This window comes from Nannobrachium achirus (assembly GCF_963921795.1).
Source record: "Nannobrachium achirus genome assembly, chromosome: 22".
Classification (NCBI taxonomy): domain Eukaryota; kingdom Metazoa; phylum Chordata; class Actinopteri; order Myctophiformes; family Myctophidae; genus Nannobrachium; species Nannobrachium achirus.
In genome coordinates, this window is record NC_137829.1 from 8,296,479 (window position 1) to 8,440,657 (window position 144,179).

At 42.6% G+C, this 144,179-nt stretch overlaps 4 protein-coding genes across 13 annotated transcripts; 2 read left to right on the forward strand and 2 right to left on the reverse strand.

Moving 5' to 3' along the window:
* Positions 1–793: 793 nt before the first annotated feature.
* tbc1d4 (TBC1 domain family, member 4) lies at positions 794–44,962 on the reverse strand. 2 transcript variants are annotated; one of them, XM_080753392.1, is made up of 23 exons: positions 43,927–44,962; positions 31,505–31,633; positions 30,858–31,095; positions 30,090–30,334; positions 27,902–27,991; positions 27,399–27,503; positions 27,000–27,132; positions 26,381–26,472; positions 25,977–26,087; positions 21,764–21,886; positions 19,605–19,664; positions 17,602–17,816; positions 17,092–17,244; positions 13,680–13,840; positions 12,290–12,502; positions 10,646–10,807; positions 9,885–10,043; positions 8,781–8,881; positions 6,529–6,672; positions 5,316–5,475; positions 5,013–5,182; positions 4,187–4,363; positions 794–1,844 (listed from the first exon to the last, which is right to left on the reverse strand). In XM_080753392.1, exons 1-23 carry the CDS (start codon positions 44,305–44,307, stop codon positions 1,614–1,616), a joined length of 3,753 nt encoding a protein of 1,250 aa, XP_080609518.1. In that variant the 5' UTR covers positions 44,308–44,962; the 3' UTR covers positions 794–1,613. The 2 variants fall into 2 exon arrangements, with proteins under 2 accessions (XP_080609518.1, XP_080609519.1); XM_080753393.1 differs by lacking the exon at positions 17,092–17,244.
* A 1,297-nt stretch (positions 44,963–46,259) lies between these two features.
* commd6 (COMM domain containing 6) lies at positions 46,260–49,467 on the reverse strand. Its single transcript, XM_080753407.1, has 7 exons — positions 49,388–49,467; positions 48,970–49,028; positions 48,317–48,382; positions 48,152–48,228; positions 47,681–47,849; positions 47,426–47,578; positions 46,260–47,254 (listed from the first exon to the last, which is right to left on the reverse strand). Exons 1-7 carry the CDS (start codon positions 49,410–49,412, stop codon positions 47,204–47,206), a joined length of 600 nt encoding a protein of 199 aa, XP_080609533.1. The 5' UTR covers positions 49,413–49,467; the 3' UTR covers positions 46,260–47,203.
* A 1,010-nt stretch (positions 49,468–50,477) lies between these two features.
* On the forward strand, positions 50,478–54,945 carry uchl3 (ubiquitin carboxyl-terminal esterase L3 (ubiquitin thiolesterase)). 2 transcript variants are annotated; one of them, XM_080753409.1, is made up of 9 exons: positions 50,478–50,581; positions 50,817–50,828; positions 51,100–51,228; positions 51,347–51,503; positions 51,768–51,853; positions 52,464–52,511; positions 53,366–53,441; positions 53,979–54,037; positions 54,156–54,945. In XM_080753409.1, the coding sequence occupies exons 1-9, from the start codon at positions 50,540–50,542 to the stop codon at positions 54,237–54,239; spliced, it is 693 nt and encodes a 230-aa protein (XP_080609535.1). In that variant the 5' UTR covers positions 50,478–50,539; the 3' UTR covers positions 54,240–54,945. The 2 variants fall into 2 exon arrangements, with proteins under 2 accessions (XP_080609535.1, XP_080609534.1); XM_080753408.1 differs by lacking the exons at positions 50,478–50,581; positions 50,817–50,828 and adding an exon at positions 50,848–50,859.
* A 531-nt stretch (positions 54,946–55,476) lies between these two features.
* On the forward strand, positions 55,477–121,232 carry lmo7a (LIM domain 7a). 8 transcript variants are annotated; one of them, XM_080753385.1, is made up of 31 exons: positions 55,477–55,589; positions 55,861–55,946; positions 64,725–64,795; positions 67,298–67,367; positions 75,179–75,285; positions 85,732–85,762; positions 86,591–86,704; positions 87,985–88,219; positions 89,938–90,187; positions 97,411–97,440; positions 98,647–98,761; positions 99,977–100,113; positions 100,687–101,377; positions 102,062–102,322; positions 103,344–103,458; positions 104,512–104,673; positions 106,127–106,311; positions 106,491–106,554; positions 106,853–106,909; positions 109,516–109,541; positions 110,693–110,800; positions 111,604–111,678; positions 112,332–112,762; positions 113,622–113,678; positions 114,052–114,107; positions 114,434–114,592; positions 116,035–116,230; positions 117,151–117,492; positions 118,647–118,755; positions 119,724–119,826; positions 120,477–121,232. In XM_080753385.1, the coding sequence occupies exons 2-31, from the start codon at positions 55,878–55,880 to the stop codon at positions 120,497–120,499; spliced, it is 4,449 nt and encodes a 1,482-aa protein (XP_080609511.1). In that variant the 5' UTR covers positions 55,477–55,589; positions 55,861–55,877; the 3' UTR covers positions 120,500–121,232. The 8 variants fall into 8 exon arrangements, with proteins under 8 accessions (XP_080609511.1, XP_080609510.1, XP_080609515.1 ...); XM_080753384.1 differs by lacking the exon at positions 55,477–55,589 and having other exon boundaries at positions 55,846–55,946; XM_080753389.1 differs by lacking the exon at positions 55,477–55,589 and having other exon boundaries at positions 55,846–55,946; positions 106,211–106,311.
* The last annotated feature ends 22,947 nt before the right edge of the window (positions 121,233–144,179 follow it).

Sequence of the window (144,179 nt, forward strand, 5' to 3'; positions counted from 1 at the left end):
ATATCAAGTAGACCTATAGTGTCAGACGCATCCGAGTGTCTCTCTCATGAGAGACAGTGAGAGGAACAACTTTGTGTTCTTCACATTTCCTGTTTGGCTTTTCTCTCACTCTCTCTGTCTCAATCACTGTGTGCACTGACACACATGCACGCACACGCACACACACACACGCGCACACACGCACACACACACACACACACACACACACGCGCAAGCCCATGTGACCAACTGCAACATAACCACAGGCACTGGTTGCCTGCTAGACTTGAGCAAGACAACATCATCATTTAACCTCACAGAGAAAGGCTGTCTGCTGATAGGCCCCCCGCACAGGAAGGATAGGAGTAAAGGATGATGAGAATGATCAAATCTAGATCTATCTCGGTCTAAAATAATATATTAGAAAACTGCCTTACATAGTGAAGGCTATCAGGTTAGCGAACGTTTGAGGCATAGCGTTTCTATTCAAGATCCTTTCTTATTCTGTTCTTTTAGCGCTTTCGCAGAGCTTGATGACATCTGAGCAAGAGGCTGCCACTAAGCGTCTGATTGTAGCCAAGACGACGAGGCGACACCTCGGTCAGTCACACAGGAAACTGAGAAGGCAGACAACCTCACATCCTGCCTGGGCTTTGGGGCGAAGCACTTCCTCCTGAGAAGCAGCCGAAAGGAGTACTAAGTATTTGGTTCCCTCACACGTAAGCGTGCAGCTAGAAGAAGTCCCTTTGTAGTGTGATACTGAGAGGTATCCCCCCCAACCCCCCCCCCCCCCCCCCACACACACACACACACACACGAACACATCCCGAAGAGTCCATAGCAGACGTGTGCCCAAGATGTTGCCATCCCAAGCAACATGAGACGGTTGCAAAACTCTTTGGAGGGATCTTACATTCACATCATTTTCAAGTGTAAAAAACATGGTGATTAGAAAGCAGGGTGTTCAACCTGTTGCATTGTCAATCGCATACACAGTCATAGGGAGTTCACAGACATTGGGGTTATCTCCCAATATTATAGGCCTAACAGTTACCTTTGAGCCAGAAGGATTGTTGGCCAACAGGCCACTTCTGTAGTGCTACAGAAAAGGGGAAAAGTGATTGTGAAAAAGTAAAGGCAGTGCATATGAAAGACTGGAGGAGGAGACGCATTTCTCACTTTCAGCAGAACCAGCAAACAGCCCAGTGATTACTCACAAAGATGAATAGCAACGTTGGGCATCTCAGTCTTTACCTTGTAACTGGCAGTGAAACGGATGAGACTGAGAGAACGGGGAGGGAGGGGCTTTGGTTCACTAACAGCACCGTCTAGGGCTCATATAATTGAAGCAGTACTCCCACCACAGTCAGAGTATTGTCTGCTGACTAATAGCATACAGATATTTGCTGTACACTTTGCCTGTCTAAAGGCACCAGACATCACACATTAATGAGAACCTTCCTGTCCTTTTTGTGCAGCAAACAACAATGAAATAGACGTCGGGGCCTCACTGGCCTGCTTCAGAATCAGAATTTCTCAGTTATTCAACCAATATTGGTTTGTTCGGTAGTGTTACAGTCACTGTCTGCATGTCCATCTGCCTGTCTGTCTGTTACCCCAGCAGCAGGCAGCCATCAGGGCTTCTTGGTGGCAGGTTTGGCTTTTCCGTTGGGCCCCGTTTTAATCTGGGTCATCTCCACATCTGCCAGGGCATCAGGAGGAAGGCAAGAGCGCATACGCTCAATGGTCTTCTGGTGATTTGCCCTCTCCTGCTCCAGAGAGCGGATCATGTGCTTCATTTTGCTCTCCCGAGACAGGAAGCCCTCCACGTTTGTCTCCAACGTCTGGATCTTCTGCCGTGCCGCCTGGAGGACAAGGACACTTTAGCTCATTAAATGTAGGGGGAGGTGCTGGTACACAGCCAGCCTAGTGCAGGGGTGTGACAGGAAGCGAGGGAGCTATAAGGTATGTGGACACAGGGGCGTCACACCAAATCCTGGGCCCTGGGTACAAGGATTCACTGCGGGCCCCCCATGAATGTTCTTCATAGGGGAGGGGGTTTAATCCATTTAGACTGGGAGCGCATCATTACGCATTATTTTGTGCTTTAATTATTGAAATATAGCAGCTATACAAACTCACAGCGCGGCACTCAGTGCCGCGCTGCGAGCTTGTAGATCTGCTATTTTGAAAATTCTTTGTCTTTGAATATTTGTTTCCCATCTCAAAATATTTAGCTTCAGGGACGCCCGAGGAAGCAAAATTAAAACAAATAAAAAATGCAATAAAAAAAAAATACATATATTCAAAGATCTGCACATATTTCACAACTTTTCAAAAATAGCAGATCTACAAGCTCGCAGTGCGGCACTCGGTGCCGCGCTGTGAGCTTGTATATCCGCTATTTTTCAATAGCTTAAGTATAAAATAACTAACGCCCCTCCACCTTGGGCCCTAGTAACTCAGTCCCACTTCCCCCCCCTTGTGACGCCCCCTGGTGTGGACGTATACTTATCAAGCACTCCACCAGCAAGTGTCTTGGAAATCAAAGCAATCAGGTGTACTTTAGCTGCAATTGACTTTGTGGTGAACCACTTTTTACATACAGTAGTCGCTGAAACGTTCCATATCCATATTTCACATTTGTATTTTTTTCTTTTTTTATAAATGAATCAACTCTCTATAGTATATTTTGTGGTACGACAATATCCCTAAAAAATGTTGTAAATAGACGATCTACAAGTTCACAACTTGGCATGATATGTGACATGTTTTTTTTTAAATTTATATTTGAATATCTTTGCCTACAATGACATGCCCAAAACAGGGACACCACCAGGTTGAAAGTTTGTCTGCGGTTCTATAAATATTTTAAAAAGTAGTAGTAGTAAGCCCCTGTTGTCCCAGGTTCGATTCCAGGCCAGGGTAGCAATGTCGATGTGTGTCCCTGAGCAAGACTCTCAAGCCCTAATTGCTCACGCGCTCCTTGTGGGCAGCGAATCAGCTGGGTTGGGCTGAATATACTGAATTTCCCCCTCGGGAGGAAGTAGGTAACTATTATTATTATTATTATTATTATATGTCAGTATTAACAAAGAGCTTGTGACCAAATAACTACATTGAATCCATTGGAACACAGCTTCCCCATGTCCTAAAAAGTAACAATTTTGGATATACAAGGTTTCCGCCCAACAGTGACGATATGTTGTACCAATAGCAACTAACACCACAGGATCAGTCCGAGTCCTTAGCAAGGTTTGGCTTTGTGAGTTAACGGAGGCAGAGCAGGATTGTCTGTTCTCCCCTGTTATCATTAGGCACTTCGCTGCATTATCTGATCTGGATCAATGATTAGGCCCTCAGCTGTGGCTGTCACTGTCCCACTGTATAGATTCATCCATTATCACTGAGCCAAATGGAAGAAACATTTACAAGGAAAGAAAAACATTTCATTCCTTTGTTTTTCTCACACGTTAAATAATTGTACTTTAGTGCCATCTATGGGTGGTCTGAGATAGTATTGGAGGAAGTCTTGAGACTGTTGGAGAAAAGTTTGGCAGGGGTCTTCAATATGTCCGTACATGGACAAATGTGTCCGTGGCAAAGACATGGCCTTGTCTGTGGCAAAAATTAGATTTTCTGTTTTACACACCATTATAATTTTCTTATTTTTATCATAATACCCAATTACTGAATGTCAAGTCTCTAGGTTTTCTTCAGAATATGTACGACACTGATTTACTACAACACATTATTATGAGTCCACTAAAACCTATTGGCAAGGACCCCCATAACTCTGAGCGTGTACAAATGGAACCAAATGGACCTGTAGGGTCCATTAGGTTACAGTGTCCTTTCATGGTCATTCAGGGCTATCTCTTTGTGTTTCTGGTAATATTATTTTTATGTCCGTGGCAAAATTGGAATCTTTGCCAAAATGTCCACCACAAGCCAACATGGCGATGACCCCTGCACACAGTATGACAGACCCTTCTATCCAAACAACAGAGGGACAATTGTCAGACATTTCTAAACAGACTGACAACTCACTCAGTAATATCTTTTACGCGTCAATCAATGATATGCTGAGTATTTTCTGCCATCTTCCTAGTTCACTGAAACGTGACACGGACAGTAGCCAAAAGAGCAAAAGGGAAGCTGGTTCTTTAGTGAGGGCCATGGAAAATGTGGTCCAGCTCTTTCTCACCTGCAGTTTCTCCAGCAATTCCATGTTCTGTTTCTTTAGCTGGACATTGGTCTTCTCTATCTTGTCCAGCCTCTCGGCATCATCAGACGGAGGGCCGGCATCCACCATCTCATCCTGCAAGACGTGGTACTCCACCTCGTACGCGTGCAGCTGCTTGGAAATGTCCATCTCCAGTACCTGGCAACGCACAGGTCCCCACAGTGAGACTTTATACGCCATCAATACTCAAGTGGTTAAGGAAGAGTTGCAACAGCTTTCTTCTGTGTGCTCCACCCAAAGGCATCTATATGCTCATTTGCTGAATGGTGTAATTATCCACTCATTTCAATTTGGAGGAATTACACAACGAAAATAACTGTTGCATATTTATGACACAGCAACACTGTGGGGGGGTACATAAAAACGCATCACAATCATGTGACATCCTGACATTGCCCCCAGCCATGATGCGTCATGTGCTTTTTCTTTTCTTTTTTTGAAAAATGGATTATTATCGCCATAAAACAGAATGGCTCCCTATGGAACTCTTGTTTTTACAGGCAGAGCTGAATACACTGTGCAATACTACTGTTACCCAGAGGCACTGCACTGCAATAAAGGACACTCTTGTGCTTGGCCTTTATGGCAAAAGAACAAACACGGCTCAGAGGATGTGTCAAACCTGGGTTATTTATGTTTTTTATGATTTTATTTCTTTTCAGACAGGCAGCCATCAGACACTCCTGATTTTCAGGTCACCATCAGAGCAATGTTAGTGTTAGGTGATGAAGCAAAGTTTTGCTTCATCACCACAGACTCAGTTCCCCACAGCTCCTTCTCACAGTACCTTGGTGATGGTCTGCTCCATTTGAGGCTGAGTGAGTGAAGGGATGGTAGTTTTTAGGTAATCCACGATGGCCTCGAAACCGTCACACTCCACTATGTGCCGTTCGTGGCTGCTCAGGAGACACAGGGCCACCTTGAAGATCACCTCTGTCCCCTGGACAAACAGTATATCTAAAGGAAAAGGAAAAGGACAGCAGTGAAACACAGTACAAACACAACCAATGCAGTGACATTTTAAACAGTAAAATACAAGCAACACAGTGAAATTTTAAAGACCAGGCCTGGCCTGCCTCCTATGGCATACCAAAGATACGGGAGACAAAGCTGAGGGGGAACTGGGAGGAGAAGAGTGTGAGGAACCAGGGGGCGGCGTAGAGGCTGGGGCAGATCTCGTGCTCCTCCAGGTGTCTGTACAACTCCCGATGGTAGTCGTGCAACAGGCGAGAGAGCTGGTACATCTGAATCTGCAAATGGCACGTGCACAAACACGGAAACAATATGTAGACAGACGGCGGCACAGGTCAGCACAAGCAGTCAATGCAACTGAGAAACTGGTACATCTGGATCGGCAGGGCAAACGATATCAGAGAAGGAAAAAAAATCGAAGTACTCATTTAGCCTTTACATGGCCAGGAGACGAATTTAGCGGTAACATAGTTTTGTCAGAGACTTGCTCAGACAGGCGCAGAGACAAAGCATTTCACAGCTATTGTGCAAACGATTCAAGGCTTTAACAACATGTTAAGACTGTTTACAATGAAAAGGGAAGCAGAAGTTAGATCAACTTTGAAACACACCCTTTTGTCAACACAACTACTGTCAGTTAAGAGTAATAATACACTTTACCGTAACACGCTCGCACTGAATAATCACGAAGAGACAATGGAGAAACTTCCTATCTCTATGAATATGAACATACTGTTGGTCTTTAAATACCGCAATGGTAGCACATTGCAAGAACTAGGCGGGCACTGGTTAGCTGAATGTCTACCTGATGAAGATTAAACATTACCATGCCTGCTGACGCTTCTAACCCTGTGAGGTCAGCTACTACATAGCTGAAACTAACAGAGCAAGCCGTTCTCTGTGGTTTGTACAAGGGGTGGGGACACCCGTACACTACTAGGGCAGGCTACTATTTGTTGTTGATAGCTTACTGAATTCCTAATCCTTCACTCTTTGAAAAGAAATGTGAGCGTGATAATCAGATTATACTTTTATCTTTCCAGTGGCACACCTCCTTTAACTTCATAATCAATGCGTTTGGTTTAAAGTGCAAAACTCGCCTGAATTGGCTTCAGTTTGACTCCCTGAAAGTGAGGAAATGTAGGCATGTTTTGTAACTACGATTCTGAATAGCTTGAAATTTAACCCATTTAGGCCTGACCTAAGTCTTCTGAAAAACAATATTATTCAAAAATTAGCCTACAAAAACAAATATGTTGCTACATACTGTACATGTACTGTAATACACCTGTACATGTACTGAATTACAGTGCAATCATTCATACATGTACCTGTAGAGAGACCATGTCTGGTCTGTACTGGCGTCTGAATCCCAGGTCATACATCAGGAACTTGAGCATGTCAAAGGCATGCTCCTCATTCATGTGGAGCAGCAGCACACCAGCCACAAAGCTGATTCCTTGGCAGTAGCCCACCTGTGCAATACAAAACAATGATTAATCTATGAGTCAGTAATGTGGCTGGACCACATCCTAGAGTCAAGGTCTATAATGGCCGATGGCCTAGTGCAGTGGTTTTCAACCTTTTTCCTAACAAGGTCCATTATTTATACGGCATTTGAGCCACGGACCACCACTTGTTGAGATTTAGCCTCTCAGACCCAAAACTTATATCTTGTTAGCGTTGGATACGATTTTGAATTCCCTGCTGTAATGATGTGGTACCATAGGAGAGATGAGAAAGGCCTTCCTCAGCGTTGATGCAACGCTGAGGAAGGCCTAAGGGCTGAAACGCGTCCGTACACTGTCCATTGAGGTAAATAAAATCATGTAAAAAGGATATTCCTTGAGTGCTGGCGACTACTTCTTTCTCATTATGCTTTATTGAGCCGTGCACCTAAAAGCCTTCATCTAACTTGGAGTGTTGCGGGCTGTCTGCTTTATTGCAGATATCTTTCTCTACCATAGGAGAGATAACAGGCAAACTTGATCAAAATAGCAATTCTTCTACATTCTCTAATTGTGTAGAGTTCTTGTAAATAATGCAAATGTTTAACAATATTTTTACTCTTGAGAGCATAAAATTAAACCAAATGGACCCGTAACGGTTCAATTTACACTCTCAAGAGTTAAAGATCTATATCTCCATCATTTAGCTGGGGACCACTTGGAGTCCCTTCAAGGACCACTGGTGGTCCCCGGATCACTGGTTGAGAACCACTGGACTAGTGGTTAAGGCGCATACAGACTCTAAAGCAGCCTGACAGCGAGTCACAAGTTCGATTCCCGAGCCCAACAAGCTTTGCTGCGTGTCACTCCCTGTCTCTCTCTCTCCATGCTTACGTCTATCTCAACTGTACAAACAAAATGAAGGCAGAAAGCCACACAAAAAAGGAGAGAGAAAAAAAAATCTAAAACAAATGTTTATCAAGTGGAATGTCGATTTATCCTTGTTATTGTCAGCTTTTCCTCAAATTCCCTAACCCACCAGGATCCCCAAGCAGAATGTATAATCTGCAATAAAATGTAGATTACATTAACTAAAGTTACTGATAGTCCATGATTTTCCAGCCTTGTGGTACGCAATAAACTTTGCCCATTGACTCTCATAAGTTGTACATAATGCGATGAACTCCTCTTCAAAAGAGATAGGCGCTTGGCGCAGGCATTGACACTAAGGCTTGCCCACCTTCCCCCCGGCAGGTAAATAAAACGTCAGGGCAGGTGAAGTTGGCTTTCAGGTTGCCCGACAGGGCAAGTGCAATTTGAGAGGGGACACAAATGTCTATAAACACAACACGAGATATCTGTCTAAAGACCTGAACGTGGCCACTGCGCTGTCTTCTGGTCTGTGGAATGTAAAATAAGAACACTATTTACCTATAATGTGCTGTTTTTTTGTATTACTGTTGCTACGTTTAAAAATAACAAGTGTGAAACCATAGACATATTCAATCATAGCTAAAGTATGTAGGAATTAGGTATTTGGATTTGGAGGTATTGAAGTCTGACATTTTTTCTCGCACAGCCCCAGAAAGTAAAGAAATAAGTGTTAAATTGAGCGGTAATTAAAATTGTACCTATCATTTTATAATGGACAATTAATTTTCGGGCAAGTGGGCATGACCTTCGGGCAAGTAGAACATGACCTGTACTTGCCCGATGGGCAAGTGCCTCTGAGACCTTAGTGTCAACCCCTGCGGGTGCAATGGTGCATGGCAACCTGCACCCCAACAGCTCTGAATGCTGCTCACTTGCACACTAACCACCACTGGGTGGCAGCAGAGAGGTCTTCAGACATCCCACCTCAACTCATGGATAGCTTTGAATGATCAAAACATTTCCCAGAAATCCCACAATTCTCTGGCACACAACTTCCTCCAACAGCTGCTTGACATGTCCAAATTATGTAACGACATGGGTTTGAACCTGCATCTACTGTACCTCATGGGAAACTAAATATCTTTCGTTCATGCAAAGGAAACTCCCCCATGGCCAAGAGAGATATGTGAGGCTCTTGAGCTACAGACAGGGCTACTCGACTACACATAGGCCTACATGACTGCTCTCTGGTGAGTGACTACCTCTGTGTCCAGCAGAGAGTAGGCTTTCAGCAGGTTGTAGAGGGACAGCTGCCCTGCTCCCAGCTGAGCTGAGAAATACTTGTGAGTGGGGAAGGTCCTTCCTGGGGGAGAAGAGAGGTCACAGTTTCACTGTTCATTGTTCATGACCCTGTGAGGTACTGTAGGGTGATGTAATTTTCCATCAGTTGTTGCAAGCATAAAAATAAACGACTGTTTCATATATATGTTTTGAAGTGTACAGTATATGTTTATATGGTTGTATGCATGATTCCTACTTTGTACATCATATTTTTGAAGAATTAACTGATTAGAGTGGCCAGCAGAATGTGCAAGTACTGCGTTTGGTGTTTCTGTATGTGGTGATGTCTGTCTGCGTTTACGTCATCCAATGGGAAAACCCTTGAAAAAACAGGGTGACGTCACCAACTTGGTGACGTCAACATCAACAAGTGGTATCGGATATAGTTTAAAAAGGCGCAAGTTGGCATCTCAGCAGAGTGCCAACTAACCCACATACATACAGACAGCACTGAACAGCACTGATAGCAATTAGCCCTATTCACGGCCCGCCCACCTACTTCCGTTTCTCAGTATCCCCCGGGTGCTGACTTCAATTTAGAAGGGGAAACATAACAGAAATAGCTGGACTTAAAGCCAACAAATCGTTATTTCTAACAGTAAAGTAAATTATAATGCTTTGTGCCGTTTACTATCTTGTGTTCTTGATCATGCTAGCCGTATTTTATACTTTGCTATTCGGAAATTGCATTAAATTTGCGATGTCTGTGCTATAGTAGGCTTATAGGAGGATTTTCCCCTTCAAAACGGGACTTCAGCACCCGGGGGATGCTGAGTGGGCGGGTCGTGAATAGGGCTAATACATGCATACTCTGCTGGCACACAAGTAGGCCATATATGGCCACGAGAGCACAAGGTGCAAGTTGGCACCTCGACAGATTTCAGTCTAATTGGATGGTTATTCCTATCAAAAATAACTGCAATGACAGAGTAAGTAAGGCAGGGTGTTATGGAAAAAAAACAAAAAAAAAAAAAAACTTTTATCAGGTTTGCATGAAACCTGTGTGTGCTGTGTGCTGTGCACACCTAGGTCAACCAGAATGGAGTGTTGCTGCGCACACAGCTGCTTCAGCAAGTCCTGGTAGGGGGTGTCCGGGGCTTGCTGGCGCAGGGGCAGACGGTGGCGCAGCCGGTGCTGGTGGGAGAGCAGCAGCCACACCTCCCCACGCCTGCTCTTAGGAACACCTGGAGACACAGACAGGGAACAGGTGTGATCCTGGAATGCACTTACCACGTGTATGACCCCTGTGCAAAGAAACATGCACACACATGTACAAACACATGTGTGTTCACTATCTGGCACGAGTGCATCTCTCCACTCCGACATGTCTCCATTCCGACACTAACCCTATCTCTAACCCTAACCCTAAACCGAACCCCCATGGGAGTGTCGCCACTCCGACAATAAGAAGTCAATTTCGGAGTGGCGACATGTCGGAATGGAGAGAGCCTCCCATCTGGCACAGGGGTCTTCAACAGGGAGTCCGGGACCCGCAGGGGGTCCTCAGAGTTACTACAGGGGGTCCTCTAAATCTTTGTGTGATAGAAAAAAATAAAAAATAAAAATCTCCTTTTTAGCCAGATTCTTTAGCCAAAAATAGCAGAACTACAAGCTCACAACGCCTCGTGCTTGTGCGCTTGTAGATCGGCTATTTTCGGCAAAGAGGTTTGGAGTAGAGGGGAGAAGTATCTCTCTCGACAAAGGGATCCTTGGCCAAAAAAACGTTGAAGACCCCTGCTCTAGCCCCCTCACATGCACGCGCACACACACAAAACAGCTCTCTCACCCTGGCAGATTGCATTGTACATCTCCTCCTTGTCCTGTGGGACTGTGGTTCGGCCAGGCGCAGTCAGTTTCCGTTCCCATAATGCCTGGACCTCATTGGAGCACTGGCCTACTTCTTCATAGTCCAGCTTCATCTTACGGATGTGCAGTTCGTCTCGGCTCGCTAGCGCACGGTCAGCAAATGGAGGAAGGGCAGACAAAATACATTTTAAATTCTACATGGTTTTCTGTGCGGTGGAACCTCAGTAACTAAGCACTTGTAAATATAATGTGGTGATATGTCTTATGCGTCCAGTCATTAGTCTGAAGAACAGTTTATTTTTGGCTACGGTCAGCCGACCAGTTCATAGAGGTTCAATGAGGAGGCAGGCCAGCAAATCAACGCAGGCGGGTAACGGTAGATAAAACGGTACAAAGACACAGAATGCACTCTTAGTGGTGTGTTTGTGAAATGGAAGGTGACTGATTAAAAGCGAGGTCAGACAGCAGAGCAAGGAAGTCACCGTGGAGACATTTCTTCTCACCCTGCAATAACCAGTTCCCATGGTAACCCCTATGGACACAAGCTACAAAGCCACATTCATCTCACACCCTTTCAAAGTTTGCACGTGGGAGGCTGGTTGTCAAAATCAAGATAGAGGAGAGAGCTTCACAGAATGAGAGACACACCGAAAATAGATTGACCCTGAACATGCAGACACAAAGGGTTGATATGAATATGAGAAACCCTACATAATTTCACCAGCACCAATAAATAAATACATGCAAAACATCACCCTTGACCCAAGGGAGTTTCTTTCATATTACTTACCTTCTGTTCAAAAGGGTTATTCAGTTAGGTCCTCAGACCAGCATTGGTATCATAGCAAGCAAACAAAGGGAGAGTTGTGTTGGTGCTAAGTGGAAAACAAAACTGCATAACAGTTGTTTACTGTGTGATGTTGGCCAACAGAGGGAGATATTTTCCAAAGCTCTGTCTCGTGCCTTTGTACATTGAACATACAGTAGCTGCAGAGAACAATGCAATCTCTTTACCTTTTAAATGAAACAGAATCAGTTCTGTACACATTTAAAACCAACTGAGCATGTTTATGTCAGTATGTACCTACTCGCGTGTGCATGAGCACGTGTCTGTCTGATCCAAACATTCCTCTCTAAATATAGCCCCACTCCAGAATCCCAACGGGAGAAGGCAACGTTTGACTCATCCCAAAATAAACAGTGGGCTCAAATGACACTTTAACGGGTAGCTAGAACTGGGCTTTCTATTGATATCTATCTCCTCAGAAAGCAGGCTGCAATAAGAATAAAAAAGACTTCTAATGTTACAGCATGTGTATGGTGAAGAGTGATGGAAGGCGATGTGAATGCTTAGATTATCATTTCATTTACAACAACTATGCTAAATGAAGGCCAGTGTGTGCATGTTTTTCGTTTAAAAGTGCCCCCTGTGACAAAAATTATAAATACCTCCAACAGTATATACATACATTTGACAGATATTTACAGTTAACAGGAAAGGCCACTGAATGGTCTAAAGCAATAAGGAACATAGCATTCTTTATATGCGGGATTCATGTGACCGGAAAACTACTAAATTCAAGGACTACCCTCAATAAGTCATGTGACCTGTGCTGTAACTCACCCTCCAGCCTCTGGTTCTCTTTCTCCATGCGAAGCAGCAGGATCTGCTGGTGAATGGCAGTCTTCCATAGGGCCCGGTAGTCAGGCCCGCTCCGCTTGGGCTTCTCCCCAGTCATGTGGACCCCTGGGGGCTGGAGGAGGCTGCCGAGGGAGTCCTGGCTCTGGTGCAAGGCACGAGGAGAGAGTGGCAACAGCTCTCTGCCATCACAGTGCTCTACAACAATATCAATATCATTATGTCAGTAGACAGTACCGCAGGGGTCTTCAACAGGGGGTCCTCAGAGTTACTACAGGGGGGCCGCCAAATCCTTGTGTGATAGGATAATTCTTTTAAATTAACAACTTGAACCCTTGCATCTCAATTCCAAGAAGAACTTTAGCCAAAAATAGCAGATCTATAGTTGATCTACAACTCTCTCTCAACGTGTGTGTGTGTGTGTGTGTGTGTGTGTGTGTGTGTGTGTGTGGGCTCTCGAGCTTGTAGATCAACTATAGGCAAATAGGTTTGGTGCAGAGGAAAAAAGAGCAGACCAAGACAAGTACAGAGTGAAAGGTCAAGTTTACTAAGTATTGACGATTTAAGTGGTTAAATGTCCAAAATCCAACATAGACAGATGACAGCGCTGTCAAACAAGTATATGAATCTATCTATATGAAATCGATGAAAATCTGCATCACACATTTATACAATATAGAAGGGGTCTCTCAGCTTGGCCTTGGCCTGAAAAGGTTGTAGATCCCTGCGGTACAGTACCCGATAGTTAGAATATAAAAAGATAAAAAGTGCAAAAATGTACATTTGGATTTGGTATGTCAAGATCTGTGGTTGTATTGGCGTGGGAATTGGCAGGGACATCAAATTTACATTTGCCATGATAACTACATTATTACGGTATTTACACACCTGCGAAAGTCACTAATTCACTGCCAACTATGGTACTGTACTACACAAAATCCTTTTGTGACAATTAATTGTACTGAATCTTTGTAAAATAAACATACATTGGTAAAACTTTCTCAATGGGCTTTGCTGATATCTGACACTAATCTCCCAGCTGGTATTCTTCTGCAGTAAAGTTTAAAGAGGTCATAGTATCCTAAGAAATACTGTGCTTTAGGCGAAAACAAGCAGGCATTTATTATCAGCTAAAACTAGATACATGTACAAATGCTAAACGGATTAAGCTGATATCAGGAGATATGGCTGAGATTTTCGCAAGAAGTCATTTTTCCGACAGCCCCTTGCGCTTTGTACTACTTCCTTCCTACAGTATATGCTTGTGGATTATTTAGTACCTGTTCTTTGTGTATCATGTTGTACCTTGGGTGAATGTCAGTAGTGATTGTGTTACAGCAGGCCCTATGTGTGTCTGTCTAGACGGGAGTCACACCTGGGTGCTGCATGGAGGCAGCGGGCTTGTTCATGGGCGAGGCGACCCTCAAGAAGATCTTCTGTCTCCAGGAGACCCTGCGTGGAGTCTGTGGAGGAAGCCCTCCACTCAAAGAGTCGTTGCTGCAGAACGATGATGTCCTCTTTCTGCCTTCCCCATTACTGAGAGACAAGAGAGCCCAGTTAATGACCACCAACACCCAATAAAAGTGTCACCTTACACTACTTTAGCACCCTTTCAGAAGGCATACATTCAGGTACGCACACTCACTCACACTCACACACACACACACACACACACACACACACACACACACACACACACACACACACACACACACACACACACACACACACACACACACACCTGTGACAGCACAGGGGAAACCTTATACTGGTTTACCATCCACAACCTGAGTGACTGAGAAACAGTGAAGAATTTTAACACCAATGCTGACAACATGCAAAACGGCCCACACATCAAGTGACAGCAATACTCGTATTAATAAAGCAGAGGCTGGTCTTGCAGCACACTTTAGCATTGCAGGACAACTTTGAGCATGAGCGTCTGTTCATTTCCTGGAAAGAGGTGGGTTTTGTGGGGAGAGTGGAAGAGAAGAGAGCTTTGACAAAGAGCAGCTGTATCTGGTCATAAAGTCACTTGAACTTCCAATTTAACACGTCAACTCATATACTGGTGCTTCCACAGCACAAGATGCAGGAGCTGTTGAGTGTCAACACTGACGTTTCAAAGACACAAAAAGAGACTGCTGTGCTGTACAATGATTTGTTAGATCCTTTCACTTAAAATGTACTTTAAATTAAAGGATTCTGCATGTGAACTTTGAAAAGGACTGAAAAGAGACATTTGAAATGAATACTGTGAACCCTGTACTTGGATGCATGTGTGAAAATTGCAAATAAGAAGTAAAAAAAAAAAAAAAGGATTCTGCATGTCTCTGCACGTCATCCACTTTTCAACACTGACGAGATGAAATGTAAGTCTTTAATCCCAAGATCATCATGACAGGCTATGCTGATCGTACAGCACTGTTATGATCTAAGCATGGATGGTGAATAACAGGAAGTGATGTCAAAAAGAAGCCTGGGACATTGGTGTGATGGCAGTCCTGTAGAATTGACACCATTCCATCTTTGGCTTCTCTCCCAGGAATGATCTGAATTCTTCACAGTTATTTGATACCAATCGAGGTAAAGAAACAGTTGTAAGGAAGTCACTTCAATAGCACCACTGTGTGGGATAAGGCTGTGTTCAGAAAAAGAGGAAGTTTAAGCTTTTCAGGTGGTAACCCAACCTTGCCTTTTAGACTTAACCAGGCTGAAGTGTCCTGAAATCTCTCCTCACCTCTTGTTGGTGACATTAACAATGCAAAAGCTTTTGGGATTGGACTGCCGTGAGAGAGGGAAAGCATCCCCAGGAATTGACATCCTACACTAGTCTGTAGAATTGAACGTCATTCATAATAGAAATGTTAACCTTTACTTTCCAACTACAACACAAACTGTCATTTCTTCACAATGCTAGACTGTCAATGTACAAACACAGCCAGGAAGATGTTATAACAAATTCAACAACCAATCCTTTTCCTGGTTCCTAAAATGTTCATTGGATAATTACCACAGTTCAATACCTAAGGGCACGGTCACACATTCGCATCATAAGTGTCAGTGTCTCGTTCAATTCCATTCTGTGGAAGTAAAGGGCTGGAGCTGCCCATTACAGTGTGTTTAAGCTAAGGCATTGACCCGTGTGTCACATTCAGTGTGTCTCAAGCTTGGAATTTCACATTGGTGAACTTTGACAGGGCATCAAGCAATAGCAAAGAAGCTTGTGGTTGACATGGTTATGGCAAAACAAAAACTAAAATTCAACGAGGCATACATAACTCCAATACAGCATACGGCACTGTTCTCTGGCTGGGGTATGGGAGTTCCTGTGTGTCTAAATGCTTTGGATAATTCCAGGGTGAATGCACCATAACAAGGGGAAAGTCAACTACCAACTACTATATTTCAGTAAATATTTTACCTGAAATATCAATACTGATAAAGTCAAACCTGTCTTTAAAGCAGGGGTGGGGCAATCACCAGTTTTTGATCTACCAGGTGATCAGATTGATCTGTTTTGAGGTGATCAACGAGTTGATCAAAAACAACCATTATTGTTTGTTGTTCAATACTTTTCTCCTCAGAGAGTCAGAATTTATTTTACCTATTCAAATTAATTCAATTCAAGCCTTTGTTAGGATTTATAACAAAAAATATTGATATAATGAATTAGTGTCTGGTTAGCTCAGTCGGTGGAGCTCTCGCCTTTGGACCACAAGGTCATGGGTTCAATTCCGGGCACCGCCAACTCAGCGTATGAGTAGCACGGCTTAGGTGCGGCAAGTACTGGGAGCTGATGGTAGGTGTGGCGCTCCACCTCAGCAATCCATCTCCCAGGGGTCTAGCGCATTGTAGCGGGTCAGACAATAAGCCACTCCTGACCTACTTGTAGACATGATGCTTGTTATTATTCTATTTGCAACCTATAATAAGCAAAATCAATGGTGGTTTTCACTGCCTGTCACTGGGTGATGATCACACCAGCCTTGGAGAACAGCTGGACCTAACACATCAAACCAACGTTAGCGTTGGAAAGTGTGTGTGGTTGGAAATCTGTTGCTGAATAGGCGGTGTGTAGTACACTCGGTCATTAGTTGTAGTGAGGCGTCGCTCGCAGGTTCAAAGCACCTACTAGCAGACTGTTTGTGCGGTATGGAGAGGTGCATTCAGCAACCGTTTCACACCTTTCAACCGACAGAACTCTCGACTTCAGTCGACTTACAGTCTGTAGTAGTCTGGACAACGTTTAGTTTGTAGCCCTGCATAAGTGATCTCGATCACGTGCCCGAAAAGGTTGCCCACCCCTGCTTTAAAGGATTAGGAACTGCTTTAGTTAAGGGATGTCAGATAACAGTGGCAGAAAGTGTTAATGATAGGTTGATAGTGATATTTTGCCGTGCCTGCAGAGAAACACATTCACATGCAGCATATTAAACACGAGCACTAGCGTTGCAATGCAGCATCTCCTCCTGCTTCAGGGGAAAATAGGGAGCGGAAGTGTCCTGTTGACTGCAGAGAAAACAGCTGGAAACTCTTTTCTGTTCAGAAAAAGAGGCCGCAGATAGATAAGAATAGGTTCAAAGACGCAGGGACGAGAAGCTAGATGTTAAAGGTTTGACCAGACAAAACAAATATTGGCTGCCACCATATATGGCTTTCATAGCCACGGCCGCGATCACATAAACCCGCCCCTCACACCCCAAACCCTTGGTCAATTCCCCAGGCCTTTCCTTTCGGCTCTCAGCGGGGGGTGGGGTGGTGACCTCCGTGCACCTCCCTCTCACCTCTTGAGACTCCCACTGTCAGTCAGGGAGCTAAGGGAGCCCAGGGAGCCCTGGTAAAAGCTTTTCAGGAAAGTGGGAGCGGAGAAGGAGGAGGGGAGGCTGAAGGTGGAGTCGCTCTCGGAGACGCTGCGCGTTCTCGAGATGGCCACAGGGCTGGGAGAGCCAAACACATGAAACGGCCACAAGTCAAAAGACAAACACGTTACACAAAGAAAAGCTTCAGACTCCTACAGTATGTAGCATCAAAGAGTGTGAGGAAACCTGCGTTGCTATTGTTCAAAAGGACTGTGGGGCTGACGATGGGGGGATTTTTCTCAGAATAGATGCATTATATTAGGGGTTAAGTGTCTTCAAAACCAAACTCTAACAAAGATATTTCATTATGCATTTTAAATATAAGATTCTAAGCCCCATGCAGCAGAGATAAGAGTTGATCTGCTTCCTAAAGGTTCACACTAGGACAAGGAAGTGACTTTGGGATAGGATGCAGGGATGCTGTTGCTATTATACCTCTGTAGTAGTTCGGCGTTAACAGACTGCTGCCTGCGGAGTGGGGGTTGCTTGGCCTGGGTGGCTGGCTGGCCTTCGAAGGAGATGCGTTTCTTCACAGGGGGGTGGCTGAAGGTGTGGGCCCGCCGACGGAACTGAGGGGCGTCCGGATCATCATCGTCAGGGAAACCAGAGGGAGACCCCGGAGGGGAGTGACTTGGGGATTCTTCGTCCTGCTGAGGGTGAGAGTGATGTGGCTGATGTTAGCAACTTAGCAGTGGTTCATATTTGTAATGCTCACTTAAAAGTCACACCCAGGCACAGAGTTTCCTTAGTTTCCTTTTATTCATCTACTTGCTTGGGCATTGTTACATTGACAGTAGTTTTTAGTTGAACAAAATGTATAATAATGAATTGTATAACATTTTAAATAATATGTGATTAAGAGCAAAGCTTCTAAGAAGTGCAACATTTGTATTAAGGTGTAGAATAGCCTCTTCAACACCCTAGCCTCGCGAGCCAGTCTCTGGTTCAACCTGACATACAGTATACATTCAATTATGGTGCTAGTTTCAATCCAAATCCTGCATATTAAATAGTCCTACACTCAGATGTCATGCAAATTCATACAGGCACATTAAAGTACGCTAGGTCTGCACTCACCCACTGTAGCCCAGTGCCTTCTACAACTAGACCCAGTCCAGGTTCAACACAACACTTGTGGCCTTACTATCACAACCTCATGCCTGCTCTCACAGCCCCCACATCTATTGTATTCTAATCGCTGAGGTCCTGTGACTCATGGCGGTACACACTATTGGCGGGGAGGCCCTTGATGGCTCAATTCCAAACCAAAACCATCCAATCTCCTCTCTTCACACTCTGGGAGACCGCCCTCCTAGAGATGTGACATGGCAGCAGTGGGCGCAATAATATTTACAACATTTCCTATATTGTGCAAGAAGCAGCCGTGCCAAAATTGAATTGGAATTTGTAAAACACCACTATCTTAGAACATGAGCACTAGCCCAGAATGCCTTATCACAAACACCGTGTTGACTTGTACCTGGCACAGCTCATCAGAGAAGACATTCCATCAGTGATTGATTGTCTGGTTCCACTTACTCTATGGTGCGCTAGATAAGATCATCAAGTTCCGTTATACTGTATTTGTATTCTGCATTGTATGAAATATGGGATAAGATAAAGAGTTGTGTTAACTTGTGTCAGGTCCTGTTTACAGGCTTCCACAAAGGAAGCATGCATAGCCATGGCTCAGCAGACACACACAACTGGACATCCTGTTCCATGTTTCCTGCCTGCCTGCCTGCATGGAGATCTGCATCCTGAAACGAACCTCGGACTATTACATACTCGGCTCCACCACTGTGCAAAACAAATTTCTGCGGATTCACCCGGCGGTCACAGGGATTAGACAACGGAGGTGGAGTTGAATCAAATAATAACATTTAAAAGACTAAGAATCATGTCTTAACATTAACACAAACCAGAAAGTAAATATTCCCTCTGCATAGTGGGGTCTGTTTTATGTCTGTGAGTTCAGTATAATTCACAGAGCACTCCCTGTATCCTATCTGTAATAACCAACGGGGCCCTGGGGGAGACGCCATCACACACCCGCCTCACATTCTGCATGGCTGTGACATAACAGAGACCACTGCCATCTAGCAAAGCCCCAAATGGCTAACTTGACAGCTCCACAAACACACACCCTAATGCACTGTTTGTCTTTAGGGATGTATATGTTTATACATATAAACTGTGGAAATATCTGGGGACTGACCCAACTGAAAAATATTCAACTTTGTGAGAGGATCACTGCTGGTAGCCACAAGCGTCCTTTTTAAGTCTGTACCTCACAGCAGTTGCTGGCTTACCGACATGCCATTTGCAGAGGACAAGTGGGATGAAATCATTTCAATAGACCATGGTCTGAAGTGAGAATTCCCAGAGGTCCTGAGGAAGGTTTTGGAAGTCTCTCAATCCCAGTCAAGGACACTTACTTTGTCAAAGCTGCCCATGCTTCCCATGCTTCCCAAGCGGCCTCGCATTCGACTGGCACCCTGGTGAAACATATTACATAACAGACAGTAAGCAAAAGTCAAAGAAAAATACACATAGTAGAAAATGTCTGTGTTAGGTCATTTCCGAGAAGAACATAATAATTTTTGTCATAACGCAATATTGAGTGCCCTTGAGGACAGGGTGCTGGCAGAAGAAGAACAAAAATTATAATAATTTGGGGAAAGCAACAAGTATTTCAAGAAATGTAATGTACAATTTTTATTTGTGTTAAGAAATGTTCCTTCATAGATTTTTTAGATGCATAAACAACAATGTACACTATCAGAGTCCATAAGGAAAAATAATGGTAAAAGAGGAATAACACGGGATGCTGATGCTCAGCTAACATCAGCGCTAATAGGATGGTCACTAATCAACAGTGTGGCATTATTAGGGTTAGGGTTCCAAGCAAAGGGGCAGCCATACTTCCTCCATAAAGAATGCAACTGCGAAACAAAACAATGGAGCCGAACTCACTGCACGGAGAATAGAATACCAGAAGATCTTGTATGGAGTAAATATGCTCTTCCAGAGCCCACCACGACACCAATGCCTGAGGCTGAAGCTAGGTCAATAAGGGTATAAGCTTACAAGCCCAATAATAGTGTTAACATTTTGAAAGAGAAAAACACCAGCCTGTTTCTCCTGATGCATTGCAGAGAGCTTGATGTGTGGTTGCTTACCTCACCATATATATTTTGTTACAGCAAATTTTACTCCAGTACTGGTTTGATGACAACAGTACCATCTCTAGATTTGATGCTAAAAATATCAGAGAAATGTCTGTTAGCCTGGAGACTGTAAGTAATAAGTCTGCCTGGTTCTCTGCTTGAGAAATGATTCTCAACTGTGCTTGTGAAGAGAGTTAACATCCTTTTAGGATAGAAACTGAATTGCTATAGCTGCGTCTTCCAGCAAATCTCTTCACTTACTACCGCAAAACTGTCGGTGTCAGGTCAGAAACCGAACACTTATGTACTCCATAACTTTGCTGAAATTGATCTCAAAATGAGTGTTTCATCGCAAAGCAGCGAGTGATTAAAAACACCATTAACGTGTTTACAGACTAATGTTGTTTACACAGTCAAGACTCAGACACAAATAACAGATGGTGGCAGAGCTATTAGATTGTCTGGATCTTTAAACTAAGATATTATTCTGCTGCCTCACTGGCAGCAGATATGGGTCAATCCAAATCCCATTGATGACAGTGACACAGAAACAGACAAATGGAGACAGAGGGCACAGACACAAACACATGGGAGGACAGCAATGTCGATATAGGGCCAGGAGGGTTAAGGCTACATTTAGCTTATAGCGTATTAACCCATTTAGGCCTGAACACATTATGACGCAATATTTTATGCTTTAACTATTGAAAAATAGCAGATATACAAGCTCACAGCGCGGCACCGAGTGCCGCGCTGCGAGCTTGTAGATCTGCTATTTTTGAAAAATCGTGAAAATTCGATTTTTGACCCGATTACATAAGTGTCTTTTGAATCCTTCTAAGATTTTTTGAAAAAACGATGTTTGTATGTCAACAATCTGGCCAGCCATTGTCAAAGAAAAGGTCCTTTTCATTTAACTGGAGCTCAGTTAGTCTGTTCTTGAGAGACTACTATGTCAGTGGTTCTCAAACCTTTTCATGTGAAATAAAATGATATTTATTTGGCCACGGACCCCCATCTCAAAATATTTAGTTCCAGGGACCACCCAGAAGCAAAATTTGAGTTTCAAACGTTCGCTTTGAAAATACATATATTCAAAGATTTGCACACATTTTCACGACTTTTTCAAAAATAGCAGATCTACAAGCTCGCAGCGCGGCACCGTGCCGCGCTGCGAGCTTGTATATCTGCTATTTATTACTGGTTAAAGCGTTCAATAATTTTAGGCCTAAATGGGTTAAAATATGTTGTTTTGTGCAGTATACAGAAAATGTGCCTTATGAGACAGAGAGATGGGTGGACAGAGGGGAAAACATATATAAATAAAAAATACCGCAGGCAAAATATGACAATATGCACCATATTGTTGTGAATGGTGCACCAAACATTTTGTTTTTAGGAACATGTCAAGTAGCTGTTAACATTACCCGTGAGAAGATGTTCTCCAGAGAGCTAGTGAGGGAGGAACGAGCTTTGTTTTTCAGGACATCTAGCTTGAAGCGTCCTCCAGTAGTTGTACCATCTCCTCCCGTTGTGCTGTTTTGAGCATTCTGTCACAGAACAAGAATGGACAGAAACACGCTGTCAGAGGAAATGTGCATTGTGAAAAAGTCTTTTGTGCAACAAAAACCTCACTAGTATGTGCTGCTTCTTGTAGATTTTCTTATTTTTTTATGCCAGACCAGCTCTAGAGTGAAGTAAAAAATGTATTGAGTCATAACAAATGCGTGGTTATCATAGTACACAAGTGCTGGCCATATTAATATTGTATCACTAGAGGGTGATGGAACAGAGGATATGCCAGGGTGCCACTGAGAGTCACAATGTCAGACAGAGAGAAGAGGCCAAGGCACAGAGAGAGAAACTGGTTTATTGCTGCTGTCGGGAAAACCTTGTATCTCCATATTTATTTCTTGTACTGTAGATGGGACTATTTTACCTACTTTTTATTTTCCTTTTTAAGTGAAAGTGGTTAAGTCTGTCTGTAGGGTTTATAAAAAAGCATTAACAAGAGCGTGTGACCAAATAATAACATTTATTATGAGTTTATCTATTTTAGTTTTTATTCCATCAGAAGCAGTTTGGGGTTCAGTCAGTGTCTACTGTAGCTCAATGACACTTTGAAACTATAAAAAAGGTAGGGCAAGTGATATTTTTTTCAAAAGCTAGTCTTATGGACATCCATATCGTTTTTGTCGAGCAGAAACCTCCTATCTCCATATTCAAACTTTTTTTGTTTCGTTTTTTGTGATTTTCTTTTGTTTGTTTTTCTCGTAATGTCCTACTTGATCATACTACCGTTTCACACAAAAGCATCAGATCCACAACCTCGAAACACGACACGAAGCGTCGTGTTTTGAGCTTGTAGATCTGCTACTTTTGATACTTTTGAATTTGAATACTGAAAAGTAACAGTTTTGGACAGTTTTGGTTTCCACCTGACTGAGAGGATATGCACAGACATTATGGTGCAGCACAAAGCAAAACATGTCAAAATAAAGGAAAAGTCTGCATAAACAGCTTGATATTACGAAACCGTTTTTTTTTTTAATGAGCAATTTCAGCCACATTCTAACCAAACTTGGTCAAAGTGCTGATTGCTCAGTTTACACTGTAGCACACGTTACACAAGACCAAATTATTGCTGACAATTTCAGTGTCGGAACCTTTTCACAGGTCATGACTCAGGACACAGTTGGCTATCTGTGATCCTACTGACACAATGAGCGATTTGACACCACCTTTACACCAGTGACCCATGCCCAATTTGTGCCTCCACAACAATGCACAAATGGTGTCGACGCGCGTCAGATTCAATTCCAGTGGAATTCCACCAAACGGCTGACATGCTTTGAGAACTCATCTTTATTTGAGATGGACATGTACAATACTTGAAGTCATGTAAATGCACAATGCGTCTCCCTGCGTCAATCAGTTGGTGATTTTTCAGTCCAAATGATAGCATATAAAGTACAAATAAAAAAGATATATAATACAAATATAATGAAGAATAAATAAATATATGAACTACATAAAAACAACTGTGTTTACCATCGTTATTGACCTATAATATGTTAGAGGAATATTTAATTCAACAGTACATAAATGTAATAACAAATTAACTAATATATGGAAACATTGCCTCTCCTGATGTGGTCCAGCAGAGTGTCTTGATCCGTTACATCCATTTGATCAACGTCACATGGGAACAGACTGGACTTGGATGTGTATTATGTTTGTTGTTTTGGAAGGAAGCCTTTTTTTTGGAAGTGAATGTTATTAGTTTTGCTAATCACCAATCACTTCATCATAGATGAAGATTTTTTCTTCTTCACATTAACATTTTCACCCTTATTGTTTTGCCAATTAATCAAGAAGATTGCTAGAATGACTAAACAAATATTCTTATATACGTATCAGTTGTTTTAGGACTACAGTTCAATAGGGAGCATTCAATCCGACAATTGTCATCAATAATGGTAGGTACGAGTTTAGCCTCTACTAGTTTAACCACTTAAATCCTATCTATGGAATAGATGAATGAATGAATGTATTGCAGACTAATGGTCCATAGAAAAACATACAATTACAAACAACAATAAACATACCAGTAAGACTCCCTAATCGGGAGATAAGCGACCGTTGGTCGCTTATCTCCACAAATAGGCCAAAAGTTTGTTTTACCAATTATTACACTCTATGTGAACATTTACATCAACAAATCCCAAGTACTATGCAGAACGACCCATTTCAAGTTTTTAATGTACAACAATATTTAGAAAATAGGTCTACAAGCTGACAGTCCTCGTCCCTTATATTCCCATAGGTTATATGGAGATCTCAGTGTTTGTCAGACCTTGTTCATTTATGCCCATATATGGACATCTCTATATCTACTGTAACAGTCCTTGTCCCTTTATGCCCATATATGGAGATCTCTTAACTGTAAGTCCTTGTCCCTTTTATGCCCATATATGGATATTCCTGATGTCATCAGTATATGAACATATATGGGCTTTCTGATATGCCCATATATGGAGATCTCTTAACTGTAAGCCCTTGTCCCTTTTATGCCCATATATGGATATCCCTGATGTCATCCGTATATGCCCATATATGGGCTTTCTAATATGCCCATATATGGAGATCTCTGTATCTCCATATATGGGTATAAAAGGATACTTCAGGTCTGACATCAGGTTTGTTTATATTGGGTTGCTAGGTTTGACATCACAAACTCTATGGGCCATCTGACCTAGAAATCTATATTTGGGCATAGATGACTCATCGTGACCTCATCACACGTCGACCGCACGTGTGACGTGCGGTCGACCGCACGTGTGACCGACGGACGGCCGGTGGAGGTTTTTTCGCAATTAATAACCTTTTTAACATAATATACTTTGTTGAATGTGAAAATAGGCTATCTACAAGCTCACAATACAGTACGTTGCAATGAGACACAGGGTGCTCAACACTGGTCAACCTTTTTACACTCTGTTTACCTGTTTATCGACTTAAACCCTATACTTAGTTGACTGGATTCCCAAGGACTCTATACAATGCAAGGTGTTTTCACCAGCAAGAGCCGCTGATACAAACGACCTACGGCCTGGTCGCGACTTAGGCCACGACTTGGAGGTCGTAGGTCCCGGTTCTGGAGGTTTTGCGCGATCTCGGTCGTAATTCAGCGACCTGGGAAGTCCGCGATCGAAACTCTACGCTTGCTAAGGGAAGGGACGCGAGTTTAGAAACTCTACGCTTGCTAAGGGAAGGAGCGCCGCGATCGAAACTCTACGCTTGCTAAGGGAAGGGACGCGAGTTTAGAAACTCTACGCTTGCTAAGGGAAGGAGCGCCGCGATCGAAACTCTACGCTTGCTAAGGGAAGGGACGCGAATTTAGAAACTCTACGCTTGCTAAGGGAAGGAGCGCTCGTTTTCAACAGCGTCGGCAGGTTAGCTACTCAGTGTCGGCAGGTTAGGGTTAGGGTTAGGGTTAGGGTTAGGGTTAGAGTTGGGGTTAGGGTTAAGGTTAGGGTTAGAGTTAGAGTTGGGGTTAGGGTTAAGGATAGGTTTTGGTGCACCTCGCGCGGTCCAAGTGACTACAATGGAGCGCTTCCTACCTCCGGTTCAGCCAATCACAAGCTTCAAAAGGTTGAATAGCGCTGCTGCTCTAGAATATTCTGCAAAAAGACCTTTTAAATACGACCGCGGACTTCCCAGGTCGCTGAACAACGGCCCGATCGCGCAACAACGGCCCGGGGACGACCGAGGTGGCGCAACCACGGCCGGGGGTCGCGAAACTAGACCGGCCGCGACCTAACAAGTATGTACCGCGAACTACGACCTCCAGAACCGGGACCTACGACCTCCAGGTCGTGGCCTAGGTCGCGACCAGGCCGTAGGTCGTTCGTATCAGCGGCTGTCTCTCGTTTTCACTCTACATTAAATATGTTAATCGAAAATAGACGCTCAACAAGCTCGTTTTGCTATTTCGCGCAGAATGTTAGCCCCAGAATAGGGATGCTAGGGTTAAAGTGGTTAAAACCCCAGTCGAGAGATGCCCCAACATAACTGTGGTGTTAGTGAGCTGCAGCAGTGGGGACCAGAGAATAAACATTCAGTCACAGATTAAACTACCTGAGGGGCATCTCCGATGTGGAGGTGGGTCTCCTGCTTGGTTCCACACAGCTGTCTCAGATGCAGAATCACCAGCTCATTCTCCTCCTGATCGGACCCAGGCTTCATCCTCTGCAGACACACGTGCATATATTCGTACAGTAAAATGTCATAACGACTAAACAATACGCATAGCTGACTATTTCGCATCAAACTGTTCATATAGTTAGTTGATGCCTGCCTAATTCATACAGGTTAATGCCCTTTATTCGTGGGGGAAAATCAACCTTGTATGGAATAACAATTATAGTAATTAAGTAATATCCTATGCATCACAATTAACAATAATACAAATACAAATTAAACATCAGTTAATATGACATGAAGAGTTAAAATGTCACCCATTTTACCGGTGAAGACATTACCTGAACGCGCTCAAATATATCAGCCTTCTCATTGTCAGTCAGCTGGGAGAGGTATTTTTGGATGGCTATCTTCGCTCTAGGTGGATAGAGACCTGGGTAACACAAAAAACAAAATGGAAAAAAGGATTGCCTCGCGTAAGACCCTTACAGGGAGACACTGAATGCATTCATGTAGTCATGACTAAAGGGTATTTGTCAATGTACACATTTACACAAATGGTTGCAGTTATTGTGTCCTTTCTGAGACACTGACCTCCGTTTGTGGAGTGGCTTAAAGGAGTAGTTCACCCCCCAAATTACTTTTTTTCAATTGAATACTCACGCCATGGAGACTTGGGTTCAATAATATTTTTTAGTTTTTTGTCGCATTCCAAAGACAAAAAAATTGATTACAATAAATGTACCCCCATTGATTCTGGATGAGGACCCAAATGCATTTGGGTCCACATCCAGAATCAATTTGGGGTAAATTTACTATAATCAAATGTTTTTTCTTAGTCAAGTCTCCATGGTGTTAGTAATCAATAGGAAAAAGAAAAAAACATTTTGGGGTGAACTACTCCTACTCCTTTAAATGGACATAGCCACTAATGAAAGTGCCGTAAGGCCGAGTTCACACCTTCAATCCTCTCGCACAGTTTGTGCAGGTTGTGCATGGGACAGGCTTCGCACAGCTGGATCTGTGTCGAGTTGCTCTGCAGGTCCTGTGCCGTACTGAAGGCCTGTTTCAGGGTCAGCATCACCTCGTCCACCTGACACACACACACACACACACACACACACACACACACACACACACACACACACACACACACACACACACACACACACACACACACACACACACACACACACACACACACACACACACACACACACACACACACACACACACACACACACACACACACACACACACACACACAGTGGAGGGAAAAAAAGCTGGTAGTCACTGAAAACGGGCCTAAAGGTTAAAAGAAAGCCTGAGTTCCTCTCATTTCGTAGGCTCCACACTCACCAGGGACTCAGTGGCACACTGGAAGACATAGCAGACATACTGACTGGGACCAGCCTCTACGGGCTCCCGACAGATGAATCCAAAATGGTCGGTCTGCTTCACGCCCTGTATAGATGTTAGAAGAAGAAACCAGCACAGACCTCAATCAGACAAGGCCTTTGTTTTGTTTTTTAATTCAGACCCACAACGAGCATGGAAGATAAAAGTGTACTAATGGGATCTCTACACTCGGGCTAATGCACAGCCTATGTTGTGATGCACAAACACACATCAATTTTGTTTTGTCAATATTGTTATAGGATTTCAGATTCTCCATAACGATGAAATGTCAGTGGTAAATCGATTCACGAGAGCCAAACATGGGGCCGACTTGGTGACGAGCTCTAATGCACAAGTAAACAAAAACGAAACAAAAGAAGGACACAGGTTTCTTCTGCAGAAAAGAGCTTGTCTGAATCTAGCTGGGAGAGGGGACACTTGTGACACTAGTGAAAACAACTGACCTGAGAGCAGGACGAGATATCTTTGAAGTTCTTTTCCAGCACAACAGTTTTACTGTCTGGACTGATGAGGTTCACTTCAAAACGCCCCACCTATGAAACACAGTACAGTATAGTACGGTCAGAGGCAGAGAGACCACACATGCATGTACACAGATAGAGAGAGAGAGAGTGAGTGACAAGAACAATCTTAATCCTGAGGTCTCCAGATAGGAGGAGAGAGAGAGAGAGAGAGATAGAGAGAGACACACACACTCCCACACGCGCATGCATGCACGGCACGCACGCGCGCACGCACACACGCGCACGCACACACACACAGGGAGGTTAAAAGGCAATCTGCCATTCATGCATAGATAATGAGGCAATTGTGCCATGATGTGGTACAGCTACTTTCAGGGATCCATTCAATGAAACACATACTGTAGAAACGCACACACAAAAACAAGGTCAGTAGTCTGCTAAATGGATTTTTCCCATAATTGACTGCAACAGGGAGTATTGTATTGAGTGCTGTGCTCTAGTTTTCTAAATTAGCTTTATGAGACAATGGCCATTAGGGCCCTATTTTCGTCAGTGCCTTACCCGGCTTAGCCTATCATTAAACTTCATTGCCTTTTTTTGCTATTTTGAAAATGTTAAAATACCTCAAATAGACGATCAACATCGACACATTGTGAGCTTGTAGATCGTCTATTTGAACTATTTAAAATGTTTTTCAAAAGACTCCACAAACCGTATGACACCAAAATCGACATTTTATCACTTATTTCTTGTGCTTCACTTGTGATATATGGAGAAAAATAAATCTTAGGTAGCTGACAAGGTTTTTCACAATTCCTTCTCCATGGGGGGAAAAAGTATAAATATATTTGATGACTCATCCTGCACTCGGGTCCAATCCTCCAATGAAATAATGGTATAGAAATGTTTGTGGATCAATCCCCCCTCTTTCCCATTTCTCCACCCACCAGAGAGAAAACATTCTCTCCCCTTCTCCCATACTGCACTAAAACAAGGAAATACAATGTTCTCCCTTTGGTTTTTAATATGTGTATTTCTCAGTGAATATCTTAGTTACATGTGAAGCAGTTAGTTTAGTGTAATTTTGCAGCACATTCATTTTAGCCAATAAATAGCTCATGTAGTTGGCTAGCTGCTCAATATTGACCAAAACCAGCTTCTACAGCTGCTGGTTTAAATATTTGTTTTCAAAATGCGCTACTTCATACAGTCCACCCAGGATCTTTAACCATAAATGAGAAGCCAAAACAAACTGTCATGCAAGCAATAAAGCTTCAACATATTCTGCGATTGAGAGTTACTAGCTCTTTATAAAGGGCAGTAACACAGAGTCTAGTGAGAGTCTCGTAACCGACACCTGGTTTCACATTAAAATGATTTGCATTACTGGGTCCTAAGAAGTCTAGGCTATAAATGTAGAAGGAGATTGAATGACAAACAGTGCTGAAGCAAGCAAGCTTGCATGCGTGTGTTTCTTGTGTGCATCAAGTGCACAGACCATCAAAAACATACAACCAGTGAGTTTTAGAATTTACAGAGTCAATTTATCTCATTGTTGTTTAAGCCTTAAGGGAACCAACAATTGGACTGTCTGACCAACCAGCAGGCTCCTTCTGCCTTGTTCCGCCCTGGTTCCGCCTTGTTTATGTTGAAATCGCTAAAACATCATTTTTGGAGAAATACATCTTTTATAAACATGCCCAGTCACTATACTGCACCTGAGATGTTCCTTTTTACTGAAACCAAGTTTAAAATGAGAATTGAATACACAGAATAACAACAACAAAAAAACACGTTATTTCAATGGTAGTGGATGGAGAGAAAGGATTTTTGTCCAACCAAGACACAGCAACCAAGGGGCACGAAGAGGGGCGGGATGACGTGCGGTACTTGTCAAAGGGTCAATTACACCTCAACATCAACTAACTAACTGCCATCAATCCCATGAACAAACAATATGCATTGTCTCCCAATCACTGGAATTCAAATGGAGCTGATTCCTTGTGACTGCTGAAGTATTAAAGTGAATATGCTGAAGCACATGTTGGACCATGTTCCAATAAAAATGTCATGTTGAGACGAAGTTTGTTGTACAGTCCTTGACCACTATATTCATTGGGCGAAGTCGCATTGACAGACAAGTGCGTCGCACATGGTTTTGGTGTACCTGAAAGAGCATGGTGCGGTTCGTGTCTGTGTCGGAGGGCTGGACATGGTTGGGCGCGCTGGCGTGTCGCCGTCGCGTGGGAGGGATCATGACCCCGTCTCTGGGCTTCCTCTGCAGACTGCCTGCCAGGCTGCTGCAGCGCGTGCGGAACTCCTGCTGCTCCTCGTAACCAGAGTCCTCCAGGATGCACTCCGGGAAGGCTCCCCTCAGGCTGCTCTGGCTGGAGCTGGTGGACAGGCCCTTACCTGAACCGCACACCAGCCTTACATGTTATGATTTGTTGATATGTAAATGTAAGTTTACATGGAAAAATATACAGTACTGCGACGGTACAATCAGCCTGTGACAGTACTTTGTGTTTAGTTCTAAAACTTAACACAAGTTTCAAGATCCTTGTGTAAATTTGAAAATTCTCAATTTTCAAGTGCCGCGAGGTAACACCTCGCGTGGGTAGAACATTTTCACCGTGCGGGAACGCTGGAAAAATAGAACAGCGTCGTATCGGTGCGGGAGGCGAGGCGGCAGATCCACGCTTGTGCGTGTCTGACGCCGCCGGTGTGGGTTAGTTCATTGAAAATAATGGGGGTGTATGTTTTGACGCGCCGCGTCCGGTGTGTGTTCCCCTTTAAAGTAACAATAAATACACTTAAATTAACAATAAATATACTTACATTAACACTTATCTACCAGTTGATTTAGCTTCACATGAATCTAAATCAATTCAAACAAGCTGGCTTAAAATCTGTGCAACAAGAGGTTCATCCATACCTCCACCATTCCACATGTCATCCACGCCGAGGCCGTCGGAACTATCCAGACTCTCATCCAGGACAGAGGACAGGGGGTCTCCATCTCCCCCCATGATAAACTCCACCGGGCCATTTTCGATGGAGCCCCGTTGGCCGTTGAGCAAACGCAGGCGCTTGCGCTCCAACTCATGCTGGCGGAACTTATCGATGCAGTCATCGATGAGGGTGGCTGGAGCCTTTTTATGTCCAACTGTCACCTGGGGTTATTTTTATTTCACACCAAAAGAAATAGATTCAGTTCACTTATAGCAGGAAAGGTACACTGAGTTTTAATTTAACTCTTGAGTGTACAAATGGACCTGACAGAGTCAAATTGTACACTCTCATGGGACCCTATTTTAACACAAAACTTTGCGTCATGGGGCATCGTCAGGTGGTACAGGGGCATGGTACAGTGCAATAGTGATATTTAAAGGATGCTAAATGTGGCTGCTATGTGTCTGTGCCTGGGCCCTGAATTATTAATAAAACCTGCTGTGACGCGTTGTGAGCTTGTAGATCAGCTATTTGTGTTGCTAATGGCAGGCAACTATTGTAAATGAGACATACGTATACTGTTATGTTTTTCCATCACCACTCATCAAAGACGTGCTTATTGGGTTCTACCTTGCCACAGTAGAGCACCTCAAACTTCTGGGAGTTGTAGAAGGCCTCGTCTGTCTCCTGCTTGGGTTTTGCATCTTCCTTCAGGGATGATTTAGATGCCTGGCGAATAGTACTGATCACCTCTGGAACCTGAGTGACAGGGGGAAGTACATGAGTGTGAGATTAGAATTATAGATGAGGTAGAATTTAAAAGACAAATGAAAGCAAACAGGAATTATAGTCAAGTCGGGTTTATTTACTGTATATAATAAATAAACCTGTATGTATGTATGAATATACAGTGTGTATATATATATATATATATATATATATATGTTACAGTATGTTCAAGAAACCAGTAAAAGTTGTCAAGGAGCACTCGTTTTGACGTTCACCACACACTAATCACCACCAGATGGCGACGTCAGCCACTGGATAAGAGAGTTACGTCACGCTTTGAACTCGCCGCAGACCGGAAGTGTTTACTCTTTATTTACTAGCCTAGCCTAGCCTAGCCTAGCCTAGCCTAGCCTAGCCTAGCCTAGCCATTAGCTCCATTGTAGTCACTTGGACAGGGCGTTTAACGTGCGCTTGCCCAGGCCTTACGGCCTGGGCATAAATATAACGATTGCATTCACCACGGCTTCGTAACTCGCGCGGCGCTCCGCCGGCCGCGCGGCCCTGGCCCGCTCTTCGCCCCCGAGCGCCGCTGGCCTTCGCGCCGCTTGGGGCTTCGTGGACCCAGGGGGGCCTCGTAACTCGTTTGGGCTTCGTGGATACAGGGGGGCTTCGGTAGCCGCTCGCAGTGTCGTGGACAATAGAGCGGCGCACCGCCTGGAGTACGTTGTATTGGCGACCGCTTGCTCCGCCCCGTGCCGCACCACGAGTGCTCCGCGTCTCGAATGTGCTGTTTCTCTAATATACTATGACATATATATATATATATTAACAGCACATTTCATTTGCAGGTGTACACTAAATATGTGTGTGTGTGTGTGTGTGTGTGTGTGTGTGTGTGTGTGTGTGTGTGTGTGTGTGTGTGTGTGTGTGTTGTTTTGTTTTAAATACAGCACCAGAGGTGGAGCAAATTCACGAGAATAGTTTAACATAAATTCTATTCAGTAGATTTGCAGGAAAGGATAGCAAAATAAAACAACAACATTTCTACTTTAAATACTTTGCCTGAATTGACATAGATTATATTCAGCTAATGCAAATGATTTTATATACTTTTTTTATATGCTGGATGTTTTTGACCAGCATTTCTGCCTTCTGTAATGCCATCTATCCATTGCTAATGTTTAATTATGCACCTTATGTATACTGGACTTTGTATATTTGATTTGGCCGTGCCTTCCTGTTATTTATTTTGTGCTCTGAGTTTCTTTCTTCTCTATTCTCTTTTCTTTTCCAACTCTTCCTGTAACTGAAAAGTCGAGCTTGTACAAAAAGGAATTTCACACGCTATAGTACACGTGCACAAGTGCATGATGTCACAATAAAGTTGATTCTGATTCTATATATCTAATTGCAGGTTGCCCTATGTCAAAAGACGTAAAGCCTAAATAATCGATAACTAAATAGAATATACCGTATAGAATACATAATCTCAATAAAATCTAATTTCTAATTTAAAATAGCCATTGCCATTTGGGACAGGGAGTGTTTAACCCCTTATAAAATAAGGAAAGTAGCGCAAGTCACCTGGGTGGCAATGTACTGCACATACACAGTAAAAGCCTTACATGTCCATTTTTGCATTTTTGCAAAAATGTTAACCACATTAACTCAGGCGTTCCTATTTGGAGAATGGCATTAGGGCTAAAATTCTCAAAAATAGCCTAGGCCTTTATACTTAATAATGTATACTTCATCGTACACCAGTGTTGCACTATGAAAATAGGCAATCTATAAGCTCACAGTCACAACACATTGCAACTTGACGCATTGTGAACTTGTAGAATGGCCATTTCTCCATGTGACATCGTTGTACAAGGAAGTATAGATAAAACTTAAAATAATCCCTGGCTAATACGCCTTATTTAATTGCGACTGTAGTTCGCAGTTTACTATGAGACCCGGCAGATCCTGTCAGTGAGTCAGTGGGTAACGCCTCAATGTCTATAGCTGTTGTGACATCACATTGTTGACTCAATGACCAAGACAGCCTTTTCTGGTAATCATATGTGGAGATCCCTGACGTCATCAATATTAACTCATACAGTGCCATCCGGCCACAAGGGGTGCTAGAATGCCAGAAATTTCTCCATTGACCTTCTTTATAGCTTTCGTCGACCCTCTCCCAACTGGCTTGTGTTTTCACTCCAGTCAATCCTATGGGTGTTGAGAGGAGGAAGGTAGCTGACACGTAGCCAAAATGCTAACCCATTTAGAAGCCCGATCTAAAGCTATTTCAGCCGCAAAAAACTTTCTCTTTGGGTCTGGGGACACAATCCGGAGAAAATCCTGTCTAAAGATGTGATTTATTATTGGAGTGGGCGGCGCGATTTGGCCGTTAGCGCGAATACGGCCCGTGGATGGCCGAGTCTAAGTCCCGGCCAAGGATGGACGTCTAGACCGGGGCTTCGTTGAGGCCTACGATAAAAGAATTCATTTTATTAAATATCCCGGACATGTTCGGGATAGGCACCCTGGAATACGTCGCGCCGCCTACAATGAACATTCCCCATGTGTGCCCATGTCTCGCCCTTAGGGCGTCTTACTGGTACATTATAATTTCCAATATAACTCAAATTACAAAAGCACTTTAAATATTGTATTGTCTTAGAAATGTCCAAATAAAAAACAACTTTCTATGGTTAATTTGAGCATCAAAACAATGTTTTGAACGTCTTTATTAGCGCATGCATTTCATACATTCCATAGGGCTGGACCACAGATGGGCAAATGACATCATCAACTTGCGACGTGAGTCGTCCTTATTGAGTGAAAGATTAACTATTTCTAAAATAAATAAAATATTTAAGGTGTTTTTCATTTTATTTATAGAGGGCAATTATAATGTATTAAGGCATATTGACTTGCAAGTGCAAGACTTATTAGCCAGGGATCATTTTAAGTGGTTAGACTAACACTCAAGTTCTTAGTTACTATGTATAAAGCATACAAAAAGACTGGAGCTGGTCAGATGTAAATTGCTATAGGTTTGCATTTGACTTGGTCTGACTGCCGGGTATATCGTTAACAGAAACGTTTTCTGAGTGTACAGTTTTTCTAAGAACTTGAAATAGTTAAAGGCCAACAGAATTGCACACATTTTCACTGTAACAAAGGTCTAGTCAACAAAGGACAGGCTAAACAGCATAATGTTGTCAGAACTGGGAGAACGGCCAGGAAACGCCCAGGGCTCATTACTGACTGAAGACAAAACAGACCTAGGCTGTAAGAAACAAGAGAACCGAAGGTCAGCTGCTCTGCTTCTGCTTCCCTGTTACACAAACTGAAAGTGCAGGCAGTTGCATCCATGCCAGAGAGCAGAGCACAGGAAAATTCTTTGCGACTCAGGTCAAGGAAGGAAGGCAAACGGCACAAGTTAAGGCAGAGAATACAAGACTTCTCTAGGTCATTCTTTAGCAATACTGTGGAATGAGAGAATCCCCTTCTTAATTCATTTGTCTTGGTTTTTCAGACAGGACAGAGCAGAGACAGGAAATCTAGTGCGCACAGAGGGGAAAAGACATGCAACACAGGTCTACCGCCGGAAGTGAGCAGGGACGTTAGAATTAGTTGATGCAGTATCCGGTCAGATAGCGGCATGCCCCTTAAATACATTTTCACTCCTGTAGATCAAATGAGAAAGGTCTGACGTCAGAGACGCATTGATGACAGATCCTTAAAAAGCAAGAGTGATGTGAGCCAAGGTCAACTGAATAACTGGTTTTAGCACCAATGAGCGCTAAAACAAACAGCTGCTCCGCATTCTGCACACAAATCTATCACAGTATCTGATAACAGCTACAGGTGGCCAGTTGCGCAAATATGCTTTGGTTTTAGAGGAAGAGAAATTATGTAACGACTACAAAACTGCGCTCTTCTGAATGCAGATCTACGCCAGGCTGGGTTGCCTAACCAGGGCTGTGTAAGTCATGGTTTGTGACCATCAAGGCACGAGGAAGCTGGAGAGGTATACCATTTCTACATCATGATGCATCTTTATCAATTTGTGCATGCCCACTGTCGTCAGAAGAGAAAGTGAAGTCGCTTTTAGCTCTCTGTTTAGAATATGAAAAATCTCAATGATATACAGTACACATGTTGATCACAAATCCCCAGAGATGATGTGTATTGATCTGATCAGTGTCAGTTTTGGACAATCTGTAGAAGTAGAAGTAAAATGTGTGTTTTGAATAAATGATTAGGTGTAAATGGCAGTGACCTTTAAGGTGCCTCCACACCAAAAAGACTACAGGAGACTCTTTCTAACTGTTCATAGATTGCAAAGAACTGCAAAGAATTAAGCAAAATATTTTCCAGACGACTATACACCGACTATACGCTGTAGTTATTGTACGCAGTTGTGCGCATGCACACTGTGTTGCCAGGTCTGCTCATTATAAGCGACTTTGATCCTGTTTTCCTATAATGTTGCTAGTTGTGGGTTGCTTTTGTTTGGGCTCGTTTCTGAAGTGTAGTTGCTTATTTGGCCTTGCTCTCATCATTCTTTTAGAAAATAGCTAATGGAATAGAGCTCGAGAGGTGAAACTGGTCACTTCTTTTGGGCTTGTTTTTATAGACCTGGTCACTTGTTTCACTCACAGAATATGGAAAGGGGAGGCGGAGATTTTCTTCTAGTGCGGAGAGGGAAAAGAACAACACAGCAGCACTATTACTAGCTTTGCTTTGGAGTCGATATTAGTGAGATTAGAGGTTCAGAATATAGTATTTAGGAAAAATGTGCGACGGGAAATTGTCTCTGGCTTGTTTAGGCTTGCATGGTTCTGCAGCAGTAGCAAACTGTCCACTCAACTCCCTCAATTCTACTGACGGCCTGGGGCGACTCAACCAAACTGGGAAAGTCCAGTCTTTCAGTTTTCCGTCGATACTGGTCGATAGCGTTCCCGTCACCCCCTGCCAAAAACCTGCCGATGAGCTCCCTGTCGGCAACAGGCGCTTTCCGCCTTCTTCCGCAACCGATTCGTGGCCGAATCTGTGCGGTTAAAAGCCAGCTTTATGGAGCTGTGTTGTGATGCAAGGAATCCCGGTGTGAAAAATATAATACAGTAGTATAAGTGTACAGTAGGTCAGAACGTAGAGTGGGCTGTTATAGTGCCACCATAAGACTGATATATTTGGGGTTCCTTGACCTGTTGAGTGAGTGTAGTCTACATGTAATATTTGACACCAATTGGTCCAGTACACACACACACACACACACACACACACACACACACACACACACACACACACACACACACACACACACACACACACACACACACACACACACACACACACACACACACACACACACACACACACACACACACACACACACACACACACACACACACACGCGCGCACGGGTGAAAACATCATCTTTGCCTCCCTGCCTTTCGGCCTGGCAGAGATCAAAATGCCTCAATATTACTCTGATGGTATGAGCATACTGTAGTAATACAGAATGCACAAAATAATACGGGAAAAGGCAAGGAAACAGAAATATCCAGTAAAGGTGAATGAGAGTTTTTGTGTGGGAAATGAAAATTCACCCCCCCACCATCTGCACACAAGACACCAATTCATCCAAACGAGACAGGGAGATCAAATATTTTTGCCTGACCAACTCCATGTTGTTGCTGTGGCTACTTGGGCCATTTTAAGGTCAAACATTTAAGGTCAAACATTTAGAGTGCCTGCCTTCGCCAGAGCATGCAGGGCTTGACACAGAGGAGTCCTTTAAGAGACAGAGAAAAGGGGAATACATCATGTACGTACACTAAACCATCTCTTTGCTGACACAAAGGTCAGACTTGTCGAAGTAAAAGTAAGGGTGTGGTTACGTTTGCATTCTGTCAACTGGCATATTTCCCAGGAATACTTGAAGTTTTCCACTTCCAGTCAATATCTGGAGATCACAGCTAGGCACATGCTGTAAGACAAGACTTCACACCCACACATGTTATTAAGAATTACCACTGGCAAAGGAAAACAAGCTAGGCTACATTTTAACTAACCCTGATTTATGCTTCAGTGACAAAGTATGGTGTGATGTGTCACTTAACAAAAATAACGTATAATCAACTGAAGAAAGTGTAGATTTGTCATTTTGAAAGAACATGGTCATGAGTGACACGTTGCATGACTGTCTCCAAAGCATTAATCAGGCTTAAATCGTCCAACTACATGCACAAAATAAGGTGGCTTCAGGAAAGAAAATCCTTAGATTGTCTGTGTGAGTCCCACTGTATCTGACAACATAATCAAATACATTTAGCAGAGAACAGAAATAGTAATCATAAATCCGCTAAACTTAACATAATTACACAAACAAGTAACTTATTTGGTTACTTCGAGCTTGTGAAATAAAGTGCAAGTTCTGCTTCCAAAAACAGATTTTTAACATGCCTATGCCATCAAATTAATGCAGAGGAGAACCCTGTCTGGGAAATCACAGTCAAGGCAACAAAGCACTGTGTTATGTCTTGCACAACTTGGCCGTTGATATGAACATGACAGACGGTGTCAGCTTAACATTTAACAACCCGGGTGTATTATTCATAAAGTAAGATGACGCCACAGCAGCATTTGATCTGATTAATTATTTGCAGTAAACCGAATACAAGGCCAGTGGAGGCAAGGGCAGACACAGAGGTAACTAGAAGCAGTGCTCTTCCGAGCACAGGTCTCCACCAGGCCGTGCGTCCTGGTGGTGCTACTGTATAATAGGCCAATGTAAAAAGGGTGGCATATGTTCTTCACCTTAGACCTTTCATGGAAATCGGACGCTGCATGCATGATTTGAAGCATTGTGTTCCAAAAATGTGTTTTGCTAAAGTCTACCTGCTGGTGGCGCTATAACAGGCCAATGTGAAAAAAGGTAGCATTTGTTCCTTGACCTAGTGGGAATATGTGTGGCAAATGTCACGGTAATCGCAAGCTGCGTTGATGATTTGAAGCATTTTTTTTCAAAAACTGAGCAATCCTGCAAACTTTGGAAGCTAATATTAGCCAATCAGGATGGAATATGAAATATCAGACGGATCGGACTTGATCACATGACTATAGAGATACTGTGTACCAATTTGCGTGATTTTTGGATAAAATCTCAAGGAGTAATATCCAAAAATGTGTTTTACATAAGTCGGCCCAAAGGTGGCGCTATAAAAGGCTGATGTGAAAAATGCAGGGCAAAGGTTTATCCTTAGACTCTAGGGAGTGCGCTTACAAAGTTTGAAACTGATCGGTGGAGTTATAGGTAAAACCACAAATGGGCCTGTTATAGCACCACCATGAGGCTGATTTAAAAAAAAATAAGTGGCATTTCTTCCTCGGCCTAGTGGGAACGTGTGTGCGCGATTTCATGATAATTGCACTTTGCGTTTGGGATTTGAGGCATTTTGTTCAAAACGGCTCAATCCTACAAACTTTGGAAGCCAATCTTAGCCAATCAGGATGGAATATGCAAAATCGGACAGATCTGTGTCGATCACATGACTGTCGAGATACTGCCTACCGATTTGTAGGATTTTTGGACAAAATCTGTAAGAGTAGTGCACAGAAATGTGTTTTGCGAACATCGGCCACTAGGTGGCGCTAGAAAAGGCCCATTTGAAAGATTTAGGGCAGAGGTTCTAGATTGGCATCCAGGGAATGTGTTTGCTCACTTTGGCAGCGACCGGGCCAACGGCGACTGAGATTAGCTGCACACAAACTGCGAGGACACACGGACGGACACACGGACGGACGGACGGACGCACGGACGGACGAAGGGGAAAACATACTCTCCCCCAAGCCTTCGGCTGGTGGAGACAAAAATGGTGTGTAACAAATGCATCCTCTCACTGTAAATGTTCCCCTGATTGTCTTTAACTCCAACCTGCACCCACGCTATTCTCTCCCTTTGAACATAAGCACAAGGAATTGTGTGACGTGAATGCCTTTAGTACTGTATGTAGTTTATCTCTCCTTACTTCCTTACAATAGGCCTAATGGTTGTTCTTTCAACCGGCCATCATGCCACATCACAGGGAAATTCAAAACCACAAGATTTCTCTACAGAACCCGTAATTAAACCTTTTTCAACATCCATAGCTTATTTTTTTTAGTATAATATGAGGTTGGAAATAATGGCTGAGGAAAAGAGAATACTTGTTTACAAAATTCACAATAATTAAAATAAAGCTCTGTACTAGTGCTACTGAAACGAATGCGACAAAATCAAAGCCTGTTGCAGTTGAAGTTAATTCATCCAGAGTTAAAACCTCAAAGCAAAGTGTATCAAAATGGAATGTGCAAAAACTACACTATTACACAAACATACTGTACAGAGATTCCTGGAATTTATAAGCGTGATAGGCTTCGCTTAAGTCAATTTAAGCACCTTCCACTAAGCACAAGAAAGCTCTTGCTTACTACTTGTGTCCATTGTTTAAACGTAAAGAAATATACAGTAAGGGCCCAACTACTGTAGCTAGCCACCCTAAACAAAGAGGCATGTTGGCTTCAAATGTATGGTAAGTAACCCCCGGCATTTGGAGTATAATGAGAAGTATTGGTATATTGGTATAGTATTGGTAAATCTCCGCAATGGGAAGATTATGGTCACAGAAAACACATTAAATGCTGAATTGAGGTTGTTTTAGGAAAAAGCCGCAACACAGAAAACATCATAATTTAATAGCTGACAAGTCAAACAGACAAACAACTCAATTGTCTAAACAAATAATACTTTTTGTCTGACCACCACCGTCAGACTCACTGCCCTGTGTTGGAAGGGACGACCTTAAACGCACGCGTTGTTATGGTGTGCTTCCACCTGCACCTCAAAACAGTCACAATACCCACTCAGTGCTTTTCCACCTGCCTGAGTGGACACACAAGAGGAGGCAAGCTGATGAACATCTTGTCCGAAGTCAACACAAAACAGGCTCCCGTCTCCCTGATGAGGGTCAAAAGCTCAATTCAGACAGAGGTCTACATACATTTGCAGAGATTGTTATTCATCTTACTGTAGCCTACAGGTTTTGTTCAAACTATTAACACTTTGGCGTTCCTATTTAGAGCATGTTCATTATTAATAAGTGAACATTTATATAGTGAAATAGAGACTTGTGTCATTATATTCAAATACAGCAAATAGCATAAACACTGATCTTTTGAATATAATTCGTTCTATGGACTTGGACTAATTGGTTTGCATTTGTGGAAATGCAGTGCTGTACAGTCAACAAAAACTAGAAAAGGAAAATTAAATACTCTGATTTACACTCTGTGAAGTACTCAGGTTACAAAGTCCACAACATCAGCCTCTGATTTATTGTTAATAGAGAGGATCCATGTGGTACAGTATACCGTCCATAGTTACAATCCATTAAGTCATGTGTCAAGCTTGGTTCTCTTTATTCGTATGTTGGCAAAAGAGGCTTCTTCAGGTTCACAAATACTGACCACACTGGGATTGGTAAATTAAATGGTAAGGTTTCCAGGGGAGGTTGTGTGCACATCTTGTACCTGTATTTAGGCCAGGTGGTGGACAGGCAAGAAAGAATCAAGGATCTTGCTTGATTCTTGCACATGGTTAAAGCTCCCAAAACATATTTTTATTAATGGTGCAACATTTTGACTTTATACAGTAGGTCTTCATCAGGCAAAAATCATGATTTATACAAGGTCGAAACATTGCGTCATAAATAGGTTCTGGGAGCTTTAAACCTGTGTGCAGGTGTTTTACCTTCTCCTAAATTAAATGGTAACCCAGTTGACAACAAGCCAACATAACAGACAGTGGTTACTCTTTCAAACTGTAGGCCATGGAAATTTGGCAAATTCTGATTTCAGCCTTCAAAGTACTCTGCCACTGTCACAAGCATTCTATAGTGTTATCTTCAGCGGGCAGGGAAGTGAAGCTCTTTATTGTTGCTCTCACTTGGCTATTTGACAATCTGCTAGAGTCACTGGGTCCCTTTATGTTATCACCTCAAAAAGAGAGGTCCTGTTCCAAGTCAGAGCACAGGGGAAAAGCCGGTGGCCTCAGTTTAGAATGCAGACAACATCGACCTGCCCATCACAAATTCATATTGGCATGAATGCGGTGAGTCAATGTTCTATTTGTACCTGCGCTCTTACGCCAAGATCCCAGACTGTGAGTGAGGTAAAAGGTTAAAACCTAATGCCAAATAGCAGTCTGAGTCTGTAGGCCTTGGTGTCATTTTGTGTGTATGTAGGGGGGGGGGGGGGGGGTGTATGTGGGTGGGTAGGGGGGTCAGCTGTTATGACAATGCAGCCAATAGATAAACAGTCATACAGTATGACTACATTCTATTGCACATAATGAGTGAACGTGGTTTGGTCTTAAATGTGCAAGTGGCTAGACTAATGTAAATGATAAAAAATGTGTTAGGGCTGTGATGCAGTGATTTTCAAAGTTCAACAAACCAGATTTGTGCCCGCCAACGGCATGAAGTCTAAAGCACTTTCCTTCCTCCCATGCCTCCAAAGGAAACAAGCGGCATGCCACTTTCATGCGTAGCATAATTGTCTGTCAGAAGTTGTTCACATTGGACTTTATTGTGCCCAATTGGTTACATAATATACGGTAATAGCGTTCCATGAATCATTCCTTCTGTCAAGTGAGCCCCTTTCTTCGGCAAGACATCCTCCGACAGCCAACCTGACTTACCTTTCATATCTTAACGACTGATGGAAGAAATATGCCTTCAAGCTTTATACACACTACCCCTGTCAGCTACCGAAAGCTAATAATAGATTCACAAGCATGTCCCTCTCCTTCTATCCCTCTGCCTAAAAATAAAGTAATACTGTGGTGTAACTTAAAAATAACAAAACATTTACTTGAGCAAAATGACTTTGATTTCACAAACTGGCATACACAGTACGGGTAAATCTTTACACATCATGAGTTAATTTAACTGGATTTTGCTGTGTAATGCTCTGCTCTGTGACAGTGACAGTGTGGAGAGCGATTCTCAATGGGTAAAGGATGCATTCCTTGTGTTCCATTCTGCACGTGTTGCTACAGTAGCATCTGAGCTACCAAACCAGTTTTTCTTGCGTAACAACACACTGACTGAGGTGACTTTGTTACATCCATCCATAGGATAGATATACATTTACCGGTATGTCTGAAAAGATAAGAGTTCAACTGCCTTAAACATTAATCTGTCTCAAAACATGTTGCCTCTACTCCTCTCAGATTTCAGCACTAGACAAATGGTGTACTCTGGCCTTGCACCCACCACAGGAAATGTAATACTGGCATAGTATTTAATATCTTTCAAATATGTGGCTATTACTATGTTTGTATAAAAGCATGGATAAAAGCATGGATCACAATTTTAGTTGTTGTTATCCATGATCTTGACATGGCTCCTCCTTACCACGTGATCGCACGCACGCACGCGCACACACACACACACACACACACACACACACACACACACACACACACACACACACACACACACACACACACACACACACACACACACACACACACACACACACACACACACACACACACACACACACACACACACACACACACACACAGCTGCTTCAGTACAGTCTTGTTGTGTTTCATACCAAGCATTTCTGCTGAGAATGCTTGCATACAGACAGACTGCATGTTATCTACTCCCACCTTCTTGAATTTCAAATGTGTAACAGATGTTTGTCATGTTTGTTACTCAATTATTCTGCACTGATCAGTGCAGAGAAAGTTGCTGATTCAATAGTGTGAGTGGTGCCAGGGATTTCCCTACAAGAGGAACATTGGGGTAGATTAACTTTTCAATAAAACCAGGATGCCCACACATTATCCACACAAATGGGTGGCCTAAATACTGTTAATACCAAAAACAAACATGTTTTGTCCACTCAGTAATCTTCTCGGTGCATGCATTGCCATAGCCTAGGAGCACAATGGAAACAAGTCCCCAGGACTATTTTGTGTTATCATTTTGGCTCAAATGACTGACTGTACCTCGTGCTGTTTACATTTCGGAATTTTCGGTCTAATAGCTAAGTATTCAATCAATAAAGCAATGGACTATCTTGAGGTATCTTAAGTCCTGGTTTTGTATGATATATCACTTTTGGACAAATTAGTTCATTTAAATAATATCGTAATGAAAATGAAGCAGAGCCACATGCAATGGCATAGACCTACACGTTATGCATGTAGGCCTATTGTTGCAAGACATGTTTGATGAAATGTAGACTTTTATCCTGTGGAAAATACCTACCTGGTTGGGGTCACAGGCCTTGAAGACATGACAGGACATCTCGGACTCAGGATTGTCAGGCTGGGCCCGGATAAGGTATGCAAAATATGTGAGGTCATTGCTGTTGTGAATGAACCGAAAAATGAACTGCACTTTGTGCTCGAATATGAAGACCGACGAGTTGGCGTTATTGCAAGGGACGCATCGGATGACCGGTGGGTTGAGCACCAGCTGGACTTCTCTGGCCTGGACGGGACCACTGGAGTCGCTCTTCTCGCTCTTCCTGCGGATCTCCGCCACCAGCCACGGCAGCATGGGCAAGGTAGTCCGTCTGTCCAGCGAGGACCAGCCGATGTACCACAGATTGAACCTTCTGATCGCCTTTTCATCCTGACACTCCATGTCGTCGGTCGACCCAACAACAGCTCTGTCTGAAGGTTAATGACAGCAATGCCAAACGGTCTGACCGTTCACTGAGAACTTGAAGGCTGTGTTCAAAAATGACGCCAGGCTATCATTTCATTTTCCAAAGTGCACACCCGAATAGGTGACCTAATCCAACACTCCACGTGTGCCTATGTGACAACAGTAATCACCGTCCATGTCCCAGATGAAAAGTTAAAGCAACAAAGCCGAACATGTGCTCATCGACACAGGAACAGCGTAGTCCACACCAGCCAGCACACCAAAACAAAACCACTCAGGATTTTGTATTATTTATTATTTCCAAGGCCACGGGTGACTTGATGTACTTATATGGTCATCTTAGATAAAACTCACTCTCTGATTTGGCGATTATCCATTGGAATGAGCAACGAGCAATGTGAGTGAAACAAAGCCCAAGTTTCACTTGCTTGCCTGCAGAACGTGGCGTTGGCAGCCTCCAATGTAAACAAAAAATGTGGCTTCTTTAGAGCGTTTCTCTCTTCTAATGAGCGTAGAACTGGACGGCGTGAATGGTTCTTCTAATTTAACATCCCGCTGTGGACGTCCTTGCATTTTCTGTGCCTGTAGATTGCAGAAGACATCATTTGATGCTTGTTTATGGCGTTGCTGCATTCTGACTCCCCTCTGTGTGAATCAGTGTGATCCCTTCATCCACAACGCCTTTTTGGAGGAGTGGCCGCGCGCTACGGACCCGCCCACTGGCTGCATGTGCACGACAAGTGGCTTGCTTGTTTGTGCCAGTGGTGGAAAAAAGTACTCACATTTATATTGTAGAAATAGGCCTACTCTGTTGTGTTACAACTACAAATTCAAAATGTACTTGAGTACTGTAAAAGTACAACGTTAGTATAAAAAAATTATTTAAAGTATGCCTACCAAAAGTAAACTAGGTCCTACACTCATTATGCGGAATGTGAATGTCCCATTTCAAGTTTTCAAATGTGTACAAATATTTTAGATGGCCGAAATGTATATAGTGCTGAAGTTATTAATGTAATTTTTGTAATAATAATCCAAATCCACTAGTTAAATCTTTCAAATAGCCTAATAATTGTAGTAGAGTAAATGCATAATATTTGCCTCCCAGATGCAATGAAGTAGAAGTAAAAGTAGGCTATAGGAAATAGTAAAGAACAAAAATAATTGTAACAAGACTGCATGATACCATGACTCAGGCTGACTGACTGTTGTCAGTGCAAACCATGGTGGTACAAACAGGTCAGGCAGAGGCCAAGCCAGCTCAGCCAGGTACAAGCTGATTTAAACTTTGAGGAAAACGTTTTCAATCCTGTGTCTGCGTGCTTGAAACACCTGGTTAATATATATAGGATAAATAAATAGTAATCATCATGATAAATAATATAATTACAAATAACATTTCCCCCAGATACAGTTTATCCTAACTGCAAATTAGGATAACCTTTACATTTTATGTACATATTGTTTTACTATAAAGACTGATGTGACCCTCGCCATTTTCAATTGCCCCATCAGTCATTTCATCCTGGACCTTTAGCATACCCCATCCATGCAAGTTCATACAATGACTAACATCATCAGATATTCCAATACAGAACATTTGGCCACTCATCCCCTATGCTGTATGGCATGAAATTCAGACTTCAGCCAAGTATGTTTTCAAACTAGAAAAGGAATACTACATTTGCAAGCAGTCTACCTTAAAAATAGCCTCAGTCATGTAAAGTCATCATCAAAGCACTATCAGAACCGTGCAAAATACCAAAGCCTACTTTGCCACTACCCACACATCGTGAACTCCCTTACACACAGGACACAATTTCATAGGGGTCGAGGTACACAGGAAAACTCTTAGCAAAAATACTATAGGGTTGAATGAAACTCATTTGATAGTGATAAGTTTCAAACATATTTTATTTACAGTGTTGATCAAGTTATGGTGTATAAAAGAACAAATAGGTCTGCAGAGGTCTGTTAAGGTTAATATTCATGACATTATCTGACTAAACACAGGGACATACAGTTACAAACTTATGCTGTACTGTATCTGTAACAGCCATCTACAGTGGGAACAGTCCCTATAAGTAACTGCTCTATAAAGGAGGTCAGTTTTGGATTGACAACAAACTGCCTCATATTCTTGTCCAATAATGTTAGGATTCCATGTAGGAAAGGGTCTACACTAGCCCAAACAAAAGCAAACTGAGTTTATGTAAACAATAGATTTTCATTCTTTCTTATAAGTTATAACCCATCCAAACTAGAGAAACAGTACCAAACTAGTGCAAAGCAGTAAAGTATAGTCTTATATTATTTAAGTCTTTGTCTATCTGTGGTGTAATACGTAGGTAGTATGCAGCATATACAGCTGGAACATTGCAAATCGATTACAAACAAAAGCAGTCCATTTCTCACAAATAAAGTACAAAATAGAAGCACCAACAGTATTGTCTAAATGCATTTTCCTTCTATTACAACTGAAAAGTACACCATGTTAAAAGTACTGATCAATGCAAACCATGTCATCATAATCAATGTAAACCTTATCAATGCGAGACATAGCCGTTGAAACAAATGTCGCTCCTCTGAAACATAGATTGGGTCCTGTAGAAGCAATATTTCAGTAACATGAAGAGATTTTAAATTATGTTCATCATAGAGCATTCTACTACATTTTGCATAGGGAGTAGGGAATCTAGGGACACATGAAACTCATTGAGACTATACTGCATAGCCATGTCAGTGAGTAACAATATGAACAATATATATTTATAGCCGTATTTGAACAATGCATTTGTCACAGCAAAAATACAGCATCTTATCTCAAACATGTGTCATACGTTCATTCATTACAAAGGTAATGTTGCAATCATCACACAGTCTCCAAAACAGCAGCCATCTCCTTGAACTGCTTGTGAAAGTTCTGCAGCAGGTGTAAAGAAAAATCCAAGTCAGGCTTTATCTCGGTTTATCAAACCAATTAAGGCTTTCAACATTATGTCATATTGCAATGCTAATTAATGATGCAGATGCTTTATAAAAGTGTACTCAAGCAAGCACTGGATTCATAGGGCACATCCACTCAGATACAGACCTGAAACTGGGGAATGGTCATTTCAAAAGATCTCTGACAGATGTGTCCAGAGGGATGTGCGATCTTCAGCAGTAGAGACACATAGGGAGAGTTGAGAGACCGACAGGTATCAGAACTCACTGCCATGCCAAGTTTCCACTGCATGTCCACTAACTAGATAGAAACAGCAAAACAAAAGACGATCAACACCAGTCATCTGCCACTCTTAAGTCACAAGCAAATACTGTCAATCTACAAAAATAATTAATGTTATACCTGGCCGATGCTGAGAATGGCTTGGGCTTCTTGTTGTGCATGGACTAGCGCCCCCTGTTCACTCCACAGCTTGTGCATCACTTGCAGAGAGGCCCTGGGCCACTTCGTGCAACTGTCTTCCAGCCTCAACACTAGTTCATCCCCTGAAAGGTTACTTTTCCCAGCCGACCTAATACATAGCATTCAAAATGTTTAGGATCTCTTATACAAACAATTATGTGTGATTAACCTGTGAAGTCAGTAAAAAAAAAAGCACACTTGATCTTGAAGATCATCTGTTTTATTATCTGTCTTATTAAATAATGCATTTTAAATGCAATCTAATCCAACTGCACAAACTCAATGCATATCACATAGTGACACCTTTAATATTTCAAATAAATATAATGCCAGTAAGTACAGTAGGACACCTTGCCATTGTGGCTAGGGGCCACACATCATTACTTGGGACAAATACAAGAGGAAAATTACCTGAATGTTAATAAGAGATATCTGGTAATATTTTGTATAGTGTCCTGGTCGAGGCTAACTCCAGCTCTCGGAAACCTCTGTCCAGAAGAAGAAAATAACTTGTGAAAGAGGGACATAGGAAGATCATTTCTGAGAGCAAAGAAATGTTAGGAGATTTTTACTCACATCAGAGATTTCTGTTGAATCTACACCCCTAGTGTGCCCTTGAAGATAAGTTAGAATCTGCTGACACTGGAGATAAGAAGATTAGTTATCAGCAACATCTCTAAAGACAACAATCCATCATGCAATGCTAATTTCACACTGCATATCTACCTGTAGCACTACTGTAGTGCCACGCCAGATTTTATATATTTAACAAATCAACATCACACATGATGCTACTAGTACTTGGAAGTACTTGCCATGGTATAGCCAATGAATGAATATGGTGAACATTCATTTGATGAGTTTGAAGCTTTACACATGTAGCTACATGATGTAGGCCTATAGTTTTCACCATAACCATAGTGTTTTGGTTTTGCAATGATTTGTCAAGCAGTGTCACATGAGCATCATAATCGCTACTATAAGCGTAGCTCAGCTGACTATTACTTATAATAATGTGTGGGAAAAGGTTAGCAAAAAGTAAGTGGTAATGAGCTCTAAGCTTAAATCTAAAACTTGAAGTAAACACATAGATAGCCTAATGTCAGTAAAATCAGGATTTCAGTGCCTGTCTTTTTCAAGTAAGAGAGAGAGAGAGAGAGAGAGAGAGAGAGAGAGAGAGAGAGAGAGAGAGAGAGAGAGAGAGAGAGAGAGAGAGAGAATATTCTCACTGTTTGAGCCAACAGATCTGGAGAAAGCCTTCCGATGTTTTCCACAATTTTGTGTACATCTACAAAAGAGGAAACAAAGAGTAATAAAGCCTTAAATGTGTGGACGTTGACAAACTTCAGGTTACACACGAGTCATGACATTACATGAAATACGCCCGGGGATAGTGACACCGTTATAACCATCAGGTAATACAGCTGTTAATCTATCACTCCATCCATCATGTCACCACCAGACAGTGTTGGTCTCAGGCAGCCCAAGCTAACGTCACCATATAGCTAAATTATTAGCTTTAATTAGCCAGACCCCAAGTTATAGCAAATCAGGTGGTGTATTTTGCACCACTTAAATAGATACGGATTAGAAAACTTCTTATAGGGTCACCTGAAACCAATTTTCCAACGTTAAGTTAAAACCCACCATATGACGTGTCTAGCCCAGGCATCTTCTCTGAATCGCTCCTCAGAACTGAAGATACAACTCGTCACGTTGGCATAAATACAAGTTATACTTCCTGTACGCAGATTTCAAAATAAGACTCATGAATTTTATTTTTTTATTTTTATAATTATTTAATTATTATTAATAATATTTTACTTTGTGAAAAACTAAAGTAATAACAACACCTTATAACCTTAATTATCCCCTACATTTTCTACATTCCCCAAAAAGCTAAGATTGTCATATATAAAAATAAATACATGTTTTAATAAATAAATCATTTTTCGAAGTAATTTCATTAATGAATACAAGAAAAATATAAGAAATTCCATAAATGAGACAACAAATGTTTAAGAAGTAGTGAAAATAGCCGATCTACAAGCTGTCATGAGCTAAAAGGTTTGGGAACCAGTACCACTGGTGTATTATATTATATCATATTTATGTTTTTATTTTGAAAGCAGATTGGTGTAACCGGCTGTAACCATAGTGTAGTATCACTCAACAGCAACAGTACCCATGCCGAAAATAAAAGTACAACACCTCCATCTTGTGGATTCCCTCCGCCAATGCAACATAACATTTCGCACATACACACGTCACGATAAGGAAAACCTGTCCATTACACGGCATTACCTTTAATAATAATAATAATAATAATAAAATAACCACTATCACTAGAATAACGCAGAAACGCAGAGCAATGTACAACCGGTAAATGAATGAATGGAAGAATGAGTGCCAGTCTAAACTGTACTCTACGCCGCCTGCGCGTCACGCCCATGATGCCGACAAACACGGGATGTTCCAGTGTTGAACTAGCATGGGTGTATTTAAAATTAATAAACGAATCTTTCCGTTGACAAAAACCTCAAAGAAGAGCTATTTTCGCGTAACAATAAATAAGGGTGTACTGCACTGTTTATATTGATGTCACTGTTGTGCGTAACAAGGGTCTTTCCATTAACATGAAAAATTACGCATAAAGTCGCCACCCTTTGCAGTACTCGGCGTTTAGTTCACTTCGAGACACACGGAAGCGCGTGTCTATCAGCTGTCAAACAACAGTCATTTGCAAAGTGTAACGTTGCCCTCTGGTCTGTTGAAAGAACAAACCGTTCGTTGATCAGAATGGATGGACAACGCTGGTTGCCACTGGAAGCCAATCCGGAGGTATGTATTGTCAGTTTTTACATGCGTAAAACAAACTGTGTAAAGTATAATTCACAGACGCGTGAGTGAATGCTAACTCATTGCTAACTATTCCTAGCTACCGTAGCGTGAGAACAAAAGCTGCAGTGGGTCGGCGTGGCTATAGTCTGCTAAAAGAAAACGTCATTGTGATACAGTGTTTGAGTGTTATTGTTGGGGCTGTAATTTATTTGTTTTTTTCTGTTTTTTGTTTTAGGTCATGAACCAGGTACGTGTATCTCTATCTGCACCACAAGAAGGTTAGCCTATCTTAAATAAGTAACATTCCCATTTCCCAGGTGTGTTTTGAAATGATGCCAAAAGCCATCATTCTTTTAAAATGATGCTGAAAACGATTGTATAATGAGTTTGTAAACGTGGTCAATTCCAGGGAAGATATTATGTCGTATAGTTTAATCAGACTCTAGACTCAGACTAAAAGTGGTTGTTTTCTGTAAAGCATCATTACACTAAGCTTAACTTTCAGTGTCTCTCTTTAGTTTCTCTGTCAGTTAGGTTTGCTTCCAACCTGGCAGTTTGGGGATGTATATGGTTTAGATCCAGATCTCCTCAGCATGGTACCAAGACCAGTGGCTGCGGTTCTCCTTCTCTTCCCTGTCACAGAGAAGGTACAGTCTTGTTTCTGCTTTTACAGGTACATTGTGTACAAATGTAATCGACCTTACACTGACTGCAGTGCATACATAATGATGGGCAAATGTAATAATCCTTCATTCTCCTGTCCAGTATGAGTCATTCAGGCTAGAGGAGGAGGCGAAGATTAAGGCACAGGGACAGGAGGTGTCTCCTGCAGTCTACTTCATGAAGCAGACCATTGGAAATGCCTGTGGAACAATAGGCTTAATTCATGCTGTAGCGAACAACCAAGGACATCTGGAATTTGGTAAGTGCTTAACAGTAACAAGTTTGTCCCTTTTCGGGTCTCAAATGCCAACATTCACTCTCACGTAACTTAGTTTGAACACCATTGCTTGCTGTTGCCTGGGAATTTGAAGATACTGTGCTTATTATCAAAGGTTTGCTATTGCTAATGGCATGTTGCCAATGCCATTATTAGCATTGAGAAATGCCTGTTTTCAGGGTAGGTTAAAACAAAAACAACAATGTGAACTTCAGAGATGTTTTTTAAGTTGTCAATTCCCCTCAGAGCCTGACTCTCCTCTGAAGAAGTTCCTCGAGCAATCCTCTAAAATGAGCCCAGAGGAAAAGGCTGTCTTCCTGGAAAAAGATGAGGTAAAACTAAGAATAGACTATAACAATGAATTATTACAACTGTATTAACTCATTAAAAGCCAACCCCGCGATGTCGCGGGAAAAGTAATAGAGTATCTATAGTGCCATCCACGCGATGTCGCGGGAAAACGGCGAGTAAAAATACCTAGTACAATGGCCGACGCTCCGGAGACGAAATCCGCGCTGATTTGTCATCATCACGGCTCCACGAGCACACTATAGTCATCCCATAACATTGAGGTGGACGGCCGATCTCATCTTTAATGTCCATTATCTCAAAACTACACTTTAGAAGCTAGGATGGAGGCAGATGCTCGCTTATTTTACACAGTTATAAAAGCTCCCGGTCGGCCATTACACAACTCCACGTGGACACGCATCGGTTCCGGCGCACGATCCGATGACGTCAGACCGGAAGTACTTCCGGTCTAGACTTCTGGCCTTCAAAATAAGACAGCGGCCGTTAATGGGGCCGGGAGGGGGCACTCTGGACCCCCTAATCCGTTAATGTCCTGGGCTCAGAATGAGTTAACTATGTGAAAATTCAACTGCTTTATAGTTATGTGATTTTTGACTAAAGAAAATCTCCCCCCACCCCCTTCTCTTCCAGAGTATTCGTGTTACACACGAATCCAGTGCACAGGAAGGACAAAGTGAGGTTAGCATTAAAGGACCACTTCACCCATTTTCAACTTGTCATATAATCGGTCTTCACTATTGCTCTGTCTACTCGCTCTCTGTCTCAGAGGAGGGATGTGGACAGTTCAGATACCTGCTTACCAGTGACATTATTGGTAGTCCGATTTGTTCATTTCAATTTTCAAACAAAACAACAAAAAGTGTTAATGCAAAAACTTCTATTTCAGTATGCTAACTTTACAGGAAGAGAAAGGCTGTATTGATTGATCGAGCACTTTATTGAAATTGAATTCAAAAGAATAAATACTCAAAGTCTGTAGACTTGTTTCCATCGTGGTCCTTTTGCGGAAGAGGGGCAGGGAGCAACAATACAAATGCAAAACGGGGACAAAAAACAAAATGGTTTTTATTAGCTTGGAATCCCCATCAAGAATGTCATTGGTAGGCACTAGGTAGGTTTCTGAACAAGAAGCAGAATGAGAATAATGAGCATTAGTAAGGAGTAAGGACCTATTATGTGAAGATAAGATTGAAAATGGGTTAAGTGCTCTTAAATTTAAGATTATCTGTATTTTCATTTGTTTTTTAATGAAGTGGAACCCAAGCATTAAGTAATCTGCGTGTTGTATAATACACATTTACAGGTTTGGCTAAATTGTAAATTATTTCAAATTTGCTTATGAATATGTCATATGGCCGAAGCATATATAGTTAGGATAGTATTGGTATAATATGGTATGTGTATTGTATAATAACCACATTCATGTAACGTGTGCATGGAACTATATAAAAGGCATTAAATCTGTGCCAATTTTACTTACAGTGTAAATATATTACTCTTCAAAACAGTGATTTGATCTCTGTTTGTCCTAGGCACCAAGCATAGATGAAAAAGTAGATCTACATTTTATAGCATTTGTGAATGCTGAAGGACATTTATATGAACTGGGTAAGTTATCTGCTACTGACCTTTGATATTACACTACAACACACACACACACACACACACACACACACACACACACACACACACACACACACACACACACATGTATTAGCTTAAATTATATGGCTATTTAAGGGAGACAGTTACTGCTCCATAATGCTCCTTTGCATGAGGACCCGGATTCCCGTCTCATCTCGCATACTAAATAGTAAATTGTGCATTTATATAGCACCTTTATTCAAGGTGCTTTACAGAGATTGTGCATTAGAGACAGACACACACACACACACACACACACACACACACATTCATACACCGATGGTGGAGGAAACCATGCAAGGCACCAACCTGCTCATCGGGGGGTTTAGTGTCTTGCTCATAATGTATCTCTCGTCCCTTGTTTTCGGTCTCTCCACACTGACATCTGAAATGCCAAACATAATTCTAAAAACAACTTTAACTACCCGACAATAAATGTATTTGCTTTAAACAGATTATTTACTTTAGTAAAATGAACGTGTCTAACTTTCATGTCTACAGATGGCCGCAAGCCTTTCCCCATTGTTCATGGGAAAACATCGGAAGATGCCTTCCTTGAGGTAAGAAATGAGAAATGACCTGATTACAAGAAAGTATGACAGTGAAACACATGATCTTTGCCTGTTTAATACCAGTTCATTAATTTTATTTCTCTTGATCTGTGTTCTCTTACAATAGGATGCTATAGGGGTGTGTAAGATTTTTATGGCTCGTGACCCTCAGGAGCTTCGCTTCACGGTTGTTGCCCTTTCCAAAGCATGAAGCTACTCTTCTTGTGACACTCCCTTCTGATCACAGAGAGAAGCAAAGAAAAACAACTGCCAATCATTCTGAAGTGCTGACTTAATTAAAAAGTTAGATTACGTTTTTATTTTATTAGATTAGCCTGTGATGTGGGAATAATATTCAAAGGAAAGGGAAATCATTCTAAAGTGATGTTCCACACTTATTATGTTGCTGTTAAGTTGTGCACTCAGCAAGGGAGTTAAAATGTTGCCATGCAACTAAAATTGGTTGGTGTATGATCAAAGTTTCCCATATTACTTGAAACCTGCACTAAAGTTTGTTGATGTTACATAGTGTGTTTGGCACTTAGTAGTTAAGGTAACAAAGGTTTGCCAATATTTTCCTGATGAAGCTGGGTAACAAAGGTTTGCCAATATTTTCCTGATGAAGCCGTGTGAAATTGGCTTGATTTTATTGCTATGGGCTTGAAAGAATCTGCAAGAATGTCCATGGCATAAAAATTGGTTTAATAAGATGTTCAAGTTCATAAATAAGTTAATTAGAATACTTGCTTTGAAAATAAGTATAGGCTTAAAGCTACTGTGTGAAGCTGATCAGTCTACCTGCTATGCGAGGCTAACTTTGGGATTTACAAGATCAAAATGTAAATGATGGATCTATGCGGAATGTGCCTACATTTTTGTAATTATGAAAATTGGATGTTCTGTAAAATAAAAATACATTTATAAAACGTTTCTCTCTTTTCTATGCTTTTGTATGTCAGGATGGACAGTATTTCAGCCAGGTTGTAGCCTATTTAAAATGACTAAATGGTATTAACATTTAAATGTATTAAGTAAGAAACATTAAAAAGCAATAGCTTGAGTGTGTACTAATTGACACTGTTTGTACATTCGTTCCAAAAGAAAATGTTCCTTGTCAATATTTCATTTTATTTCAAATCAAACGTGTTAAGGCAAATATAAACAGACAGGCTTCTTGTTACCTCTAGTCATTGCAACAAGCATAGTTTCGAAGTAAAGATTTATGTCTGTGTTTGTGTGTATACCGATTAAAAGCTGGTCATTTGTCTGAGACTCTGACCTCAAAGAGCACTGCGCCACATAATTGCCACTGGGCGGCGTCTACTCAGGAGAGTATCGTGCCATGCATGGAGTTTTCAGGAGAGCGAGAGAATTAATGCTGTCCCGTTGTCTGCAACTTCAGATGAATAGAGTTGGCTCCACTGTCTCTCCCACTCCTTTAAAAAATACTTCGTTTCTTGCGCGTCCGAATACAACACGTTTGGTTGCGGAAAGGTGGAGCGGGCTTAAGTAAGGGATTGTCAAAGTAAAGGTGTGTCACTGTCAGAGCAGAGGAAAGCAGGTAGGCAACAGAAGTTACACCTTTATGCATTAATAGTTTAATGATTAGCCGAGTTAACTCGACTAAACGAAAACAGTTCAGCGTTTAAAGGAAAGGAGTAGTAGGCTATAACCCCAGGTGTTCGTGCCGTGGGGCTGTCACCGGTTGATGACTGAAGGTGTCTATGCTTGTTTGATTTACAGTCTGTATCGCACTGTCAGATAATAATCATGCTGGGTCGGTAGCTGCTCGGTATGAATTGAGTTCGCACGGTCACTTTGATGTTATTCAGGTGGATAATTTCTTGTGATGGAGTGGCGTGAGCAATCAACTGTCGGCTGCGAAGAAGCCTATTTGGAAGCACAGAGATGGGTTGAGGTAAGTAAAGAGCAACAACCTTGGTTGTGTTACCATGTGTATAGGTGTGTAGGTGTGGGGCAGGCAGTGATGGGAAAAGTACTCACCTTTTATGTAAAAGTATCAATACTGCAACGTAGACATATATGTAGGCCTACTCTGTTACAGTAGAAGTAGAAGTCCTGTATTCAAAATATACTTGAGTAAACTAAAAGTACAAAGGTATTGGTATCAAAATATATAGGCTATACTTAGAGTAGCAGTAGGCTACCAAAAGTAGAAAGTACTCATATGCAGAATGTCCCATTTTAAGTTTTCAAATGCATAACATATTTTGATAGCAGATCTACAAGCTCATAATGCATTGCAAAAGTACAATATTTGCCTCTGAGATGTAGGCTAGTAGAAGTAAAAGTATTGGAAATTGGAAATATTCAAGTAAATTATAAATACCTCAAAATGGTACTTCGTACAGTATAAGCAAACGTAGTTAGTTACTTTCTACCGTAGGCTACTTAGTTACTTTCCACCACTGCTTTGTACCATGTGTAGCTATTAGGTAGGTGTGTGGCTCAACAACACCTGTTATTTATTTATTGAAACTGAGGGGCAGGCAGCCTAAAATCATTGTTTAAGTTTGTTAAATGACACCCAATGCTTAAAATACTATAAATGTATGATGAATGTTATTAATGACCTAAAACTGTGTGGTTGCCCTTGGAGAGTTTACTTACTTTAATTACCTTCTTACATTTGTGAGCGACCTCACCTCAGAAGTTAACAGCAGGAGGTACATCAAACAGTGTATATAGGCCAGTGGTGTTTACTTCACCAGTAGAGCTTAGCTACATTGTGATATCTTATTGAACTATATTTTGGTATTTTCTTATATTCTGCAACTGTCTGTTCTCTCTCTCTCTCTCCCTCATCCCTCCTTCTGTCGTACATTATCCTTAATCCTTCTTAAAACAGTATTTTACTTTGACCCCAGTTATCATGTGTGAGCCAGGTCCTTTGTCAGATCTTGTCTAGACCTGCTCATCAGATCTTTGAATGTTTGCAGCTTATGGCTTTGAGGCTCCAAATAAACGGCGAGGAAGAAACAACAGAGACTGTTTATTAATTAGGTGAATGATACAGCTGTCATGCTAAAGTCAGCCTGACTTAATAGTGTTTCTGGGGTTAGGATCTTTGCCCAGTTTATGTGATACAATAAACATTCACACTCTAAACACAAACCCAACTAGCCTATTGTAATAACAATATTTTCGAACTTTTTGAATTTTGGGACAATGACACAATATGTTGTGTTTGGTATTTTTGGGAAACGTGTGTATGTATGTGTGTATTTGTGGATAATAATTGTAATTTGTCAAGAAGTAGAACTGTATAGCATACATAGGCCTATCTTATGCTTTCAATTACACTTTTCTACATTTTAAATTCCAAATTATCCCAGGTTTCCATAAAATATCCAGCCAGCTACCCGTTCTTTCTTTTTTCCTCTCTCTCTCTCTCTCTCTCTACCTCTCTCTCTCTTTCTTTCTTTGTAAGAGAGTGAAATTATGTTTCCTGGCCTCATGAATTCCCTTCCCAGCAGGGCGTCAGGGAGCCGGTGCACCGGCTGTAACTAAACAAATATTGTTCTAATTTCATGAGGGGTGAATCTGAATACTTTCTATGTGACATCAGCGTCTCTCACACTTGCACACTGGCCCATTGTAGCGGCTTGGCTCATGGACTTTGGCAGGGGTACGATCACAGGCCGGAGCAGGGAGGGGGCAGTGTGTTTTTGGCGCGGGGGGGGTCAGGTAAAAAGTGTGGGCTGAATAGCTATCGATACAGCTCACTGACAGGAGCAATACAATAGTGTGTTGACTGTTGAGTGATTTCTGTGGCAATATATCAGGGTTTTGGTGAATCCATTCCTTCAAAGGAAGAGTTTTGGTGTCCGTGGGGTCTTGCTGAATGATTTACAGGGTGCTTGGCTTCACAGCACTTTTTAACAGTGGCATGTGTTCATGGCTAGGTAGGTGGTGGTGTTAAAAAACTTGACTTAAATGGTCTGGAGTCTGTCACATGGATGCATTCCTACATTGGCTTCCATGGCTGTGAGCATAGCCCTCCTCCCCTCGGTGCACGATGGCTGTCAGGCAGCTCACTTCACTGTTCCCTACAACCACAGGGCTTTGTACAATAATGAAGGTCCTTGTTAATTGAATAGAAAGGTCTTTGACAACTTACTGTTTGTGTTAGCTCAGAAGAATATATGCATACCGTGACAAGAAACATTAAACCATTGTCTGTGTGTTTTGAATAGTGTATTCTAGCTCCCTATTGAGCTTGAAATGTGATACTAGACTTTCGCGACACAGTGCCGTTTTGTAATTGTTTTGCATACACTTTTTTGATGTGTTTGGAACTGTTCTTATTGCAGTTATTACTGTTTGTGAATGTTCGTATTACAGTTATTACAAATAATGTGTTCTTAGTACAGTTAAGAATAACTGTCTTTAGCAACTGTGAATTCAATTGACATACCTTTTGCTTTCTCCAGTCAATATTCAAATGTTAATTTAACTCTAAGAGTGATGAAATTAACCTATTACACTTTCAGAGTTAGATCAACGCTGGATTTTGCTGTGTATGCTGGAAACCTTAAAACAATCTTTGTTTCCTTTCCTTGGGCATTAGGCAGGAGTTTTGGCGTAGTTAAGATGGAAGGCAATTTAACAATGCAGGGGCTGAGCTTTTCAATATCAAGTTTCACGTCTAGCTTTGATTATTATTTTCCTCCTTTTGTGTCAGAGTGGCTGTTTGAAATGGCCCATAGCTTCCTCAGATTCCTCGTTAGATTATTGGGAATTAAGCCATCAGAAAGAACAATGGTATTATACTCCTGTTATGTGGAATTCCACGTGTTTTTGTCATTGAAATCTGCCAAACCCAACACCTGCACTAATGGTTTTCAAACATTAAATATGTTGTGACCAAGTCTCACCAAAGGGCAAGAAAATTTTTTTTAAATCAAATATGGCTAACCCTTGTAGAATATCTGAATAATGATGTTTTGATTTTTAATGTTTCCATAATCCATTCACAACCCAAATCCCTCTGTCTTCTGTTGCCCACACTGGCAGTTGATATAAAAGGCTAGTCCAGTGACCCAATCTTATAAATGGCCTATATACATGAATGACATAAAGTGTTGTTTTTCACACTACGAGCTGTGAGGCACGACTAGTCCTCAATAATGGCATTATATGGCTGCATTCTGTTTGTTGACTCTTGACAGAACGCAATGACCAGTCATCTATGACAGCATCCATTCAGATGTACTCATGTGAGGCAGGGCCTCACACAAGTAGACATGTACTACTTTATACTACAACTCTTGACAGACACTGGACATCGCGTTCACAATGTGTGTCCTGCTATGATGTCAGTACCCATAGTCATTTGTCACACTATCTCTCTTCCTAATTGGTATTTATTGAGTGTAGTACCTAAGCTATTTGAACCATGCCTTTAGTTGTACTGCAATGCCCTCTGCGGAAGTAGTAAAGAATTTTGGAATAATTAGTGGTGGGCTGCATTCCGTGCGTCCAAACAAACCTTGAATGCTGAGTTGCATCAGTGCCTTGCATGAATAAACAATAGCTGTGGTCAGAGACCCAGGACCCCCCTGTTCTGTAATGATTCACATCTACTGACACACGATACCGCAATTTACAACTGATTTGGGGCATTTGCGAATTATTGGATTTCCATCACATGGGGTCAGTGTCCATCTGGGGGCCCGAAGCAGGTTTAGGCAAGTCAGATTTAAAGTTGTACTATGTAACTTTTTTTATAAAACAAATCTTAAAATTCTCCTAACTATTAAATCACAAAAGTTTTAGAAGATCCGCGCCGTGAATTTCAGCCTGTAAAGCCTTCTCTGTATGTAAACTGAGATCCTTGCCGTGGACCGGATCTCGCGCCAAAATTGCGTCATCACACTACCGGCCAATCACAGCGAGGGTTATACAACTGCCGGCCAATCACAGCGCATCTTGAAGTGGGGTCGCTATGGCAGCCATATTTGTTGTCGCCCGTTTGTACCATCCCTTCTCTAGGTAATTTCGCCTACCAGGCAGGGTGAAGGAGTCCGTATCTCTGGAATTACTGAACGCACAGGAACAAGGGACCCCTTAAAAGATAGATCTCAGCGAGGTGGAGGCAGACGCGGGGGTGTGAAGGTACGAAAAACGGGCGAAAGACGCGAACGCGACCGCGGTTTGCTATAGGGCTAATGACCACTAGTTGGGCATCTTACACAGTATGGCTTTAAGACTTTTTAAATACTTTTTTAATGTCACTTTAAATGATGGTGTCATCATCCATACTGTTCATCGGAAAGAGAAGTGTGGAATGTCCACATTGTGCTCCCTGTGCGGTAGTTCCTCTGAACATTTGACAGCATGCCACTAGAGTGATTCAGGAGGACAGTTGAAGGGTCTGACTGAGAGTTGTTTTTCATATCTCTGCCTCTGCTCTTAAGTCTCCCGTGTTTGGCCAGAGCAGTGGTATGTTGCTGAAGATTAAACTTCTAATCCGACATGGCAGGTTCAGCAGAGGAGGGAGGGTAATGTAGGCTGGGTCTTAGGGGAACTTTAAACTGCTAATGATGACGATACAGAGGAGTAAAGGAACAGGTTTGCCAGAAGGTTAGCTAGGTTGGCCCAGGTGGTAGAGGTGCTGCTTTGAATCACAAAGTTCGCTCTCCCTAGTGTTGAAGTGTTCTTGACGAAGACACTGAACCCCTAACGACAACAGGTTTGTGCCTTGCATGGTTTCCTCTGCAGTTGGTAGCCTGGGATCCCTTCACCTTGCGGGGTTTGATCCGGTCGGGAGTGGAAACCACTCTAAGTCATGTTGTAGTCCCCAAAGGACTACAATTTGGCCGGAAAGATCAAACCGGATTCAGTTTTAACCCAAAATAATTCCCCTGTGCTCAAGGACATACTTTTAGGGCCTACCGTACCTAATAAACCCCTTGATGCGGCGTAGTTTTGCTTATGGAAAATCCGTATGCATCTTTTAGTCCAACTCGTAGCGACTGGTAAGACTACACTAGGCTACTCGAGCATTTTAATAGGGATTGGGGAAACAAACAGGGGGAACCAAAACAAAGCGACGCCGCTTCTTCTGCTTGTGGTTTTCCGCCTAGACCGGATCAAACTGCCCGTTGTAAACGAATACCAGGCTTTCCCCCGAGAAAGCCTGGTGACGTGAGGTTTGGGTGAATGTAATGCACACTGTAAAGCGTGTTGGATAAATGCAACATTTACCATTTAGGTAACCTCGCGTCACCAGGCTTTCTTGGAGGAAAGCCTGATATTCGTTTACAACCGGCCGTCTGATCCGGTTTAGACTGGATGACAGAAGAAGTAGTCTCGCGTAGCCAGACAACTATTCCACAGTCAACAGTCTGGCCACGCGAGACTACTGGCGAAACTGCCATCCGGTTTGGTGTGCCATCGGGCCTATAGTGTCGTACAGTAAGAAGACAGCACTGTTAGATGTGGAATAAAGCGTTATGCTTTATGATTTTTTTCTCTTCATAATAATAATAAAATGAATAGCATATTAATAACAATAATATTTATGTTTAGTGTGTATTGATATTTTTGTTGTTGCTTCTCTGAATACAGAATAGTTACTGAGTGCAACACAATGAAAGCATGTTTTCGAATGCAACAGTAGGGGTCAGGATTTCATCTGCCAAAACTATAGGGTGTGACTGGTGTCATTAGTTACTGCTGTGCTGTGCTGTGCTGTGCTGTGCTGTGCTGTGCTGTGCTGTGCTGTGCTGTGTGTGTGTGTGTGTGTGTGTGTGTGTGTGTGTGTGTGTGTGTGTGAGAGTTTGTCTAGCTATACTTATGGGGACTAAACGCATGTTCACACAGTCACCTGCAGGGGACCTCTAACATGTGTGGGGACAAAATAGTAGGTCCCCACAACGGTCAGGTTTAGGGTTAGGGTTAGGGGTTAGGTTTAGGGATAGAGGTTAGGGTAAGGCCACAGGACTTGCATAAAAATTAATGGAAGTCTTTGTAATGTCACCACAAGTGATGTAAATATATAGTGTGTGTGTGTGTGTGTGTGTGTGTGTGTGTGCGTGTGTGCGTGTGTGCGTGCGTGCGTGCGTGCGTGTGTGTGTGGCCAATTGCTTGGTGAACAAGACAAGACAAGTATTTAATAACAACGGCTACATTATCACATTATCTATTCTATTTTAAGGATATTTGAAATGTTTGTAATTAAAATAAAGTGGTAAAAATATGAATCTTATAATCAAATACATTATGTGGAAAATAGAGGGTGATTACACAAATCAGAGGTATCTGGGTGGCACAAAGGTGAAGCACTTCTTAGCCACCACCAACCAACACAAGGCCTGAATTTGAATCCCAGCAGTGCCTCCTCCAATGTACACAATTGGCAGTGTTCACGGTCAGGGGTGTCGCACCAAATTCTGGGCCTTGGGTACAAGTATCACTGCGAGCCCCCCATGAATGCTGGGAATGCATTATTACACATTATTTTGTGCTTTAACTTTTGAAAAATAGCAAATATACAAGCTTGTAGATCTGCTATTTTTGAAAAATCGTGAACATTTGTTCAAGTCTTTAAATATTTCTTGAAAATATTTAAATATTTTTTGAAAAACCTATGTCAGTGGTGCTCAAACCTTTTCATGTGAAGGACACCCAAAATGATATGTATTTGGCCACGGACCCCCCATCTCAAAATATTTAGTTCCAGGGACCCCCCAAGCAAAATTGTAGTTACAAATGTTCACTTAAAAAATACATATATTCAAAGATTTGCACACATTTTCACGACTTTTCAAAGAATAGCAGATCTACAAGCTCGCAGCGCGGCACCATAGCTTAAGTATAAAACAATTAAGGCCCCTCCACCTTGGGCCCAAGTAACTCACTCCCACCTTTCCCCCCCCTTGTGACGCCCCTGTTGGGAAGCCAGGGGGGATGGTGTCCTTATCAGGGCACCTGTTCAGCAGGGAGGGAAATTGTGGAAGATAGCGTGAACCTCTGTGCACGTTATGATTTCCTGGTGAATCACCTCTGTCAGAGACACACCCTCCTCAGGACAACAGTGGTGGTTGGCAGCAGCAGCAAGGGCCACAGTCCACAGGGGGATTTGGCAACATAGAAATTGGGGGAAAACACCATAAACAAGGGTCCGGGAACCCGAGGGGTTACTGCAGGGGGTCCTCCAAAACTCTGTGTGAAAAAAAAACAAAAAAAAACGTTTTTCTCCTTTTTTATAAATGAAACGATGAAACTACCGGTATATGGAATCTACGAAAAGGTTGTGGGGGTCCCTGCTTCATCTCTCTCTCAAACAAGAGGTACTGAAAACGTTGAAGACCCTTGCCATAAAAGGAAATACATCCGTAAAACTGATTGTCACTGCAGCTATCAACTTGCCGCCTATTATTTTGGTCTGTTGATGAAGAACTGAAAATGTTCAGTCATTTTCCATATTAGCTAGCTGTCGGTAGAGATGAGGGGGTAAATGGCAACACTGGCAGCGTGTCAGGCTACCGAGGTGTCATCGGAATGCGATGTTCGGTTGCCGGACTTTTAAATGCCAAGTTTGCCACTAATGCCAGCAGACTACAACAGACTAGCAGTTTGAAGCAGACTTAGAAGTAGTCTGTTTGGTGGAGAGCCACCTTTAGTTGTTGAATGTGCATTGCATTCACATAATTTGTGCAAAATGTACAGTATATCTCTGTGAATGTCAGGGTAGTAATTCCCGCTCGGGCAAACACAATCATTTGCCCTTTGAGCAATGGCTTTCTTTTTACATCAATGTATTTATTTGAACAGAAACTAAACTAAAAACATGTATGTTCATAAATCATTGTAACTATTTTGGAAATGAATTCTCAAAAGGTAGACATTATCAGTGGCTGGAGTAGTGCACCTCCTCCAGCTGCAGCTATTTGTTGTTTTTAAAACCTCAGGTATTGGTGCTCCTTGAGGGAAAATCCCAGAACAGGGAACAGGAAGCTGTTAAGGAGTGGTTATTGGCATCAGTTTGACATCCTGAAATCCACTCCCACTTTTGTATATTATAATGTCCCCAGTCACGTTAATTGCCTTAGAGCGTGTCTAAATTCCACACAGAATAAAGAAGTCTTCCACTTTTGCGTGAAGAAATCTCAGCTGTTAAAGTTTTTAAAATACAGTTATTGTCATCAGCGGCTATTACATTTGCCATTAGGTCTTAAAATCGAGGATGTAAACATTGTGTGCGTGTGTGTGTGTGTGTGAGAGAGGGTGCATGTCATGCATGCGATGCGCGTATGTTTTCCTGCGTAATGGGTCTTAGTGGTTTGAGATCATGGGAAAGGCATGAGGCTATAACACGGCACTGTGTTTCTCCAGCCCTCCAGATGCTCTCATAGCCTTGTGGTTCGGGGCTGCCTGGCTCCGACTCTGTTTAGCACAGCTCTCCTGTTTACCAAAGTCCTCTAGCACTGACGTGAGACAAGCTCAGCTATGCAGGACTCCAGGAATACCTGAGGAACTCTCAACCTTGTGTCCTGGAGAGACACTGTAGGAACGTGGGAGGAAATACCACTGACTTCCGTAGCTACTGTTCTCAACATCCTACCTTTCTTCTCCAACCACCGCCCCCCCCCCCCCCCCCCCCCCCAATCCCCGTACCCCACCCCTCTCTGTTTTGCTCTCTATCTTTCTGTATCCTTTATTTTTCCAGGCGGTAACCAAGAAAGAATTTGGGGGCAACAACTTCCGAACAGCACTGGAGAATGGAGTCCTGTTGTGCGAGTGAGTACTACACTTTTTTTCCCAGACACCTTTCTAAAGCCACTCATTCATTGGGAAGTCCTCTCTCCTCCAGATCAGCACACCACCGTAAGTGTTACTGAGATTTCCCAGGGCGCTTGGCAGATCCCTGCTGGGTGAACATTTATTGTTGGCCATGCTAATTGAACCAATGTTTTCAGACTACACAACAGAGGTCGCATTGTAGTTGTTGATGTTTTTAGTGTCAAACCAATGTGGGCTTGTTTGAGATTAGGCATTCTCTGATATATTTCAAGAGGGATCGCCTTGCCTTGTTTGACAGATGTTGCTGAGCTGTGGATGGGAGTTCCATTTTTACTTTAATGAGTGCTGTGTGAAGCTGCGTGGTAATTGGAAATCCTCCAGCTGAGACCACATTGGAGAGCAAGGGAACCCTGCTTTCTCATTAGACTGAGCACATTACAAATCAGTAGATATGATGGGACAGAGAAATACATTAATTTAGCTACACAGAACAGGCTTAGCATTGTTAGACTGGCCACCATTCTAAGTTTGTGTGTGTGTGTGTGTGTGTGTGTGTGTGTGTGTGTGTGTGTGTGTGTGTGTGTGTGTGTGTGTGTGTGTGTGTGTGTGTGTGTGTGTGTGTGTGTGTGCATGCGCGTGCGTGCATGTGTGTGTGCATGTGTGGGTGCGCGCGCACGCGCATGAGTGTATATACGTGTATGTGCATATTTATATTTGTGTGTGTGCGCGCGTGCGTGTGTATGTGTGTGTGTGTGTGTGTGTGTGTGTGTGTGTGTGTGTGTGTGTGTGTGTGTGCGTGTGCGTGTGCGTGCTTATGCATGAATATGTGAGCCGGTAGATGGACACAATACTGTACTTTGGGTGAGTCAGCAGGATGCAGTAATTACCACAGGCCCATGCAGAATATCCCAGACCTCTCCTATCTATTCTAGGAACTTTTCTTCATTCTGCTGATCTGAACCTGACTCCACGGTTTCAGCATTCCCAGTGAACAGCAGACACATTGTCATTCAGAGAGCTCTCCATGTTTTCTCAGGGTGAGGATAGAGGAAGCAAAACTACAGAGATAACTTCTGTGGCCCGTCACAATGGCATTGTGTTGTGCTTATCACAAGTGGTCGGAAACAATATTGTCGGGCCTTTGTAAGCAAGCATGTCACTTAGGGCTTTATTTAGCTAAAGTCTTTTCTGTGGTTTATCATTATATGAGCCATCTATATGTGTTATCTGAAAGACAAGACTCTCGTTTGTTTCTTGAACAAATGTTTATTTATAGTTTCTGTCATGATGCTGATTAACTTGGCCCATAATGTTATCAGTAGTAGCAGCAAAATAAACGTCAACAGGTCTCCGCCAGGTCAGGTAGGTTATTGTGGGCCAGCAATGATCGGAATTTGTAAGATCCGTCTTAATCCCTTGACTATTGAGATAATGTGTACTGATTTGCGTGACGTTTGGACAAAATTTGTAGGAGTAATATATATATTCTTTTTACATAATTTGGCCTTCTGGTGGCGCTATAAAAGACAAATGCAGGGCAAAGGTTTTTCTGTGTTTTGCAAAACTCAGCCTCCTACTGGTGCTGTAACAGGCCAATATGAAACATTTGGGGCGGATGTTCTGCTCTGGCATCCAGGGAGTGTGTGTGCACAGTTTTGCTGCGATCAAGCCAATGGTGCCGGAGATTAACTGTTCACAGACGGAACCACGGACCGACACACGTGTACGCATGGACGGACAGGGTGCAAAATATAGTCTCTGCTTTCAATGTACTTAAGATATCTTTACAGTTTACACAACCTCCTTGAAAGGATGCAATTTAGACACATACTCTGTCTCTAGTCTAGTCTAGTCTAGTCTATCACTATATTGCATTGAAATTATGCTATCAATTAAATGAAGAGAAAAGGTCGAAAGGCATGAGAATCTCTGTCATGCCTTTCGGCCTGGCGGAGAAAACAAAGGGGTCTCAACCCCCCTCTGAATCTGTCTGCAGATTGAACTGTAGCGATACAGTAATCTGTGAAGTGTCAGACACGGTTGTCTGGAAAGAGTTCTTATCACATCCATTACTGCATTGTTAGTTACCGGTACATTTGCTACCTATTAGTCACTAGTACCTATTTTGGCAGTTCTCCATTTAATCGATAGCATAATTTCAATGCAACATGTAGGGTTATAGACTAGAGTCTGCATCTAAATTGCATCCTCTATTTCAAGGAGGTTGTGGAAAGATATCTTATGTACATTGAAAGCGTGTGTACTTTTGTGTGGTGGGTATGTTTCAGCAACAGAGAGCTGCGTGTTTACTTCGTGGTGCTGCACTGGCCATTTACTAAACTGGAGCCAGGTGGCCACCATTAAAGAAACTCGTAAACACACGACCCAGAGACTTTGCAACTGTTTTCATCCATTCCCTGCTAGTTGTAGCAAACTAACCAACGACCAACAACTCTGACTCACTCTCTCTCCTCTCTGTTTCCCTTCCTTTCCCTCCAGTCTGATCAACAAAATCAAACCTGGTATTATCAAGAGGGTAAACAGGCTCTCCACACCCATCGCCGGACTGGTGAGGAAAACCTACCACTCATACATTCATACTAAATTTGACACTATTTTACATGGAATGCGTTTTAACTTGACTAACTTGATTTTCTGTTGAAAATATGAGTAAAACATCACTTTAATGTATTTAGTGTCTTTAGGACCTTAAGTGTCTAATGAAGAGCGTGAGCTCGAAACTTCACTCTGGCACTCACTGGGTGCAAGAAATCATTTTCGAAGTGTGTGAACAGTTTTCTTTTGTTCTAAAACATGATCTGTTAGCTTAAGTTGATCTTACTTGATTTAAAAAAAAAAATCCTTTCCGCACGTACAACTTTTCCATGATGTACTGGGGCTATGTCTGTGGCACAGAGGGTGTGGTGAGATCTAAGAGAGGGCAGTCTGGGGCACGGGGCTTGGTTTGACGGATGACAGAGGCATGGCTGCCAGTGAGCAAGAGATGTGTGCCTCAGTGAATTGTCTGTCTTCATATCCATCCACACTAATAAGCACATTGAATGTTGAGCTGCTTGAAATGCCAGTGGGCACATTGGAGTGCACCCTAAATGTGATGTCTGCCATGCTTAAGGCTGTGTTCAATCAAAACCTTCACCCAAGACAAAAAGTCTTTGTACTGGGGTGGCAATTAGTATTTTGACTGAGTAGTGGAAGGTCAGGCAGGTTGGTGTGAGTAATTACCTGTGATGATCAGTGCCTATCATACCTTTGGGTAGAGCATCCTTGAGAATGCATTTATTACAGTACAGTGGTTGAGTTGAAATAAATGTTTGGCAATGTGTGCATACAAGCACTTTAGAAGTTGAGGGTTGAAACTAAGTCACCTTAAACCCATCCTTCTTGTGGGTGTAATTGAGTCCAGCTGCAAAAGGGAATAGTAGCGAAGAGCCTAGTGAGTCTGGGTACTTGACAGTAGGCTCAGGAACTGGAACTTTGGCAAGACAATGACAAGTTGGCTGGAGTGGAAACAGACTGGCACACAATCCCAGTTCCCGAGGGCTGAATGTACACAGTAAACACTGTATTTACTGGGCCAAACAATGTATCACCACATCTGTGTTATGATGCAAATCACATTGACTGGGCTTGTTTTGGGGACATTCTTCATTTAACTAGTTGGACACCTGCAGATTTAATGAAGGTAAGTATCTTCTTGATCAGTAGCGTTGGAGTGGTATTTCCGAGGCTTGGACTCAAACCCAAAACCACCTGACCATAAATTCTTAAGCAAATGGAGGAGCTGCCTATTGGCCGAGGGCTATCAGTTACTGCAGACCATATGAGTGGAGCACACTTCAACTCAACATGACGCACTCTGTCTGCTGTGGGAATATCTCACTTCTCCCTAAAGTAGTGTTTTGGGAGTGTTTTCCCCCAAGTGGTAATAGTGCTCGGTTATATCTGTCTTCTCTATAAATAGCAAAGTGTCTGTTCTTTAAATTCCGTTGGTAATATTTATTTTTTAATCTAAAGTCTTGGAAGTGATTGAATGAGGTCTGCCTTTTCTCAAATACCCAAATCTAAGATTCCTGCGCATTCTTTCTGATGGCTGAGGCTGAAAGGGTATTGACTAAGGATATGAATGCTCTTAGAGTGGAAAGAGCTGGGAAAATATTTTTGTTCTGGGGTGCTGAACTTACATTAGTGCATATGGAGGGAAAACACAATGGACAAAGAACAAGAGGAATGCTGTCGGGATTTCTTTTTTGTTTGTAGCTTGGATATGATTTTAATCAGAGCTGAATGAAAGCCTCTTTACAAGCATGCCTCATTAACGCTCAAATATGAAAATATGCTGCTATTATGGTCATATCTGTCTTTTTTAGTTTTGCTTTCAGAATAATTTCCCCACTTGAAATCGATACCAGGCTCCAGCTTTGGCAGAATCAAAGCTTTGGGGAGGCAACAAAAAAAAAAAAAAAGGAAATCTCTGGTTTTGTGGAATATTTAGCAACATCGGGCCCAGATCCTGGTCCATTCTTTGGTTTCACTTGTATCCAAGAGTATGTTTCCCATGTCAGCACACATCTCTCCGTGTCCTAGCCACGATGAGCACTCAGTGAGCTGTGGGTTTGGTTCATGGTGCCCTGGTGCACGATGGTCCTGCTTTTTCACCAGTGCTGCAGAGGAAGCCTGCAGTTGTGTGGTGGGGCAGCTGGCCACATGAGAGGGGCCCACCGCTTGAGGCCCGCTGGGCTGAGCCCAAGGGGACGGAGTTAGAGATGACTCCATAGGCTTCTGCCCACCGTAAACACAATGTAATTGACGTGGTGCAGGATGTTCTTGCGCACACTAAACTCCTCTGTGAGTTGAGGCTGCATAAAATAAAAGATGGAAGCAGATAAACAGACGTTTTCATTGGCCCTGAGGGTATCCCTGCTCATTCAAATGTCTGCAATAATCTTTGTAATGACAGGCATTTGACCATGTTTTGTTACTGTGTTTTTGTTGTATGGGTCCGTGTTTTGCCTGGACCTAACAGTTGGGACAGGAGGGTTTTTATGGTGTCTCTTTTGAGAGAAAGAGCATTTAAGATATTCCATCTCCTCTCGGTTTATTGTGACAGGATTTGAAAATGTGTAGCCTGATATTTTAACTGCAGTTTAGATAGACCTATGAAAGCATTGCCAGGGTCCGGTCAGCTGAGGATAATTGTAGAGTTGGTCCCTCTCAGAAAAGAATGTTGTGGAATAAATAGAATGACCACAATCTTAGCAGAAAGCATGGTGGTCTTTTGATACCAAATGTGACACCTAATGTGTAAGAATCCTTCCCGTTCTCTTCCCTTAAATCAGGATCCTCTCATACTGTATGAGTGGATTAGAGTCTGCTGTATGGGAACAGCAAATTATCAGGGATTAGATGCAGAGAAGTCAGAATAACATTCCTTCAGGATCATTATCTTTGCAATGGCCTCACACTGACTGGGGGCCTTTCTGGCTAGCTCATGAGTCATTTGCTATTAATTTAGTTTTTAGAACTCTTTAACCACTTATTTTATACTTTCACAAATTGTGTAACATTTCCACAAATATTGAATATTTTTTATAAATTTGAAAACATGATATATCTACATAATATATTATGTTTTCAAATGTATGTATATATATATATATATATATATATATATATATATTTATGTTTTCATTATATATTGAAAACATGTACTGTATATGTATGACCTCTAGGGTTAATGGGTGGGTGAGAACTTGGGTGCTGAGACATGAGAGGGTGTGAGAAGTACAGAGCACAAAGAAACAGATTGAGTTCTACGTTCGTAATCAAGTGCAATGATCCAGGAATTGGAAACTTTACATGCATGTTATCTGTAGTTCCTCGTTGTTTTATGGTGCAATATTGTCGTGTCAGTCAACACGATAGGGTGAGGTAGGTGCGGTGGATTCAAAATGTACTCTTGGCCGTGCCACCTTTTAACTGTGGTCACTGTACATACCGTACCTGTGCAGAGTCATAAAAGATGGTGTCACTGAAGAATGTAGGAATTAATTATGTACACATGACAGTCCAACAAGTCAGTCAATCATTTTGTATTTGTTTATATAAAACTTACAGCTCAGCCATCAGATGTGCTGAACCTGGCTAGAACAATGTTTTTCCTCTTACCTGAGTTAGGCTTTTCAATATAAAATATATTTAAAAATAAAACTACAAAAGTGTGCTCCTCGGAGTGCAGATCTCCACCAGGATGCTTGCCTACCCAGTGCTGTGTTGTGAGGTGCAGCCGTCAGGATACGAGGAAGCTGTGGGGGGAAAATAAGAGTTTGTAGGACAGACAAACTGTTTGTGTTCATAGCACCCCCTATGGGCAAAAGTGAAAGCGGTTTTGGAGGTGTGCTCTATCCACAAGTTTCCGCGGGAGTTTACTGGAGACTATCAGGATCAAACTTCCGGGTTTAACAGCAGACATACAAGCTCACGTCGCAGATGCAACCCGTTGTGAGCTTGTAAATCGGCGGCGGAACCTCGGTGCAGACGTTTGCGCAATGCACTATGGGGCGTAGGAAACTCGTGGATAAAGGCCCCTCAATATGTGATTGCAATTTTGGTTATGATCAAAACAGTTTGATGGTAACTGTCACATGGCTCATGAGACTATTTGTGTTGCCCCCTATGGGTGGAAGTAAAATCGCTTTTGGCTCTGCATTTTTATAGACCCCTCAATGAGTAAATCTGGGACAGTTCGGCATTCTGCATTCTTTATTTGTTAAACGTTGGAAGCCAATCTTAGAATGGAATCAGAAAAATCTGATACATCTTAATCACATGACTTCAGAGATAATTTGTACCGATTTGCATGAGTATTGGACAAAATCTGTTGGAGTAGGGCAACATATCTGGGTGGTGGTGGGGCCTATAATGAGGAGTTTCATCATGTTTCAAGAGATCAATATTTGGAGCTGTGTGGAACACAAGCTCCCTATACGTGGCCGTGTGTGTGGCCGTCCGTCCGTCCGTGTCTGTATGTAGCCTAAAGTTTGGCACGCTACTCCTCCCACAGTTTTTGCACCACACACTCGCGCCATATGTCAAATCGACCGGCTTACTCGGGAATCGTGTGCTAGTAACTTGTTAAGAGAAAGGTTCTATAGTTTAATTGATATTAATTTATTAGTGAATTAATTTTCCCCATTGACTTATAATGGGAATCGCAAAAACTCACATTCAATTACTTTTCTCTCGCAAACCATAGGGGCTACAGTTTCAAGACTTGGAGAGGAGGTTCATAATGATTTTAAGAATGAATCGAAAAATAATTACATCACTCGGCCTCATGGTGGCGCTATAACGGCCCACTTTACGCTTTGCCCCGTAACTCTTGAACCGTAGATCGGAAAATTAAGATTCTTTTTTCCCTGGATTCCTTGGGTCAAGACGCATCTCCCCATATAGGCCACGCCCATTTGCGCCAGGATAGATTTTCCGCCATCTTGAATTTTCTCCAAAACACACTTTTTGCTCCTTTTCCTACATATTTTCTTCAAATGTCACAAAAATCGGTACACATGATCTATGAGGTGGGTAAACCACCGCTCAGTGTCTGTCTGTATGTAGCCTCTGGTGTAGCCTGAGTACCCTGGGTGACCAGAGAGGTGCTGTTGAGTCTAGCCTGCCCTGAGCATCAACTGCAATACACACACACACACACACACACACACACACACACACACACACACACACACACACACACACACACACAGCTCCACTTCGAACAGAGGTTCGATTTTTATAATTGTATGACACACAGTTCAAGAGTTATGGGCCTAAATGTGAAGCTGCCTGTGTAGTGCCACTATGAGGCCGATTTGAATAAAAATCGAACCTCTGTTCGAAGTGGAGCTGTGTGTGTGTGTGTGTGTGTGTGTGTGTGTGTGTGTGTGTGTGTGTGTGTGTGTGTGTGTGTGTGTGTGTGTGTGTGTGTGTGTGTGTGTGTGTGTATTGCAGTTGATGCTCAGGGCAGGCTAGACTCAACAGCACCTCTCTGGTCACCCAGGGTACTCAGGCTACACCAGAGGCTACATACAGACAGACAGACACTGAGCGGTGGTTTACCCACCTCATAGATAATGTGTACCGATTTTTGTGACATTTGAAGAAAATATGTAGGAAAAGGAGCAAAAAGTGTGTTTTGGAGAAAATTCAAGATGGCGGAAAATCTATCCTGGCGCAAATGGGCGTGGCCTATATGGGGAGATGCGTCTTGACCCAAGGAATCCAGGGAAAAAAGAATTGTAATTTTCCGATCTACGGTTCAAGAGTTACGGGGCAAAACGTAAAGTGGGCCGTTATAGCGCCACCATGAGGCCGAGTGATGTAATTATTTTTCGATTCATTCTTAAAATCATTATGAACCTCCTCTCCAAGTCTTGAAACTGTAGCCCCTATGGTTTGCGAGAGAAAAATAATTGAATGTGAGTTTTTGCGATTCCCATTATAAGTCAATGGGGAAAATTAATTCACTAATAAATTAATATCAATTAAACTATAGAACCTTTCTCTTAGCAAGTTACTAGCCCACGATTCCCGAGTAAGCCGGTCGATTTGACATATGGCGCGAGTGTGTGGTGCAAAAACTGTGGGAGGAGTAGCATGCCAAACTTTAGGCTACATACAGACACGGACGGACGGACGGCCACACACACGGCCACGTATAGGGAGCTTGTGTTCCACACAGCTCCAAAAACCTGGGGTGGAGGTTCTTCCTTGGCCTTCTGGGAGTGTGTGTGCGGATCGTTCTAGCAGTGCCACAGATGGACAGGGAAGGAAACATTATCTCAGTTTCCCCGTTCACTTAACAAAATAAAAGTTAATTGTGCTTTTCATCATGTCGGTAGGAGTCAGGAGTGCATCAGCTTGCCATGTGCTCTTATCTGTTCTCAATCTTAGAACAATCCGAAAACAGCATACTATGTTAAAATGATGAATGGCTAAAGGCCAGATATCCTACAGCTCTGGTTTGCTTTCAGCTAGCACTTAACCTTCATAGTAATTCCTTTTATTGTTTATTAATTCTGCTAGCACCTGTTCCTGTTTAGATGGGGCAAATTAGATCCCTCTCATAGCCTAAATAAAACCAGAAGAAGAGCTAGTGTATCATTACTTGGATTACTTGGTTGCACGCTCTGTCACACACAAAATTGCAGATCTACAAGTTCACAAAATAAATCAGGTTTAACCCGAGTTAGCCCCGACGTAACAGGAATGGAGTTTGACCTTTGGCATCTAGGGGCCCGCAAACCGATGCTTTGGCACAAGCAATAGCTGTTAAGAGGAGCAGACGACATGGAGAGGTCAACTGCCATTTGCTAATAAGCATGTTTGCCATTTAAATATAGAACTAGCTACCCCTTAATTATTTCAGCCCATGTTGAAACCATGTGTCATTACATGACAGCCTGTTGGAAAGTGGTGTCCCAATGGGAAATGCAGTAGTAAAAACAAGGCACTTGGGAGTTTGACATGGAAGATATACATAACCATGAAGAGGAGTGGTGCTGTGTGCTTGAGAATTGTTTGACACACAATAAACGTTTTAAGGCATGTAAACTGTAATTATAGAGCCATGTGGAATTTCATCACCTTCCAGTGTACCCTCTCATTTGCATATACACAGAGAAATACACTGACACACGCAAACACACACACTATAATCCAAGAGAATCAGCAAAGTTTAAGAAGAGAAACTCAGCTTCCACTCCCTCGTTTTGTGCTTGGGGGGAAATATTTGTCAGTTTCTGTCACCCGACCTCCTGTTTCATAGCAACAGCATGTCTCCAAAATACTCCACCACCCCATAGATTCCACAGGTATTCTCCAATAAAAGGATTTGGCAGGGAGGGGAGGGGATGGTTTCAGGGTGTGAGTGGCAGCATACTTTAGGCTCCTGGGTGGCAGCCCTTTGCCTTGCATGGCTGGGTGGGTGGGATCTGTGCGTCGCTCTGATGTCATTCCTTCCTAGCTCAGGCTCCATGTCCACCCTAACCCAGCCCACAGGTAGTTTTACCCCTGTAAGTCACAGCCTGTCACACAGCCCTGCCCCCTCTGTATTTGTGTGTGTGTGTGTGTGTGTGTGTGTGTGTGTGTGTGTGTGTGTGTGTGTGTGTATGTAGTGTGTTTGGCATTGTGTCACTTTTTATTTGCTACACACATGCTCCTCCCTGTCGCCGCTGGCTCCCTGGCAATATGAACTTTGGAAGCAATGGGCTGTGGGCTGTGTCTCTGCCGGAGAATTCCTGAGTGATTATTCTTTTTGCCTCAGACCGTGGACGAACCGTTCTCCCTGCTCTGCTCTCTGCGCAGGACAACCTCAACGTCTTCCTCAAGGCCTGTGGGAAGATCGGATTAAAGGAGGCCCAGCTGTTCCACCCAGGAGACCTGCAAGACCTATCTACAAGAGTCACAGTTAAGTAAGTCCTAAATCACACGAACACACTGGTAACATGAGACTGTATTTACAACCCATGCTAATAACAGAAACTGAAGTTCTGGGTTGTAGCATGGATTAAGACTTGTGTGTTACTGTGCTGACAAGTCTTACTTAACATACTGTGCTGCCCACTGATGTGCACAGCATGGGGCAATGCTTTTGTCCTCAGGATTGCATGTAGGGGTCTTTCAGAGTTACAACAGGGGGTCCTCCAAATCTTTGTGTGATTTGTTAATCACTTGAACCCTAGTGTCCATATTCGGAGAAACCATAAATATAGGCCAAAAATAGTTTTGGCAAAGACGTTTGGTGTGAGTGAAATGTCAAGTTATGTATTGACGATTCAAGTGGTTAAATACGTATCTGGACACAAATTGACATCAATCGAAAATACACTGATGATTTTGCTGTCAAACTATATGGAATCTATGAGAAGGCTGTGGGGGTCCCTGCTTCATCTCTCTCTCAACTAAGCGGTCCTTGGCCTGAAAACGTTGAAGACCCCTGTTCTACACTGTATTTCACATCACGTGGCTCCTCATGTGCAGCATGTTTTATGTTGACTAGAGGTTTACGGGGGGTCAACAGAAGACATATTTGCTGGTATTTGCAGGAGGCCCGCCACTTGCACTCACACTGTCGCTAGGTGTTGGTAAACACATTTCAGCATAGTGCTGCTTGCAGCCTACTGTATTGTAAACACTACACGAGAACAGTGAAACCACACCAACCAGTGGAGCAGGGAGAAGGCAAAGAGAATGGTCTCTTGCCTGTATGGCACTGTGGTCTGACAGTGTCACGGAGGAATAATGTCCCATTGCTTTCACTTCCTCGTAGTCTAAGCAAATCATGACCTCTTGTCAGTTGATGTCTGAATAAACAAAGCATTTCATTAGGTGTGTCAGGTGCACTTTGTAAGGATTTTAAATCGTGCCTCTTTGAGGGGGAGGAGGAAGTAGAGACACTACTGTATCACATAATATGAAGGCTTGTGTATTTTGTGTAATAGTTATTTTAAAATGGCACTGTGCCTGTGCACTGTTTATTGTTTCTGTGTTGTTGTCAGTTGCTCTTGTGTCACCTGCGTGCCGAGCGAGGATGCATGCGGTATGTTGAACAACCTGTTCAGTTTTCACACAGGTGTGCCCTCGGGAGGGTGGCGAGGCACGGCCTTGAGCCCGCTCCATCCGTTCTGACACGCTCTCCAAGGCAGCACACCGACCCGACCGCAATGCTCCACTGTGCCAGCATAATGGCTCATTTATACATATGAATGAGTCTTTAGTGAGGCTCCTTCAACAACAATACTGGCAGTAATTGAACTCACAGTTCACAGACGCTGTACAGTACTTCACAAATGCACTTCAAACGGTGATGGAACGATGTTATGAAATAGCGATCTGGTATGAATTTGATTGTCTTTCAACAACACTCTAGTATGAGTCATTCAGTATTGCCCAATAATCTAATTATGCTCATTTTAACCACTCCTTCCTTTGATAAGTTGGCACAACATGTATTACAATGTTTTTTCTTCCCATGATCCACTCCAGTCAGCCACCCTTCCATCGCACAACAAAATATGTCTACACCACGCTCATTACAAACGCACAACTTTTGTGTGTGTGTGTGTGTGTGTGTGTGTGTGTGTGTGTGTGTGTGTGTGTGTGGCACACCCTTTAATCAGCTCTCACATGGTATTCTGATTAACCATACTGCATGATAAAGCAATACTAGGTTATGCAATTTATTTGACCAATGACCAAATATTTCATGTACACTGGGAGACACTGTATATTGGCACCCTACCCGCTCTTTAATATGACATTGTTGCCATTGCAGGGGTAATGTTGGGTGTTTAGGTTAAAAAAAGATCCTTCTCTTGTTAGATCTGCGAAACCCCTGGTCTGAAGCTAAACGCCCACTGCCTACAGTATGTTCTCTCTGAGCTACTGTGAGTACAAGGCATCGCCCTCTTCTAACCGACATGTGTTTGTTAGGGGGCTTGTACAGAGAGGCTCACTGGGTTATTATTAGGATGTGGAGGGTCACTTTGAGCCATTGGATTGATTGGAATGGTGACAGGACTCATGGGAGTGGGGCTTTTTATAGAGTTCACTTTCTCCTCCCACTGCATTCTCTCCTGTATCAGGTCTTGAGTCTGCGTGGTGTGACAGGCTGCATGTGTGCCCGTGGGTGCATCTGTTCCTTTCAGAAACTTGAGTCGGATTGTTAGTTGATGTTTGCACGTTTGGGGTTGAGGAACCATTCGTGCAGAGCTGTGGTTTAGTCCACTCACACTGAGCAGGACATGAATAGGTTGTGTGTTGGAGCTGATCACTGGAGCGGAAGGTTAATGTACTCAACCATGCAGCGCGACCACAGTCTCTTATCTTTTAAATGAATCTATAATGACTTTCGCTATGGCCAGTCACTGGCCATAATACAATGATGTGGGATTAGTCAGTGATTGATCATGATGTGTTTTAAGGATACGATTTTTTCATTGTCTTGGAATGTGACTCCTAAGATTAGAGTTCATGATTACAACTGACCTTGTCAGACCCCATCAGGCTAAATCCTCCTGTCCCACAGAATTCTTGTCAAATGGAAAAAAGAAAAATGTAACTCTGTTGTTCTCCTACCGGGGAACTTACAGCCCTTAAGGAGATACCTGAGCTAATGTGAAAGGGAGGAACATGAGGACATACAAAACACCTCACTCTGATCCTTCAAGGCTACAGACAAGCAAGCAGTGAGAGAAAGAGAGAAGGAGAGAGGGGGGGGGGGTGGAGAGAGAGATAAACACACACACACACACACACACACACACACACACACACACACACACACACACACACACACACACACACACACACACGCACGCACACAACCTTGTGTACACGTTTATGTGTAGGGCATCTGAGTCAGTTAATGACATCATTGCTGTTATAACGGACCCTACACGCAGTTCTGTCACGCAGGTTCTCTCTCTCTGGTTTTATTATTAGTTTTTGTATTGTTTTATTGTATTGTAACTGATACGGATCTTCCTGGGTCTGAAATGAAGACACACACACACACGCATGCATGGGCACACACACACACACACACACACACACACACACACACACACACACACACACACACACACACACACACACACACACACACACACACACACACACACTGTTAGGGTTGAATTACTGGTATAACAATCCACAAGTGCGAACCCTGGTTTGTCTTATAGGGTTAGTTGGGTTTTCTGAGATCTAGAGCTAAAACATACACACAGACAGATAGACAGACATCTTTCTACCTCTGGTGTATATCCCACCTGCAGTTCATTTAACCCAGGCTGATACCGTAGGTGCTCTGCAAAGCCTCCCCTTCCTGTGCCATAGCACTACCAGCAATATGCCTGCTCTCATCCCATTGGTATGTTGTCTTTAGGCCAGTGCAGCATGTTCTTGGCAGCATCCTGTGCTTGACAAGGAGCCATAGATTAATGTGGTACCGTGTGGCGCAGAAAATGGACAGCCGTTCATAGACTGAGGATTGAGATGCCTCAAAGAAATTGTGCTTGTGGGAAATACTGTTATAAGTTGTTGATGTGTTGACTGTAGGTTTTGCATAGCCAGCTGGTGGTGGTAACACCTTTACACACCTGTAACTTTGTCGTGTTGAATTTAAATCATGCATTTGCCACAGCGACATCAATTGCGATCACAGTTCACTTCACAGTAGTGCGTTTGTTGTCATGACAGCCATAAAAGGTTATATGGGAGCCTGCTTTGACCTTTGAGCTTCACCGGTTTGTTGTGGCATTGGCTTTATCCACCATCTGGTGCTTATATTGTTCTATTGCCTCATGTTATGTCAAGTTATGCAACCTGTCCTCTGATAAAGACGGTTATCTATCATCGCCTGCATACTTTAAATATCAAAATTGTACATCATGAAAAACTGTTGTGATAGTGAAGATAGAGACCGATACGAGTGCCTAAGATGATGTGGTGCCTCAGTCTGATGTGTGAGCCATACGTGGAAGGAAGATTTCCCTGCTTCATCCACCTGTCATATAACAGAGTGGTCCTGTGCAACTTCCCAGTAAATACCCAGAGGTGTCAGGCTGACCAGATTGGATTTGCTTCATCATTGGAGGATATGATTCACAGGCTAAACTTTTGGACCATGTGCACCGAGCCTTCCAACAGCTGCCCAGGAAATGAGGCCATTTGAGTTCATTTAAGTGCTATAGATGAATTGTGGCTTCTGGACAGACCCATAGCACAGAGGACTACTCTATTTTAGCTTTAGCCACTTCCTTTTGACCCGTTTTTTAAGCTGGCACGCTGTCTGTAATACATCAGCAATAGCCCAGAGTTCAGACCAGCCCAATGTCACATGGGCCTGAGCTGCCGAGAAGGAAAATACCAGATTTGTTACCCCACTGACCCTCTCTGTCAACCCATTGCTTTATGTACCTGACCTCAATGCATCATTTTCACTCATCTAATTGTTTTTTGTTTCGTTTTTTTGCGGGGGGCGTAAAGGGCAGAAATTACAGCAGACAGTGCCAATCATACACAGTTATTATCCCATTATACACTGTTCTTTTGGAGCTACTGAGGAATTCACATGCTTACTCAGCTTAAGTGTGTGAGCTGAAATAACCCCAAGCCGCCGATGTAAGTTCAGACATACAGTATTTTCCTCGCCCCTATACTTAAGGTTAGGAAGGAATTATAACATAATCTGATCCTAGATCAGATGTGTCTGTCTATTTGACAGACATGCGAATGTAACTGTCCCTCTGAGTCAGCTTCTGTTCTCTGACCTGCGAGCGGAAACTGACTGAATGAACCCCCCACTGAGAGAGAGGTTCAAAGTCTCTAGTGGCGGTCGTCTGATTGAGCAAATTATTGACCAGAACTGGATACGTTTCAAGTCAAAAGTAGGGAGCGGTGTGGGACATAGATCAAAACTGTTTGGCTTTTGAGGAATTTATATGTTCCCATCTCAACAATAAATAAAGAGGAGTGTCTGTGATAACCTGATTTGGTTATGAAACTCCATGCCTGGCTGTTGACCAAAATTACTGTTTGAAATACCTGAAGGAATGTCTTGTTTCCCACGCGAGGGTGAGCTGACTGGCTCATGGTTATCATCATTTACAAAAGGAAGAAACATCTGCACACCGTACCATAAGCTCCCTACATTATTTCACATTAGGATGCCTGACTGCCTGTTTTAATCCTGCATCTGAACCCAGTTAGGTTGGATGTGCAAACCAGTTCGCCTTTTCTGATGTTATAATTCATTGAACAATGTTCCTCAAGCATGTGTATTTTGTCATTTCAACCATGTTGGCAGTCTCATTGTTTGAAATCTTTTAACTCCACATGAAAGAGTAAAAGACAAACCTGTCTTATTAGTATTTGGGGTGTGGCACGCCGTGCTGGCACTGCACACTTTCATGGCTGCAAGTATGGCACCACCGTCACTTCTTAAGCAGTGGTGTGTACCAGTGACTAAAAGACTACAAGATTTTGATATTTTGTCGATAAGACTAAGACAAAGACAATTATTTGTGTTATTCAAAAGACTAAGACTAAATCTAAGTCTAAGACTAATGGCTGGAAAAATTAACACTGGCATGTAACTGCAAGGAAATTAATGGCAAATACATATTTTATTTATGGTTTATTTTGACCAAGTAACAGGCAGTAGAAGACAATGACTTGTTCAGAGTTATGTGGTTATATTTAGCCTAAAAGACTTATCGTAAAAGACGAAGACTAAAAGACTAAGACTGATCCCAAAAGACTAAAATATTTTGATATTTAGTCGATTAAGACTAGACTAGACTAGACTAAAAGAATTTCAGAAGACTAATGCTGCATTCACACCAAGAGAAGCCAAGCTAATGGTTTGCTTGGTAATTCAATGTATTCTCTATGCAAACCAGCTTTAAAAAATTCCAAGCTTTTTTTCCAGCTTGGAAATTTTAAAAGCTGGTTTGCATAGAGAATACATTGAATTACCAAGCAAACCATTAGCTTGGCTTTTCTGTATGTGAATGAGGTATTAGACAGGACTAAGACCAAGTGGTGTGTTATTCAAAAGACTAAGACTAAATCCAACTTGCTGAAAAATCACACCCGTGTGAACTGAGCGGTGGTTTACCCCCCCCCCCCCCCCCCCCCCCCTTCCCCCCTGTGTGTGTGTGTGTGTGTGTGTGTGTGTGTGTGTGTGTGTGTGTGTGCGTGTGTGTGTGCCTGGTCTGGCCTGGCCTGAACAACAGCGCCCCTCCCTTAACATGTGTGGTCATAGAAGGTACTGCAGGCCTGCAGGCTACATACAGACACACACGCACACACACACGCACACACACACACACGCATACACACACGGCCACGTATAGGAGACGGTGTAACCACCGCTCAAAAATGAACACTGGTGTGTACAAACTGTGAGCAAGATTGTGAAAGAAGGCAAAGGACTGATGATGGTGAACCACCGCCATTAAAGTCTCCCCTCCATGGTTACGGCCCTGGCTGTAAATGGCCAACACAAGGACTATATTTGTGTTCGCTGGCTGTCTGGAGAGAGAAATACCAGCCTCACCCAGTGTCCCCGCTTACAGTGGCTGCACTGTCTCTGATAAGCACAACACAATGCTTCCCAACACTGTCTCATACACAGCTGATGCCTTTCTTTAATCGGACTCGACTTACGTGCTCCTCTCGTCTTCTAAGCTCAGTCCAGCGCTCCTGAAAAGGGTTCTTATTTTCTATAACTCCTGATGTATGCAGAGTGACAGGGCAATTTCAATGCGGGGCGTTTTATTTTCTAAGAGGCGGACAGAGAACATTCCATGTGGTATTGAATGCAGCAGAGCAAGTGATCTTCATTGCACAGGTATGCTCATGAGCGTGCACACCCATTAATTTTAAGCTTTGGTATTGGGTTGGTGATCGCTCGCTCTGTTATTCCTGTAGTCTAGGGAGTGGACAGCAATAGGACATGGCTCAAGGTCTTATCCTGTCTTTGTCCTTGCAATGTTGTTGTCTTAAATATGGGCTTGGCGGGACTGGGTTGGACCTATTAGCATTACATAGATTGACACTTCTTGAAGGGCTCCTTTGCAGTAGTTATTGTTGGTTAATTAAATTGTTCTAGGTCTGCAGTATCTGAGTTTCTGTGCAAAAACACAAGCAAACTACAATGTTTTGACCATGAACATATTCCTTTACATACTGTAATTTATTTTTGTCCTGCACCAGTGACAAAACTGGATCTGCATAACATTTTCTTGATCTTTGGTTCTTCCCCTATTTCAGACACTGCCAGAGAGCCAGTGGGAACTGACTAATGTGACTTGAGTAATATCAGGCATTACTGCTGGATACGCCAGAATGATTTACTTTGGATTTTTGTCTAATATTTGAATAGTGTTTAGCCTTTGAAGCTTATATGACTGCAACACACACTCACTATTTCAGCTCAAGCCAAATAAGTTTAAATAGCATTTTCACACAAAACGTCACAGTATTCTGTAACAAGGTTGAAGATAATTAAAGTAACACTATAAGATAACATAAAAAAAGAATAAAACAGGCCTTGACAACACAGTAACCTAAATCATGTAATGTATAAGCTCCTATAGTAATTAAACTGTTTATGCATCAAGGTATCAACTTTGATTGATGGATCCGGTGTGATGCAGTAGGTGCCTGTGTTAACATAGACCACAGAAGCTTGGGTTTCGCCCTTAGGGGCTGAACTACTTAAGAATGCTGTCTGGTGTCTTTATGCTTCCACTGGCGGTTGAACAAGGAAGGATGTAACAAACCTTTGGGTGATTGGTTGTCGGTAACCTCTCGACCTCTCCAGGAGCGTGGAGATGTGAAAGCTCTTGTAAGCAAGCAAAGGTTGAGCCTCGTGACTCAAAAGGAGATGCTAGAGGAAGCGATGAGAAGTTCCTGCTAATCTGTCAAGATTAGAATACTGTTCTGTCAAGACCACTGTGTATCTAGAAGACCACAGGTTAAAGGTGTGAGTTCACAGCCTTGGTAGATCTGTTTGTTGTCATGACTGAGCTCGGTGGGTACTCTTTTCACTCCATCGTCAAAGAACAAGGGTTCACGTTCAGGACCATGAAGTTATAATTGTTGAATAATTGTTAAACCACCTTGAACCACTTACTGTCACAAACGCTGTGGATTATGAGATGAACACGTTGACACCTGCTTCATTACAAAGGTCAACAACTCTTTTGTTCCTTGTTCCTCAGGTGCACGGAAATGAAACAAATGGGAGGAAAATTACATATTGTGGAAAGCATAATAAAATATCTTCCTTTTAGGCTTTTTGACATAATCAGCAGTACAGGAAGGCATCTAATTACTGTATTTTCCATGCAAAATGTTTTTGAAATAAAGAGCATTTTAGTATTGAATTTAGTAATGAATTTTAGTAGTAGTAATAATCTTTATTTCGGTCCATTAAAAAACAAAAATGTAGTCCACTAATAACAGTGGCACCGAAAAGGTGTAGACTGAAGCCAGGGCTTATTATGCCTAACCTTTTTGAAAGTAAAGGTTATATAAAAAAATAAAAAAATAAATTGAATGATTGAACTATTCGGTTTCTCTTTGTTCAGGAGTCACAGTTATTCCTAGTCCACCCTAAAAGTGTAAAACCTTGCATATCGGGCTATAGCGACGTCTTTGATCGCTGTCTTCCTTCATGTGAGCGCTCAGCTGATGCAGACTATTGCACAGCCCTGAAGCTCGGCTGGCTGAAAGAATAGCCTTCTTTATCCTCTGTTCCCCTAAACAAGCCCTCGGCTATTACCACTAAACATAAATTAGCATTAGGTAACCAGTGCTGTGGTAATTTGGTCCGCTACACCCTCCCTTTGGACCAGGCTACCAGAACTATAATTGTAGATGTTGTGACTGTGTTCCAAGCCACACAAGAGGAGGTGGCTTTACGCTCCCACTGCTTTTATTGGGCCCATAAATTTCCAAGATGTGGAATTGGTGTACGTTTATTTCAATTTTCACTTGAATTTCTCCCGCTTGATGGATCACCCTGGTGTGAAATGACGCACATTGGTGGGCGGGTTGATCACACTCTAATCCACTCTGCTGCGTTGCTTTGCCAATGCTGACTTCTGTGATCGCCATGAAAACAATAGCTATCATGTAATACCATGAGTAACGTGATTTCACTTGCACCTTTCTGCTTTCTCCCGGGCTGCTTTTCTCCCTGCCCTCTGAGCACCTGTACGAAATATGAATATATATAATTTAATATGATTGACAGGCAGCCGTCTCAGCTCTCAGAACAGAATGTTCACTAGATGCTCGGCAGGTGCTCCCAGCTTTACCCGTCACATTGCATGCTGGGAAAAGGCTACAGGATACCCGAGTACTCAATGGTAGAGGGGCATGTGTGACTATTGTATTACTGTATGTTGGGAGGAATGTGTAGCATGACGCTGTGAAGTAGCTATAAATCTCCCTCTGTCACAGTGATTAGTTAGCGTAGCACCTTATCATAGTCAGTGCTCAGTAATGACTTTTAAAATAGATTATGGTGGGGCCCCCGAAGCAGTAGATTGATTGTCTACCTGTGAGATGTATTCTCAGGTTAGCAGGGAAGCCTGTGGGATGTGTCGTATTTTCATTTTACAGGAGTAAAGCTGAGTTGGCGGTTCACTGGGAAAGTGATTTAATGACACCCAGGTCAATAGCCAGACCCAAGAATAGGACTTCTATAAAGTCTGACTCTTGAAGCTGTGACAGAGGAGACCTTGTTTGGTTTTGTAGAGATCGTTTGTTGAAGTGATATTTGTCTATTGGTTATTTATTACGGTTATTTGGTTAATTATTATCAGTAACATCAAGCACTTTCTGTATCACCAATTATTTTTATGGCTTTATGATTTTTGTGATAGTTACAGTATACACTCCATTACACAGATGTAACTAACGTGAGAGTTCACAAGGTCTTGTATTCAGCTTTGTGAGGATCTGGAAAAAACACTGCATGTGTGCATGAGCGTGTGTGTGTGTGTGTGTGTGTGTGTGTGTGTGTGTGTGTGTGTGCGTGTGCGTGTGCGTGTGCGTGCGTGCGTGCGTGCGTGCGTGTGTGTGTGTGTGTGTGTGTGTGTGTGTGTGTGTGTGTGGGCGAGTGCCTATACGCGTGCGTGCAATCCGTGCATACGTGCGTGTGTATGTATTCCCTCAGCCTTTGTGTTGTTGTGTGAGGCAGAAGGGGTGATGCACTCTGGATTGTGCTCTGAGTTTCCAGCCCTTTCACTGCAGAACACAGAGCCCTCAAAATGCCCTCCATTCTTTTATTGTGGTTTAAACCTCACAAACACACCTGCCCCTTCTGCTCTCTCTCACAGGCATCAAGAGACCAACCGGAGGCTGAAAAATGTGAGTGACAATTATAACCTACACCGTATGCTTCTTTGGATGGTTTGATTTGTTGGGAGATGAACCAAATATGAAAATGTTCCTTCAAATACAGTAATGTGTAGTGGTGTTTTTTACGAGTGTTTTAAGTCAATGGCAGGATTGCAACGCGGTATTCCACTCAACTACAGAATACCACATTATTTAATAATATTTATTGTCTCCACTGACAGTTAAAACTAATGAAACATTTCTGCAAACTATTGCCATTGCTAAGTTCATAAAATAGGATCAGAATCATAAAATAAAACCTGAAACATTCAAAAAGGCCAGAAACAAATGACACCACAAATGTAGGGGTGGGGCCCCAGTTATGTTTATATATTTTCTCAACTTAGTACCTGTCCATCGCCTGTACTCACTCAAACAGTAACAGACCGTTCTGGATGGGCCAGCAAACAAAGAGCATGCATACTGTACACTGCAAAATCCAAAGTCGTTAATGTAACTCTGAAAGTGGGGGAAATGTACCCTTACGGGTAAATTTTAACACTTTTGTAGTGTTAAATGAACAACTCAGGATTTTACTGTGTAGTACTGTGTATTATATGACCTGCCAGAACAGGACTATAACTATGATAGCTATCACAGCTTTCACACTTTGGAACAATACATTGAGAACAGAGGTTGAGGGAAATGACGAGAAGCGTGGCTTCTATCGCACCGCAATCAGTCATTTCGGGCAAACCCCATACAATACAGATGTGTTGGCTGATACACATTTTACTGTGTACAGTTCACGCGGTATGTTGTATGACTACTACTGTATATGTTCTTTTTTTACTCTAGGTGCTGATTACCTTATACTGGCTGGGCAGAAGGGCTCATTGTGACCCATTCTATGATGGACCTTACCTGAACCTCAAGGCATTTGAGGGATTATTGGGAACAGCACTAGCCAAGGTAACTTGCCCAAATTGCAGTATGTGCGCTAACACGTTACAGAACAATAATTAATAAAAAACTGGCACTGTGAATGAAATCGTCTTTCTGTTGCACATTTCTGTATCCTTCCTGGTATTTAGACTATGTGCGGAGGAATGGATGCGATAGGCTGAGGAGGGCCTCAGAATGCTGACCACTGAAACCATAGCTAGGCCTGTGTTAAGTCATAAATGAGCCGATCCCTCGACTCAGCTATTTTAATCTTGTTTACCGCTTGGCAGACAATTCAAATCATGCTACACTTTTGAAAATAACCCTGCCTCAAGACGCCCTTTGCCAGCCCCTTGTCGTGCCAGTGTTGAATTTGACACTTTGTTTACACTTAGATTTATAGGTGGCACAGCGTGTCGAGCCCCTGTAATTCTACTGCATTTTAGGCTTTTCCATAATAGCAGTTGCTTACGACACGTCTTGTACGTTTATCTACGATAATCCAAGTTCATTGGAGCAGGGTAAAGCCGGGCTTAGTTTGTGGACTTGTGCTGTCTGCCAGGACTCGCGGAGATCGCAGATCTGAGCACTGTTTTCTTTGAAAGTGGCTGACGGGTTTTCGCATGTTTATAACCGACCCGGGCTAGAGCGGCTCCATGGCTTGTTTATGTGTTTATGCAACGCCCCTCTTTTAGGGGCGGTAAACACAATCATCTAGAGGACATGGATAACAGCACTGTTTGTTTCCAGTTAGATGACAGTGAATAGAAAACAATGAGGTATTGCAGTTGAAATTGCAGCATGTGTTGCCCTTGCACACAGCGCATGTTTACAGTCACTGATGGTGAGTCTGCAGGAATGAGTGCGGCCTGACGAGACAGACTTCACACTCTACATGGGAGATCTCTCTCTCTCTCTCTCTCTCTCTCTCACACACACACACACAGTGTCACACACACACACACACACACACACACACACACATATACCGTATATATACAGGCACGTGTATACACACACACACACACACACACACACACACACACACACACATATACGTATACAGGCATGCACGCACGCACGCACACACACACAGGAGTTAAATGCTGTAATTGGCATGCTACTAACTCTGTGTGTGTGTGTGTGTGTGTGTGTGTGTGTGTGTGTGTGTGTGTGTGTGTGTGTGTGTGTGTGTGTGTGTGTGTGTGTGTGTGTGTGTGCCTGTGCATGCGTGTGCATGCGTGTGTGCGCGTGTGTGCGTGCCTGTGCATGCGTGTGCATGCGTGTGTGCGCTGTGCGTGTGGCAGGCTCTCGAGGACTCATCCAGCCAGAGAGGCAGCAGTGTCAGAGACAGTGGTTTTGGAGACAGCTGGTACTCGGAGCGAGAGGAGTTGTTCCAGCTGAGAGGAGGAGGAGTATTAGGAGGAAGAGGAGGAGGAGGAGGAGGACACAGGAGAGAGGACTCCCTGGACAGCCTGGACTCTCTGGGCTCCCGACCCCACAGCGTCTCATCAGACACCACACTTAAAGGCAGCAGCGAGGGTAGGAGCAAACCTGCCAATCACAACCATACTCACACACACGCACACACATAGGGCTGTCACAATTAGTACATAATCGTCTAATCGTGATTATTTGACATTATCGCAAATGATTTTGTCATAATCGTCATAATCGTGAATGTTGAAAAATGTCATTGATAGTGGAAATAGCCGATCTACAAGCTCACAACGCGTCGCATCGCGACGCGTTGTGAGCTTGTAGATCGTCTATTTCCACTATCAATGTTATTTTTTAAGTTGTAAGTCGTCAAATATGTCAGTAATGTATTTGTGTGTTTAGGTTATGTATCATATCTGCCATATGCAACTTCAAAGCCTAAAAGCCAAACAGAAATGTAATTATCAACGACAAAAACACAATTAAATCGTTAATCGCCAATTATCTGAATGACAATTAATCGTCATGTAAAATGTCATATCGTGACAGCCCTACACACACACACACACACACACACACACACACACACACACACACACACACACACACACACACACACGCGCGCGCGCGCGCGCGTTTGCACGCTCACGCACATGCATGCATGCCCACACTCCCGCTCAAAACATCCGACGAGTTGAGTTTCAAGTCGGGTTAAATTTATAGTGTGATTTTTTTGGACCATGCTTTCTCTTTGGCTGTTGTACTTCTACGGTACAGTTGCGTACAGACTTTTTACTGCTGTCTTTTAAAATCTGACTTGCTGAATGTGTTTGAGTTACATTTAGCTTTGAGTTCAATCCCAGATTGTCCGGTCAAACTCAGCCGACGTGTGTTGATGCAGGAAATATCACTCGTCAGTGATAGGCTATGCTAATTGGGGTCAGAGTACAGTAAGAGCTTTCCAGGATTTCTGCTTGAAATGGTTTGTTTATTTCTTCAATTTATTTTTTCAGTTCATGTGTAGAAATGTTATATTTGTGAAATGGAAAGATATGCATTTCAGAGCCAGAAACCAAACTCCCACTTGTGAAAACAAATGCTTATCGCCACCTAGTGGTTTATTGTTGTAAATTAATTCCACCTTGGAAAATCCACCAGGTCCAACTATAAGGAGGAAAATATTTAAAGGTAAAAAAATAAATAAATTAAGATTTGTTCATTTTAGTGGGTTTTTTACATGCGTAGAACGTATGATCGCGGAGAACGGTACTTTTGCTGGGAAAGAGGTAAGAGTAATTAGAGAGTGACTGCTCCCCATGGGTGAGAGGCCAGTGAGACATTCCACAGACTTCCACACAGTCTTGTAAATGAGGAGGCCTCCATTCTCCACCAACACCCCTCCAGACTCACACCAGGAGGAACAACACAGTCCCCTCACTGGACCTCTACTGTCTCCCCCTATTATCACTCTACTCCCCATCATTAACTTTACCACTGTCCCCTCTCCCATTTACATTTGTAATGATATTTTTTTTTTTACTATACACCTGGCTCCGGGGTAGAGAAACAGGCATTAGAACTGGGAGGGTTCCCAGTTCGAATCCGGGCTCCCCCAGAGTTGGTGTCGAAGAGTCCTTGAGCAAGACTCTGAACCCCTATTTGCTCCCGGTGAGCAGGTTGGTGCCTTGCATGGTTTCCTCTGCCATCGGTGTGTGAATGGGTGAATTTAATGCACAATCTATGTAAAGCGCCTTGGATAAAGGCGCTATACAAATGCACCATTTACCATTTCTCCACTCCTCGTCTCCTCTTTGCTCCAGGTTGTTCCAGTGACGCGGAAGCAGACTCCCTCTTCAGAATGGCAGAAAACAAAGAGTCCATTAGTTACCGCCGCTCTGCGATCGTCGCGCCCAAGCCCGCCACCCAGTTCAACCAGTTCCTGCCCACCAAGGACAAGGTCGCGGCCTATGTGCCCGCTCCGCTGAGGAAGAAACGGGCCGAGCGCCACGAGGACAGCCGACGCAGCTGGGCCAGTCCCATGTACACAGAGGAGGATGGCACATTCACCAGGTACAGTCACACAGGAAACATCACTTCACGTGGCTCCGCTCACAGGTGCTGTATGTCGTCAGCCTGACAAAACTCCTCTGTTGAGAGTCTACAAATGTAACAAAATGTACCTGATATGGTCCCTTTGGTTACATTTGGACACTCTTTGTGTGTTAGGCCCCGTCCAGACGACAACGGATTATTTTTCACCGGGGAGGTAAAACCACGAACACCCATGGGTGTCCACATGCAGACGCATGCAAACGGAGGACTAGCCGAATAGTTTCCAAAACTCCGGCTGCAGTGCATTTTTGTTACCCGGGCGTATTTCTTTTGCCTTGTGGACACCGTAAACGGAGAAGTTCTTTGCTTGCATGCTTACGTCACCTGTGCTCCTCGCCTCCTCCTCCTTGCTATGAGAGAATCCCGTGGCGGTCTCTGTAGAATATCCATATTTATGAGCGCATTCACGACATGTTAACATTAGAGAGCTCAGCTGTCTTGTTTAGGGATGGAGCCCTAATGAATGATTGTTTTAATGATATTTGTTACTCTTGTCAAATGTCATCTTCATAGATGGTGGTCACTGGCCAGCCACGAACTCACAGTTGCAAAATATACCAGTTATATTCTGAATGTGTTGTCTCACATTCCACCGGCTTAATAAGCTGGATCGATAAGGTGCTCATTATCAATAACGAGATGCAGCCCTCGTCTTGTTAACGGAGCATATCTGACGCCTGCCTCTTCTCTTCGTCAAAGTTTGGATATCAACTGCCAATATCAAATGATTTCAAGCATAATGGAGACATACGCACGCATGCAGGCATTATTCCAGCCCATTCTCACCAGTTGTCTGACGCTTTGAAGGTGAGAATATGTTGATTATTCACGGCATGTGCTGCCTTTTAAATTATTTCCACATTCAGCACAAGCACAAAAAAAGGCTCTAGTCTAGGCTGTGTAGCCTACACTATCTTCCATCTCTCTCCTATCTCTAACATGTGTGTCTGTCACTCTAATTTAGTAATAGATGCTGCTTTAACAAGTGCACTGAAGCATTCATATGATTATGTTCTCATTTCCAACTTGAGGCAACTTACTTAGAGATCAGATGTTCAAATAGGCTAAACATTTTCCAGGGACTATTACAAATTTAAAAAAGAGTCCCCATTATGCAAGTAAAGAACATTCGATTGTGATTTAATAAATAGCTATGCAACGTTCTCCTCTGCTGCACCGTTAAACGGTCCCGTCTTACAAAGCTCTCTCTCTCTCTCTCTCTCTCTCTCTCTCTCTCTCTCTCTTTGATTGATAGAGTTACATTCGTTTAATGCTGAGAGAGAGAGAGAGCGCACCACACTCTCGACGATTCCTCTCCCCTGCTCTAGAAATAGTTCGCGAATTTATATTAAATTAATATTTAAATAGCAATTGTGCATGTTAAAGTGTGAAGATTGTGAAACTTGGACAATGCATAGCCTATAGATAGATAGCTGCTGCAATGATTGCATGAGAGCAGGGGGACGCGGCCAGCCGGCCACCCGCTTCGATGACGCGCAGACAGGGATTTATAGCGTTTTGATAATACCGTGTGGACACACATATTTTTCTACACGGGCCCGTGTGGAGGCGTAGAGGTTTCAAAACGAAGTCAGAAACGCCCGGGGATTTTTTAGGTATGGACAGGGCCTACAGGAGTTACATCACTTCCTCTCTACTTTAGCCTACAACACAGTCAGACCATAACCATAGGTGTGATAGCCCCGGTTTGTACCACACAACTATTGCTCTTACCCGATGCTTGTACCGTAGCATTATTGAACTTCTCCTCTCCCTCTGTTGTCATGCTGCTGTGATTGATGTATCCATGGCGTTGTGCTCTGTGGTCATGTTTTGTCGCGATCGCTCACTGTGGAACGATGACTTCAGTGAGTCAAGGCCGTCTTCGGACTCCCGCGACACCGGACAAGCTTCCCAGAGCGCCCTGCCTGCGGCCCACCTGCAGTGGGCGTACGAGTACGAAAGCGGCAGTGATTCTGAGTCAGACCGACCGGACCCTGATCTGGTTCTGGACGACCTAGCCGGAAGACGTTTCCACAGCCCCTCCCCCGCACCCCCAACCAACTTTGCTGTTCCCAGCAGTCCAGCGGCCGGCGGAGGGGTGCCAGGGGGCAGAAAGGGCCCCTGGCCCAAGGTCACTATGACACCAAAGGTCGCCACACAGCAGAATGTGACCTTACTCAGGTCAGCGCAACACACGACGCAAGAGAGTGACTTGGATTTGTCTGCTTGATGATGGATCAGATTAGAGTGCTTCTCTTACCTTCAGTTTGCATGGTTAACCATAACCATGAGCAAGGCCTTTGGTCTAGTGTGCTGTTTCTAACCGAGCTGGAAGTTTGTCATCATCACTTTGTTTTCTTTTGTTTGTTGTTTGCCTTTCTGCTCATTGATTTCTGCTTGAATTGTTTTGATTGAGCTTGAGGTTCAGCAAGTGTTTATTTGCCCCTTCAGAGTTTGATGAGCTGTTGAATGGTTTGCTGAGTGGTTTGCAGTCATTTCTTCTTGAAGCTTCTTGAATGGACCTTTTTTTTTTGCCTCTTTACTATTTGAGTTTGGTTTTGAGTTTGCGTTGGTTTCCTAACCCTGCGAAATGCTCTCATTGGAGAATGTTTGCACCTCAGGAACAGACACTCTGCTTCTTGCTGTGTTGACTGGTGTGGTGTACTTCCTGATAAATATCTTTGACCAGTTTGAATTGGCTGTCCCTTGAGCAGCAGCGACAGCTGTGGGGCTCCACAGCCCACCCAGCAGGACTCAGTGAGGAGGGACCACCATCGGCCCTTGTCCGCTGACAGCCTCTTCAGAGAGATGTACGACGACTCAGACGACGAGGACGATGATGTGGGCTACGGCGACCCCGTTCACGATGACCTCTATGCCCGTAAGGTGGGCCTTGCTTCCCAGTCCACCAGCAACACACCCTACGACAAATTCTTACCCAAGTTCTGGACACCCGAAGAAGACATTCATATACAGAAGATTAAACTGGGCTCACAGAGGAGGCCCTGGTACAAGAAGATGCAAGGCTTCAGGTGTGTGAATACAGTGCAACTATCCAGTGTGAGATACAGTCCATGCACTAGATATATTCATTATATATCAAATAGCTCTCCCTGTTCCCTCTGCATACTGTAGCTGTCAGCATGCACTGCAGGAACATTCTGTATGTTCCACATACAGTGTGGCAGCCTTTTCTTTCATGTCAATCTGCAATTCACAGAATGTTCACGTCGAGGGAAGATAACATATACTGTAGCTACAGACTATGAAAAGTGACATTCGCCAGAATTGAAATGATGAATAGTTACCTACTTCCCACTATTTAAAATTGCTTCCTTGCTTGCATATTTTCCCTTTTCTCTCTGTGTGCTAGACTGATTGACTAATGCCACCCCCTTGCATGCTACTTTATGTTGACCTCAGCTGCAAGACTTAAATGATTGCTCTCATTCAATTGCATATCTCCTACTGGGGTTTACTGCATTTCCTGTACGGATTCTCCCCGTCTGACCTATGTTTATTTCTTTCTTTTCCCTTTCTCCTTCTTTCCCTATAACTTTACTTCCCTGCTCCACGTTTTCATCCCTATATCCATCTGCTGCCTTCCTGTCTTCCTCTACTCCCTGTCTTCCTCTACTCCCTGTCTTCCTCTACTCCCTGTCGTCGGTGTCTGTAGCCAAAAGAAGTCGGGCTCTTCCTCTGATGACTCGGACTGTGACATCAGTCCTTGGCGTTCCTCAGCCTCCTCCCCCGCCGGCCCCTCTCCCTCTCACTCCCACACACCTGAGACTTCCGCCCACGCCACCGTCCGTGTTGTGGGGAAAAGGTCGATACAGCTGCATGACTGTGACGATGCAGTAATGTTCTAGAGCCATGCTGATATAAATATGAAGGGCTCTTACTGTGGGCAGACCATTTCTAATAAGCTGCCCCCTAACATACAGTACTAATGACATTAATCACAAAACTGTGCCACTGATGTCGCCCTAACATGCTTGAGAAGGCAGCTTGCTTGCACAGACTTTGTTGGAATAAAGGCTGCACATACTTTTAGAGTGTGTTTTTTTAGATAATATTTCATAGCTGCTAGCATCACGCAGAGTGATTATGGAATCCTTGTTTGATCAAATGTGTTGTATTTGAATCAAATATCACCACTTTGGCTGCATGCTCATTTTATCCCTTCCTCCTTTTCTTGCTCTTTCTGTACTCCGGTTCACATGCATGCACACTCATCATCTCTATATCCTTCTCTTTCCCTCCTTTTGCCCACCCTCCAGTCCTCACATTCAGCTACACACTGCCCCCCTGCTACCCAAGCTACAGTCCCCTCAGTTAGAGACCCCCCCTCCGGTGTTTGCCAAAATGGACCCCACCTCAGGTCCCAGACTCATCAAATGTGAGCACCGACCCCTCCCGGGTCGTCAAGACCCCAAAGAGCCCCCTGATCCCATCAACTATGACAGCATTCTCCCTGACCTGGAAAACGATGACATGTTCGCCAGGCGGACCCTGGCCTTCCAGTCCAACACAGACATGGCCATGATGAAGACTCGGCTGTGTACCAGCCGCACCCCACGCCACCTGTACTCCTCAGACCCAGAGCTCAACATCGTAGTCCAGCCACGGGGCCTGGGCGGCGCCAACATCAAGGACCGGCTCGAGTTCCCAGACATCGAGCTGGACGACGTAGTGTACCGTACCACAATGCAGGCTCAGCCACAGCGGCCACTCTCGGGTGCACCTGACAACTATGCCCCGATGCCAATCCCAGAGCCCTGGGCGCTGCCCCCAAATCTCCAGGCCAGGCTGCTCTGCCCGCCGTGCCCTTTGACCCACAAAAAAGAAGTAGATAAGAATCAGGGGGAAAAGGAGGAGGTCCACCCCAAAACCGATGACATGCTGCTCCGTAAGCTAGGGTCTATCCTTGGTCAGGGGTCACCGAGAGGTAAGCAGATGTCGCCGTCACTGCCGACGTCCTGCAGTGAAGGCGACCTGCTGAAGATGCAGGCCATCAGGGAGGCCAGTCAGCTGAGGTTTAAGAGGAAGCTTTTGGTGGAAAAGCTAGCAGCTCTGAGATCGTAGGAACAAGTCGTTCAATGTTACAATGCCAGTTACTTTGATTGACACTGACTGCAGGTTGTGTATTTTATTATCTTCTTTATTGATTATTATTCCTTTCCATTATTTGTGTGAGAGCTCCCATGGTGACAAGTGGTCTACAGCAGTGTTTCTCAAACTTTTAAATTCCATGGTCTTCCCATAACTCTGACAGTATACAAATGGAACCAATTGGTTGTATTCTGTCAGAGTTACAGACTTGTAAGAGTCAATTTAGACCTTCCTAAAGGATCCCACAGAGTCATTGGAAACCACTTTGAGAAACACTGGTCTACTGTTGTACCCTGTCGTGGAATGGTGTCAAAACCACCCAGAACCACAGAGATGGGGTTATCTTACCAGTTCAAAGCACTTCCTCCTGCAACCATACAGGTGCCTTCCACGCTCCCTTAATCAATCACAATTAGTAGTAGGAATATTGAAACACATATCCCAGTGGAGGAAATGTAGCAGAATGATGTACGTCATACTTGATGCATTTTATTTTTGGTTTGGTTTGTTGTTACCTCTGAATTGAGAAAATATGCATTTGCTGACCAGGTTGATTGTATACAGCCTTCATGTGGCCTTTCATTTTATCGTCACTGTCGGCCAGAACCCTCGTATGTCCAAGTTTCAAGTGTGTGCGTTTTTTTGTGAAGCAAAGCCCTGCTTCATCATACAAGACTGTGAGGCGTTGTGTGCATGTACAGTAGATTGGCTATTTTCACTATCACTTTAAAACTGATAAATACAAAATGAACGGTTTCGGACATAGAAGGTTTCCAGCCGACAACTGCGATATACTGTACAATAACGAGGAAAGAAATGCAAGGATACCCACAGTGGATGGCCTTACTGTTCATGACCTACTGCTGCTACAGTGTTTGCCTTTTGAAGTGTTATTGTTAAACTGTTTTTCATTGTTCTTTGAGCACAATGACAAATAAAATATCTTTCTAAAGACGTAGTACAGTACATACTGGACAAACAAAATTGCATGAATTCTCACAGGATCTACCAAAATGAACCAGTACATTTCGATATGGGTAAACAGGCCCAGATTGTTTTGGTTTTTATAATGTTCTTGTTTTCTTCTCCCTGGACTGAATTTGCCTGTGAATGGAACCATTTTTTCCAAGCTTAATAAAGAAAACCTCAGACTGAGTTTGTGATTGAATGCATTGGACCTGTTACCTAACCTCTCAATAGTACTTGAAGGTATTAGACAGAACAAATTGTTGTTTCCTTGGAGTGAAGGGAACTTCACACTGACATGGAAAGCTGATGTAATGTGCCGTAGTAGTGTAGAAAGCTTTATGGTCTGAGTAAAGGCCAAATTTAAACCAGGGAATGCCCTGAACGCACTACATCAAGCTGAGTCATCATTACATGTACCCTACTGAAATTTCCCAATGCTCAGCAAGAAGACGAAAGTTAATCTTCATCTTTAACTCCATAGTAACATGGAAACACATCTATACCACAGAGACATGTGAACACATACACGCACGCACAAACACACGCACACACGCACGCACGCACGCATACACAACAAAGCAGCCATTTAACCTGACCTGAGGCCATCTGGATTTACTTCTCCTGTATATGGAAAGCTGTGTTTCCAATTACATCATGTCAGAGTATGTTGTAGAGGAACCACTGCTTCAAAGAAAAAGAAAAAAAGAAACGTTCTATAACTTAATAAAAAAAAGGTCCAAAAGTCTTTCATGCAAGTTCTTCAGGAGCTACTTGTAGATAGTAGGAAGAGAAAGGTGGTGCAGCTGTACTGCACAGGTTTACTTCGCTGTACATACAGTACACCTGTAACTCTTTACATATACCTGAAACACTATTCAACACCAACAGAGAAAGTCCAGGCCAGGGAAATAATATATTTGTTCTAGGATTTGCTTTGGAGGTGGAAACTGATTTTCCTAATTGACCTCTGTCAGGGAGTCCACGCTCTTGACCTTGACCTTAAGTAATAGCAGTCCACTCTCTCAGACACACTGACAGCAACCAGCTTCCACCATTGTGACCTCTTTTGTGTCTTGTGGTTCTCTTTGGTTTCCTAGACTGCTCCAAAAGCGTGATGGTAGCGACGGGTGAGTTGATACGGGGTCCCAGGAATGTGGCACTTTTGCGTTTGCTCTGCCTTCTGCGGTCATAGCCCCACAGCTCCTGCTTTTGTGTTGCTGCTCTCACTGTATAGTTGCTAAACGCTGACGCAGAAGATTGTTGTATGGCACAGGGCCAAGTGGGGGCGCTGGGGGGTGTGGGGGGGGGGGGGGTATTGCTCCACAAAGCTCTATTGACAAAGCAACAAAGTGAGGCGTGATGATGCATACAGCCCCAATACACAGGGACATCTGCCCAAACCCTACAGTACTGTATGTCCCAGTGAGGGTTACAGTCAAAGCTCTATTTGCACCTCTTAAATACTCTCAGACACTGATAGCAATTATGTGGGATGCATAAACCTTTACAGGTGAGTGACGGCGAACACTTTGACATTCTGAAAGCTTGGAAAGACTCTTTGCATGAAGGGGATGGTTCATGGCTGTGGATATACACTTTACTGTACTGCAGCATGTTGTTCTAACTTTCAGCTTGGAACTGCTCTCTGCGGTTTTGTGTGGTTGACCTGTGTGCCGTGTTTGTGCACTGTAGCTAACACCTGTACACAGATAAAACGATTAACCTGGCTTGTTTTCTCAATGCAAAAACACGTGGATGTGATACCTTTTGCCATAGACTCTAGAAGACATAATTTGATGAGTGTATACTGTAGAGGTATGGTCTTCCACTTCTCAAAGCTGCATGAAAATATAAATTTCACGTCCCATACATCACTGGTTCCCAAACACTGGATCGGGACCCATTTGAGGGTTGCAGACCGTTTTTGGGGGGATCACGACTCGTGTAAAGGATTTTTTTTTCCCTACATTTAAAAAAATGTATATTTCAATTTTTATAATAAAAAGAAACATACAATATTGAATATACATTTGAGAAAAAAAAATCTAAGAAATTCCAAATATATATATAGGCCTATATATATATATATATATATATATACACACACACACACACACACACACACACACACACACACACACACACACACACACACAAACACACTAGGATTTCACTTGTTTGGGTCCCGGGCAAATGTCTAATCTCTCTTTTGTGTCTCGACCTGAAAAGTTTGGGAACCACTGCAATACACCATTGGCACATTCTGCTTGCTGGTCCTGACTTTTCCAAAACTTGCTGTCCCGACTACTCTCTATCCATCCCACCAATCACAGGAGCAAGTCGATGAGTGACATCCAAGTGGACCCGGCTGTCCTGCGACAGGTGCGCTACGAGGAACTGCAGAAGCTTCGCGAGTCGGTAAAAGAGAGCGACGACCAATGGCAGGATGTGAGTTCCACTCTAAAGCCTGATTTATAGCCTGATTTATACTTTGGTGCGCACTGGTGTTGCATGCCGAATATAGCAGATCTACAAGTGATGCGACGTGTTGTGACCTTGTAGATTGGCTATTTTCTGCATTTCAACAACCAAATATAAATCAGGCATAACACACACACACACACACACACACACACACACACACACACACACACACACACACACACACACACACACACACACATGGTACAAACACGTGCAGGACTTGCAGCTATTGTTTCTCCAAAAACCAAAACATCTCTCGTGTGTTAACTGTTGAATACCTGTAAGCTGACCTTTTTCGCAGGAAGCTAATAATAAAATAGTGTACCTAGAAAACATTGAAAACAACTTTATTTACTGTCAGGGAGCTCCATAAAGAGAACAGGTGTCATGGTGCAGCCAGAACGGTCCAGTGGCCACAGGGGGAAAGCAGAGCTGTTTAGACAGAAGGTAGAGAGGGAGACAGACACTGATTAGAGCGACACTGCCCTCTGGCTATGGATTGCCCTCGTTCCAATTTGCAACCATGCACTCGCTCAGGAATTATTGTGCAATGATGCTGTGATGTAATGTCTGGAGATGACACGGAGACGTCTAGCAATGCTTAGGACAGATTTAATTAGGCTAAAACTATCCAAAACAGCATGACATCTCTTCCACTGTCGAGTGAAAAGTGCGGTGCACCTTCGTACCTGAAAACGTGTTCTTCGAAGGAGGCCAGCCTCTCACTCCAGTTTCGAAGGAGGCTGTTCTCCATTCCGTCATGCTCACTTGGTCCTTATCAGATAGATGTATTAATAACCTCTTATCCACATGTAGTTACTACTGTATGTGGAAAAGTCAATCAGTGATCTGATAGCACAGTATCGTCGTAGAATAATGGAGTCTTAAAGCAGCATTTAGGTCACACAGAGTCCCAAACACTCGGGGGACGTGAGCCGGGAGGAGCCTAAAGCACACAAATAGAACACCTTCAAATGAAGCCCTTTCTCCCTCTCTCCGTCCCACTCTTACGCTCCCTTTTCCTTCTCGACTTCACTTCAATTCTGTGGCGTTAACCACTCAACAGATTCCTTCCATCGTCCATATTAGGCAAACGAGCCGAGTTTAGTACCGTTAGTTTTCATACAGCACATATTTCTGAGATGGTGGTTGAGGTAGTCTGGGCTCGTGTCTCTGCAGGACCTGACCAAATGGAAGAACCGTCGCAAGAGTGTCAACTCTGATATTGTGAAGAAGAAAGAGGAGAGGGAGCAAGTTGAGCAGGTTACCTACAGCAGCAGAAGGCCGAAGACCTTCAAGGAGATGCAAGAGGAGAGGTATGGAAAAAGACTGTGCAGGCTTCACTGGGTGTACTGAAGAATGTCAATCTTGGTATGTCTGCCCCAAACTATTTGTTAATAGTTGTTTTGCTTTTACCTAATGGCATTAGGAAAACATTTCATTTGTTTATCTTTAATACTTGCTGAAGGAGATCTTTTTTGTCTTCTTTTTTTAATTACATCCCAAAAAATAAATCTGCTTGTGCAAGTATTGGAGTGGACATCGGATCCTGTGGTCAGAGACCTTGAATGGACTAACTCTCTAATTGTCCCTCTAGCCAGTGTGAAAGTGTAACCTAATAGTGACTTACAACTCGCCTCCCTACCTGCCCTTTCTCGTTTTGCCCCACCTCTCTCTGCTCTCTCCCTTTTTATCCTGTGTCCCTCATTCCACTCTCCTCCCTTTCATTTGTCCCGCTCCTAAACGCCTGCTCACCCCACCCCTATACTCTTTGTCCCTGCCCTCCGCAATCTCCGCAATACTCGCTGTTTTCCCACCCCGTCCGTCCTTAATTTACCTGTTACTGTCCATCCTACCTCTTAACACCCCCCCTTCCCCCCTCCCCACAGAGAGAATAGAGACAGAAGATCCATTGGCAGTCGTCTCAGCTCCCTCTCTTACCTGGAGGACGAGGACGTGTTTGACAAACCTGTCTCTTCCCGCTCCGGCCCGGTCAGAAGCAACACCGTCGACATTCCCTACTCCTCAGTGGACCGCCCCCGCATCAGCTCGGAACCCTCTCCGATAAAGGAGGACCCCCCCGCTGCTCCGCCGTCTACTGTCAGGGCTGCCTCCCCTCCCACCACACAGGAAGTTGACATTGTGGAAAGTCCTGCTGGCAGTGACACCACCACCACCACCACCTCCAGCAGCTATACCCCCATCCCCAAGCTCCCCTCTCCAACCGCTGCACCTACAGAGATGAGCACGGGGCCAGCCCTGGAGCGCCCCAGCACGGCCAAGTCGGAGGAGCCCCGCAATGCCGTCTCCGCGCCCCGCACCTTTCAAAAGGTGCCCGAGGCAAAGCGCCCCATGGCGGGCTCGCAGGCTGAGAGCGAGGCCCCCTCCTCCGGTTCCCTGTACAAACAGCCACCACAGTACAACTCAATGGAACCCAAGCCTCCTGGGGTGTATCGGGTTTCCGCCTCCCTCCCCAGGAGCTACCAGAGATCGGATAGCGCGCGTCTCACCTCAGTCGTTACACCCAGGCCCTTCGGGACCCAGTCCACCCGCATCGCCTCCCTTCCCCGAGCCGTCACCGTGAGTACTTGATTCTTGTGCAGCTAAAGATAACCTGTACCTGTCTTCTATCCAAGGTCTGTTCTATGCAGTAGTTATAGGCTGAAGGGCATCTAGCAGGCAGGCTGGGACACTATCTGTATTAGAAGAAACTAGTTTTTTAGGTGTCATATATATGTAGAGTACAGTAGAGTAATATCTGATACTTTTGTAAATAATGGATGTTTTTTCTTACTATAGTACTAACTCACTGTCACTGAGAATAGAAATTCTTATTCTCAGCTTTTAATACATTATTCAGACAAGTACTTGTCTAACTGCATGGCATCGTTATAGCTCTAGCTGTCTTGTACTACTACATCTTCAATAGTACATATATTTTGGGGATTTTATGCCCTTATTGATAGGACAGAGTAGACTGACAGGAAATGGGGAGAGAGATGGGGAGTGACGCGCAGAAAAGATCGTCGGGATGGGGATTCAAACCCACAATATGCTGTCAGGCTGGCATTGCAGCCTAGGGTGCCTGGACCGCCACGCCGGTGGCCTGGGACATACTATACATTTATTGTGTAGTTCATCTCTGTATTTACCCACTTAACCCACCTTGTAATGATTAAAAAATGATTCCTGTGTCCTTTAAATTGGAACGTTTGAGACTTGTGGTCTCTGTGCTTTAACCGCTCTTCATGTCCTCTGGAGCAGATGGATGACTCTCACAAGCGTGTGAACGGCGACGTAAACGTCTCCAAGAAGTCCTCTGTGCCAAGCCGCTACCACCAGTTCATGACCTCTGAGGACGAGGCCCAGTCTCACTCCAGCTCAGCCCGCAGCAGCGAGGATGAAGATGAGGACGACGACAGCAGAGAGAAAGGCGTCAGCTCCACGCAGAGCGTTTCACCTGTCCCTCCACAGGTCAAGAGTGAAGCCCCAGTCAGCCCTGCTCCGGCCAAGGATACCAACCAGGTGCTTGAATTACAAACGGTTGACAAAGCACGTCGGCTCTTATCTGCTGGCTGAAATATGTAGACTGTGACATTTAATCATCCTTTAAGACAGTGGTTCTCAACCTGTGGGTCGGGACCCCGAGACGGGTCCCGAAATAATTTTGGGGGGGGGCCCGAGATGTGAGGATGTGAGGCGTTGTGAGGATGTAGATCTGCAATAGAACCGTGTTAAACTGAATGTATGCTTCGATCGAGTCTTACAACTCCAAGTGCTTGTCAGGGTGGGGGGGTCCCCAGTTCAAATATGATTCTTTTTGGGGTCGCGGCCTGAAAAGGTTGAGAACCACTGCTTTAAGAGATAATATATATGAAAGCGGAGTCTGAACACTCAATACGTGATTTTTAGCTGCTGCCGCTGGTGTTCAAATGTAAATACAAAACTGTCCTTACATGGCCCGCCTGTTTAAATAAAGGCTACTCAACAAGACTACTGAATAAAAACACACACACGCACGCACGCACGCACGCACGCACGCACGCACGCACGCACGCACGCACACACACGCACGCACGCACACACACACACACACACACACACACACACACACACACACACACACACACACACACACACACACAGCAGCTACACAGTAGGTACAGTACAGTACAGGATCCAAGCTTGGCTGTATTAGACAGACATAAATCATTCATACGGGGAGGAACAATGGTTCTGCTTTCTTTGGCTCTGGAGCCTAACCAGCACAGGCCTGCTTCCACATGCGCACAAAACCTGACATGCCAGCTCCTCCTTAGAGCAGAGGAAAGTTATGGAAATGCAAAACGTTGAAGGCCGTCAAATTAGATAGATGGAGTGTGTCTGTTCATGTCGGTCCATGGGAGTCTGTTTTGTGAAGCACTTTGTATCAGTGATGTTTAAAATAAAGAATATTCACTCTAAATGTGTGTGTGTGTATGCATGCATGCGTCCGTGCGTGTGTGACATGTGTGAAATGTGTGTATTTGTGCGTTTTTTGTTGTAGGAGAGCTACTGTGACATGCGGATTAATCTGAATCAGAAACCCAACAGCAGCAAAGACTTTGGTTTCCAGGCCGACTGGGACTCGACCGGGGCTCACGTCTCCTCCATCCAGACAGGTACGCTTTGCTTAACGTCTGAAAAAAAAGAAAAAGAAAAGCCATCGAATTTTATACCAAGGATTCTACAACACTCCAGCATGGCTCAGTGGACAATCAACTGGCAATGAGAAACTGTTACTACGACCCAAAGGGAACTTGTGGGTTTGGAGATACAGTGGTAGTATTGAAAACCTGTGCTCTATCTCTGTTCATTATAGCAGTGAGGAATTACTGCCTAGTTCTCAGATGGCCGTGCATCGGGCCCGTTGCAGCAGTATGCCAGGCCTATGTAGGGCAGCATCTATCTGGGTCAGATCTGCTGGGCCTGAGCCTCTCTGTCTCTCTGCAGAGGCTTCTCAACCTCTGTATTAAGGCTTGTATTAACTACAGCATCAGCTGAAATAAAGAGTTTGATCAAGCATTTTGCCTGGTGGCAGTTCGTCTTGATGGTGAAAGTTAGTCTCTTAGTTAGCAGACAGCAGTCTGTGTCAATGTACAGTGGTGATACTTTCTCAGAATGACTCGTATGAAGGTAAGGACAGATAGTGCTGTATTGTAACAAGGGAAGGGGTTACTTTGAACGGTCAGTGATGGTGCAGATGGGGCCATGGCAGTCAATAACTGTCTTGATTTTTAGAGATGAACGATATTGATTTTTTTTTACATCCGATAATAGGCAGGGTCAAATTGGCCGATGCCGATATATTACATCTAACTCTCTCCTAACTATTAGACATGGACAGAATTAATTTGCAAGTGTGACTATTGATGACATCAGGGATCTCCATATATGGGCATAAAAGGGATTGTATGACGTCATAGGTCTATGATGTCAGACAAGGACGGAATTCATTTGCAACATCATTGTGATGTCAGAACAGGTCAGCATAATCTCCTGCTGAGCTGGATCCATTGTGACGCACGCACAGGATCTGGAGTTTTTTAATAATAGTAAATGCAACCTACGGTCGCAAACGTGAATCACAAATGTTCAAACTTCAAAGTTAGCTCTCCGGCCCTTCTTGGCTGATCAGTGACCAGCGGTGTCTCTCTGTTCCCTTGTGTGTGCAGGCACCCCGGCAGAGATGTGCCAGCTGCAGGTCAGCGATGAGGTGCTGACGGTGAACGGTCACAGGGTGGCAGACATGAGCTATCCAGACTGGAAGGAGGCCATGGAACAGGCTCTGCAGCAGGGAAGTTTGGTCATGGATATACGCCGCCACGGCAAGAACAGTGAGTCACCTGCTGCTGCGTGCACAGTTCTCTGAGTGTGGGTGTGTGTGAGAGAGAGAGAGGCAGAGAGAGGTGCAAGGGAGTGAAATACTTTATCCAGTGGTGGAGAGAGAGAGAATGAGTGAGAGAGAGAGAATAGCAGAGCTGAACCACTTAAAGGATTGCATTTCCAGGGGTGACAAGGTTGCTTATGCTGGTTGGGTTGCTAAACGGTTTTGACACTCTAAATTGGTCCGTAAACGGCTGTGAAACCGTCCGTGAATGATCTCATGACAGTTAAATGGTAAAGGTCTCATAACTGTGTTTCTTTCTGTTCATTCCTATTCTGGGAACAATTTTCGAGCTATTTCTGAGAAATAAGAGACTCTATCCTCTGACTGTTTGTCTCGTTGTGCTCTTATTGTCTGTCCCTGTATTTGTGTATATTTGTTCATGTCCTTTCTTAAAGCTTGGTTGACGTGCAGGGCGACATGGCGCTCGACAACAGCAGCAGCAGCAGCAGCAGCGTATTTTCTACGGGAAAAGTGTTGAAGCGACACTTTTTCAGTTGACAATATGCATGTCAGGCTTTAATCTCAGTCTATACAAATGCTTTCCTCTGTTTCCATGTGGTGTTTAGGAGAACTAACCCTGCCCAGGTACCTAGTCCTATGAGTGTGTGTTTTTCTTGATTAGAGCGTTAATATAAAAGGCTTACCTGTTCTTCTGCAGTCATTATCATTATCACTTGCTAACATAATATGCCTTCCAGCCTAGTTGAATGAAACTGAATAGTGTTTGTAGGTCCTGTGTTGAAATAACCATTCCCTAAGTCTAGTGTGGGTGTGAGCCTGTTAGCAACACTGTGGGGTTTATGGCAGCTTTTGTATAGATTGCATGGCTGGGGAAGGTGGTTTCTCTCTCAATCCCATGCTGCTCTCTAACACCATAACAGCGCCTTTATTTCCTCGCTTTATAACCATAACCATAGTGGTATAATGGACAACATTATGTATAATGTTGGGTTTTCCCTTTGACATATACTGTAGTATACATGCATACACACGACACACACACGTGCAGGAGCGTGCGTGTGCGCGCGCGCGCACACACACACACACACACACACACACACACACACACACACACACACACACACACACACACACGCACACACACACACACACACGCGCACACGCACACACACACACACACACACACACACACAGCAAATGCATGTTTATGTCAAATGTTTTATTTGTATTCCTATTCCAGCACTGCAGCTGATCTATAACAGTAAACACACATTGTGTGTATTTAACTAACGCAAATACAGTAGTCCTTCTTCATGCACATGTCAACAGTATGTACATGTACTCCTTCCTTCTTCATGCACATGTCTATGTACATGCACATGTCTACATGTACATGTCCGTCCAATGCTCTTTCTGTGGCTGCGTTGTGTTGCATGCAGACTGGGACAGAAACCTACCTTCCCCACCATGTAAAGGCCATAAGACCATCAATCTGACCACTATGGATCACCCAATATTTGTAGGTGCCTCAGACACAAATACGGTCAACACCAGCTTGGACTTCTCTTCACGGCTACCCACGGACACGCTGACATCCCAGCAGGTGCCTAGCCACCCGACCGTTGTGAGTGACCCTCTATATAACAACTAAAGTAGTTCATTAGGTTTGTTTTAAAACGTGTTTCTACATTCTAATACTGCTTGGATGTGTACAGATCAGTGAGTATATTATTATTTAGATGCAAGTGTTCATTCCCTAGAGCCCTTTTTAACGAAGTTCTGCCATAACGTGTCTCCTTGCAGGATGTGGCCTCCAACGGAATGAATGGTGGCTTCCGTGAAAAGCCAGTGACTATGAGAAACAAAGGTAAAGGGCAGAGTTGATGGCATATACTGTACGTATTCAAGTAGAATATCAATCCTTAATATTGAATATCAACCCTTAATGAAAACATAGAATAATTATGTATTTTGTGTGCCATGATTTTGGAAGAACCTTTTTTGGGGGGGGGGGGGTCATTAAATAGCAGGATGTTTTACTTTTGTCGAATCTTGCTTATTTATAGTATATCAGTTGTTGAATTTAACGTGCTAAAGTGATATTTATTATTTACATAGGTTCCTATTTTCTCTTCCTGTCCCCCTGTTCTCCATTTCCCATGTAGACTCAGAACCCATATCTATGAAAAACTTAAAACGGAGGTCAGAGTTTTTTGAACAAGGTAAAAAGCTCTGACTGGCCTCTGCAGAGCCGTCAGTGTTGGGTTGAGTTGTATATAATCTGGTGGCTGGGTGCTCTGTGCTTTCATCTTGCTCAATCCCACTGGGTTCTATTGGCTTATTGTCTTTTATGCATGTTTTACACACCAATCAAGACCTCATGTTCAACTGTTCTGTGCTAACCACTTAAAGGACCTACACCATGAATTTTCACTTTTTCTATTTTAAAACCTTTTTTTGGGGTCCCACTGGCACCTTCTATCCTCACAAAGTCCTATTTCTGACCGTTGTGTCTTTCTCTGGTTTTGGGCAGACAGAGATGAAAAGCTTTCCACGGGTTCTCAGAACAGTGCTGTTCTGAGAGTTGACGAGAGTGACGTCACTCTCGTTTCCCGTTTTTTTTTCAGAGTCAAAATTTTTTTTTTGTTGAGGGTTAAAACCTGTCTAAGACTAAATTTTGAGCATATATTTATACAAAAAATATAGTTTTAAAAGCATGGTGTAGGCCCTTTAAACCCTTACTTAGTTCACCAGCATTGCCTCTTCTTTAGCTATATTTTGGTCGGCTAGTTTTTCTGTCTCTATTCGCCTTAAATATACAATCATCACAATCACAACGTGTTGCGGCACAACGCAAGGCGCTTGTAGATCTTCTATTTTTGGCAAATGTTCCCCCCAGAGAGAGATAATGTAAGATAGGACCTTTATTGATCCCGCTGGGGAAATTCAGGCTCCAAAGACAGAATTGGGACGCTAGGATTCAAGTGGTTAAAGATCAGTTGATCATAGGTCGCCTGAGGGCTGAAATAGAAACATATGCAAAAGTTTGAGATCCTCCAGGGTTCCAACTTGGGAGCTTTTTGTGTGTCTGGTCTGTTATTGGTAGGTAACCCTTTGTGCTCTGCCCCCTCCCCTCTTCAGGCTGCTCAGGACCCAGTGTCAGTGCGCTGGTCTACCTCTGTGGTAAACAGGGTTGAGTGTGCGGTGATGTCTTTACCTCCACCTGGTATAACCTGGGACACTGATGACATGCTGTTAAAAGTCAAGGGAACACAGACATAGTGTAGTGGTTGACAAGTCTCAAGGCTCACTAAAGGCCAAATTATACTTGCCGCGTCTGCGTAGCAGAGTCCATGTAGCAGTATCATATGCCATATGTCATATGTCATAAATCCGTCACCAAGTAATGTTCGCGCCCAAGGGGACAAGTGCAATGACTGCATGCACATGTGCTAGAAAAGAAAAAACAGACGATCTGTTTGAGGAGATGAAAGGAGTTTCTTTATAAATCCATGGAGGAGATTAATTGCTACCTGCTGTGTTATATTATGTCACGACAAAGGACTTGAAATTGATGTTTTTCGTAGTCCGTTGACAGGTTTTTCAAATGGAATACAAACGGAACAGAATACGAACCTGAATGAAAAACACTTTTCATAGCTCACATTCTTCAGCGTCTGAGGTTTTCAGAGAATAAAATGAATTCACAGAAATGATTGACACAAGATTGAGAGCAGACCACTTCAAAACCTTCATTTGTCTGGAAGAAGGTTATTAGATTTTAGCGTAGTGTGTTGATTGCAGCCTGTCTGGACCTTGCTCTTGAATGCATGTGTCTGCAGACACCAAATTGTAGTATAATTAGAGTTCACTGTCCCTCACTGACCCTCGCACCTACTGTACACGGACACGGCAAGTACTATAATCAGGCTTGACCCCTTAGTGTGAAGTTGAACCTAACACCAAAGGAGGCTTTTTATTTTCTCTTTTCAGACTATTCTCGTATTACTTAAAGAGTACTTTAGTTCAAAATATTTGAAAAATGTCATGAATTAAAGCACATTTAAAAACAACTCGTTGACCAAAATGCAGTACAGACCATGCGACAACCAATTAGACATACAATTAAGAGGTCCTCCAATACTGTATAATCTAGTTAGTTTAGTGACGAGATTTAATTAGAAAAGAACACATATTTTGTGTGTAACACATCTAGCCCCTAAAGCTACACAGCATGCCAGACATTGTGCCAACATATTGACCACAAATACAGATCCTCGTTTGATCTGTAGCTTGTTGCTGTGTGTTCTATTTTTGTATGGTTTCCAGGTTAAACTGTGCACGATGATGAAAGCATTCTTGTTGCACTCGTTTGACTACTAATAGTTTGCCTGCATGCATTGGATGATGTGCAGTTTGATGATTGGTGACTGTATACTGTACCTTGCATCTTGTGCATGTGCCCGGTTTGTGATTTCTGAAGTGTTTTTCTGTTTGATGTTATTTCCTCTACAATCAATTTAATTCTATGTTTTACCCAGAAGACATCAATAACTAATACCCAATGTAAATGTCAAATTGATAATAAATCCGAGGAGGTCAACGTAAGGGCCTTTTTTTGCTCCAGGCTTGTTAAAAATGTCAATTATCGCTGTGGTGTTAAATGCCATTTCCAAAAGCGAATTTGCACCAGACTGCAAATTGTGCTTAGGTTTTAACGTGCCTTTAAGCTGTTTTTGTGATTGTGATCTCTCCCTCTCCCTGCGCTGTTCTGCTGCTCCAATAGTACATACTTGGTATTCATTGAATAATGTTCTGTCTTTTAAAGGGGGATCAGAGACCGTAATATCAGATGTGAGTAGTTTTTTATATATGTATATAAAAGTATGTTATGCCTCTTTTCATTTGTACTATTTTAGTGTGAATGTTTATTATTATTATTTTTATTTTTTGTACAAATCTCTTGATAGATTTCTGCACACAGATAAACAGGTATTTTTGAGCCGTGCTAACCACTCCTACATCTGGCTTTGTGTGTGTGTATGTCCGTCCCTGCAAAGCTGAAAAGAAAAGCAAAGAAATGTGAATACACAAATACCCCAAATAAGTCGTACATATCAATTACTGTGTGCTTTTTAAATTGTGACGGCATCTTTGAAAGAGGATACCATGATCATTACAGCACCCACCCAAGCCCATCATAAACCACTGTCACCCTACTGTCCATTATTTGTCAGAAAATGACAAGCTCACAATGCGTCATGCAGAGATGCGTTGTGATCTTGTTGATTGCCTGTTTTTGAACATTTTTGAATAGGTTAATCGTGTCATGCAGTTGCAGAGATGGGGCTTATTCTCCCTTTTAAGCTCTTGATTTCCTTGTATTGGCTTGAAATACACCATTATAATGGCAGACATTCCACAGGATCATGTGAACACAAAGCATATGTTTGTCGGGGTCTGCTCTCTGCTGTTGTTTTTAATGGGTGCTGCCATTTCCTTCCCGCTTTGGATACTGAAATGGGCAATCAGATGACAATGAATAGATGAGTTTAACCCCATGAACCCTAGCATCCCTTTTCTGGGAATATCACAATAGGCAAACATTCTGCAAAAAATCACACCCAGTGTGAAGTGAGCGGTGCTAATTACGTCCCGTGATAGCTTGGCCAATGCCAAGCTTCGCGGGACATACGGACATACACACAAAGCCAGATGTTGGAGCGGTTAGCACTGCTAAAAAAATAGCAGACTGTATCAATAGGTATATTGACACCTGGGGGTACCAGTCAACTAAGTATATAGGGTGGTTAAGAAGATGATTGTCGTCATGCAGTTTTCATAATTACAATAGTCGTGGACTGTAATGTGTGTGTGTGTGTGTGTGTGTGTGTGTGTGTGTGTGTGTGTGTGTGTGTGTGTGTGTGTGTGTGTGTGTGTGTGTGTGTGTGTGTGTGTGTGTGTGTGTTGATTGACACTGGGTGTGTCTGCTCTCTCATTACCAGCTACCTGTTCCCACAATTACTCCCTCCTCTAACCGCTGGTCATGGGATCCCGAAGAGGAGCGCAGAAGACAGGAGAAATGGCAAAAGGAGCAAGAGCGCCTCCTCCAGGTACACAGGGTCAGATTACCAGTGCTCATGTGTAACCACCTGGATTGGAACCTGGTTCTCCCATTTGGGAAGTCAAGCATCAAACATCACCTGGCCATGGAGGGATACAATGTATTATGCTTCTGGTCTTCACTCATGGCTACTATTCCTAGATTTGAATCCTGACGAAGGGAGATATTAGGCTTTTTAACAGCTTTGTTCAAAGCTTCTAACTATTATCACACTCAGAACTTGCTTGAATGTGGTGTCCTCACATTAATCAGAAGGTCCCCTGTTCAAGCCTCCCCAGGCCAACTGCTACACATAAAAAGCCACTACTGGATCAATACAAAGAAGTAATTCCCCCTCGGGATCACAACCAATCCTCCTTTACTGTTCCTACCTCTAACACATCATTCACACATGTGCATGTATAAATGCACTCTCTCTTCACATCTGTCCAACATATTGTAGTGAAATCCTGTCCAAGCACATACTTCTAGACAGAGTGATCAAAAGTGTCCACAGAGTGTTGCTGTACTGTAGCAGGAGAGGCCTGCTACTCCTGCAGTCTTATTCCATGTTGGTCAAACGGCCTGATTTATTTCTTACTTGGATTCAAGGTGGAGAACCATGTTCCTCTCAACAACTAGGTTCAACAACCGCATTTTAACCATAAGGGCACGTTTGGAAGCAGTGTATTAAATCCATGTTCCAGAGAATCAATTTCAATGTTGTGGACTTCAGAGGTGTGCGTGTGCAACTGTGCATGTGGTTGAGTGTGATTCAAGTCAGCGACCCGCTTTTGTTGTCTCTGTGTCCAGGAGAAATATAAGCGTGACCAGGAGAAGATGCAGGAGGAGTGGCTTAAAGCCCAGCAAGAAGCAACCAGCAAGGAGGTACAAAGTCCACTTACTGCCTCAGACTACAGTCATTTGTACATTGCACCTTGTTGCGACCGTAGGTCGCTATTTAGTATGAAAACCTCCAGCTCATGTCCGTCCGTCCATTTGTCTGTCTGTCACACCTCTCTTCTGACATCACAATGATGACTTGACCAGCTCAGCAAAAGGATATATCTGACCTGTTCTGACATCACAATGATGACTCGACCAGCTCAGTGTTCTCAACCACACTAATATAATCCCTTTTATGCCCATATATAGAGATCCCTGATGTCATCAATATTAAGCCCATATCTGGGAATGCCCATATATGTATATACTTGTAGCCCATATCTGGGAATGCCCATATATGGACATATTGTGTCAGTCTCATGTGGTTTATGACGTCAAACATCTATGATGTCAGACGTCAGTCATCTCCATATTTTCCACATATTTTCCACATATGGCCACAATTTGTCCAACTTAAACAACCAACCAGGTGCATTTCTTTGGTCAAAGTTGATCCCATGCCAAAGCGAGATAGCTTCTCGCCCTTAGGACGTCTTAGTTACTAGTATTAGTTATAAATACGTTATTTAATTATGATTTATTTGTTTTCTGACTTTATTAAATATCACGGATTGTTCTTTGATTCCCTCTTCCAGTCTGAGGTCCAGGAGCCACAGAGCCTACAGGTGCACAGCCACCCGGTCAGCCCGCACTCTCCCCTCTCGCCCCTCTCCCCCATCTCTCCCCTCAGCCAGCCCTCCTCCTGGGACAACCAGGAGGAGGCGGACGCCATGGAGGAGGAGAGAAAGAGGAGGGAGGAGCAGGAGTGCCAAAGGCAGGCGGAGGAGAAGAGGAGGCGGGAGGAGGAGGAGCGCGAGCTGCAGCGCCTCCAGGAGGAGAGGAAGAGGAGGGAGCAGGAGGAGGAGGAGGAGAGGAAGAGGATGGAGGAGGAGGAGCTGCGGTGGCAGAGGAGGAAAGAGGAGGAGCGGCGGGAGGAGGAGAGGAGGCGCCAGGCAGCCGAGCTGCAGGAGCAGCAGCTCAGGGAGAGGGAGAGAGCATTGGAACAGCAGCAGCAGCAGCAGCAGTGGTCAGTACAGACACTCTGAAGAAGTTGTACTAAAAAAGTAGCAGTACCACAATGCAGTCCTGCATTAAACATTTTACTACAGTAAAAGTACTGGGATCAAAATGTACTTGTACTTGAACAAAATGTGCTGATTATGCAAAATGCCCTGTTTCACCACAAAAGAAAATGTGTCAAAATGTAGGCAGTATAAAAATGTATAAAATAGGGCTTAAGTGGTTAATGCATGTTTTGTAATGCTAATCTAAATCTGCACGGTGTCTAAAGTTTTCAAATAATTGTAGTGGAGTCAAATGTTTACTTGAGTCAAATACTCAAGTAAAGTTAAAGTACCTCAAAATGTTACTTTCGTACAGTACTTAATAAATAATAATACTTAGTTATCACTGCTCTGAAGCCTTATAATTCATTGTATGGCTGTGTGACACTCGCTGAAAAATATTTGTTAAATTTGATATAATGCGAGTGGCAAGTCGTACGACGAAGTATACGTTTGTCATAAATTCACATAAACCACAAAGGCTTTTTTAAGTATCTTCAACTGAAGAAAGTGTTGACACTAAAATTCAGTCAGTCAGTTGTAGATACAGCGTTGGTGTCGAGCGACACTTGCAACTAATTATAAAACGTGCTTAAATGTGCTCTGTTCATCAAGCCTCGCCTATGATGCTAATGTTAAGAGAATTAACCACTGACTTTAAACTGGAAGCTGCCTCGTTGTCTGTGCGTTAACGTGAGTCACACTGATGTGTATGCATGTGCTTTTCCCTCCGTCTGTCCGCTGTAACACCCCCACCCCCTCTCCTCCTCACCCCTACCTTTCACTCCTGTCTCTAAACCCTAACCTATCCCTTCACCAAAGGGGTGGGGAATCCTATGGCTTTGTCAATGTCCAGCCTGAGCTATCATTTGCTGACAGGTTAGTGCATGAGAGCATGCATGCGTTCTCTATTTAACATATGCTGGTTCAGCTCTTGTTGTGTATCCACTCCACAGGCTGCTATACTAATACATCACATTAAATCCACTAGTGAAACCCTTGCCTGTAATATTTCAGAAATATAATTGCTAAAGGTAAAAATATGGGGAGTCATGTGATGACAATGTTCCAGTTGCTAAAAGTAAAAATTATGTTTCATGATTGCAAAATATATGATAATGAACGTGTCAAAGAAATGCAATGTAGGCACCATCAGCTTGATCTGTGTGGCTTTTTGAATTGATCTGTTTCCATAGGCTGGATGAAATATCATGAGCTTAATTGATTTCCTTGAATCTATTTTAATTAACAGGGCAAAGTCTAAATCCACACCTCACCTCGATGAAGTGGAGAAACCGCAGAGTAAAGGTCAGTCTTGCCAATCCAATTCCACAAATTAAGACTTAGAGGTGTTATAGATCAGCTACAGTGCTGGAATGGTTGGCTGTTCTATGAAAAAACCTTTTACATAAACATGTAATTGTATTGTGTGTGTCAGTGTGTGTGTGTGTGTGTGTGTGTGTGTGTGTGTGTGTGTGTGTGTGTGTGTGTGTCGGTGTGTCGGTGCATATCTGTGAACATAACAATCATATTGGCATGTACACTTCGGTCAGTGTACAGGAACTTATAGGATTGCATATCCACGTCCTAATAATGATTCTGACCTAAACACCATGCTGTGGGCCTTACCACAGGGTTGCATGGGCAACTGGGGGGCATGACCCACTGGTTGGTGGAGGAGGAGTTGAGGCGTAAGCGCGACAAACAGGCGCAGATTCAAAGGGCTGCGTCAGAGCTGGAGCTGGAGAGGAGACACATCCTCAATGCCATGAGATACAGACAGCCAGAGAGAGGTGTGCCGAGTCACAAACCTTCTCTTCTCCAAATCAGTTCCACACCATGATCCACTCAATCGTCTCTGTGCATAACTGCAGTCCCAGTTCAGAAGGTGGCATACTTGGCATGCTGTTCCGGTTAATTTTCCCCTGGCTTTGTTTGAATCGCTGGGCAGTAGTTTTGAACCGTAAACACACAACACATGTGTTTCCAATTCAGCTCCTCATTTGTCTCTCTAAAAAAATGCCATTTTAGTTTCAGAATGTTGGGAAGATGTGTGGCTTGTAAAGAAGGGATCCAATATTTAGTTCAGTGACCATGGGGCTAAATAATGGGTCAGAAGCTGTGTTCACGTCGTTCACATCTCCCATTGGAATGAATAGACCTTCTTCTGATCTCCTAAAGAGAAGGCCACCTATGCCAGAATCTGAACCCTGGCATATTGAGTACAGTAAGGTTTTATGTTAGAAATGTTGAGTATGGGTCCCCAGCATGTAGAAACTACCGGATGCTAACTTGCATATGTTGAGCAATTTTCATAATTTGCATAATTCGATTTATTTAGCATAATCCCCCAGAATAATGGATAATATGTCAAAAACTGATTGGCCGATTTGAACAATATTAGAGTGGTTTTGGGGGTTATTGAGGATGCTGAATCCATTTTTGACATTTTCAAAATCACCCACTTTAAGTTGGTATAAGGCCATTTCCGGTTTAAAACGGCCATTTTGAATTTAGAAAATGGATTCAGCATCCTCAATAACCCCCAAAACCACTCTAATATTGTTCAAATCAGCCAATCAGTTTTTGACATATTATCCATTATTATGGGGGATTATGCTAAATAAATCGAATTATGCAAATTATGAAAATTGCTCAACATATGCAAGTTAGCATCCGGCAGTTTCTACATGCTGGGGACCCATACTCAACATTTCTAACATAAAACCTTACTGTACTCAATATGTCCGGGTTCACAATGGGGCTCTATGGGCTGGCAAGTAGACTACTACGTTACACAGATACGGAAAGGAAAGCAGAGATTTTCAAGTTTGTCATGGGCTGAGCCAAGCAAATGAGCCTATGGAAAAATGTAACGGAACAGGAAACGGCAATGCCACCTTCTGAAAACAGGGACTACAGTTATGCACTGATCCGAAGAGCAGTTATTTTAATCAATCAATCAATTAAACAATCAATCAATCAATCAATCAATCAATCAATTACCCAGAAATCTATTTGAGTGCAATATTGGTATTTTATCTTGGCCTACTGTATAACTAAACGTTGCATGTTCTCACATGCTTTCCGCATCCACTATACCATTGTGATTGCAGTGATTACATAAAGTGAACAATGACATAGTACTTTAATTGTACTAAAGGTCATGCTCTAATGACCACAGACTCTGGGAGCACCATTAAACGCTGTCCCTCAATGCTGTCTCTCTGTCCAGTGACAGGCAGTGGTGTGGGGGAGACGTCATGGAGAGACTCTCAGAAGAAAGGAAAGTCCCAGGCAGAGCAAGAGAGACAGCAGATTTTGCAGGAGATGAAGAAGAAAACCCCCCTGCTGACGGACAACAGCTGGATCCGGCAGCGTGCCGCCGCCGCTGCAGTCCCCAAGGAGCCCATCCACCTGCCAATGCGCAGGTACACTACACTGCACTACAGTATCTCACCCATAACACAAACATTACGTCAGTAAACACTAAACAGCCAACGGGACTGAATTAAAGGTGTTCGGTAGGTAGGCCCTTATTTTCTGATGGTACACTGCGCTTTGTCAGTGTATTGTTTGTGTGTTTAACCACTTAACCACAAAACATTTATAAAGTATTTTATAAATTAGGAGATTTGCAAGCTCACAACGCATCATTTGCTTATGGCATGCTCAAAATTGGGGTCGCGTATTTAAAGTGGTTAAATAACCATAAACATACTAATGTTTTCAGTGTCCTCAATTATTGTCTGCTTAAATGTTGTCTCTCAAAGCATGGACGGCTACCAGTCTCAGCCTGCTTTTGTCAAATCTGGTCTCATCAATAATAAACAGGAACAAAAATTCAAAGCAATGTGCATCGATCACTGTGGGTACAGATGAAAGCTATGAAAATATGAAAAATGAGAAGGAAATGCTCCAAAAACCAAAATATTTATTTATAGCCTTAGATAAGCTCCCCTTTACAGCATTTGGATGTACCGGTATACCTACAGACCACTTTGCATTGCGTTTCAAGTCCACCCTTACTCACCTTACTCAGGTAGCATTGTTTTGAGTTGACACTTTAAACGCATTGCTAAGTGGTCTTTACTGTATGTACATTGGGTCTGAAGGCCTACTCAAAATGTTGTAAAGGGTGACCTATTTAAGGCTATTAATAAACATTCCTTTGTGGCATTATGCAATGGCTTGTCATCTCATTTTTCATAATTTTTGTCGCCCGTTTGAGAATTGTATCTTTCACTTTTTGTGGAGTAAAGACGAAGATTCCCGCCAGTCCATTCTTTTAGGAAATGCTTCTACTAGTACTAACTGGTTAACATGGGCTGGGCTGGGGTTGGCTTTGCAGAGGAGAGTCCCTCGACAACCTGGACACGCCTCGCAACTCCTGGCGGTCGTCATGGACGCCAGGAAGTACCTCGTCCATCCCCAACTACAGTCGGCCTCACTCTGCCCTCTCCGGCAGCACTTCCTCGTATGGCGCCGGAGCCGGGCATGGTGTGGGGGTGGGGCCGCGGCCCGGCTCAGCCACCCTGCCCTCCTCTTACTCCATGGGCTCCCTCAGAGGTGGGGCAGGAACCCCCTCGTCCCTGTGGTCTCAGCACTCGTCTTCGCCGACGCCGTCGTCTCCCTCCCCCACCACCTCCCCCGAGCCCCCCTCCGAGGCGCGCCCTCCTCAGCAGCGGAGCAGGTAACAGCCAGCAAAAAGCCCTAATGCAACTTTGCTTCTAAACCAGGGGTCTTCAACAGGGGGTCCGGGACCCCTAGTTACTACAGGGGGGCCGCAAAGTCTTTGTGTGATAGGACAATTGTTTTAAATGAACAACTTGAACCCTCACATCCCTATTCTCAGGAGAACTTTAGCCAAAAATTGCAGATCTACAAGCTCTCAACACCTTGCGCTGTGAGGCGTTGAGAGCTTGTAGATTGGCTATTTTCAGGCATAAATAGGTTTGGTGTAGAGGTAAAAAAGAGCAGACCAAGTACTGAGTGAAATGTCAAATGTACTTAGTATCAACAATTTAAGTAGTTAAGTCAAGTCTGAAAAAACACATTTACACGAATCCAACATGGACTGATGACAGTGCTGTCAAACAAGTCTATGAATCTATCTTTGAAATCGATGAGAATCTGCAACACAATTTTATACAACATGTAGTGGGAGTCCCTGCTGTATCTCCCTCTCAGCTAAGGGGTCCTTGGCCTGAAAACATTGAAGACCCCTGTTTTAAACCCTGTCTGATACTGTGGTGCTGCTTCTAACCCAGGAGCCACTGATGCAGGTGTGATTCCATGACCCTGGTTTGGGACTGGTAAAAGGGAAACTTGTATGTCATGCTGTTATTTTGAATCATGTGTTATGGTTCCATTTATTTTGTCAAACTAATATACATTCGCTCACTTCAGATCCAAACGATTACATGGAGGCGATTCTATATAGATTTCCGCCTCCCTTTGGCTTTGCCATTCAGTTGAATAGATAGTGTATGGGTGTGTGTGTGTGTGTGTGTGTGTGTGTGTGTGTGTGTGTGTGTGTGTGTGTGTGTGTGTGTGTGTGTGTGTGTGTGTGTGTGTGGTTGTGCGTGTGCGTGCGTGCGTGCGTGCGTGCGTGTGTGTGCGCAGTCGTGCTCGCGTGTGAGTGCGCAGTCGTGCACGTGTAATTGTGTGTGTGTGTGCGCACTTGCCTATGCATATATTTTCACACATGCATAATTTCTTTGTATTGAATGTTTTTATTTTCAATTCATATCACACACAAAAGAACAGTACATAAAACAACACAGTACATTCACACATGTATAATTCATGCACAGATCAATCATGGTTCTACATTCTGTAATCTAGGTCAGTGAGTGGCAAGAAAATCTGTACGTTCTGTGACAGCCCACTGGGAAAGGGAGCTGCCATGATCATCGAGTCCCTTGGGCTCTGTTATCATTTGGGATGTTTTAAGGTGAGAGTTTAAAGTCCACGTCGGACAACCTTGGCCAGGAGATTCTTGCCCATCTTGGTCGGACCCAACAGAAACTAATCTTGTCTATCTCAGCCTTAATTATACTCTACTAACCAGATGGATCGCAAAGGAAGCTGATCCCTTTACTGCACTAACACACTCTTCGTCATGTCACACTATTCTGTGAGCCAAACTAATCAATTCCCTCCATTCTATTTCTTCCTAACATCCTAACGCTTGATTCTTGTTGCTGATCTAACCCCGGAGCTTTGGTTGTTACTAGGGTCTCACTCTCTGAACTGTCGGTCTCCTGCATCTAATTGGTTATCATGGCTTGTCATCCTCAGGTGTCTGTCAATCATTCTGATGTTATTTCTTTTCACTTTTTCTGTTTGCCGTGGCTGATGTTCTGCAGCTCCTACTGCACTGTACATGTACCGCACATCCCAGAGCCTTCAGTCAGTCTGTGCTCTAAAGCCTGATTTATACTTCCTCGCACAAGGATGTTGCATGCTGAAAATCGCATATACCTGCTCACAATCCACGGCGGGTTCGGTTCAATGTGCTTTTGTGCAACGGAGAATAAATTAGGATTTACTCCTGAGCAGGACACTGAAGGCTACACACTAAAATCTGTAGTGCTAATTAGAATGTTATAATTAAAGCCTAGTGTACAATACATACACATAGTAAAATCTTCAATGTTCATTCACTCCAAGAGTGTATAAATGTAACCGGATACATTTGGTTACATTTGTGCGCTCTTGGATTTACACAAATGAACTCTGGGGATTTGTTTTACTGGGTATACTTTGTCATAGGAGGGTGTGGCTTTTCACGTGATAATTGAGCGTCACCGCCAGACGTAGACACAGAGGACACATTTGGCTTAAACCTCTGGATTGAACTGTGTAGCTCTAATTAGCGGAGTCTCCTATCTGACCCTGCCCTCTGCTAAAACCCCACAGTGCATCGACTGTAAGTCCGACCTCGGAGGATCAGAGGTTGGGGCCGAAGTCAGGATACGAAACAGACAGCTCTACTGTAACTCCTGCTACATGCGACTCAAAAGTGAGTACATTAACCCATTTAGGCCTGGGATTATTGAATGCTTTAACTATTGAAAAATAGCAGGTATACAAGCTCACAGCGCGGCACCGAGTGCCGCGCTGCGAGCTTGTAGATCTGCTATTTTTGAAAAAGTCGTGAAAATGTGTGCAAATCTTTGAATATATGTATTTTTTAGAGCGAATGTTTGTAACTCAAATTTTGCTTCTGGGGGTGGTCCCTGGAACTAAATATTTTGAGATGGGGGTCCGTGGCCAAATAAATATCAGTTTGGGGGTCTTTCACATGAAAACCACTGACATAGTAGTCTCTCAAGAACAGACTAACTGAGCTCCAGTTAAGTGAAAAGGACCTTTTCTTTGACGATGGCTAAGCCAGATTGCTGACATAGAAACATAGGTTCTTCAAAAAACCTTAGAAGGATTCAAAAGACACTTATAGAATCGGGTCAAAATTCAAATTTTCACAATTTTTCAAAAATAGCAGATCTACAAGCTCGTATATCTGCTATTTTTCAATAGTTAAAGCATAAAATAATGATAGACAATAATGTGTACCCGTTCTAAATGGGTTTTAAGCACCACAGACTCTGTGCGGCCCGGCTGTTTCCAGGCTTCACCGGCCGTGTAATCCTGTTGTTCTCTTCCTTGTAGCTGGCCAGCCAACCCCCATGTGATGGGACTGCCCTCCAGCAGATCGATGAAGAGACTACTCTGGACAACAACCCGTGAACAACGCAGCCATGGAAACCAGGCAGGACACACCAGCCTAGATGCATTCGCATTTATGATTCCACAAAGTCCCCCCTCCCCCCCCCCTCGCTGATCATCATATTGATTCTTTTTACAGTGTGTGTGTGTGCGCGTGTGTGTGATTGAGAGGGTTAGCAACGTTAATGTGTTCATATCTTAAAGTATTACAAATTGTACAAAGTATAAGGGATGTGCATGCACCAGAGCGTTTTTAGATGTTTTAACCATAAAACACTTCTCAAGTGTTATATTGTCTTTAAAATTATTGAGGCAGATCATGACCGATTTTGACAAATGATATATCTGAGACAGAAGATTAGATTTGGGGGAAAACCTGCACCTTCATCTCCTCTCATCTAGGCCTTATTTCTGCTGAGTCTTGTGCTATAAAAATGTGTTGTCAACTAAGCTGTGCTTACCATGTGTATGTGCCTTCATGTTCCTAACAAGGGAGAAGTGATAAGAGGTGAGATTATTTCCAAAATGTATTTAAACATTTTCACGGTTATTTGGAGAGCACTTATCTTGGGTTTTCACTGTTGGAATTACGATCGAGAACTTTTCCCTGAGAGAGAGAAAAAAAAAAAAGAAACGTACCGTATTGTCTGGAATGATATTGAGGCAAACCTTCTTCAGTAACGTTTGTAAATAAAATGACCAAATGCTCATCTTGTCTGACTGTGTACTTGTATTCACTGAACCGTAGGATTGCTTTAATGTGGTTATATTTACTCTGTGATGCTTGGATCATCCTCCCAGGATTCATTTCTCTCTCTCTCTCTCTCTCTCTCTCTCTCTCTCTCTCTCTCTCTCTCTCTCTCTCTCTCTCTCTCTCTCGTTAAGTAGTGTAACTGAAAGGAATTTCAATGAGCTTTTGTGCAAGGACCTGCCTGCTCCATGTTCTCCAAAGCCAATTTGTCATGCATATTTCAATCAGCGTGCTTGCATTACATTTTGATTACTTTGTGATAAGCTGTTCTCCTAATATATTCTGCAATACCAGCTGTTTAGTGAAATGACAACTGCATAAAGATACATTTCAATATGCATATGTGAATGAGTGGAAACTCCTCTTGATTGCTCCATTCGGAGTTCCCAAATGCATATGAAAGCTAATAGTCCAGTCATTTTAGGCCAAAATTAGGCCAAACCTAGAACAAATTGCAATAGTAGCAAACTCAACTGATTTTGTATCCTCAATATGTCCTTAGTGAGGGAAAAAAAGTCCCAAGAAATCCCACCGGGGCAAAGTTTTGAAAACGACCTATCTACCTTCACTTACTATACACTACAATATAAAGGAAAAAATGACTGAAAAAAAATCTGCTTTAAGTGGGATATGAGGGGTCAAACTAGGGGTTTTTAATTATTCTGAATCCATTGCAATCATTTGTTTTGCACGAAAAACATTCCTTGGGCCAGAAATGGCCACTCAAAACGTCAATTTTCATCAATTTTCATCAATTTTCATCAATTTTCATCAATTTTCAGTCTTTTGGGGTCCGTTTTTAGCCCAAGGAATGTTTTTCTTGCAAAACAAATGCTTGCAATGGATTCAGAATAATTAAAAACACCTAGTTTGACCCCTCATATCCCACTTAAAGCAGATTTTTTTTCAGTCATTTTTTCCGTTATATTGTAGTGTATAGTAATTGAAGGTAGGTAGGTCGTTTTCAAAACTTTGCCCCGGTGGGATTCCTTGGGACTTTTTTTCCCTCACTAAGGACATAATGAGGATACAAAATCAGTTGAGTTTGCTACTATTGCAATTTGTTCTAGGTCTAACCCTAAAATGACTGGACTATAAGGTAAGAATATGTCCTAAAGTTCCCTTTATGAAAATGTGCCCTTTTGAAGCGAAGCATTGAAATGGCCTGTATACTTGAGAGGGAGCATCACCAGTCCCAGGAGGCAAGTGTTCAAATTCTTATATTTATTTTTTAAGATATTTTTCTTGGCTTAGGTTGTGGGGCTATTTTAATTCTAACGCTTAGAAAAGATGCTGGGCCTGCTCGGCACAGTGAGTAGATAACCAGCCATGAAATATAAAAGTGTTGTACTGTTTGATAAGCTGCAGAACCCATCGCTGTTCAAAAGCCAAGGCCACAACCAGGCCCTGAGATGAGAATTGACTAGTCTGAATGGCATGCATCTTAAATGCATCAACACTGTTCAGTCTACTGGTGGTAGCTTTTAACTAAAGCCAGCAGAAGAGAACATACTCTGGAATGACCAGTCTGAGAAGCTCAGGCTTGCTAAATCAGTGTTGCCCAACCTTGATAGGTTCTTTATAAATAGAGTTAGAAATCTAATAAAATGGGCTTTTATAAATACACTCAAAAGTCTCTGATATGATTGAACACAGATGAAATAGTCCATGGGCCAGACAGGTTGTCGGTATCAAAAAGGTGGCAAAGGTTACCATGCATTTTTGAAAAGCTCTATATCTGTAGATTATATTTTGGTATGATAACCCTTTCTTAGACACAGCTAAATTGGTGTTATCAGCCGCTGGAGTTGGTGTCCCATTAACTTTACATTACAGGGAAAAAAAGCTAAAAAATAATCTGCTTTTAGTAGCATAAGAGGGGTCAAACTAGGGGTTTGTCATGATGCCGAATCCATTGCAAGCATTTGTTTTGCACAAAAAACATTCCTTGGGCTATAAATGGCCTCAGAAAACGATGCATGTATGGTTGTGCATTCATGTTAGTCAGAGGCCTTAGGGTTTTATTTCTCGTGCTAATCAGTCTAAAAGCGCCAAATTTTGCACAGATGTAGCCCAGGCATGCTCTAATGATTTAGCTAGAGCGCCCGAGTCGGTGACCTTCGGGGTCACCACAGCTCCAGAAAAACAATGGTTTAGTGATGAAAAGTGTTGAGTCATCACTTTTCAGAGTTTTGTGGATGTTTTCTGGAGCCCGAAGGTCACCGACTCGGGCGCCCTAGCTAAATCATTAGAGCATGCCCTGGGCTACATCTGTGCAAAATTTGGCACTTTTAGACTGATTAGCATGAGAAATAAAACCCTAAGGCCTCCGACTAACATGAATGCACACCAATACATGCATCGTCTTCTGAGGCCATTTATAGCCCAAGGAATGTTTTTTGTGCAAAACAGATGCTTGCAATGGATTTGGCATCATGAAAACCCCCTAGTGTGACCCCTCTTATGCTACTAAAAGCAGATTATTTTTTTTTACCTTTTTTCCTGTAATGTAATGTTAATGGGACACCAACTCTAGAGGCTGATAACACCAATTTAGCTGTGTCTAAGAAAGGGTTATCATACCAAAATATAATCTACAGATATAGAGCTTTTCAAAAATGCATGGTAACCTTTGCCACCTTTTTGATACCGACAACCCGTCTGGCCCATGGACTAAAAGAGCTCAGATAATACCGACCCATACAGTAGGCCTATCATTCACCAAAAACGAACTTTGTCAAGCAACTCTTTCATAACACAAATGCTGTATTGCTTAAAGAAAATTAGATGCAGCTGTTCAGAAGATCTATACAGATCCCTGTCAGTTAGGCTGCAGTGTTACAATGTTACAATGCCGTTTCAATATCACATGCTTGTTCTGTTGGTTCAACCTTTCAGTCTGGCCAGAAGGGGGCACTATGTTCTTAAATGACAGTATAAATTATTGAAATGACCAAAGCTGCACCTTTTGCCTAAATGACTGATATCTGCACAGTGCATCATGGCCTGCCTGACACATACATATTTTTATGAGAGGATATAAAGCCATTTTGGATTCCTGCTGACTGTGATGTTTGGTTGTGTATGTGTCTGTAATTTGTGTTAGCCTGCAACATAACTAATAGTTGACAGTGTATTCATCTAGATCAGGGATGGGCAACTTTGATGATGGAGAGGGCCACTACATTTTCATACTCACTCCAGAGGGCCACATTGCATATACATAGCAAAAATAGCCGATCTACAAGCTCAAAACGCGGTGCACGAAAAGTAACTTTTTATTTTATTTTTATTTTTCAATTTCAAATGCATTTATATGTTCTTAAGTTAAATACAAATAAATTGGACTTAAAAAATACAATAACATTTTAATACTAGTCATTAAGCTACATAGACTGAAGTAATTAAAGCGTAGTTTTTCCATGTTCGGAATTGTAACAGCTGAAATCAATATCATCCAATATCAACCTGTGGGCCGCATTAAGTGAAGGTGGGGGCTGCATGTGGCCCCCGGGCCGCCAGTTGCCCATGTATGATCTAGATAGCCTCAATAAGACCTATGTTTAAGTAATGTGGCGTATCTCAGCATTGAGGCAGATATAACTTAGATGGGGTTTTTAGCTCATGTTAATGTCACCATTTCGTCTTTTTAATGCAGTGTGTGGACAAACAGCTGCTTGAAGGAGCACCTTTGACACCCCACCAGACACTAATCCACCTGCCATCTGAATTGTTTCTATAATTAACCGTGTCATTACTATCTCACAAGACCTGTTGCTATGCCTTACCAGCGCCATGCATCTGAGATGACTCACTTGAGCACTCTATAAAAGTATTAATTTGTTTTAAATGGAAGGCGTGTATCATGGTTAGATTCAGATTCAACTTAATTGTGACATCACGATATCAATAATATAGTAAAAGCAATGTCGAATTACGGTGCATGGTTAAAATGGTAATAAAATGATGCAGATCTGTGCAGGTATACAGAACATTTTTCAACAGATGAAAAATAACAGCTGATATACAGTATAGAATCACAGTTACTTCTTGCAGCCGATATCAGATAATAGTCAGGCTATAAGTTAGCATGCAAGTAGCTACAACGATAATGCTTGTGTGATGGCCTGTGTTGTCAAGACAACATGGTGACAGGGCAAGGTCCACAAACCATCAAGCCTGCATACTAAGGTTGTACTATTAAGGTTTTATTATTGTATGTGTGAGTCTTCCTTTTAAAACAAGACTTTCCTTTGAAGTAGTGAACATCACCTGGGCTGGAAGACAGTTCCATAATACAATAATGTATTAATTAAATAAAACAAGACAGCAGTGGTTCAGGGGTAGAGAAACCGTCATTAGAACACCGAAGGGTTCCCAGTTCGATCCCAGGCCCCCCCAGAGTTGGTGTCGAAGAGTCCTTGAGCAATCCATGTAACGTAGCTTCTACCTCCCCAATTAAGTGAATCATTTTACAATACTTCATTCAAGATTAATTCATGGAAACACAAGGTTTCAAATGTCAAATGGAGCCCTCTTTTAGTTTGTCTTTCTTTATTTGTTTCTCTTTCTTTATTTGTAGGCAGAGCATGTGACAAATTGGCTGTTACTGGAGTTGAGTCAAATCTTTACTTTGATGTATGACCATTCCACTTTCTTTTAAAGAATATACTTTGGCATTTTGCTTCACTTAAATTGGATGGTGTAGAGAGACAGGACATTTAGAACAGAGAGAGGTGTATGTGAGATGGATTCAAACTCAGGAACATGGGAACAGATTTCAATGTGGAAATATAAATTAGACCACTTAAACCCATATCATTTGTTGGCAGGGGTCCCCCAAGGTTCTGTACTATAGGTCCCCTCCTTGTTTCTCTCTACACAAAATTGATTAGTGGAAAATAGCTGGTCTACAAACTCACAACACAATGTGTTGCGTTAGTGATGTGCCCCCGACCAAACCCAAAAAGATATTTGTTAAACAACAACCTGACCTGGCCTGAACAAGACCTGGTCAGTCATTAATTTTTACTGAGGCTGACCAGTGATAATTGCATCTGAAGTGTACCCGAACCCGCCCTTACTCGATCATGGGTCACGATTATGTTTCTTTACACTCTGGTGGAACTCACTGCTCTGATAATCAACATCGATAAGAAATCATTTTGTCACTTTCAAAGAGATATTGGTCTGTGACCTTTTATTCATTGAATGAAATAGCCTAAACCCCTATCCCTACATTATCTCATTATGAACAAAAGGGCAAAATGCATTTCAGAGGCGATTGATCAGCATAGTCTGAATGGCACTGACAATGTTCATTCTCTGAGGATGTTTGTGGCCTATATGTCTTTGTTTTTTATAGCAGAGTGACTGTGATGCAGTGAATCACATGACTCCCTATTTACTGTTTTCTAGAAAACCTTTCTGTGGACGATCACTATCTGACTATTGCCGATCTAAGAGCACATCACAGATGCAATGCTTTCTTAGCTTACAGATCTGCTCTTTCCTACACACAACACTGTCGTATGACAAAGCATAATTTAAAAAAATGTGCTTTGTTACATTTAAATGTAGGCATTGGCTTCTCAAATGAATACATCTGTCCACCTCGCAACTCATGTCCTCATGATAAAGATATTTCTTGCAAGGAAGGGTCCTTCATTTTGTCAAGGGACAATCCTGTTCTTTTTTTAAAGATACTTTTTGTGGCTTTTTCTGCCTTGGCTTTATTGATATTACAGTAGGTTCACAGGAAATGGGGAGAGAGATGGGGGGGTGACATGCAGCATAGGTCGTCAGGATTGGGATTTGAACCCGCAACACTCTGTCAGGCCGGATTACCAGCCTGGGTGCATGGACCACTACCCTGTGGCCCAGGCCACAATCCAGATTTTTTATTTGGCGGGCTCTATGTGCCACAATCCTATTTTATCCTTGGTAATGTTCCTTGACCTTGGGTATTACTGTTATTATTACTATTACTTGATCTACTAGCCTTGACCTTGCTGCTCAGAACAATACAAGTTGGAAATGCATGCCCTGCCATGCATCTTATCTTTTATGCCCAGATTGAGTTTTCTGTATCTGTCTGTCTGTGTCCCTTTAATTCCCATAAATGGAGTTCAGTCTCAGGCCTGCCAAAATATGGAGTGGCCAGTCTATGTCTTCATGTAGAGATCAGTGTACTCCATTTGCTGATCTGCCTGACTTCCCATCATGCCCACAGGTCCTTGCCGATGCACTGCACGCGAGTATGAAGACGGTTGGTCCCATATATGGGTATGGCCATATATGGGCATACAATTCTGATACCATCCGATATGAAGGACCACCCCAAAGTCTTTGGATTGGTTCTGTGATGCTGTCATTAATAATTCCCTCCTTGATTCAACTGGAATTGTGAGTTGCACCGAAATGCTTTAGAAGAGATTTAAAAATTTGGGTAGGACAGTAGTGAATGTGTAACATTGCAGTGGGAATGATAAGGCTGTAGAGCCACAGCTGGAGTGCCCTGATATGCTTGAGAAGTTATTATGCCTGGGGTGACAGGGGACCAAGTGTCCAGGTCCGATATTAATTCATTCTGTCTCACTGTTGTGAGCACAAACCAGAATACTGATTCCCACTTAATTCCTTAAGCTCCTCTACTACTGTGGACTTCAGCAATGAATGTGTTTAAAAAGAGATGAACAGAGTAAAGTGATATTGTCACTTGATTGGAACTTACACATGCTGTACAGCATACATGTATTTGCCAATTATTTATTTTCACATTAAAGGCAATCTAGAAACCTACAGTAAGTAGCTCTGTCCAATCACCCATGACTGAAACAGCATATTACAAGGTGATTAATGTTAAGTGATCATCCAGCCAGGTAGACTTGTATGTGACAGACAGCATCTCATCTATCTGTATATTAGATTGCTTGTCAGTGAGTGCCTGTTTCTGTGTTCAAAAATGCTGAATTTATCTACAAGGGAATGAGCTTCCCGGCTGAATCTTAAACGAGTTTCAACAGAATTCCACTGGGCAATCACGCCAACACTGCAGTATCTTTCTTATAGAAAAATTGTCTGGGGCCATAGTGTTTAAATTATCACAGGCCATAATTCATCTTCCAGCACCAGCCCTTTTCCAGTGCCCACCCCTTGTCATTGCTTGTCACTCAGCGTTGAAGTTAATTAGAATTTTATCTGAGAAAAACCTAAAAGGGAGGATAACAAGTTCTTAATCTGTTCTTCATTTCTGGTAAAAAAGGGGGAAAAAAGGTTTGACGTTGACACAATACACATAACGGTACAAAGACAGAAATGGCTTTCCTCCCCCAGTACACAAGATAAAGGAAACTTAATTGATATGCAAAACATTTGTTTAATATTTGCCCATAAAATGTATTGTTTTCCCACTGTAAATTGCCAGCCAGACTGTTTCATGAACAGCGAACGTGTCTGACAGAAATGGCCTAATATTGTGCCTGGTCAGTCATACTGTAGGTAATAGATTCATCAATAATGATCCATTCTAATCTTGATTTAATATGTGATTGGGATGTGTGGCAATGGAGATGTTGGGCTGTCATTTTTGTTTTGAGATAAGATAGTCAATTCATCCAGTAATTGAAACTAAAATATAAACTAGATTTGAGCACGCAGTCTCATCAAAATACTCCCTACTTAAAACTATACACTGTTCAATAAGTAACACTACCAACATTCTAACTACTAACTACTGGCTACCAACACAGCAAGCCCAAACTGTTTATTCAGGAACAGTATTTTCTAGTTGCTCTTTTTAAATGTGAGCATAACTCCATACAAAATGTGTACTGTTGTGGCTTAGCGTTGTGCTACTGCTATAACTGCTGCTTCCTCCTGGGGCGAACAGATTCCTCTCGCTGCCATAAAACTGTTTATGTTCTATTTGTAGGGGAAATCTTATCACAGAAACTGGCAAAGCACAAACATGGAAGAATTGCATTCTGGTAAATGGTACTTAGGATGTGCTGTGTTTATCCTCATTGGCTGTATGCAGAATGAACAAGGCTGTTCAAAGTTCACAGTAACTTGCATAAATCATGGGATGTCACGATTACAGTCACATATGGGATTTGGTCATTACTGACCCTGTGACTTTGCACAACCCAAAAGAAAGAGGAACAGATGTTATGTGAAAATCATTCAATTTAGATATGATTAAAACAGATGTGTTTTGAACAAATTGATTGACTGATGTATAAGCCTAAAGAAACCAATGGTCCTGTCCTCATGTCTCTGTCAGCAGCTGTGAATATAGTAATTCATTTAGATGTTGTTTAAATTTGTCTAATTTTCCCCAAATAACAATAATTGGTGCAAAGGAATATTGAGTCCTATGTAGAGTACTGCAAGGCCTACCGAGCAGTAACGTGTAAGTCAAGATGGGGATTTATTGTTGTAACTACAGTAAGCAGGGTAAAATGCTATCAGAAATGTACCACTAGAGAACACAAAATTGTCAGCAGAATCTTTTGTTGTGGTTCATTCAATATAATTGTTTCCATAGCAGTGCAGTAATTACTGTAGTTTCTCAAAAGCCACGATCCTCTGAACGGTACAGTAAGTGCCTTGTTTTGTCCATCCTGCAGCAGAGGAGCTGAGCTATTGTTATTGTATTGACATTCACAATTGTAAGCTCATGCCAATAACTTATTACCATGCAGTGACACATTCACAAAGAAGACGAGCAAAAAAGATTCTGACAAGAGAAATCAACAAGAATACTGTAGAAAGGATTCAACTTCATGTGCTGATAAGCATATGTGTGTACAGTATTTTCCGGACTATAAGGCGCACCGGACTATAAGGCGCACTGTCAATGAATGGTCTATTTTCGAACTGTTTTCATAATAAGGCGCACCGGACTATAAGGCGCACATAATAGATTGTGTTATGCATCCAACAGATGGAGTTGTGCTAAAGGGAATGTCAATGTCAATGATCCATATATAAGGCGCACTGGACTATAAGGCACACTGTAGTTTTTTGAGAAAATGAAAGGCTTTTAAGTGCGCCTTATAGTCCGGAAAATACGGGTATATGTATGTGGGTGTGGGTGTGTGGGGTAACACTTTACTTAAAGATCGCCTCTATAATGCAATATGTTTGTCCTTCGCTTGCGAAGATGACCAAGTGACTTCACAAAGTCTTGTGGGTGTGTATGTTTGTTGGGCATTATAATACTTGTTATAAATGTTTATAATAATGCATGACAACTTATAACAATGTTTATAACGTGTTATAAGTGTTGGTCATAATCGCGACGGTAGGTGAAAACCTCCAGCTCATGTCTGTCCTTCCGTCTGTCTGTCTGTCTGTCACACCTCATCCTCTTCTGACATCACAGTTATGTTGCAAATGAATGGCCAAGACAGAATTCATTTGCACTGACCTGTTCTGACATCACAATGATGACTTGACCAGCCACAGTCGGTCTACAAGGGACAACAAATGTATTAATCTCACAGGATTCAGAAGAAGCTTTCTTTTCATAATGTAAAAGTTTTTTTTCCCATTTAGGTGGACAGTGAAAGACAGAAAATGTTCATAAAGGTGTCAAAGGACATTAATTTTTGCCATTTGTCATGAATGATGATGAAGTATAGGGTCAAGGGTGATGTATTGACAGGTAGTAACTAGCATAAAACACATTTTAAAGCCTTGTTTTAGCTTGTATCCAAGTAGATGAGAAGAAGGAACGTGCTGTCAGTGGGCCCCAACATCAACGCTGATTGGCCGCTTCTTTCCTCCATTCCTCCTTGGTGGAATTTCCACGAGGAGGAATGGATCGTTTTTTTCTGTATTGATGTATTGATAACTTGTCTTTTGTGTATGTGTTGTTCTGTACTGTATTGTCTGTTTTGTATTGTCTTGTATGTCATGACTTTTGAATAAAGATTTATAAAAAAAAAAAGAAAGAAAAACTTGACCAAGTTGAAAAAATCCACCAAATGTTCCTCCTCTGAGGAAATGGCACAGCACAGAGGCTTTCCACCTATGCTTTCCACCGAGGAGGAAAGCGGTGGAACGCATAGGTGGAAAGCCTCTGTGCTGTGCCATTTCCTAAGAGGAGGAAAATTTGGTAGATTTTTTCAACTTGGCCAAGTTTATTCAAAAGTCATGACATACAAGACAGACAGTGAAAGGCAGTTATACCTTTCACTGGTCATGAACCACCAACCTTTGGTTCAATATAGGCAAAGTTCTTTCCTCTGTGCTATAGTAGGACAGTCAATTTAAGCCAAATAAAGGCCTAACCCAAAATAAATTGCAATAGTAATCATTCAGAATTTGTTATGATCCTTTGGGTCATCCAAATAACATATTAAAAGTTGTGAATTATATATTTAGTGGAACAAGGTAAATACAGGGGGTTCGAGTTTGTGTCCATTCACTTTTACAGGAAAAAAGACCCCCCAAAAAATCTTTTTTAAGTAGCACGTGAGGGGTCTAACTAGGGTTTGTTCATGATTCTGAATCCATTGCAAGCATTTGTTTTGCATGAAAAACATTCCTTGGGCTAAAAATGGACACCAAAAAACTGTGAAAAGTGATGACTCATCACTAAACCATAGTTTTGTTGGCTGTTTTTAGCCCAAGGAATGTTTTTCATGCAAAACAAATGCTTGCAATGGAATCATGAAAAAACCCTAGTTAGACCCCTCACATGCTACTTAAAGCAGACTTTTTGGGGGGTCTTTTTTTCCTAATCAGTGAATGGAGCCAAACTCGAACACCCTGAATTTATCTTGATCCACTAAATATATAATTCACAATTTTTAATATGTTATTTGGATGCCCCAAAGGATCATAAAAAAACCCTGAATGATTACTATTGCAATTTGGGTCAAACCACAGATTGACTGAACTATATATATGTTCTAACTGTTAGAAATCTAACATAACTCGACCAGCTCAACGTTCTCAATGGGCCCGAAAATTAAGGCCTGGCCCTAACTGGGCCCTAACTGGTCGGCCTGAGGCTCCGTCTGGCCTTACTAATTAGCATACATTTTACGCCCCACCCGGCCCGAAAACGTCAATTAAGTCCATATGGGCATTCCCAGATGATGCCCTGTTAGGGCAACCACACTAATACAATCCCTGTTATGTCCATATATGGAGATCCCTGATGTCATCAATAATAAGCCCATATCTGGGAATGCCCATATATGGACATAGCCCATATCTGGGAATGCCCATATGTGAACATATTGGGTGCGTTCGGAAATGCGCACTCAACGCACTGGTGTGCCATGTTGTCGTTCGTTTATTTGGTGCACTTGGTGCGTTGTCGTTTGGAAATCCAGTGCGCGGCGCACTGGTGTGTTGAGTGCACGCACTCACCAACCCTACTCAGAAGATGGGGTTCGGCGGTGTGGTGGTGTGGTGCGGTGTTCTGATTGGTTGGTTTTCATGGCCGTGTCTCGAATGCTTCTCAGCTGAGAACAATGGAGTAAATAACCGCAAAATACAGCACTTGCAGCTTAATTGGTCGTTTGGGCTTGATAGTTTCACACACATCAACATGTAAACTAACAACAGGTATGCAAGTGTTATGAATTACATCTCCTTTCAATAGCAACGTTACGTTAGCATACTTAGCAACTGCTGCTTTTCAGAAAGTTTAGGCTACAGAGTTCGAGTGAAAAAGCACACAGCTGCCTGTTAAAACTGGTCGTTCGTAAATAAGCCACACTGAACGCACTCTACAACGACACGCCCACTGCACTCACTACACTGAGCACACACCCGGTGCGGGTTTCCGAACGCACCCATAGTGTCAGTCTCATGAGGTCTATGACGTCAAACATCTATGATGTCAGACGTCGGTCATCCCCATATTTGGGACAATATGGCCACATTTTGGCCAACTTAAACAACCAACCAGGTCTGTGCATTTTTTTGGTCAAAGTTGATCCCAAGCCAAAGCGCCCAGAACAGGCAGTGTGCCTGTCACCCAGGCGGATACGTGCATGTGCCCATGTGCGCGACCTCGCCCTTTAGGACAAGGTCGCTTCTCGCCCTTAGAGCGTCTTACTGGTGTATTATAAACTCACATTATAACTACCAGCACATTATAACTACCAGTTAACACTTTACTTAAAGGTCTGGTTTATAATGCATTGTAACACATCATATAATGCATTGTAATGCACCGATAATGTTTCATAACTCTCGTTATAAATGTTTATAATTATGCATAACAACTTATAATAACACTTTATAACTAGCTAGTTTAAGAAAGTCATAATGTGTTGTTCCACTGACCTTATAATAATGCATTATGACCAGCACTTATAATACATTATAAACATTGTTGTAAAATAGTTAATTTATAATGTAATTTGACTTGTAATCAAAATAAGTGACACTATAGGTTCACATACAGACAGAGTAAACATCATTTGGAGTTTAAGGTTGCAAATGAGTCAGCTCAGACAACTCTGGGGTTTCTGCCCCTGAGTGCCAAGCGTATGGGAGTTTGATACGCCAGCTGCTCCGCTATCTCCTTCATACTTGACTGCAGGCCCAGTGGGAAAGGAGATGGATACTGGAACAGGACCCTCCTCGAGGGAATACTCCGAAGCAGGGGCATCACAAGGGGGGGGGGGGGGGGGGGGGGGGGGGGACGACTGAGTTACTAGGGCCCAAGGTGGAGGGGCCTTAATTATTTTATACTTTAGCTATTGAAAAATATCATATACAAGCTCGTAGATCTGCTATTTTTGAAGTCGAGAAAATGTGGGCCTTAATTATTTTATACTTTAGCTATTGAAAAATATCATATACAAGCTCGTAGATCTGCTATTTTTGAAGTCGAGAAAATGTGTGCAAAATACATTTGGGGGTCCTTCACATGAAAATATTTGAGCACCACTGACATAGAAACATAGGTTTTTCAAAAAACTATTGAAAAATATCATATACAAGCTCGTAGATCTGCTATTTTTGAAGTCGAGAAAATGTGGGCCTTAATTATTTTATACTTTAGCTATTGAAAAATATCATATACAAGCTCGTAGATCTGCTATTTTTGAAGTCGAGAAAATGTGTGCAAAATACATTTGGGGGTCCTTCACATGAAAATATTTGAGCACCACTGACATAGAAACATAGGTTTTTCAAAAAACTATTGAAAAATATCATATACAAGCTCGTAGATCTGCTATTTTTGAAGTCGAGAAAATGTGGGCCTTAATTATTTTATACTTTAGCTATTGAAAAATATCATATACAAGCTCGTAGATCTGCTATTTTTGAAGTCGAGAAAATGTGTGCAAAATACATTTGGGGGTCCTTCACATGAAAATATTTGAGCACCACTGACATAGAAACATAGGTTTTTCAAAAAACCTTAGAAGGATTTAAAATATTTAGACTCCGCACACATTTTCACGATTTTTCAAAAATAGCAGAACTACAAGCTCGCACTTAACTTGCATATCTGCTATTTTTCAAGAGTTAAAGCACAAAATGTGAGCGAATCCTTGTACCGCAGGGCCCAGAATTTGGTGTGACACCCCTGCTCCGAAGCCCTCGCTCCTCTATCACTATTCAACGACTTGTTTGTTTTGGGTGAATGATCATCATTCATATTCAAACTGTCAGGCACTGCTCACAGATATTAAACAAAAATTATAATAATATATCCTCCCCATGTCATATCCATGTAAATGCAACATAAATACACAAAGATCCTATAGCAGTGCACTTTGTTGGCCCATTATTGGTAAGACAGAATTAAAAACTCTCTGCAAATGCTATTTCTTTTTTATCATACCCATGTCCTGTCCTATAATGTTCACATGCAGCCATTGCCACTCAGTTAAAGTGTGATATGCTGCACTGTTCTGCTTCAACAATTCCCACTGCCAGGCATGTCTTTTTACTACTGTGTATGTAAAATTAATTAAACCTTTGTCTCTGACCACAGAACTGACTAAGGATTCCACAATTGGCAGCTTGTCAGTACAGCTGATAAACACTGAGATCAACTAACCCTCAGTTGCCCTAGGCTGGCTGCCTCCTCCTTTTATTGTCTGTTTGCAGTCCCTCCATTACTCCTCCTGCTCATCATTAAGCCCAGTAAGTGCTCAGGGCTCCTTGCACAGAGAAATGCTGAGCTTATTAGAATGTTTGGCTTGTTAACTTGCTAATGGTCCGGGGTGTTTGCTCGAGGTGACCATAAAACCATCACTTACGTCCGTTTGTTTCTAAACTCAATTTCATGCTCTCCTGAGCTGATGCTTTATGTCCTAGGGAGAAGGAGATAATCAGACTGAGCATGCATGTGCCCTGACAGGGTGGCATGGGCATGTGGAGTCAGTTATTTTGTAACCTTCGAATCCAAAAGCACTTTGAAAGCTATTCATTTCATTTCAAGTTGCTCAGTGGCATTTGAACATAGAGGTAAAATACCAGTAAGACGCCTAAGGGAGAAAAGCGGCTTTGCACACCTTATGGCTGCTTCAACGTTCTACCGTGGTTCTGGGGGCTTGGGTCGGGATTTTTATGGGTCCCTTAATTTTTGTTTCCTACATTTTGTTTTTAATTATTATTTCAAAACATTTTTCTAAGTCATTTCATTAATAAACAAAATAAAACTCCCATTGAAAAAATCCCATGAATTAGACAACAATATAAGAAGTAGTGAAAATAGATGATCTACAAGCTCACAATGCAGTGCGAAGCGACGCGCTGTGAGCTTGTAGATCTGCTGTTTTCACTAGTTTGGGTCTCAGGCAAACGTCTGTTCTCTCTTTTGGGTCACAAGCTAAAAAGTTTGGGAACCACTGCCCTACACTATTAAAAGTTGGTTATAAGGAAACAAACAAGGCTTGCTAAGTGACTATCACAGGGTCGAGTGAAACTTGCCCAGTTTGATCCAGTGTTTTGAGAGATGTTACTGCACAGCCACATAATGTAATAGTTTGTAATGGGTTATTTAGCCTCAAGAACATTCTGTTAACTACATAGGTAGGGCCTGTCAATCAAGAACCTATTTCCTTGTGCTGTTACTTAATGAGTAGAACTGTTTATAGGTTGAGTTACATGTTTAGCCTACTAGACAATGATAAAGTTTTAAAAATCACTGAGGAACTTCCATTCTCATTCCAATGGCCAATATATCTTTGTCACAGGACAATTTTTTAAAAAGGCTAGGGGAGGCTCATTATTTCGAAGCTTGTACATTTATTATAATGATACTATAATACTGTAACCATAATAGCAATAACATAACCTATTTAAAAAAATTATCTTATGGGAATGGAAACCTATTTTATCTTTTTCCTCAAAAGACAATGCTGCTAAGCTTGGCAGCCTGAGATTTTGGTGAATAGCTGCATCTCATTGTAATGCAATCTCCTTGACAGACTATCTTTTTCTGAGCCAATGATTGATTTCCAAGGGCTTATCCCATTTATATCTCTACATCATAGCGGCTATTTCAAGTGCTCAATTCTCAGTGGTGACTGCAGTAACATTGCACTTAACTTTATCCATCATTTATTGAAGCGATTACAAGTCGTGTGAGATGTCAGGGGTGCCCATTGTCCTAGTGGTCCAGGCGCATACCACATGGGCGCTGATGCCTGACAGTGTGTCGCGGGTTTGAATCCTGATCTCGACGACCTTTGTTACCTGTTACACCCCTTCTCTCTCTCCTATTTCCTGTCAGTCTACTGTCCTATCATTAAAGGCATAAATCGTAAAGATAAGCTGTGTGAGATGTCAATAGTATTTCTAATATTTCTATTATCTCCGACCAGAACAAAAACCTCACAGGTTTTATGAGTGGAGGAAATTAGAAGTAGTAAAGTGGCTGTTGTGCAACTATTGGCTCATTTCTCATCTTTCCTGTTCTAGGTTAAATCTCCCATGTCCTTCAACAATGTCCCAATCTGTCTTTCCTGGAAGAGGAATAGCAGCTGTTGACCTTAAGTTTATCTATGGGTTTTTCTGGTTTGAGAGGTTCGTTCGTTCCTTGGTTTCGAATCTGTGAGCTTTATGTACAGAATGGGACTGTCTGCTGATTCGCCAGCTGGAGCACAGCTGCTGTAGCCTTCAGGTCCTTCAGATGACCACACTGGGACCTCCAATTGTTCTTAGATTTCTGATTAAACTTAATTGGCTCGAACACTCTCACTATTTGTGGGCCAGCTGCTATACTGTAGATGTCCTCACTATTTATTATTATATCTTCCCAAACCTTTGGCACCTAACTACTCCTACATAGGCTACTTAAACCTATAACACAAATAAAACTTTAACATGTTCAGCTGTGATATTTATGCTTGTTCATGAATCTCTGAAATGTTTTATAGTTTTAGAAATATTTCACTTTAAAAGTGATATAACTTTGGACCCTCCCTATTCCTTTATACTTTCAGCTTGAAACCTGATTCTTATTCCTGAACTTATTAACCAATTCCACCTTACTGTGGAAATGCACAATTGTGATTTTTATTTGAAATATTTTGCAGTCTTTGAAATATTTAACTTTAAGCACCCAATGTAAATATGGCATTTCCAGTATACAAAGAAAGCCTGAGGATACAAGTGAAATGTTTACACTTCCCTTGCACTCAATTTACATTGTAGTCACCCGCCACTATCAATACCTTTTTAACCCAAGAGTTGTAAATCATCCCAGCAGCCCACACCGCCATCGCACTTAAGATAGATCAAAGACATAATGTTCTTAAACTGAAAAAAAAAGAAAAAAAGAAAAATCTAATTCGCCCTAAGAGGTCAATAATTATCTCATTCTATGTCTCCTGGAACCCTTTCCTGAACTACTTGAAAAAGCAAAACATTCCCTCTGATCAATATGAAGGGTTTCCTTGCTTGGCTATCATCTATCTTGTGTGATGTAGGGACTCGGGAGGGTTAACCATTGCTTGCTTTCTTTTCCATAACCTTCTGTATTATCTAGAACATTTGTCTTTGTTACTATGCACACTGCTTATACATGTTTCTATGTCTAAGTGCAGCTTTGTCGGCTCCGAACAAACCTCAAACAAAACTCACTAATGCACCCAGACTTGGCTGTATGCAGGCAAAAGAACACTTTCCACAGGTTGAACTTGGTTTCCATATTTTACTTGATGTCATCACAGTGCATTGGTACAAATGGCTTCTCCTCCTGGCATTGCTCTCTCCGACTCTGGTAAAAAAGCATTTTGTCCACCCAGGTGCATGCCCTTCCCTCATTACTTAGGCCTACTTATGCCCTAGCTGGCTGTTAATCAATTAGGCCTGGAGAGGTGTGCCCTTAGTGCCCAAATAATAACTATAACTAGAAATACTGTTCCTTCGAAACAGTGTGGGCTCGATTCCAACCCAACAAATAGGATACTTTAAGGTACTGTAAGGTACAGTACCCTACAGTATTGTACTGTACCTTACTATACTGTACTGCACCTTACTGTACTGTACTGTACTGTACTGTACTGTACTGTACTGTAACTTACTGTACTTTACTGTACTCTACCTTACTGTACTTTACTGTACTCTACTGTAACTTACTGTACTCTACTGTACTTTACTGTACTCCACTGTACCTTACTGTACTTTATTGTACTTTACTGTACTTTATTGTACTTTACTGTACTCTACTGTAATTTACTGTACTCTACTGTACCTTACTGTATTGTTTTGTACTTTACCTTACTGTACTTTACTGTACTCTACTGTACCTTACTGTACTGTACCTTACTGTACTTTACTGTACTCTACTGTACCTTACTGTACTGTACTGTACTGTACCTTACTGTACTATACTATACTGTACTCTACTGTACCGTACTGTACCTTACTGTACTGTACTCTACTGTACCTTACTATACTGTACTTTACTGTACTCTACTGTACTTTACTGTACTCTACTATACTTTACTGTACTCCACTGTACCTTACTGTACTTTATTGTACTTTACTGTACTTTATTGTGCTGTACTGTACCTTACTGTACTTTACTGTACTCTACTGAACCTTACTGTAATTTTACTGTACTCTACTGAACCTTACTGTACATATTCTATGTGTTCTAGAGGTGTATATTGAGTGCATATACTGTAGGTTAACAATCCCAGATCACATCTGTCCTCCACTATGTCTATAACCAAGGCGTTCTTCTATGTGGCCACTCCAGACTGAGGAGTGGAGCATGACTTTTATTGTGTTTGTGGATCTGATTTGAAAATGCATTGGTTGTGATATCTCCCTGAAAACCAACAACAACCACTAATACGGCTGATTGTCCCTGCGGGTTCTAGGATATATACTGTAAATCCCATTGCCCGGGATCCTAAAACCTTATTCTTTTTAAGTAAAATTTCTAAAACACTACAAAACATGTCTCAAAGACAAATACAAGCAAAAGTCTCCACAGTAACACAGTAACAGTTGTTTGTGTGTGTGTGTGTGTGTGTGTGTGTGTGTGCGTGCGTGCGTGCGTGCGTGCGTGCGTGCGTGCGTGCGTGCGTGCGTGCGTGCGGGCGCACATTGTAGATCAACTTCATAGCAGTATTAAGTGGTCCATCTATGTTTTTTATTAATAATAAAATCTGCAAAGTAACAAGTAACTGAGGCTGTCAAATGCTGTATTTATAGTAGAGTATATGTAACAAAAATGGAAAGTAGAGTAAAAGTACCTCAAAATTGTACTGTAGGTACAAGTACTTGTATATACTAGAGTAAATGTACTTGGTTACTTTGCAGCACCACAGAACAGAATGACAGACAGGCCTTTAATCACAGCTGTCTCAATCAGTAGAGTGGAGAGGGACATTTATAGATATTTGTAGTTTTAACTCAGAATATATACATCACAAAGCTTAGATATTTGGATCAAATCAGAGAGCAGACCTGTGTGAACGCAATGATATAGATAGCATATCTGAAGTGTGAACACTGCAGCCACAGCGCCTTAACATAAACATGGGTCTATTATCCTTCTCTCCACTCTGTCCCCACTCACTAAACCCATTGGAAATGCATTGGGTGCTTAAAGTTAAACATTTTTATTTTTTTATATTTATACTACAAAACATTTCAAAACCAAAAATACAAGCACACTTGTCCTCAGTAAGCTGAACACATAAAAATTTGAATGGTGTTGAAAGGTGTAAGCCTTTAAGAGATGAAGCGCGCCAAAGTTTTGAGGAGATACACATATAGCTATAAATAAATAAATAATGAAGATAACATACGTGTGCTCGCCTTCCAGGCGAGCCCACAATTAATACAAATGCCAAATATTAAATAATCACAAATATAATAATTATAATAATAACAATAATCTAGCAAATAAAAGCAGTGTAATGGCTTCTACACTCCCCCCCTAATTGGGAATTATATTATGAACAATTACTAAAATATATTTAAGAAGCCATGAAACATTAGAATCAACAATCAAGGGTATGTGGTTTGTGGTATGTGTATTGCTTTTAGTCTTGGAAAAAGCAATACACAGAAAAAATAGGACAGGAAAAATAAAGAAAGAGAAAGATGTAGGAGAGAAAGTCAAAGTTCTGTCCAAAGACTGTAAAAATATATGGACGGTGGAAAGCCATTGGTTTCTATGCTGCGCAAATGAAGCTTTTTTGGCCCTTGTATGGGTGCCGCCATCATTGTAGAAATCAACATTCATTGGTAGAAATAGTACCATCTCGAATGCTATTGGCTGCCAACGGTCACATGCAACCGCAGGGATACATGGGACATTGTCTTGAGCTTGCCAAAAATAAAGCACACGAAGAAGAATCAAGTCTATGATTACAAGCCCCTCCTACAGCATACCCTGCTATAACATCAAATATAACATCAATTGGACCATATTTTTACAAAACGCATATTCCCTCTTCTCCTGGGCACTATATTGGATACGTAGGAGACACGTGCAGAAGGAGCGCTTGTTTTCTGTGATGACGACGGAGGCGCGCCGTCTCGACCTCGATCCACGTGAGACACCGCCGAGCGAACGGTAGCGAGTGAAGCCTCTATCAGAGTCGGTACCGCGGTGGTAAGCTATCCACCGCGGTGTAGTGCGGTGTAGTCTTTTTGAGCGTTAACGTTGTAGTTTTATGACTCAAAAAGACTACACCGCACTACACCGCGGTGGATAGCTTACCACCGCGGTACCGACTCTGATAGAGGCTTAAGTCGCCCTGTCGAGCGTTGCAACGGTCGCATGAGCCAACTCAGCGCCGTTACCGAGTTATGTTCTTTTTCTGTCGGTTCCTGCGCTTGTGGCCTTTAATTTGCTTGGACATCTGTCCATCTTCATGGTCAGGTGTGACCTCACTGACAGCCGAGGAGCCGCTTGTCTCCACAGCCATCTCACTGTCCTCTTCAGTTTCGGATGGGACGTCACTGACTGCAGAGGAGCTGCCCGTCTCCACAGCCATCTCACCATCATCCCTGTCCTCCTCTTCAGCAGGGTCGATCGGCTGTTCCGGTCGGATCTCTTTCAGCTGCAGAGGATTCTCCAGAGGCTGGGGGTTCTTCGGCCCCGAGACACTCGCCTCTCCCTGGCATGTCTGTATCATCCTCTCCTGGAGGCGTCTTTCGTTCTACCACATCCACCTTTCTGGCAAAACAGTGCTCCTCCTTCAGATCCTTTATCTGGCTTGGATTTGAGGAAGCAATTATTGGTGTGTCCTACTGTCCTCCTGAATACTTGCAAAATACCGTTTCACGATTTCGTCAGTTACTTCTGGACTGAGCTCTGGAGGTTCATTGTCTGCCCACCAGTCTGACATTGTGCCCACTTAAAGTGCAGTGCAGCTCACAGGGTCCTGTGCAAAACAAACGATCAAAAATGAAACAGTTATGGCAGTGGCAATGGAGCATGAGTGTGTCACAAATAAAAGTCCAGCAGTGACAAATACAAAAAGGTTAATAATGGATGGCAATGCTGCAAAGCGTGTCACCAAAAGTTCAGCAGTGACAAACACTAAAATAACTCTAATAACTTATGCCGTTTCGAATACAGCATAATTCAGTGTCTGTAGGCTTACACATACCAAAAGCTCCTTTTTGCGTATTGTTGCAATGCACAGCGATGTCCTCTTCATCCAAATCCAACTCAATCACACTAGTGTCACAGTGTTGTCAAAAAAGACTAAACGTTGAAACGTCAGTCACCCTGTCGCTCTAATAAATGAACGTGCAGACCAGTTGAGTGCTCCATCTTTTTTATCTGGGTAGTCATTTTTGAAGTGCCCAGGTAATATGTCTTTTTGATACATTTCGTCCTTGTTGAGCACCAACGAGTCCTTCTGCCTGACTGCTGGCTGAAGCGCGCAGACATCTCCTACTTGTTATTTCCTTGAGTCCGCTTGTCCACGGACTACAGTTCGTTAGGACAATGGTTTTTACTTTGTAAGTGCAGCTTTGTTGGCTCCAAACAAACCTCAAACAAAACTCAGCGAGGCACCCAGACTTGGCTGTACGCAGGCATAAAGAACACTTAACACGGGTAAGGTTGGACTTGGTTTGCATATTTTACTTAACTTGATGTATATCGGACCAGTTAACCATATATGGAGACCCCTGGTACACATATACATCCCTTTCATGTACAGTATGCCCATACATGGAGATCCCTGAATGAACCAGCCACACAGATATGGGCTGTCTTCCTCCATATATGGGCATTCCCATAGGAAGTCCTGTTAGATATGGGCTTAATATTGATGACATCAGGGATGTCCATATTATGGGCATAAAAGGCATTCTGTTAGAGTGCTTCTCATGACATCACAACATACAATATATTTTATGCCCATACATGGAAATCCCTATCTGAACCAGCCACACAGATATGGGCCATGTCTTGGTCATTTGGCCAGTGATATATATCGATATCGATGACATCAGGGATCTTCATATATGGGCATAAAAGGGATTCTGGGGAATACCCATATATGGACTTTTCATACGTGATATCACCAGTGATCTCACAGTGATGTGTCAGGGGAACCACAGTGTCAGGCGTGACCTTCAGAGATACACAGACACGAGGACAAGTTGTGCCGGACATCACAGTGACATTAGAGCATGATGTCAGAGACCGTAAAAATGTGACATGTCTACACGGACACGGACAAGCTGTGACTCATAGTAAACTTTGGTCGCAATAACTTATGCCGTTTCCAATACAGCTTAATTCAGTGTCTGTCTGTAGGCCTACACATTCCAAGCTCCTTTTTTGTATTGTTGCAATGCACAGCGATGTCCTCTTCATCCAAATCCAACTCAATAACACTCCTATAGTGTCACAGTGTTGTCCAACATTTCCTTGAGTCCTCTTGTCCAAGGATGTATTATTTGCACACATATACAGACATATATTTATTTTTCACACACACATACATACATACACATGAGAGAGAGCGAGAGCGATAGCGAGATAGTTTTTCTTATTAAAAAAACGAATATAAATACTGAAAATAGACGATCTACAAGCTCACAACGTGTCGCAACCAGTATGACACTTTGAGAGCTTGTAGATCTGGGCTTTTTACAATCTTAACAAGGGTTCCCAAACTTTTCAGGTCGCGACCCCCAAAATATTTGAACTGGGGACCCCCCACCCTGACAAGAACTTGGAATTGTAGTTTGACTCAGTTCCATTTGACAATTTGTTCAATTTGCCATTAAAAAGGTGTTAAAAGTCATTAAATTGTAACTTTAGAAATGTGCAGATAGCTCACAATGAGTCGCCTTTGCGTGCACGTTGTGAACTTGTAGATTGGCAATGTTTTTGCTAAACCCAGCAGCATCCACCGCATAGGGATGCTGGGGTTGAAGTGAGTTATTTTCAATCTTTCCTAACACAACTT

Excerpts from the sequence above, each read along its gene's own strand:
- tbc1d4 (XM_080753392.1), bottom strand. The coding sequence starts at position 44,307 with ATGGAGTGTCAGGATGAAAAGGCGATCAGAAGGTTCAATCTGTGGTAC. Across the intron at positions 17,817-19,604 it reads GCATGGGCAGCTTTGACAAA|CAGGACGAAGAATCCCCAAG; the intron begins GTAAGTGTCCTT and ends TCTCACCCTCAG. Across the intron at positions 5,183-5,315 it reads CTTTGTCTCCCGTATCTTTG|ATATACTGTTTGTCCAGGGG; the intron begins GTATGCCATAGG and ends CTTTTCCTTTAG.
- commd6 (XM_080753407.1), bottom strand. The coding sequence starts at position 49,412 with ATGCCTGGGCTAGACACGTCATATG. Across the intron at positions 48,383-48,969 it reads CAGATCTGTTGGCTCAAACA|TGTCAGCAGATTCTAACTTA; the intron begins GTGAGAATATTC and ends TCTTATCTCCAG. Across the intron at positions 47,850-48,151 it reads TATCTCTTATTAACATTCAG|GTCGGCTGGGAAAAGTAACC; the intron begins GTAATTTTCCTC and ends GCTATGTATTAG.
- uchl3 (XM_080753409.1), top strand. The coding sequence starts at position 50,540 with ATGGATGGACAACGCTGGTTGCCACTGGAAGCCAATCCGGAG. Across the intron at positions 51,229-51,346 it reads TCTTCCCTGTCACAGAGAAG|TATGAGTCATTCAGGCTAGA; the intron begins GTACAGTCTTGT and ends TCTCCTGTCCAG. Across the intron at positions 54,038-54,155 it reads CGGAAGATGCCTTCCTTGAG|GATGCTATAGGGGTGTGTAA; the intron begins GTAAGAAATGAG and ends CTCTTACAATAG.
- lmo7a (XM_080753385.1), top strand. The coding sequence starts at position 55,878 with ATGGAGTGGCGTGAGCAATCAACTGTCGGCTGCGAAGAAGCCTATTTG. Across the intron at positions 75,286-85,731 it reads TCTACAAGAGTCACAGTTAA|GCATCAAGAGACCAACCGGA; the intron begins GTAAGTCCTAAA and ends TCTCTCTCACAG. Across the intron at positions 102,323-103,343 it reads CGGCCAAGGATACCAACCAG|GAGAGCTACTGTGACATGCG; the intron begins GTGCTTGAATTA and ends TTTTTGTTGTAG.